Genomic DNA, 141544 nt, shown 5'->3' with positions numbered 1-141544 from the left:
CGATGACTTGGGCTACATTCCGGAGACTCTTCAGCGCATATTTTCTGAGCCCTAGTTATCAGTTAAGGATGAGACAACAATTTCTAGAGTTTCGCCAATGCGATTTGAGTGTCACTAAGATGGATAATACTTTTAGGCATCTGTCAAGACATCATGCATGACTTATGGAAATCTGAACGAAATGATGGTTCCGTTATAGATCTGCTTGAATCTAGACTATCGTGAAGCAGTGGCAGCCTAGAGACACAGAAGCTACGAGGAGATGATCGAGACCTGCTTGAGAATTGAGCAGTCTAGGTGGGAGACTATTAATCAGGAGCAGTCACAGTTTCAGGAATTACCCAAAAATCAAGACCAACTTCGGTACCAGAACCAAAGAGGTCGTGGTTTTCGATCTCGGAGTATGAGGGAACCTGGTGGCTCCTCTAACTTTGTTGGCCCTAGACACATATTCCTTCAAACGTCAGGGCTAGGGTTCAAGCTCTTCTAGCAAGGGCTCAGGCAACGAATCTGGAAGGCGATCATTCAGTCACTTCAGATCACCAATCATGTGTCACAGGTGTGGAGGCACGGGGCATATTACCAAATTTTGCTCTTCAGGACATCCTGTCGAGAGTTATGCATCTGTTCCGAGTTCTAGTGGATGGGGTAACTCGAGTTCTAGTTATGGCGACAATTATACTCAAAACTATGGCGGGAGTGGAAGCCAAAATACTCAATTTTCTACTTAAAGATAACCGCAACAGTTTAGTGCAGTTTCGGGTAGCCGCACTCAGAGGAACCGAGCAGGCCGTAACAACCAGGGTTTTAGGGCTCGAAGTGGCTGTAACAGTGGTGCAAGACGTCAGTTCAATGGACGTATCAACGTCATGACTCAGCAGGAGGGTGATCAGGATCCCCAAGTTATTACTGGTATGTTACTTATTTGTGGTAATTGGGTAAGAGTTCTCATTGATCCAGGTGCTACTTTTTCATTTGTGTCTTCATCATTTGCACCGAATTTAAATTCGCAACCTACACCGCTGAGCTATGATATGCTTGTGCAAATACCGCAAGGAGATCTTTTCTGTGTAAAGTGGGAGTATAAAAGTTGCCTGGTAATAGTGGAAGGGGAAATGATGAAGGCTAATCTGGTTCATTTTAATTTGGCAGAGTTCGATGTTATTTTGGGGATGGATTGGTTATCCAGGCATCGTGCTTATGTCGCATGTTGGGAGAAATTTATGACGTTCAAATGGCCTGGACGACCGTCGATCACATTTTAGGGTGAGCGACGAATCCTTCCTAATAGTATTATTTCTGCTATCCAGGCGACTAAATTGTTGAATAGGGGATGTGTGGGATTCCTAGCCCACGTAGTGACGATGGATAAATCTTTGCTAAGTCCTAAAGATGTACCCGTGGTGAAGAAATTCACTGATGTATTTTCGGAGGATTTACCAGGGTTACCACCTGCGAGGGAAATTGAATTTACCATCGATTGACTTCCAGGTACGGACCTTATTTCTTTACCACCTTATCGAATGGCACCAGCAAAGTTGAGGGAATTGAAGATTCAACTTCGGGAGTTTGTGGATAAATGTTGTATCCAGCCCAGCATGTCTCCCTAGGGCACTCCTATTTTATTTGTCAAAAAGAATGATGGATCGATGAGACGTTGCATCGACTACCGGCAGCTGAACCGGGTGACGGTGAAGAACCGTTATCCCATGCCTCGAATCGATGGCCTATTTAACCAGCTGAAGGGTGCTAAGGTGTTCTCTAAGATCGATCTTCACTCTGGTTATCATCAGCTGCTAATTCGGGAGAAAGATGTACCGAAGACTGCCTTCCGCACTAGGTATGGACACTTTGAATTCCGTGTCATGCCTTTTGGATTGACAAATGCACCTGCAGCATTCATAGATTTAATGAACAGAGTCTTTAGACCGTATCTGTATCGGTTTATGATTGTGTTCATCGATGATATTCTGATATATTCTAAGAGTGGTAACACATACAGGAAACATTTAAGGTTGGTGTTGGAAAGGTTAAGAAGTCAGCAGCTGCATGCTAAGTTCAGCAAGTGTCAGTTTTGGTTAAACCATATCAGTTTCCTCAAACATGTATCTGCTGAGGGAATTGGTATGGATCATCAGAAGGTGTTGGCAATAACTACATGAGAATAACCAAGGAATGTTATAGAAGTGAGGAGTTTTCTAAGTCTGGCTGGCTATTACCGACAATTTATTCATGGTTTCTCAACAATTGCCCTGCCTTTGAATAAGTTAACTCGGAAAGAGGTTAAGTTTAATTGGGATGAAGACTGTGAGTGGAGTTTTCAGGAGCTGAAGCAGCATCTCACTCAAGTACCTGTTCTTGCTCTCCCGGAAGATAGCAGTGAGTTTGAGATATACACGAATGCATCTCTATCAGGTCTGGGTTGTGTATTGATACAACATGAAAGAGTCATTGCCTATACTTCCAGGCAGCTCAAGATCCACGAGAGAAACTATCCTACACATGATTTGGAACTTAGTGCAGTGGTGTTCACTCTGAAGATTTGGAGACATTACTTATACGGCGAGAAGTGCCGCATCTTCACTGATCATAAGAGCCTCAAATATATCTTTACGCAGAGAGACTTGAACTTGAGGCAGAGAAGGTGGATGTAACTTATCACTGGCTATAATTCCACGATTGAATATCATCTCGGACATGCCAATGTAGTGGCGGATGCACTTAGTCAGAAATATCACGAACAGCTTGCATCCCTTAGAGCTATCCATGTCCCGCTACTATTTTTTCTTTGAGAAATCGGTGTTACGGTGAAACCGGGTGATCAGGGAGCTTGGTTGGCACATTTCCAAGTTAGACATGTTTTAGTGGATATGGTCTGAGAAGCCCAGGAACTTGATCATGAATATGCTGACATAAAGATTTCGGTGGATAAAGGAGAAAATGAAGATTTTAATATCCGAAAGGATGAAGCATTAATGTAGGGAAACAGATTGTACGTGCCTCAGGATAACAAAGTAGTGAAAAAGGAAATCTTGGATGAAGCGCACATTTCAGCATATGTCATGCATCCGGGAAGCACCAAATTATATCGCATTATCCATCTGTTCTATTACTGGATATAAATGAAGATCTGGGGGATTATGTGAGTAGATGGAAATGATGTGACGGATTATGTGAGTAGATGTATCATTTGTCAACAGGTGTAGGCCGAGAGACAAAGACCTGAGGGACGAATGCAAAATCTTCCGCTACCAGCGTGGAAATGGGAAGACATCGCCATGGATTTTGTGTATGGATTTTGGAAAGCTTTTAATACTGTCATGGGTACTCGATTGTTGTTCAACACTGCCTACCATCCACAGACCGATGGTCAGTCTAAGCGGACAATTTAAACATTGGAAGACATGTTGAGAGTGTATGTTATCCAATGGGATGGTAATTGGGATAGCTATCTGCCGTTGGTTAAGTTTGCATATAATAACAGCTATCATTCGAGTATCGATATGACACCTTATGAGGCTCTGTATGGAAAAATGTGTCAGATGCCGTTATGTTGGATAGAGGTCAGCAAACGAGTGTTACTAGGACCAGAGATTGTGGACACTACTAATGCTAACATCCAGCTGATTAAAAGAAACCTAAAAGCAGCTCAAGATCGACAGAAAAGTATCGTGGATAAATATTCCAGGGATAGTGAGTATAAGGTTGGTGACTTTGTGTTATTGAAGTTGTCTCCCTGGAAGGATGTTGTTCGTTTTGGTAAGCGAGGAAAGTTGAGTCATCGATACGTTGGTCCCTATCAGATTACTGAGAGAATTGGTGCAGTTGCCTACAGATTGGAGCTACCATCGGAGTTGTCACTGATTCACAACATTTTCCATATTTCTATGCTTAGGAAATATGTATCAGATCCCTCTCATATCATTTAGTTAAAGCCGCTGGAAATGAATCAGGATGCTAACTATGTCGAAGAACCAGTGGCTATACTTGATTGACATGATAAAGTGTTGATGAACAAAGTTATTTCGTTGGTGACGGTGCTTTGGAGGAACCACGCTGCTGAGGAAGCGATGTGGGAAACGAAGGATTTGATGAGGAGTCAGTATCCGTTTTTATTTGCTTAAGGTTGTAAATTTCGGGGACGAAATTTATATACGGGGGGTAGATTGTTACACTCACCCCCACTTATAAATGTAATTCTATAATTCTCCCCAAATATTAATAGAATTATCAATTTGGACCCTATTCCTTTACTTAATCAAGATCTAAAAAGGAGATTTGTTCTCATCCTCAAACTGCCAAGTGGCAGCACCCCATCACCCCTCACGTTTCTCTCTCTATCCCCTACTTGTGACCCCTTTTTCCTTTCTCTCTCTCTGTCTCTGCACTCACTCTCCCTTCCCTCTCTCGAAACCTTCTCATCCCTCTCAATTCCTTTCACCTGTGAACACCCAAGTACACCCACACCCTCACCATCGTTCACGCATCATCATCGTCATTAGCATTCCGCCATCTCTCTCTCCCGTCAATGTGAGGAGCGATGGAACCCAGGAACTCTCCGATAAGATTCATTCGTTTTTTCGGTTAAGCAAGTTTTGGATTTTCCTCTCTTTTCGTTCTATTACGAAGCTTGAATGAAATTGTTAAGTTTTAGCTCATTTTTATCAAGATTATAGAACGAGATCGGCTCAGGGGAAGGCACACCCATCTCCGACGAGCCCGTGGTTGTCGAGGGATTTTCCAATCACCTCCGACCGTTCTACGCAAACCAAAGGTATAAAAACACTCATCTCGTCTAGTTCTTCATTTGATACCTAGATCAGGGTCTAGAATGTGCGTTTGCAGTCGGCTGGAGTTGTAGAAGCTCCGGCGTTCTTCTTCGTTCAACCAAGGCCTTCAGGCTGTTTTTTAAACCCACAGACCTTAAGCCCGTTTTGTTTCAGCTCATTACCCTAGCCCGTTCCCTTTTTATTTTTATTTTAATTCCTTAAAAACCCAAAAGGCCTTCAGGCCGTTTCATTTAGGGTATTTGGCCCGTTGACTAAACCCTAAACCCTTTCTAATTAGGCACTCAGGTCGTGTGTGGGTCTGGGCCGAGCCTAGAGACCTTCTAAACCCCTAAGAACCAGCCCACCTAATTATCTAAACCCAAACCCTTAGGCCCAATTGGCCCAACCCTAAAGCCTTAAACCCGGTCCAACCCTAAGCCCAGACCCGTTTGACTCGGTATGACTGTTAAGCCGGTCAACGTTGACCATTGACCGTTGACTTTGACTTTCGGGTTGACTTTTTTGTTTTCGTCTGAGACCTCTCCTAGGCTAATTTCGACGTTCTGTACCCATTTCTGAAGTCCGTTTTCCCAAATTCAATCGTTTGAGTAGAGTTTGACTAAATGTACTCCTTTATATGAATATGTGTGATTATTAGCGGTGATTCCGTTATTCCTTTTCGGTATGGTTTTGCACCAACGATGTACGGTGAGTGGACCCCTTCTAAAAATGCACGTTTTAATAGTAGAAATGCATACATGAAAATAATGATTTAACAATTATGTTCTATGAAACGATTTGAGATAACATGCTTACTGAGGCTAGTTTGAATTACTTCTATTTTTCCTATAACCCGTGTTCTTATAAAATATATGATGGATGACGATATGATATTTAGAACATGTTTAAAATACCTCTTTATAGTATAGATGATGGATGACTTTATACTATAAAGTTGTTTTTCAATATATATATGTTCAATGGTTTTGTACTTACCTAGTGGTCATTTCCGTTACGGGACGTATGGATATATTCCGATCCGTCCCAGGCGATGGTTTGGTGTTGGCATAGGGCCTGGAGTGTGTTTCCTCTGGCTATTTAGCATAGGACAAAGAGCCGGCATGGGGCCTATAATGTGTTTTCCTCTGACTATCTGCTCAGAGATGGGGAGCCGGCGAGCCGGCATGAGGCATGAGGGTTATTAGACATTCACTAGTGAATATTATATATACAAGTTATGATTTGAGACATTGCACGACATGCTAGGTTTCGGAAAACCTATGTCGATCATGATATATGTGTTTTCATAAAACCTAAGGGGTTAATATGTTGATAACAGTTTTATTATTATTATTATTATTATTATTATTATTATTATTATATATATATATAAACTTGGTCCACTCACGTTTGTTTTGCGCTCCATTCAAGACCTTATAACGAGGAATACGATCTGAGCTACGAGGAATTTCCCTACCAGTGATTTCGTGTTATATCTTCTCTGCTTCGACACCTATTGTCACACCCTGGATCAGGCTCCACCACATCCCGGGCTCGACTTCACCGTAGCACAATATTGTCCGCTTTGGGCCCAAACCATGCCTTCACAGTTTTGTTTCTGAAAACTCACACGAGAACTTCCCAGTGAATCACCCATCATGGGATTGCTCTCGCGCGAACTCGCTTAACTTCGAAGTTCCGATGGAACCAAAAGCCAATGAGCTCCCAAAAGGCCTCGTGCTATGTAGAGATTTGAATATACATATAAGGTTTACAGGATCCACTCCCCTGGGCGATATGGGATGTTATAATTCACCCCCCTTAGGGGCCCGACGTTCTCATCGGCACACTTCCGGCCAAGGATTGACTCTGATACGAAATTGTTACATACCGGCCCGAGCCCCTACCACATCCCGTGCTCGACTCCACCGTAGCACGATATTGTCCACTTTGGACCCCGACCACACCCTTACGGTTTTGTTTCTGGAAACTCACACGAGAACTTCTCAGTAGGTCACCCATCATAAGATTGCTCTCGTGCGAACTCGCTTAACTTCGAAATTCCGATGGAACCCGAAGCCAGTGAGCTCCCAAAAAGCCTCGTGCTAGATAGAGATGGGAATATATATATAAGGCTTACAGGATCCACTCCCCTGGACGATGTGGAATGTTACAAGATTTTTCTCGTTTTAAGTAAATCTAATATATTTTGTGTAAATAAGTGTCTGTTTATACTTCAAATATATATAATTTCATTATAAACTACAAAATAGAATGACGTATATAATGAGATATACATATAAGGCTTACAGGATTCACTCCCCTAAGCGATGTGGGATGTTACAAGATTTGTCCCGCTTTAAGTAAATCTAATATATTTCGTGTAAATAAGTGTCTGTTTATACTTCAAATATATATAATTTCATTATAAACTACAAAATAGAATGACGTATATATTATAAAGTATTGGAACATAATGAAAACATGTCTTCGAAACTACTAGCAATCTTCAGAAACTGCAAAATTTCCTCGTCATGCCCTTTTCCGATGAGAGCTTTATCGATGGCATCCTTGGTTCGACCAGAACTAGAGAGACGATTCACCCAATCCACTACATTACCCTTGAAACCTTCATCAGCAGTGCTGACTTCAAGAGGCTTTTGCCCGGTTGCCAGCTCCAGAAGCACAATTCCAAGTCCATAAACGTCCCCTTTCAGTGAAGCAACCAGAGTACTCGGATACTCTGGAGCTACATAACCAAGTTCTCCCAAGTCTCCGTTAACAAAACTGCTCTCCTTAGAATCAGAAGCCGTGAGCGTTGCCAATCCAAAATCCATTATCCTAGCATCAAAATCCTCGTCGAGGAGGATCACATTGGAGCATATGTTCTGATGCATAATCGGAGGTTGGCAACCGTGGTGAAGCCAAGAAAGTCCCCTGGCAGCACCCAAACCGATCCTAAACCTAGTCGACCAGTCCAATCCCTCACCACTTCCGTGCAACAACGAATGCAAAGTCCCACTCGACAAGTACTTGTACACCAAAAGCTTCTCCTCCTCCACAATGCAGAACCCCAAAAGGGGGGCCAAATTCGGATGTCTAAGTTGTCCTAACCGGTTCATCTCCAACCGAAACTGCTTCTCACCGAGCTTACAAGCACTAAGCCGCTTAATGGCCAGCGCCGACCCATCAGGCAGCAGAGCCTTGTAAGTTGTCCCTGTCCTAGTCGAAATGATCACATTTTTGGGGCTAAAATTATTGGTAGCCGCCATCAAATCCGCCAACTTAACCTTCACAAGTGGCTTCTGAAACAAGGAAACCTGAGTAAGCTTATGAGCCCTCAACCTCTCAGCCCAATCCTCCCTCCCAACACCATAACCTCCCGTCCTCCGCCGCTTACTCTGCCTCACATGGTACCACCACCACAGCCCCAAAAAAGCCAGCAAAGACGCCGCAGCGCCAAAAACTCCGGCAGCAATTATAATAGTAACACTCTTCTTGCTCAGACCACCACACTTCGACCCGAGAGGCCCGCCGCAAAGGCCGCTGTTCCCGGCAAAGTCCGCCTTATCAAACCCGTCGAAAAACGAAGGGATAGACCCCTTCAACTTATTATTCGCCACTGAAAACGTCTTAAGCCTACCCAAGCTAGAAAATTCATAGGGAATCGGACCCGAAAGCTTGTTGTCCGAAAGGATCAGAATGTTCAGATACTCACAGTGCTGCAGGTCCGGCGGGATAGCGCCGGAGAAGTCGTTCCCGGACAAATCGAGGGTCACCAAAAAGGGCAACCAATCGCAAATATCCGGGGGAATCGGCCCGGAAATCTCGTTCCCGCCGAGATCCAGCTTCGTGAGGCTGGCGCAGTACTCGATATCCTTCGGGACCTCGCCGGTGATCTCCATGTCTCGGAGCTCCAGACTAAAGATCCGATTCTCCCGATCGTTCCAGCAGGTGACGCCAACGAAATCGCAGATGAATCCGACGGTGTGGTTCCTGAAATCCCAAGACGCCAGCTTTCCGAGCGGGTCATTCAGCGACTGCTTCAGCCCCTGAAGGCACCTCACGTCGTCTTCGACCACGGCGGCGTAAGAGCAGAAATGGGTGCTCATACAGCCCCATAACAGTACCGGAATCCAAATCCTGGCGATGCGGGAATCCATATCCGGGCAATTCAGCAGGAAAAACAAATTGTGGGTTCTTCTTGGTGATGTCTGAAATGCTCAAAGGTCCGAACTTTTCAGTCAACTTTGCACGTATGATCCTGTAAAGGAAGAAGAACGTGCGATAGACAAGACGAGGGCCATTGACTTCTCTGCTTCTCTGTCTGAAAGTCTGAAATTATCAATTTATCAGTACAATCCAGTCAAATGAGTTGCTTGTAAAATCTTGGGTTGAATTTCTTCTTGGTTTAGTGGACAGGTGTTCAATTTAATTACTTTTTAATTGAGGGATTATTTGACCAAAAGGGGTGCCTAGTACACTACAAAATGAATTGAATATGATACTTCCTTAATTGTTTAACTAACTTCCAATTAGTTTATAATTAATGTGAGTTTTATCTAAGGAAAACTAATGAAAATAGCTTGAAAACTTTGAGTTTTAATGATAAGGACAAAATAAATGATAAAATGAATAGTACCAGGATTGACTTTTTAGTGTAAAAATGTGATTTTTCATTAAAGTGAACAGTACCGGATACTTTTCGTTAAAGTTCCCTTTTATTTATGATGATTTGTCCTTTATTGCGCAGCCAATCAGGGTTGGGCATTGGGCAATATGCATCTTTGACTGCCACTAGCTATTAGCTAGTGGCTAGTATATTGGGTTGGAATTTATCTTTAGTATTGCTCCTCTACTTATCATGGAATTTTTTTTTATTGTGACAGAAAAACGAGTGATATATCAAGTGTTTTTATGTAAGTGGTGAGAAATTTTATTTTTTAGGTTATTAACTTTTTAACACACATATTACATCATTTACATAATGATTAATGACATATGATGTACCACCTCTTATGCTGAGCACACTGAAAAATCTCTCATTATCTAATTTGTTTAGCTTCTAGTTTGGTCATATCATTATGATTTCTAACGTCATATTAATTTCAAAGCCTTGCTAACTACTAAGGCATGCTTAGACTCTTGTGACATTCTATTGTCTACAGAGAGAAACTGGTAAGGATGATGTTATACACACACTTCTTTTTACATTTAACATACTTCTCTTAGTTTTTTCCCATAGATCGAATGAATTTAAAAAAAAATTATCAATGAACAAAATTTAATAAGGGTGTGTGAAAGGTAGAAATAAATGTGTGAATAGCATTACCCAACCATAATGCTACAATAAATTTGTAAATGACTCATTTTATATAAAATTTATAAATTTCTTCACATGCATTTCAATGCCTATGAATGTCATTTCCAATCCCTTAATATTTTATAATATATTATTTAATAATTTAGTCTAAATGTCATCGTAGCAATCCAAAACCCATAGTGAAACTTGGAATTGAATCATTTCCTGAGCCCAAGGAGAGAATCCTCCTGATCAAGGAACATGGGTCATTAGATTTTTATCCAACAACTACAAATAAGGGGTCCTTTTAAAGTTATAATAATTATAATCATTGGATGAAAATCCAACTGCCCACGTTCCTTGGTCAGGAGGATCCCCTCTTTGGGCTTAGGAGAGGATCCAATTCCGTGAAACTTTATACGAAGAAGTTTTGACACATGAGGTCGTTATTCTAATGTGACATGTCAAAACTTAGAAGCGTTCATAATAGAACAAGGTTGACGTACAAATGTTTGGTCAAACCAACTAATTGTGTAAACTAAATCGTACTAAAATATAATCACGTGATATAACAGTTTATTTGATGTGTTATGAGCGGATGTTTAATTACGACATCATAAAAGAAGAAAATATCACCTCAATCGTCTCTGCGTATTGTAACAAGTTTGACGAGTAATTTCACGTGGCTGTATTCTAATACAACGAAATAATATTTCCGGTCAAAGCATTGTAATTCAAATTGAATTAAGGGGCAATTAGGTAAAATTAGATAGAGAACGGACTTTCAGTTTCCTAACGGACATGGGCGCACGCAATACAGCCAACTACCGAAAACTCCCCCCAAGAGAAAATGGACGACGAGGCGCAGGTGAAATTCCCAACCACCTTCCACTACTACTGGTGGCGCCACTACCATCTCCGCCACTCCCGCCGCCTCGATTTCAAATCTTTTTATTTCATTTTGTGAAATCCGGCGCTGATTTACTTTGTTTTGCTGTTGATGGTGCAGAAAATGGTGGCTCTGAAGAAGGCGTACGCGGAGATAATTCTGAACACGGCGAAAGAGGCGGCGGCGAGAGTAATGGCGTCGGAGCGCAAGGCTCTTCGGTACCAGCACGATCTGCAATTTACGAAAGGCGAAGCGCTTCGCGTGCTTTGCCGCTTAAAGCAAATGCTCGATTCCAAGGTTTGTTTCTTTCTTATTTTTCTTTTCTTTTATTTTTTTCCTTCTGAATTTTGCATCCTTGAAGTTGAAAGTTCTGTTTTTTGAACCAGTTTTGATGATCGGATTCTTGTTCTTGGAAAGAGGGGTTTTTTATTTGTCTATACTAAATGGAATCATCAATCTTGAATCTTTGTGATTTTTTTTTTTTTGATGGAATGTGTATGTGTTTGAATTCTGGAGGTTGTAATTGCGATTCGTTTTCGCGAAAGAGGCCATTTTCTGTTCTATTGAACTTAGATGAAGCTTCACTTTCAAAATTGGGTGTCTTTTTGTCTGCTGTAAAAGCAGTTTTCTATTTCTAAAAGCAAGAAAGCTCTTTGTTAATGTTTAAGCTCTGAATCTTTATAATCTAGTTTGGATGGAATGTGACTGTGTTAGATTTGAGAGTAATCGTGATTCGTAGTAGTGAAAGAAGCCATTTTCGGATATTTTGAACTTTGAAGAAGCTTGACACTTGAAGTTGGGATTCTTTGTGTCTTCTGTTACAACAACAACAAAGCCTTTTCCCACTAAGTGGGATTCTTTGCGTCTTCTGTTAAGGCAATTAAATTTCCCGAAAAGCAAGAAAGCATTTCCTGAACGCTAACTACTTGTTAGGAATGTCAATGTCGTTGTTTAGCAGTAAGCTCTTTGTTGATGTTAGCTCCTTGTTGATGTTCAATCAATCTACACATTTTTAAACTCCTGTGATGTATCTGTTATGCCTTGTCTAAATTTTCAGGTTCCCCCCTTTGTGATGTTTGGTGGTTTATACTGGCATCGTCTGGTGTTGCTTGAAGGTTCTTTAGATTCTCTTTGCAATAACACATGTGCAAATTGAGTGATACAAAGAGTTTTAGTTTTTACCTTACGGAATTTCTACTGATCACTACTCCTTGTATTTACTATAAGTGTTTTTATATTGGATTAATCGATATTTTAATTGATGCAGACTAGTGACGCGGAGATAACATCTTTGAGCCAACAACGAAAGATTGAAGAGGTTGAAGCGCAGCTCCAAGAGGCGGAGGATATCATAACTGATCTGAGATCAGAATTGAAACAAGTATGGAGTGAATTGGAGAGGCTAAATAACAACCAAGTGAAGCCTTTGGACGAACAAATCATGAGGGAAGATACATCATTTTCTGACAATCCGACACCTGAGCCCATCATACTATCTCCTTCAGGTTCAGGACATGAAACTGTTCCAACTTCAGGCCCAATGAACATCGAAGTAAATAGAGGTATTGAGCATAAGTTCTTTAATGAAATGAAACAAAGTGAGCAGTTAAGTGTTCCTGAATTGGATAAATTTTATGCCCCTGACTCTGACCTTGCCTCAATAATCATGAGCCGTAAGGAGCCAGAGCTGCTCAGAAATGGGTGTACACAGAGAATCCGTGCATTTGAAAGAAGCTTAATTGATGAGAAAGTGCTGCCTTCTGGATACGTAGACAATCACAATTCCCCTGGGAAGAATGAGTTGGTCATCAAAGAAATTGACGAGGAAGAAAGGTGTAATTCGCCCTCTTTTAGCGACAACAGCATGGAAGTAGTTAATGGGTTATCTGTGGGAAAAACCAAAAGTCATGCTAAAGTACACACATTACGCAGAAGAAAGACTCGATTTGGGAAATCCAAAACTTCACGCCGATGTCGTCCTAGTGAGCTCGTGAAATCTCACCAACCAAATTTTGTTCAATCTCATTGCAGAATATATTCTCTGAATGGAAATGATGGATCCCCTAAAGAAGCTTGCATCCTGCCCTCTATCAAGACCGAGAATGTAGCCATGACAAGAAGTTCCAGTGAGTTGGAAGAAAGTTTGCAGCATAGTAGCTGCTATTTCATGGACATAGTTAAGAATATTCCGAAGGGAAAAAGAAAAAGGAAAATGAAAAGTAAGGATGGCATTACAACCTCACTCACGAGTACTGATCAGCCGTCTTCTGTTCTTTCCCGCTGCAGGACTTTTGCATATTTACATCATGGTGGTTTGAAATCTTGGGAAGATCAACCAAACACAACTGAAAATGAGGCTAAGATGAAGCCATTGCCTCGTCTGGATCCTGGGTTGACATTAATTGGAAGTCATGTGGATCCTATATCAGGGTCAGCTAGTGTCAATGTGAGCATGAAGGGGATCAATAGATCTGGAGCTGTCCAAGATGCAGCAGACAAGGACATGGAGTTGATAGATGTGCCTGTGTTGATGACGGAAAGTGATGCTATGGAGAATTCAGAGGCTCCGAGTTCTGCACTCAACCTTGGTTCTGCTGATGTATCACTAATGAACTCTGAGTTAAAAACTGTCAAAGTATCATTGATGAATTCTGAATTAATACATGTGAATGCATCATTGATGAAATCTGAATTAAAAGATACAAGTGCATCATTGATGAGTACTGAATTAAAAGACGCGAGAGCATCAGAACAATCAAATGGTTCTCCTAGTCTTGTGGACAACAGCAGACTTCTCAAGTACACTTTCCAGAGGAAGCGCAAGAATTCCTCAAGAAACCCTGGTGAAACTGCTGCCTTTGAAGAGAACACTGCTAAGAGGAGGACGGAAGAGAAAGAATGTGTTGCACAACAGCCACAAACGACAAATGAATTATCTTGGGACAGCCGGCGACTAGCTCAGGTTGCTCGACAGGTTGGTTGCCAACAATCCTTTTCTTCACTCCTTCAATTTGAATTGAAACTGAGATAGCTTGACCTTGTTTTTCATAACTGTGAATTGTATTAGCACGCCAACGGCTAACTGCTAAGGTCACTTTGCACTGTGTTTGGGAAATACTTAGGCTGGGGAGGAAAGTAGCTCGATTAGGCAATCATGAACCACGACGTGTTACAACTCGCACATATTTGTTAAAATTTCATAGAGCACAACAAATAGAGTCAAATATTTTAATGTTTCATTGAAACTCAGGATCTTTAATTGAAATGATCTGAAGTATGTTGTAGAGCTTTAATTCCCAGGGATAGAACTCTAACATGATCGCTGAAGATGGGAACTTAGCCGCTGTTTTCTCCGCATATTTATGCTTTGATATATGGTTTGTCTGTAAAATCTTTATTTTTGGGGACTAGAAGTATCTTATGTAGCCTCTATAACTCTATAATCTATATGCTTGTTAAGTTACTGCTACGGGGTGATTGATCTCTCTTAATCTTTCATTTGTTGGCAGCTCATATCGTTGTCTGGGAAGAGATGGGATTAACAACCCCCGATCAGAGGTAGTTTTCGAAAGAGAGAGGGCAAGAGAGAGATTTATAAATCTGCAGTAATATCCGTTCATTTCTGTTAGTTTTCTAATTTGCATTTGAATGCTATTTTACAAATCCAATACCGGTGCCAAAGCTAACAGGTGACAAATTCAATTCCTGTCAAAACTTCCCCTAAGATGTCTTATTTAGGTCAGTTTGGCAAAAGGCAGGTGTGTCCGCCTGCTTGCACCCAAATCAATCCCTCGTAGATTAGACTAGTTTAGATTTAGAATATCACATTTCAAGCCAAAAGAATAATAACCAGTTCATAGCTGTCTAGTTTCTGAAAATTTGGGCCATTTCTTATTTGATTCTTTTTTATTTTGTTTTGGTCCGCAAAAGGGTGCAATCTAAAGCGATGCAATTCGATTCCAAAGGTCTACCCACAGCATAACAGCTGGTTATTGCATTTCAGTCCGGTTCGGTTCGATTTTAAACCATGCAATTTTTTTGTCCAAACCAAACCAGGTTCAGCTCGACCGGTTTGGTTGGCTGGACCATATTAATGTAACTGCTAAGCAAATGAGATTTGTTGAGCCACAAAGGCAAAACACTCCTCCAAAGAACTAGGGAATTGTCTAGGTAAAAATACTTGGTGGGAGTTCATGAATTCAAATCCTTTCTTAATTTTTGTGTCGAAAGCTTAATGGAGCAAAGAGTTCTGGCCCTTCAAGAGAGAGAAAGAGATTTAGGCCGCTTAAAGACTGTATAATTTAATTGATTAGTTTAAATTTCTTGATCCCTCGGCTTTGGACAGAGATCCGAAAACATTTGAAATCTGAGTTAGTGAGGCCATTTTGCCTGGTTGAGAGAGAGAAGGCAATTTGTGTTCCCTCTAATATTTTATTAGTAAAGCATATCTCATCTTCCTATGAAAATTTGAAAAAAATCCAGAAACCGAAAAGAACCAAAAGAACGATTGTCTGGTGTTGACAATGACAGCAGCTGCCGATGGTTGTGATGTAATTACGGTGGCATGTGGGGTCGTTTTCTGATGATGAAGCAAACAGGCGTGCTTTTTCGACCTTCACGTTCCATAATTCCGTTGCCCCTCCGTTACGCGGCAAGTCCCTCTTTTCCAACTTCCAACTTCCAACTTCGGATTCGAGTAAAAAGGCACGCGCCTTTCCTTACCTTGGTAAGTGATTCCTACTTCCCTTAATTTTTGCTTTTCTCAAAATAGAATTCTTTTTTATCTTATATTTTTTGTATAATATTTTATAATATTATTACGACAATTAATGTTGATTATCAAGTGACAAAGCCTCATTAGCATTTATCTTAAATCTAAATCAAATAATTTATTTTTCTCAATTTCATAGAATCAAGTAGAAGATCGATCTTGATAATCCAAAAAGTAATGATACTTGTTTGGGCACACTTGGATTAAAGCCAAGCACCAAAAACAAGGGAAAATTTTCGAGTTAACACGATATTTTGTTGCATAATTTCATTTATCATATTACTATAAATTACGTAATAGATGAGATGGCGTGATGAATATATATATATATATATTCAATTAAATCTACGGATGTCTTCAAAATCAAACATTAGAAACTTGCATGGTTAAATCTAAAGTAGGAGAAATTGTCAAGACTATGTTTGATAAGAACTGCAAGGCTGCCTGACTATGACAACATTCATTGAGAATATATTTTTGAGAATTTAAGCCCAGCTAAATTGCCAAAATCAAGAGAAACATTTGAGGGTAATTGAGGATGTCCTCTATCGTACTTACTCTCATGATCAAATATCACGTAACAGGTGAGATAGAATGATAAACATATACTCTGATTACATGCAAGAATATTTCATGAACTAGCTAGAAGGCTAAATCTAAATAGGAGAAATCATATCATAACGGGAGTAAGATTCTCTCACATCCAAATCCTCTCTCTTCCCCACCTCATTCCTTCTTGTCGTTTTCTCTGTAAATAAATCATCACAAGATGTTAACGCAACTTAATCGAGAACGTTTAAATAGGAAGAAACTGAAAGAGAAGAAAAATAAGAGAAGAGAGAATCCGGATCCTTCAAATGGTTCCAGTGCAGGTTGCTGATGGGAAGTACATGGAGTGCAGGGACTGCAGGCTTTAGTGGATTTATGTCTAAATGTCTCCCCTCCCCAAGCAAGCTTAAGACATGTCTCTCTGATCATCACAGCTGGCCCCTGAAAAGTGAAGCGCACTCACAAATCCCACAAAATCCGCTCCTTTGCCCAAGTACAAATTCGTGACCGTGTTCTCGACACACTGAATTTTTTTTTCTTTTTAGATAAATCTCATTCCCTTGGTGTATATAAACCAAAGAGATGATATCACAATTTATACATGTAGAATTTGAACATCTTAAAAAACCAAACGCATCGATCACATGGAGAAGTGGAGAGAGAGTGGGAGAGTAAACACAGTTTTGTTCACAGCAGGAGCAGCTGTGGCAATGGCATGTTTAAAACGTGTTATATTAATGGTGTTTCTCATGGAGCAATGGCGGGCGTCGGTTTTCCTTCTGCTCAACCTCGTCCTCCTAGCCATTGTCTTCACCTCCATTTCTTCCGGGACCTCAAATATTAATCGGAATCGAGATTGCGAAAACGACAATGGCGAAGGGATCAAAAGCAATGGAGGGGGAAAGAAGAGAAGAGAATATCGGTGCCAATCTGCTCCTCAAGCGGTTGAAGAAGTTAAGGAATGTGAGGATGAAATGTGCAAGAGCTCAGCGCGCGGCGGCGGCGAGAGCGAGCAAGAGCGGGATGAAGACGATACGGAGGAGGAGGAGGAGGAGGTTCGGAAGCTGTCGGAGGAGGATTTGAATGAGAAAGTGGAAGCTTTCATCGTTATGTTCCGGCAGCATTTGGTTTCCGATGCAAGAAATTGATTGAGGTTTGAAGGGTTTAGGGTTTCAAAAAATCAGCATTCTGATGTTCAAACCTGTAATCTGTTTAAGCTATTGATCTTGGTTCACTCTTTATTTTTTCCATTTTCTTGATCAAAAGTTTCACTCTTTTATCTTGATTAAATTCTTGGATTTTACAACATTTTGATAGAGATAAATAAATAAAATGTACAATTTGATCTTTTTTAATTCATTAGATTTGACAGCTGAAAATTAAAAATAAAGTGAAAAGTAAAACGAGGTGTATGAATATTATTCCCAAAACTTTGAGTGTACCTTTTATATTATAACCTTGTAAAGAGATTTGTGTGTATTATGATATATATTCTTATTTTTATCTATGTTTTCACATGATGAAAATGTTTTCTTATGTACGAGATCACGTGAGAAGAATATAGATACGAACCCGAGCCCGCCATATGTGGGTAGCAACAATAACAATTAACTAAGGTTCTTTTTCCCACCCAAACAATTTTCCAAACACTTGACAAGGTATTCAATACTGTGAAAATGGGTGCTAAAATGGGAGGGCAAGATCGTAATTTGATGATTAATAATTGGAAAACGAAGCAAATGGGTCCCCAGTGAAGGAAGGTTGAGGAGTAAGTAAGCATCTCATTATAGTTCCAACATGATCCTCTCCGATCCTTTTAGGGTTTGTTTGTTTGCCTTCACTAAATATTTTTGGTCTGGACTGGACTAGCTATTAATCGAATATCGTGTTTGTTACATGCAGGAATAGATTTAATGAGATTAGAGCCGACTAAGTCCTTAGTTAGAAGGTCTTAGCGAGACGCCCTAATAAGCACAGGATTGCTAAGACCGTTCGTGTCCTCATCCAGTTGTTCTCCTCGCTTCTTTGTTTTGGTCTGGTCAACTGACCTCGCCGACCAACCCATCGATGGCGATGGCGACGATCGTCGACTAGATGTACTTGTTTTCGGCTCCGCACTTCTTCGACTTCATAAAGGACGAGAGCGAAGCCGAGTCTGCCATAGAAAGCTCTTCACTGCCGACGGCATGGTCATTCACGTCGATTGGAAGAGGGGATGAGGATGGTTCATCGGAGAAGAGAGGTTAGATGAGGAGATTATGGTGGGCTTGCGGCTGGAGGTTTGATTCAGATATGAAGGATCTCAATTAGGCAGAGGTCTGATAGACTGATTCGCTTTTTTCCATTTTTTCCCACAATTTTTATTTTTATTTTTTTAATCTTTTTCATTTAGGGGAAATTTATTGGCAGTGTGGATTTATTGTTTGGTTTGATTTGAATTGGGCATGGAAATCTTTGGTTTTTTTATATAGAAAACGAACTTATGGATTGGATTATGAGCTAATTTGCAATTTCTCCTCCTTCGTATTTTTCAATTTAGGATTTGATTGCAGGTTAGTTAGTATATGATGTTGTTGCATGAAATTGTGTTGCTATGATTGTATACGGTCCATTTTTCACTGTTTTCATTATCCTTTTTTTAGTCCGACATAGCATCAAACGCTTCATTACGTTAATCCAGCTTAATCTATTCTAAGCCAGTTCAGCTTAATCCTAAAAGTTAATCCGGTCCGAGATAGTTTGGTGCAACAAATGCACCCTTAGTGAGGATCCTGGAGATTCGTAAATCGTGTTCGTTCATCGTACATCATGCAGTTAGTTTTTATCAAGTATTCTTTGTATTTAACATTAAATAAAAATATTTAAAATAATTTTTGACCGTACGATGTACAATGAACGGATATGATTCACAAATCCTTGGAATCTTCACAAAGAGGATCCGGATTCATTATAATTTGAGGTAGAAAGGTACTGGAATCGCATCTATTTCGTTCCATGTATCCAACAAAAATATATACCTTGTTTTATTATTATTTTTCTTATGAAAAAAGGGAAATACATTAGATAGAATGACTTCAGTTCCGATGGAATCAAAGAGATGGGCACTTTTCGCCATAAGGAGGCAGTGACCCGTCGCCATAAGGAGGCAGTGACCCGTCCCAAATATGAAATCATTAAAATGAAATCCTATGCTGGTAATTATATCCGCCAACAAGATTGCTTCTCTATAAACTAGACCCAAACAATTATCTAATCGAAGGAGAATGTCTTAAATAATACTTTTTGGGATGTGCTATCCACACACCCTAAATTACTTCTCACACACCTTTGTTAATTTCTGTTCGTTGATATTTTTCAATTCATCCAATCCAACGACCAAAAATTAAAAAAATATGTGAAAAGTAAAATGAAGGATGTGAATATCACACTCCTACTTCTTAGTCGTCAAAAAAAAGGCGCGAGACCCTTTGTATTTGATATATTTTCAGTATGATAATACTTTGTACTTTGGGTCTACATTATTGAACCTCCACAAAAAGAAACCCATAAAAAAATTAAAAATTAATACTTTGTACTTTGTGTCTACATTATTGAACCTCAACAAAAAGAAACCCATAAAAAATAAAAAATTGGATTTTTTATTTATTTTTCTTGCAATTGAGGATAAGTTTGGACCAGATGATATCCGACCGGCCTACTTAAAAGACCACCCTAGATGCTAAGTTGGGTGGAAAAAGAAAAGGACTTGTCTGCCCTCTTAGTTATGGTGCCCTTCCATGCCCTCCTATTTTGTGCGGTCACGGTTAAACCACGTCAATATTTTATATTAATTTTTTAATAAGATAATAAGACAAAAAATAATAAAAATATAAAATATTAACGTGACTTAACCGTGACCGTACAAAATAGGAGGGCATGGAAGGGCACCACAACTAGGAGGGCAGACAATCCAAGTCCAAAAAAAAATGAATTGAACAAAATTGTGCAGCCGACAAAAACTGTGATCTGTTATAATGATAAATTTTGTTAGATTAAATATCAAATTAAATACGAATCTACACTATCATACAAAAATTTAACATTTTTCCACTACTATAGTAAGGGACCATTTGATTTTAGGAAACTTTAATGAAAAGCTCTCGGTACTGTTCACTTTAACGAAAAACTACATTTTTACACTAAAAAATCAATCCTGCTACTATTCAATTTACCCTTTATTTTATCTTTACCGTTAAAACTCAAAGTTTTCAAACTTTTTTCATTAATTTTCCTTTGATTTTAACCGTTTCACTTTGATTTTTGTATTTTCTTATTAAAAATTTAAACGGTTAAAAGACCTCAAAATTGCTCTAGAACACCATAAAAAATCTTCGTGTATATATTGTTTTGTCATGTTATGTACTTCATGTGCTTGCACAATAAATTCAAACGTACAAGTCGCTAGTGTCATTACTACTACTATGGGCCACATATCCATGCTCCCACATGGACTGATGGTGAGATGATCTGTCATTAATAGTTTTGTTTTTGGCTATTAATCCTTGTTAGGGGTTTTTACAACAACTTATCATATATAAACCAGAGTCCTTAAGCTTAATCCTTCGCGAGACTCGTTTCTATCATTGGCTTAACACCTATTTACATACGAGCTTTACAACTGTCTTAGCTTATCATATTTTCAAAGGGTCACTCATAAATATGCAGTACAACGATCGATCAGTAATTTACGTACATTCATCAATGATCGATAGACAACCAGTATAAGTCAAACAAATGATTAATCAAAAACACTATGAATTGGTTCCTTAGGTTCATTTCGTTTAATTAAGGAGTCAAGATCCTCTCTTAATCTCTATGTCCGGAGCTCAAGGACCCAAAAATCCGAGCCATTGAAGAGAGAGAAAGAGGGATTCAAACTCATGGTTTGTGTGAAATGAGCCAGCATAATGAGCTAATGAGGATCACACAATTTAAAATGAGTGATCCAAATCTCAGAAATTCTTTAGCTTCAAACTTAAAATTCAAAGAGAATCTCAACTCGTAATTAAGGGGCAGCAACGTACGAAGAAAGAGATTCTAGCTTGTTGATTGGACTTGGACCACTAGCCTATAACTTGGCTTTAAATTGTTTGATTTGGACATGTAATAAACTTGTCACGCAGAAATCCCACAACACCAACGTGACAAGCACCAACCTAACCAACCCTAATAAACCAACCAAATGATAGAATCACTGCGAGGCCAATATCTTTCTTCATAGCCCTATTAATCCTCCATTTGTTATCCTAATTCCAACCCACCTTTTACTTCACCCGCACGGTATGTTTTCTCTCTTTTGTTTGCCGCCGGATCTGTATTTTCCCTCAGCTTCTTGTGCTTGTCTGTTTCTACGCTTTCAAATCCTTGCGAATACGGCGGGTTACACAATGATCTTACGGCTAAATCCGCGTTTTGTTTTCGTGTCCAGAGCAATGCGACTTGAAGCCGCCATGGTAGGAGGGGAACAGCTTTCATCTGATCAGCAAGGTGCAGGAACAGCTTGCATGGACAACGAAAGACGGGATGGTTAGGGATGGACGGAGAGGATCATAAATCGAGGAGAAGGTTTAGAAAGTGGTTCAAGAGAAAGCATAAGAGAGCTGACCCCTATCAACTGAGTCAAGTTTCAGGTTTTGTTTCTTCTATCTATGCATCTGATATCGACTTCTTGTTTCTTCCCACAGCGTAAGTTCAATCCGGACTGAAGTTTACTCAACTTTTCTTCAGATGGGTGCAAAGATGAAAGCGGAGATTACTTGGATGATATTCTCTTTCGGTCCATGGAGATGGATCCAGGCACTTCAACTAGTGAGCTGAGGTAATTTTTCGATTTATGGAAGAAACAAAGCAACGAGAAAGTGTATGATCTTCGTAGTACTCCGTCTGATAACCATTTTCGTTTGTTTTAGAATCTTCGTGGGAACTTGGAATGTTGCCGGACGGTCTCCGGTAGGGAGCTTGGCAGTAGATTTGGATGAGTGGCTGAATCTTAAGGATGATGCGGCAGACATGTATGTTCTCGGGTATGTTATACAAATTTCGACCTCAACATTACTTATAGTTTCAGGATATCACAAGCTAGAATCTCAAAACTAGTAATTTTGCTTGCAGATTTCAGGAGATCGTACCTTTGAGGGCCCGAAATGTGATAGGAGCGGAAGACCCAACCGAAGCAAGAAACTGGAACCTGCTGATAGGAAAAGCTCTCAACGAAAAATTCGGGTGCCCTTGGTTGACGCCCATTGTGAATCCAATTTCAAGTGAGAACTACCACTACGTGCAAGTTTCCGAACCCGAACCTGAAATCACGAGAGAGCAATCAAGAACCCTGCATGAAAAGCCAAGGAGTGTGAGCAAGTACAAGCTGATGGCAAGCAAGAAGATGGTAGGAGTCTTCATTACTGTATGGATGAAAAGTGAATTGGTAAAAAAATATGACATTTCAAATGTTAAGGTTTGTTCCGTGGCCTGCGGCATCATGGGTTATTTGGGAAACAAAGGCTCGGTTTCAGTTAGCATGACGATTGAAGGAACTAGTTTTTGCTTCGTTGTAGCCCATCTAGCTTCTGGTGAGAAGAAAGGAGATGAAGGCAGAAGGAATCATCAAGTCGCAGAGATTTTCAAGCGAACTTCTTTCCCTCGATCGCCTTCAAACGACGATATTCCTCATCCTCTCACCATCTTAGGACACGAGTAGGTGTTCCTCATCCTAAAACTGACAATGATAGAAGGACAAATTTGACAACTAGTAGTTCAAATTTTTTTTGCTTTAATATAACTATATTGCATACCGAGCAAGATTTAGTAAGTAATCAAAATTCGATACTCACAGGAGTCAGTCAAAAATTAACCAGATTTCAAAACCAATAAGGTATCTGGCTGACCCAATTAACTTGATGAGTTAAAACTATCGAAGAATGTATGAAGTCATCCTTAACGAGCTAATTTTTCTGTTGTGAAACAGTCGGATTTTTTGGTTTGGGGATCTAAACTATAGGCTATACTTGGAGGACAATTCAGCCAGGCAGCTGATAAGGAAACTAGACTGGAGAGCATTGCAAGAGTTTGATCAGCTTCGTATGGAACGGGAATATGGTGGGGCATTTCAGGGTTGGATGGAGGGAGCTTTAGAATTTGCACCTACCTATAAGTATTCTTCATCAAACTGCAATCGCTATTCAGGTGGGCTTCCAAGCAGATCAGGAGAGAAGCAAAGGACTCCAGCATGGTAAGAACCACCACCATGCTACTAGATGTTTAGCTCTCACAGATAAATGTGGCCACAACACAATAGACCAGCGATAGCTTTACCTTAGAGACTCATGAGGACCTACCCTAGACTAAGTTATCTACCCCCGATAGGCCTCCCACGAGCCTTTATCTACAAACAGCTTAACTTTCTTTCTTCTGCGACATAAAAACTAAAGAGATAATTTGATTATGGTGGCAGGTGCGATAGAATTATGTGGTATGGAAAAGGAGTGACACAGCTCTCTTATTTCCGTAGTGAAAGTAAGTTCTCTGACCATCGCCCTGTCTCTGCCCTATTCGCAACACAGGTAGACGTACTGCAATCTACTAATCCAAGAATGGTTTCAATTCATACCGTTCTTCCCATCATACCAACTCTTAAAGAAATTGTAAGTTCTCTCTAACAGTGTCAAGTATCAGTACACTATAGTCACGTTCAATTTGAGTTTTATAAGGAGATGAAGCTTTTGTTGTTGAGTAATGAGAATACATTTACCAATGCAGGTACAGAGAGACCGTGACGAAGAGGCCAGTTCTACATTATTATCAATGATCTTAAAGGATATAGAAGAATCACCAACAGGAAATGCAAGTTGTATAGATATAGATGACAGTGGTTGCAGCTAGTGTCTAGCAAGTTGTGTTCTTCGATGCATGCTCTCAAATGTATAAATAGAAATGAGCTGAAATAATATATAGAAAGGTTTAAAATGAAAATTCAGCGGTACGGAACCTTAACAAAGTCAGAGGCAAACTGCGGTCACTGATAAATTCTGTAAGAGTGCCATAGATTTATAGTTCTTCAAGTTCTCATTTGCAGTACATTACGTGTTAGGTTAAACGAACATATAAAGTGTAGTTATGTGAAGTAGATTATTACTTACAAAATGTTAATTTGCCTAACTTGACTGAATCAATCCACCCAGGATCTCCACGTTGTCAAAATGACAACTGGGACAGACATCTGCTCTGCAACGTCTCACCAACGGTAGCACAGATCTGTTCCAATTCTGAAGTCTGCTTGTTTCCCGTCAAAGGCAAAACATATGTAGGTCATGCTCACAAATATGGCATTCAGCGGAAAACTAGACCTTAAAATCCAACATAGCAATTGAATTCTAGACTAACTAAAACAGGCATTCACTTAGGAAGAAAGCTGTCCAAGAAGCTTGTACAAATAGCCGATGTGGATTTCTGTTGCATTCAATTATGGCAGTTTTCAAAACGATGAAGAATTCAAGCAGCCAACTGTTCTTATGATTGTGCTTAAGCATTGAACAATTTCTGTAACCAATGTATTCTTGAAAAGGATATCTTGTCAAATCACGCACTTCTTTCGTTGCTTTCAACGTCTCCTCCATTAAGAACACCTCCCTTCTGCAAGCACTCAGCGCCTGCTGGACCTGCAGAGGCAGAAGTGCCAGACAATCCAATTACTTAAGCTAAGCTTTTATCAAACTGTAAAGTTAGCCATTTGTAATGTTTCAAAGACCGATTTCTTCACCTGCTTTTGAGTATTCTGTTCAGCTTCATGTTCTTCTTCCGCTTTGGTTGTCTGAGACACCACACCAGCAAGCATATCCTCAAGTTCTCTTAAATCACCTTCAGTAACCTCCTCCTTTCCTAGCTTGGGATCTTCTTCTGAAACAAAATTGCAATTTCTTTCAGTTTCTACCCACATTACATTATGGGATCATTTTGTTCCAATTGTGAGAGAGATTTCTTTTGAAGAGTAACGAGAGATGGAGGATTTTAATCCATAACAAACAGAAAATTCAACAAATGAATTGGAATAAGATGGAACAGCACCTGTTACGAGATCAATTCTTCTGGTAAATGGCTAAACGTACACAGGCCATCACCTTCTGCACTTCCACTGTACTCTTCCTCATGAATATGGCCAGCAATTGACTCTTGGAACCTCCTGCATTCACAAATGCGAAAGTAGACTATAATGGGGCACCAGAAATACGTCACGCATTCCAAATTATTTGTGAACTTCTTAAGAACTGCAGCTTCGTCGATCAATTCATAAAATGTGAAAACTGATCAAAGCAAAATTCAGTTAACTGTCTGTCAAGATTACGAAAACGCCTCCTCTTCTTCGTTACATGCATAAAATGTAGCATACAAGTACAACATTTTCCTTCTAAAATGAAGCTAACCTTATCTTAGTGTTTATCTAAATCATTTCACTTATAAACTCGTCTCTGCATAAACAATTACTGAAAGTAATTAATAGGAAAGCAATTAGATTTCGAAAAGAAATGGAGATGTGGAATTTAATCGAAAAACAATTGAGATGAAAATTTCCTACCGCGAAGCAGCTTGTTTGTTCTTTTGCAAGATCCAAGCACAAAAATAACACAATGAGGATCAGTAACCAAACATTTTAGCTAACTAATTACAAGAAACTGAAATTCCAAATACCTTGAGAGCTTCGACTTCAGATCCAACGGCGGAAATCTCTTCTTGTGTATGAGAAATCCTCAACTGAATTTCAAAAATCAGATTAAAACCTAATCACATCAAGAACAAAATCACTCAATTCAAAAAATGCACAAAAATAACGAACAAACCTCCAGCGTTTGAATTGCTGCTTCGTTCATCGCCAATTCAACTTCGTAGCCTTTGATCTCTTGCTCGGTGTATTCCTTGGCGCGCTTCGCTTCTTCGAGCTCTGCATTTGCAACTTCCAGCTCGGATCCGAGCTCGTCGATTCTCTTCCTCAGACTTACCACTCTTCGCTCTGTATTTCTCAAATCGTGCACATTAAAGTTCTTCAGTTCAATGTCTAGCTAAATTTAGTGAAATAAAAAAATCGGAACTCTACTTGCTCGTTTCTCGAGAAAATTGATTTTTCAAATTTTCCTTTTCATCCACATTTTCTCGGGAACCAAACAGAGTAGCGAATGCAGAACGGGAAAAGGTGTGTAGGTAAGAACTGTACCTCCGTGCGACTTTTCAGATGCGAAATCGTTAATTAAGTTTAGGAGCTGCTTCCGAGCGTCGCTTCCCGCCATGACTTGTGTGCTTCTGTTTCGCGCTTCTTCCTACTCAAACAGTCTCAGATCATCACACTCGACCGCGGATCTATTTTCTCATATGCGAGATCATAAATTCATAATGGTCTTTCAAGCCCAAGACTAGGCCCATTACCCTTTTATTAAAGGGAGTTTTAACGAAACACTTTCTGTACCGTTCACTTTTAACGAAAATGACATTTTTACTTTAAAAAGTCACTCCTAGTACTATTTACTTACAACATTTTTTTGTTTTTTTATTAAAACTCAAAGTTTTCAAATCATTTTCATTAATTTTTTCTTTTATTTAAATTTTGATGGTCAAGCCCAAAAAGGGCCCACTACCAGCACTAGGAAAAATAGGTCATGTTCGACTTTTAATAAAGGTGCGTTTGCAAGTTGGATAATGCTAGGAGACCAAATTTTTAAATCAAATTTGCAAACCAAATGGTGTGTCACCAATAGGAAATAAGCACGTTAATCGACACTTATGTAATAATTCAGCCATCGTCAACATCCACATCATTTGATTTGCAAAATTTAGTTTATAAATTTGGTCTCCCTAGCATTACTCCTTGCGAGTTTAAGTGCTTATGCGCGTTTACACATATATTCGAGGTTTTACGCTTTGAATGTCCCCGAAATGACCATGTGTAGTAGTGTTTTAGTTATGGATATAATGGATATATGTGCTTCTAATAAACACTTGGCATACGTTGAGTCTTTAGATGTGCGGTCCTTTTTTTTTTTTTAGGAAGATGGTTTGTGTCTTGCACACTGACAAATAGTTAATCTCGCCTAACACACTTCTATAAAAAAAAAATACAAAAAAATAAAAATCATCGCTTCATCTCTGTATCTATGTGACTAGATTACCACCTATGAGTCCAATATGGAGTGATTAAAAGTTGAGGTGATCTCTGCATAGTAATGTCATGACAATCCGCAATGGTACCGTCCGGTTGCATTCCATTCGAAGCTGAAATGGAAGGTGACTTAGCCAAAACCCTAAGTGGCGGTAGGAGAGATTCAGCCTTACAATAGAAGTGGTGACACAATACATATATCGCGGTTGCGTAACAGTGTTTTTTGTTTTTGTTTTGTTTTTTTTTTCATGTGCTGGGTGGATGAGGTGAGAGATTGCTGGAATGATTCTTTTCGGATTCTTTTGGTGAGGATTTTAGATATCCGTGAATCGTATTCGTTCATCGTATATCGTGCGATCAATTTTTATCAGATACTATTTATGTTTAATTTTAAATGAAAAGATTTAAAATAATTACTGATTGCACGATTTATGATGAACAGACACGATTCCTGAATTCTCGAAATTCTCGTAAAAAGAATCCGGCAAAGATTCGGATTCGAAATAGAGAGATGTGCCTGCAGAAAAAGCTGTTGCATGGTCATGTTGGACGGCTGGTGGGATGTCGGCACATAACTGTCATAGTACTATTTTTATCCACTTTTGCTGGTTTCCATTATCAAGAAGCATATAATTTCAACAACGGAAATGCAAAGGGATTATTGATATACATTTGGACTTCTTGGAGAAGTCGAGGTTTCATAAATATTGGTAATATAAGAAGTATTTTAACTACTTATAAATATATAAAGTTTCGAATTTTGAAACTCAATATGTAAACAACACAAATTGAATGATGTGAAACATGTGTTGCAGTTGAGTTTCACTCATATAAGTAGTTTAACTATTTATAAGTACATGCAATATTTCTTTTTTTCTCAATGTGAGATTCAACCTCCACAATGTTTCCCTCCAAACAAAAAGTATTTTGCCTTTGTGCATGTTTTTTTTTTTATTCATCTCATATATATCTATATATATATGTGTGTGTGTGTGTGTGTGTGTATGTGTTGTTAAAATATCTATATATATATGTGTGTGTGTGTGTGTTGTTAAAATATCTTACCTCAGGTAGAGATAGAGAAGAGGAAGAATTAAAATATTTTAACCTCACTCCATCTAATAAGGAGATTTTTTGTGATAAAACTCCCATTTGTCAAACTGTGCAGGTGGTAATTACAAATTGAGGACAATATCAGTGTTACTAGGCATTTGGCCTGTCTCTCTAATAATTTGACAAGTTGAAAATAAAGGGTTTATGGAAAATTCAAAATTGTCTAATAATCTCTTTGACACTTTATTCTTTTTCATAAAGAGTTATTTATAAAATTAAAAGGAGCAATATTAGGAAATAAATTAAAACAATAGTTTGTCCACAAAATAAGGAAATCTTGACCAAACCAAATCAAATTATATCAAATCTCTAATTAAATCGAAGGAAAACTAATGGAAAAAAACTTGAAATTTTTGAGTTTTAACGATAAGGACAAAATAAAGAGTAAAGTGAATAGTACAATGATTGACTTTTTAGTGTAAAAATGTGATTTTTCGTTAAAGTTCCCTTAAATCAAACCATACCAAATCCCTAATTAAAACAAAGGGTAAATTACACAGTAGCCCCTCAGGTTTTGAGGTTTACTATAACCCCATACAACAACTTTAAAACATTTCACTTTTATATCTCAAGTACTATTTTATTTCAATATAATACATCCGTTAGATTTTCAATCCATTAATCCGTTAAATGCTGATGTGGCTGCCACATTTGTGCCACGTGGCAAAAAAAAAATTTAATTTTTTTAAAAACTGAATTTTCTTAAAAAATAAAATAAAATAAAAGCAAAAGTTGAAACAAATGCCCGCAACCCCCCCAAACCCAACAACAACAAACAACAACAACAACAAAGGCTTTTCCCACTAAGTGGGGTCGGCTATATGAATCATAGAACGTCATTGCGCTCGGTTTTGTGTCATGTCCTCCGTTAGATCCAAGTACTCTAAGTCTTTTCTTAGAGTCTCTTCCAAAGTTTTCTTAGGTCTTCCTCTACCCCTTCGGCCCTGGACCTCTGTCCCGTAGTCACATCTTCGACCCGGAGCGTCAGTCGGCCTTCTTTGCACATGTCCAAATCACCGGAGCCGATTTTCTCTCATCTTTCCTACAATTTCGGCTACTCCTACTTTACCTCGGATATCCTCATTCCCAATTTTATCCTTTCTCGTGTGCCCACACCTCCCACGAAGCATCCTCATCTCCGCTACACCAATTTTGTGTACGTGTTGATGCTTCACCACCCAACATTCTGTGCCATACAACATCGTTGGCCTTATTGTCGTCCTATAAAATTTTCCTTTGAGCTTCAGTGGCCTACGACGGTCACACAACACGCTGGATGCACTCTTTCCATCCAGCTCGTATTCTATGGTTGAGATCTCCATCTAATTCTCCGTTCTCTTGCAAGATAGATCCTAGGTAGCGAAAACGGTCGCTTTTTGTGATCTTCGCTAGATTGCTTCGGTCATTAGTGTGGATAAGTATATAAATGGATAGAGATAGGAAAGCAAACACAAGATGTATGTGGTTCACCCAGATTGGCTACGTCCACGGAATAGAAGAGTTCTCATTAATTGTGAAGGGTTTACACAAGTACATAGGTTCAAGCTCTCCTTTAGTGAGTACAAGTGAATGATTTAGTACAAATGACATTAGGAAATATTGTGGGAGAATGATCTCGTAATCACGAAACTTCTAAGTATCGGAGTGTGGTGTCGTCTTGACTTGCCTTATCTGTCTCATAGGTAGATGTGGCATCTTCTCTGGAAGTACTCTTCCTCCATCCAGGGGTGGTATCTTTAACTGGTGGATATGCACAAGGTAATGTATCAATTTCACTTGAAGCTTACTTGTAGTTTCAGGCTTGGTCAAGCGCGATACAAACCATGTAGTAGGAGTCCCCCAAGTCGCCGAGTTAGGGGGTCTGCTGAAAGAGGTGACAGACAAGGTAAGCAATCAGAGCTCCGACTGATTGTTCACCTTCTCCCCATCTTGCAGCAGCATGAAGGATAAAGAGAAGAAAAATGAGAAGAGATGATATGAGATACTTTTGCTTTTGAAGAAGTAACTTTCCACAGGCTTATTCTTGAACTGGGCTGGAGGGTTTTCTGGTTTCCTCCAGAGTATTAAGGTCGACTGAAGAATTTGAGGGTCAAAACAAGTCCATCAAATCTAGAGTACGTTCCACCCTGCTGATATGGGATACTTTTGCTTTTGACAGAGTAATGGATGTATCGGCACGTGTGCTGTTACGCTTGTCTCCACATGCTTCCTTGTATCCTTCGCACTTGCCCTATCTGTTCCTCAAGCAGATGCGGAATCTTCCCTGGAAACATAAGATGTTGAAGATGAGTACTCGAGAGCAATGCCAGGTAAGTAATCAGGTAAGGGGTTCCAGGCAGTCAGTTCCTGGCTGGAAGCTTGATTCCAAGTGCTGACTGATTGCTCTCTTTCTCCTTGTCTTGCAGGTAAAAACAAGGCCAAAAGAAAAGACAGGGAAAAAGCATGATATGGGATACTCTTGCTTTTAACCCTGATGATATGAGATATTCTTGCTCTAGTATAGCTTGTTTGCAGATGTATTATCGGGGGGAAAGAAAGCTGAATATTTCGAAAGGCTTCGTTGGGAGTGCCCTCTTAGATATGATGAAGGGTTGAGCATTTTTGCAGGTCTGCCTGTCCGTTGGGGATGGAGGTCGACATATATAGGAGTCTCCTTAACAACAAATAGTAATGCTATTCCTTTACCCTGCTTGGTCATAGCACGGTAGTGGGAGCTGCCAGTTTCACATGTTTTAACTCTGTCAAAGCACTTTGAAAAGGTGGTCTGTGGTATCTGGCTCTCGAGATTCGGAGAACAATGCCTCTTCGATTTTTGAGAAAGCAATCATGCTGGGGGTCTGACTCTCGAGATTCGGAGAGCAGTGTCTTTTCGATTTTTGAGGAAGTAATCATGTTGGGAGTCTGGCTCTCGAGATTCGGAGGGCGGTGCCTCTTCGATTTTGGAGCAAGCAATCTTGTTGGGAGTGTTGTCTCGAATGTGAGTAAAGGTTGGGCATGTTTGCTAGTCTACCTTGCCACGAAGCACAAAGGTTGACACACAGGGACTTTCCAATTATCCAGCAATGGTACTGTTCCTTTACCCTCTCTTCGATTTTGAGAAAGTAGTCATGTTGGGAGTCTGGCTCTCGAGATTCGGAGGACGGTGCCTCTTCGATTTTAGAGCAAGCAATCTTGTTGGGAGTGTTTTCTCGAATGTGAGTAAAGGTTGGGCATGTTTGCTAGTCTACCTTGCCACAAAGCACAGAGGTTGACACACAGGGACTTTCCAATTATCCAGCAGTGGTACTGTTCCTTTACCCTTGTGGGTAATAATATGGTAGCTAGACCTTCAAAATTTATGTGTCTAAACTTTTGTTAGTGCTGTTTCTTTGCTATTCTTTTACCTTTCTTGGTCAGAGCGATGTAGTGTGAGCTGCAAGCTTCACGTGCTCAACTTTGGCAAAGTTATCTGTGGTACCCATGAGCTATTGTTGCGTGTGGGAAGTGGGTGATTGAACAGTAAGATTCATGTGCTTTCTACTTCACCAGAAGTCTTCGACAGAATGCCCATAATTTCTGCAAAGCTGAGTGTGCGTGTGACAGGTGCTGACAAGGCTAGAAAAGTAGGTGCCTCTTCGATTTCTGAGATCGGCCCTCGTGGTCTCTGAGTAGCCCAGCTTTTGAGAAAGCAAGCGCCTCTTCGATTGATTCGGAGAACGATGCCTCATCGATTTTGAGAAAGCAATCATGTTGGGGGTCTGGCGTGCCTCTTCGATTTTGGAGCAAGCAATCTTGTTGGGAGTGTTTTCTCGAATGTGAGTAAAGGTTGGGCATGTTTGCTAGTCTACCTTGCCACGAAGCACAGAGGTTGACACACAGGGACTTTCAAATTATCCAGCAATGGTACTGTTCCTTTACCCTCTCTTCGATTTTTAAGAAAGTAGTCATGTTGGGAGTCTGGCTCTCGAGATTCGGAGGACGGTGCCTCTTCGATTTTTGGAGCAAGCAATCTTATTGGGAGTGTTTTCTCGAATGTGAGTAAAGGTTGGGCATGTTTGCTAGTCTACCTTGCCACGAAGCACAGAGGTTGACACACAGGGACTTTCCTTATCTAGCAGTGGTACTGTTCCTTTACCCTTGTGGGTAATAATATGGTAGCTAGACCTTCAAAATTTATGGGTCTAAACTTTGTTAGTGCTGTTTCTTTGCTATTCTTTTACCCTTCTTGGTCAGAGCGATGTAGTGGGAGCTGCAAGCTTCACGTGCTCAACTTTGGCAGAGAACTTTGGCAAAGTTATCTGTGGTACCCATGAGCTATTGTTGCGTGTGGTAAGTGGGTGATTGAACAGTAAGATTCATGTGTTTTCTACTTCCCCAGAAGTCTTTGACAGAATGCCCATAATTTCCGCAAAGCTGAGTGTGCGTGTGACAGGTGCTGACAAGGCTGGAAAAGTAGGTGCCTCTTCGATTTCTGAGAGCGACCCTCGTGGTCTCTGGGGAGCCCAGCTTTTGAGAAAGCGAGCGCATCTTCGATTTCTGAGATCGGCCTTCGTGGTCTTTGAGCAGCCCAACTTTTGAGAAAGCAAACGCCTCTTCGATTTCTGAGATCAACCCTCGTGATCTCTAAGCAGCCCAGCTTTTGAGAAAGCAAACGCCTCTTCGATTTCTGAGCAGGCGCCTCTTCGATTTCTGAAGCTCCGTCGAGTGCAGATTTTTATAGGGGCTGGCATTAAGTTCCAAAGCACACTTGAATCTCCACCAGTAGAAGCTTCATTCTTGCACTTCTAAGATCTTGATTTGTCCGACCTCTTCTCTCTTCAACACCTTTGAAAATGTATGGCCCCTCCGACCGTCGTTTTGACTTGAACCTTGTTGAAGAGGCAGCCCCGCCTTCTCCAGACAACATATGGCGCCCATCCTTCGTCTCCCCTACTGGTCCTCTTACCGTTGGGGATTCCGTGATGAAGAATGATATGACCGCTGCGGTGGTGGCCAGGAACCTTCTCACTCCCAAAGATAACAGACTACTTTCCAAACGGTCTGATGAGTTAGCTGTTAAGGATTCGCTGGCTCTCAGTGTTCAGTGTGCAGGTTCTGTGTCTAATATGGCCCAACGCCTATTTGCTCGAACCCGCCAAGTTGAATCATTGGCGGCTGAAGTTATAAGTCTCAAACAGGAGATTAGAGGGCTCAAGCATGAGAATAAACAGTTGCACCGGCTCGCACATGACTATGCTACAAACATGAAGAGGAAGCTTGACCAGATGAAGGAAACTGATGGTCAGGTTTTACTTGATCATCAGAGATTTGTGGGTTTGTTCCAAAGGCATTTATTGCCTTCGTCTTCTGGGGCTGTACCGCGTAATGAAGCTCCAAATGATCAACCTCTGATGCCTCCTCCTTCTAGGGTTCTGTCCAGTACTGAGGCTCCAAATGATCCCCCTCCGGTGCCTTCTCTTTCTGGGGCTCTACCGACTGCTGAGACTTCTCCTAAGCAACCTTTGTGAAGGCGCCCTCTTGTGTGTTTATTTTGACTCATGTATATGTACATATTTGTAGCTTATCGGGGATATCAATAAATAAGCTTTCCTTCATTTCAACGTATTGTGTTAAATACACCAAAGCCTTCTTCGCTAAGTTCTTTGAATTTTCTTTTGTTGAAGCTTGTATGTTGAAGCTTTCAGAGTGGAGCATGTAGGTTGGGGTAGTGTTCCCTTAATTTCCCGAGTGAGGAAAACTTCTCGGTTGGAGACTTGGAAAATCCGAGTCACTGAGTGGGATCGGCTATATGAATCTTAGAACGCCATTGTGCTCGATCCTGTGTCATGTCCTTCGTTAGATCCAAGTACTCTAAGTCTTTTCTTAGAGTCTCTTTCAAAGTTTTCCTAGGTCTTCCTCTACCCCTTCGGCCCTGAACCTCTGTCCCATAGTCGCATCTTCTAATCGGAGCGTCAGTAGGCCTTCTTTGCACATGTCCAAACCACCGTAACCGATTTTCTCTCATCTTTCCTTCAATTTCGGCTACTCCTACTTTACCCCGGATATCCTCATTCCTAATCTTATCCTTTCTCGTGTGCCCACACATCCAACGAAGCAACCTCATCTCCGCTACACCCATTTTGTGTACGTGTTGATGTTTCACCGCCCAACATTCTGTGCCATACAGCATCGCCGGCCTTATTGCCGTCCTATAAAATTTTCCCTTGAGCTTCAGTGGCATACGGCGGTCACACAACACGCCGGATGCACTCTTCCACTTCATCCATCCAGCTTGTATTCTATGGTTGAGATCTCCATCTAATTCTCCGTTCTTTTGCAAGATAGATCCTAGGTAACGAAAACGGTCGCTCTTTGGTATTTCTTGATCTCCGATCCTCACCCCTAACTCGTTTTGGCCTCCATTTGCACTGAACTTGTACTCCATATATTCTGTCTTTGATCGGCTTAGGCGAAGACCTTTAGATTCCAACACTTCTCTCCAAAGGTTAAGCTTTGCATTTACCCCTTCCTGAGTTTCATCTATCAACACTATATCGTCTGCGAAAAGCATACACCAAGGAATATCATCTTGAATATGTCCTGTTAACTCATCCATTACCAACGCAAAAAGGTAAGGACTTAAGGATGAGCCTTGATGTAATCCTACAGATATGGGAAAGCTTTCGGTTTGTCCTTCATGAGTTCTTACGGCAGTCTTTGCTCCTTCATACATATCCTTTATAGCTTGGATATATGCTACTCGTACTCCTTTCTTCTCTAAAATCCTCCAAAGAATGTCTCTTGGGACCCTATCATACGCTTTTTCCAAATCTATAAAGACCATGTGTAAATCCTTTTTCCCATCTCTATATCTTTCCATCAATCTTCGTAAGAGATAGATTGCCTCCATGGTTGAGCGCCCTGGCATGAACCCGAATTAGTTGTCCGAAACCCGTGTCTCTTGCCTCAATCTATGCTCAATGACTCTCTCCCAGAGCTTCATTGTATGACTCATTAGCTTAATACCCCTATAGTTCATGCAATTTTGTACGTCGCCCTTATTCTTGTAGATAGGCACCAAAGTGCTCGTTCGCCACTCATTTGGCATCTTCTTCGTTTTCAAAATCCTATTGAAAAGGTCAGTGAGCCATGTTATACCTGTCTCTCCCAAAAGTTTCCACACTTCGATTGGTATATCGTCTGGGCCTATTGCTTTTTTATGCTTCATCTTCTTCAAAGCTACAACCACTTCTTCCTTCCGGATTCGACGATAAAAAGAGTAGTTTCTACACTCTTCTGAGTTACTCAACTCCCCTAAAGAATCACTCATTTCATGTCCTTCATTGAAAAGATTATGAAAATAACCTCTCCATCTGTCTTTAACCGCGTTCTCTGTAGCAAGAACCTTTCCATCCTCATCCTTGATGCACCTCACTTGGTTTAGGTCCCTTGTCTTCTTTTCCCTTGCTCTAGATAGTTTATAGATATCCAACTCTCCTTCTTTGGTATCTAGTCGTTTATACATATCGTCGTAAGCCGCTAACTTAGCTTCTCTGACAGCTTTCTTTGCCTCTTGCTTCGCTTTTCTATACCTTTCACCATTTTCATCGGTCCTCTCCTTGTATAAGGCTTTACAACATTCCTTCTTAGCCTTCACCTTTGTTTGTACCTCCTCATTCCACCACCAAGATTCCTTTTGGTGTGGGGCAAAACCCTTGGACTCTCCTAATACCTCTTTTGCTACTTTTCGGATACAACTAGCCATGGAATCCCACATTTGGCTAGCTTCCCCCTCTCTATCCCACACACATTGGGTGATTACCTTCTCTTTGAAAATGGCTTGTTTTTCTTCTTTTAGATTCCACCATCTAGTCCTTGGGCACTTCCAAGTCTTGTTCTTTTGTCTTACTCTTTTGATATGTACATCCATCACCAACAAGCGATGTTGATTAGCCACGCTCTCTCCTGGTATAACTTTGCAATCCTTACAAGTTATACGATCCCCTTTCCTCATTAGGAGAAAATCTATTTGTGTTTTTGACGACCCACTCTTGTAGGTGATCACATGTTCTTCTCTCTTCTTAAAGAAGGTGTTGGCTAAGAAGAGATCATATGCCATTGCAAAATCCAAGATAGCTTCCCCATCCTCGTTTCTCTCCCCAAAACCATGGCCACCATGAAAACCTCCATAGTTGCCTGTCTCCCTGCCCACGTGTCCATTTAAATCTCCTCCTATAAATAACTTCTCCGTCTGAGCAATTCCTTGCACCAAGTCTCCAAGATCTTCCCAAAATTTCTCCTTCGAACTCGTATCCAACCCTACTTGAGGTGCGTACGCACTAATCACATTGATAAGTTCTTGTCCTATTACAATCTTGATTGCCATGATTCTATCTCCTACCCTCTTGACATCTACAACATCTTGTACCAAGGTCTTGTCCACGATGATGCCAACACCGTTTCTCGTTCTATTTGTGCCCGAATACCAAAGTTTAAACCCTGAGTTTTCTAGATCCTTTGCCTTACTACCGACCCACTTAGTTTCTTGTAGGCACATAATATTTATCCTTCTCCTCACCATAACTTCCACTACTTCCATAGATTTTCCCGTTAAGGTTCCTATATTCCACGTTCCTAAACGCATTTTGCTCTCTTGAACTCTACCCTTCTGTCCTAGCTTCTTCACCCTCCCCGGTCTAATAGGATCAAAGTACTTCTTTTGTGTGTCCCGGGTAATGAGGATCAGTAACCAAACATTTTAGCTAACTAATTACAAGAAACTGAAATTCCAAATACCTTGAGAGCTTCGACTTCAGATCCAACGGCGGAAATCTCTTCTTGTGTATGAGAAATCCTCAACTGAATTTCAAAAATCAGATTAAAACCTAATCACATCAAGAACAAAATCACTCAATTCAAAAAATGCACAAAAATAACGAACAAACCTCCAGCGTTTGAATTGCTGCTTCGTTCATCGCCAATTCAACTTCGTAGCCTTTGATCTCTTGCTCGGTGTATTCCTTGGCGCGCTTCGCTTCTTCGAGCTCTGCATTTGCAACTTCCAGCTCGGATCCGAGCTCGTCGATTCTCTTCCTCAGACTTACCACTCTTCGCTCTGTATTTCTCAAATCGTGCACATTAAAGTTCTTCAGTTCAATGTCTAGCTAAATTTAGTGAAATAAAAAAATCAGAACGTCGATAAAAACCCGCATGTCCCAAGAAACTTCTCACCCCCTTCACGGTTGTGGGAGCTGCCATATTGGTGATGATGTCAATTTTGGCTTTGTCTACCTCCATTCCTTTGCTAGAGATTACATGTCCCAACACAATTCCTTGTTTTACCATGAATTGGCACTTTTCCCAATTGAGAACCAAATTTGTTTCCTGACATCTTTGAAGTACTAAAGAGAGATGGTTAAGACATTCATCAAAAGAAGAACCAAACACTGAAAAGTCATCCATAAATACCTCAATGAATCTTTCTACCATGTCAGAAAAGATGGCCAACATGCATCTCTGGAAAGTTGCTGGAGCATTGCAAAGTCCAAAGGGCATTCTCCTATATGCAAACGTGCCAAAGGGGCAAGTAAAGGTAGTTTTCTCTTGATCCTCTGGAGCAATTGCAATTTGATTGTAACCTGAGTAACCATCCAGAAAACAATAGTGTGAGTAACCTGCCAATCTCTCAAGCATTTGATCTATAAAAGGCATAGGAAAGTAATCTTTTCTAGTGCTAGAATTCAACTTCCTGTAGTCGGTGCAAACACGCCAACTAGCTGTGGGCTTTGTGGGCACAAGCTCTTTGTTTTCATTTGTCATCACTGTGATTCCCACCTTCTTGGGTACCACCTGAATAGCACTCACCCATTTGCTATCCGAAATGGGATATATGATTCCCACATCTAACAACTTCAACACTTCACTCCTCACCACTTCCTTCATGTGTGGATTGAGTCTTCTTTGTGGTTCACGGGTTGTCTTTGATCCATCCTCCAAAAGAATCCTATGCATGCACATAGTAGGGCTTATCCCCTTGATATCTGCAATAGACCACCCAATAGCTGATTTGGACTCTTTTAACACTCTCATTAGTTTATCTTCTTCATTTGGATTTAGGTCAGAAGCTATGATAACAGGAAGAGTTTCAAATTCAGCTAGATATGCATATTTAAGATGTGGTGGAAGTGGTTTAAGTTCAAGTTTTGGTGCCTTAACTATGGAAGGTATTAGATGTGACCTAGATGGTTCTAAATGCTCTACAAAAGGTGAAACATTCAAAGGATACGGTGCCAATGCTTCCAAGGTAGCTACCACTTCCATGAGTGCATCTTCTTCATCAAACTCATCCTGAGATTGAGTCAAAACAGTTTGTAATGGTTCACTAGATTGTGCCTGCAAGAACTTAGAGAAAACAATTGAATCAAGCACATCAATGGCATAGCACTCAAGAGATGAAGAAGGATGAGAAAGAGACTCAAACACTTTAAATTGCACGGTCTCTCCTAGCACTGTCATAGTGAGGCGTCCATTTTGCAATCTGTTAGCTAAAGATGTTGCATTTCATTTTGATACAGCTTGTATGGATGCATTCAATACTTTGAAGCAATAATTAACCTCGGCCCCTATCATTATGGCACCAGATTGGTCTTTACCTTTTGAATTAATGTGTGATGCCTCTGACTATGCTATTGGTGCAGTTTTAGGGCAAAGGGTGAACAAGCTTCCACACGTGATCTACTATGCAAGCCGGACTCTAAATGATGCTCAACTTAACTATTCCACAACTGAAAAGGAGTTGCTTGCTATTGTCTTTGCCTTAGAGAAGTTTCGGTCATACCTTGTGGGATCTAAAGTTATTGTGTTTTCTGATCATGCAGCCCTTAGGTACTTGATGACAAAGAAGGATGCTAAACTACGCTTAATTAGATGGATACTCTTACTACAAGAGTTTGACTTGGAGGTTCGAGATAAAAAGGGAAGTGATAATGTTGTGGCTGACCACTTGTCACGGCTTAATGAGAACCATGGAGTTGGACCAACTTTGCCTCTAAATGAATCATTTCCAGATGAACAACTCCTGGTTGTTCAAGAAAAAGAACCGTGGTATGCTGATTTCGTTAATTATCTTGCTTGTGGTGTAATGAGAAATGACATTTCTTTTCAGGAAAGAAAAAAGTTCCTTGCCATGGTAAAGCACTACGTTTGGGACGAACCATATTTGTTTAAATATTGCCCTGACCAAATCATTAGGAGGTGTGTCCCAGAGAGTGAGCAACAAAGCATTCTAACGTTCAGTCATACTTTGGCATGTGGAGGACATTTTGGTGCCAAAAAGACATCTCTTAAGGTTTTACAATCTGGTTTCTTTTGGCCTACTTTATTCAAAGATGCTTTTGATTTTTGTTCTAAGTGTGATAGGTGCCAGAAAATGGGGAACATTAGCCGAAGAAATGAGATGCCATTGAACAACATTTTGGTGGTAGAGCTCTTCGATGTTTGGGGAATCGATTTCATGGGACCATTTCCATCATCTTTTGGCTACTTATACATATTAGTGGCAGTAGATTATGTGTCCAAATGGGTTGAAGCCATTGCTACAAGAACGAATGATCATAAGGTTGTTTTGCACTTTCTTAAAGATGTGATTTTTTGTAGGTTTGGAACGCCAAGAGCTATTATTAGTGATGGTGGTAGCCATTTCTGCAACAAACCCTTTGAATCATTGATGAAGAAGTACAACATCAAACACAAAGTGGCAACCCCGTACCATCCTCAAACTTCGGGACAAGTGGAGATTAGCAATAGGGAGATCAAGAACATTTTGATGAAGACTGTGAGCCCTACAAGGAAGGATTGGTCATTGAGGTTGAATGATGCACTATGGGCATATAGAACAGCATACAAGACCCCCATTGGCATGAGTCCTTATCGCCTTGTGTTTGGGAAAGCTTGTCATTTGCCAATGGAGCTTGAACACCGAGCATATTGGGCCATTAAGAAGCTCAACTTTGATTACAAGGATGCTGGAATAGCAAGGAAGCTCCAACTTAATGAGTTAGAAGAGCTCAGAACTGAGGCATACGAGAATGCCAAAATTTACAAGGAAAGGACTAAGCTTTATCATGACAAAGCCATCCTAAGGAAGGAGTTTCACCAAGGTATGAAAGTACTTTTGTATGACTCACGTTTGAGACTTTTTCCAGGTAAATTGAAGTCTAGGTGGGTAGGACCATTCAAAGTGCTACAAACATTTCCCCACGGAGCTGTGGAGATAGAGAACATGAAGAATGGCACGTCTTTCAAAGTCAATGGACAGAGATTGAAACCATATTTGCACCAAGTGGAGGAAGGGCAAGTGTATCAGATTGTCGATTTGCTTGAGTTTACAACACCATGAACAAGCTTCAATGTCTTGCCTAGACATTAAATAAAGCGCTCGCTAGGAGGCAACCTAGCGTGGTTTGTGTTCTATCTTCATGTTGTGTTTATGTTGTTACCATTCCATATTATTACCTACTTGAATTGCATACAATTTTAAGCATCGAGGACAATGCTTACAATAGGTTTGGGGGTATTATATTTATTATGGGATGGAAGGTTTGTTTTTGTGTTTGTTTTGGTTAAGTGTGCTTTTGCTTACTAATACGAATGCTTATGAGGACTATGTTTGAAAACAAACTTTTGGGTTGCTATAAAAAAGTTTTGTATCTTGTGTCTTGTATAAGATGTAACTCTTGAAGATATGATGATAGAGGTACCATACTCAAATTCGTGAAGAAGAATAGTGGAGACTACCCTAGTGAGTTATTTTGAGCCTAATTGCGTCGTTGTGAGGGTTTAAAGTGTTTCTACTCATATCTTTTCTTTCAATTTCACTTTAAATGATCTCATTACTTCTATTTTGTTTGGATGCTAAGAATTACTCTACTTTGCAGATACCATGTGTTTAGTATCATTCATGAATGAGCTCAATGAGATGATGTTAGGCTATGCATGTTTTAACTACCAAAAGGCTTAAATCCTATCCCTTTGTGTGCTCCATTCACCCTTGTTGCAGCCAAACACTTTAGCCTAATTCTTTCATCACCCACACCATACTATACCCATTCTAGCTCAGTACAAGCCATACCTTATAGTTTGGGGAATACCAATGTGATGAAAGCTAAAAGTGAATTGAGTGATAGATCAAGATTGTGGCGTGTACCAAGGGCACCTTTGTGGAAGTTGTTTCTAAAAATAAAAGTTATAAAAAAAAAAAAAAAAGAATCAAAGTGGATACAAGTTCCAAATCTCCTCATTATAAGGTTTAGGGCCTGGACGCCAAAAACAAAAGAAGAAAGAAGGCAAATGCAAGTGAAGAGCATGATCCTCAAGGACACTTTGGTATGCCCCAAGCTCTAGTATTTCATATCCCTTCTTTCTTAACCTATAACCTAAGCCTTACATTACAATCTTGAGAAAGACCTAGCTGATCATTGAGTATATATTCATGAGTGATGATAAGTGTGTGGGTTATCTATATTCTTAGCATTTGATTCATTTCATGAGATCTACTCAGAAATTGTGCTTCCATTTCAGATTTCATATGTGAGAATTTTGATTTCTTTTACATAATTTCACTCATATATGTTGTGGAGAGACTAAACCTTAGGATCTGAGTGAGAAATTGAGTGGAAACTGTGAGGAGTAAAGTTGAGGCGAATTCTTTCTTAAGCATTTGGGTATGGTGGCCTTGAAATTGTAAGATATGGAGAAATATCTTTATACATCACAATTGATATCATTCTTTGGAGTAGGAAGCTTTTGAGTTTGATTGTATAACAAAGTTTTCTTTGGTTCTTATTATTTGGTGTAAAGCATGTTTTAACCAACATACATGAATGTTTTGTGTGTTGTGTGTGTGTTAGTTTTAAGTTTGCTCGAGGACTAGCAAATACCAGGTTTGGGGGTATTTGATGTATACATTTTGTGTGCATTTATATCATCCTTATTTGGCAGTTTTGTGATGTTTTTGGATCAAGCTAGTTGTGTTTTTTACATTATTTGGTGTTAGTGTGCAGCCAAGTGTGTTTTAGGATCAATTGGATTGCAAGTGAAGTAAAATCAACCCTTTTGGTAGCTGATCATCATCCCTAGCGTGAAGAAGGTTTTTGAGGAGTAATTTGAAATCCCAAATGAGGAATATAGAACTACTTTGGCTGCTGGAATTTCAGGAACACATGTGGAAGTGTAAGGTGGAGCATTCGGCCATAATGGGTGATTCTAAGCAAGACAAAAACATTGAATTCAGATTATGTGGTTTTAAACACCAAAACATGGATCACATGCATGTTTTCAATCTTGCCGTGCATTCCATTCCCTTTTTGCACCAAGAACATGCACTTCCATTACTTAATGCCACATCCACACCTCCAAAACATGCAGCCACATGCAGGTTCACAATCTTGCCGTGCATCTCCTTACATTTCCAGCCCTCTTTTGCAGCAACACATGTGCTTCTATTAAACTAATCCATTCAGCCACTTGTACACCTCAAAGCAAAGCCATGCCGTGCACATTCATTCCCTTTTCCAGATTTGTTCAACCAATTCCAGGTTGTCTATTTCAGCTTTGCAGCAAACACACATGCATGTTCAATTAAAATAGCTATATGTATGCATCTACACCTTGTGCCGTGCATCCACCACCTCAGAAATCACTTCATTCCATCATCATTCAGATTGGCAGCTTCATTCTTTGGCTAGACAGCCGCATGTTCTCCCAAGAGACTTCAATTTAAAGTCCATGCAATCTCACTTCTAAAAAACGCTCGACCATACCACCATTCACACACCTAGCAACTCCATTTTTCTGTCCATTCTCTCTCCCATCCGCAACAACCATTCATCCACAGCAGCTCACCCTTCATGTTACAACACATCTGGAGAACCAAGACCGAAGGCCATTCTTGAAGGATTTCAACATCAGTTTTGCTTCAAGGGTTTCTTCTTCTCAATTCTATGTTCATTCATGTTATGTATTTCTATGTTAAAACGTTTGTAAACATGAAATGTAACTAATCTCTTCTTAGGGATTCGATGTAGCCTAGCAAGAAACCCATGTAGTTAATTCATAATGCTCATTTGATCCTTTTATTTCTTGTTTCATTCTCTGATTTCATTGTGACTTTGTGTGTTAATTCTAATGCTTGATCACCACTTGAATTAATCACAGGTTGTATAGCCAAAATTAGAAGCACACATCATGCATAATTTTGGTAGATATGGGAATGATTGAGGGAGATGTTTGGCAAACATCCTGCCGTGTGTCCCCTTTGGTTTTGTGAAAGTTTCTTATGTATAAAACATCCTTGGTTGAGAACCAAAGTTGCACATCACAATTTGGTTCTTGACTAGGAATATTTGATCAAATCCACATATCATATGGTTGATCATATCTAAGTGAAACAAACTCAAGAAATAGATAGATGGCTGAGCATAAACTGACTTAACAAACATGGAATCAATTTAGCAATGGTGAAACCGAATCCCTAGCCTCATCTCCATTGATACTATCTCATTTCATTATTTGTAGATTCATTTACTGGTGTTCATTTCATTTCCGTGTGTTTCAAGTTACAACATCAAATCTGTCTAAAGTGATTAGTTTTATTTTCTAATAGGGTTCTTGCAAAACAAGTGGTTATATAGGTCTAATTAGTCCCTGTGGATTCGACACCCTTACTTGTGCTATTATACTCAACATGTTTTAGCATTAGGAAGGAATAAAACATGATTAACAAAAAACACTTTAGACAGATTTGATGTTGTAACTTGAAACACACGGAAATGAAATGAACACCAGTAAATGAATCTACAAATAATGAAATGAGATAGTATCAATGGAGATGAGGCTAGGGATTCGGTTTCACCATTGCTAAATTGATTCCATGTTTGTTAAGTCAGTTTATGCTCAGCCATCTATCTATTTCTTGAGTTTGTTTCACTTAGATATGATCAACCATATGATATGTGGATTTGATCAAATATTCCTAGTCATGAACCTAATTGTGATGTTCAACTTCGGCTCCTAATCAAGAATGTGTTATGCATAAGAAACTTTCATAAAACCAAAGAAACACTTGGCAGGATGTTTGCAAAACGTTTCCTTCAATCATTCCCATATCTGCCAAAGTTATGCATGATGTGTGCTTTAAGATTGGCTAGACAACTTATGGTTAATTCAAATGGTGATCAAGCATTAAAACCAACACACAAAGTCACAATTAAATCAGAAAATGAAACAAGAAATAGAAGGATAAACTGAGCATTCCGAATTAACTACATGGCAATCTTGCTAGGCTACATCGAATCCCTAGAATGAGATTAGTTACACTTCATGTTTACAAATGATTTAACATAAAAATATATAACATGAGTGAACATAGAATTGAGAAGAAGAAACCCTTGAAGCAAAACTGATGTTGAAATCCTTTAAGAGTGACCTTCGGTCTTGGTTCTCCAAATGTGATGTAGATGAATAAAGGTTGAGCAGCTTGTGGATGAATGGTTTGTGCAAAAATGGGAGAGAGGATGGACAGAAAATGGAAGCTAGGTGTGTGAGTAATGGTTTGGTCGAGAGCTCTCCCAGAAGTGAGTCTTGTATGGATTTTAAATTGGAACTTCTAAGGAGAACACGCGGCTGGTAGTAGAATAATGGAGCTGCCAATCTGAAATGATGATGGAATGAGGTGATTTCTGGACTAGCAAGGTACGGCACAAGGGAACACAAGCATGCTTGTGCTTATTTAATTGAAGATGCATGTGGAATGGCTGCAAGGATGCAGTGGACAAGCTGGAATTGTTCCCACATGCTGGAAAGGGGGGTATGAAAGGCACGGCATGGCTTTGCTTTGAGATGAACATGTGGTTGGATGGTTTAGTTTAATGAAGACACATGTGTTGCTGCAAAAGGGAGCTGGAAATGTAAATGGAATGAATTAAGTAATGGAAGTGCATGTTCTTGGTGCAAAAGGGAATGGAATGCATGGCAAGATTGATACATGCATGTGAATGCATGCTTTGGTGTTTAAAGTGAATGGAAGCCACGGCCAGGTTGTGAACATGCACGTGATTGCATGTTTTGGTGTTAGAACCACATAATCTGAATTCAATGATTTTGCCTTGCCTAGAATCACCCAATATGGCCGAATGCACCACCTTACACTTCCACATGTGTTCCTGAAATTCCATGCAGCCAAAGTAGCTCATAAATTCTTCATTTGGACTTCAAATTAACTCCCTAGAATCCTCTCCACGTTTGGAATAATGTTCAGCTACCAAAAGGGTTGTTTTTACTTCATTTGTCTTCCCATTGATCCAAATACACACTTGGCTGCACACTAGCACCAAATAATGTAAAAACACAACTAGCTTGATCCAAAAACATCACAAAACTACCAAATAAGGATGATATAAATGTACACAAAATGTATACATCAAATACCCCCAAACCTGGTATTTGCTAGTCCTCGAGCAAACTTAAAACTAAAACACACACAACACACAAAACATTCATGTATGTTGGTTAAAACATGCTTTACACACACTAATAAGAACCAATGAAAACTTTGTCATACATTCAAACTCAAAAGTTTTGGCAGCCCCCCCAAACCCAGGAAGAAAAAAACCTCCCTGTCGATTATTCCCCCCACACTCCCCTATCCCCCTCCTGCTGCAGCGACTAACCCCCACCCTCCCCCCTCCTCCTCCTCCTCCTCCTGCGACTGACCCCTACCCTCCCCCTCCTCCCGTGACTGACCTCGCCAATTATTTCCCCCCTCACCCCACCTCCATTCCCGATTATCCCCCCCCCCACACTTAGAAACCCACATCTCTCCCTCCGCACCCACCCTCTTCCCTCCTCTACACACCCCACTCCTTAAATCCAACACCCATTCCTTCCATCTTCACCTCACGAACTGGGAGTAAATGAGATCTGAGTTTTTTTTTTTTTTTTCTGGGTTGCAGGTGGGGGGTTGGGGGAAGAAGACGAAGATGGGGAAGAAGAGAAGGAAGGAGGAAGGGAGGAGGAAGGGGGGAAAGATGAACTGATGGGGTTTTTTTTTTCTTTTTTTTCTTTCTAGGTTGCAGGGGGAAGAAGATAAAGATGGGGGAGAAGACATGATGAGGAGGAGGGGTGGGGAAGACGAACTGAAGGACTTTTTTTTTTTTTTTTTTCTGGGTTGCAGGGGAAAAAGATGAAGATGGGGGAGAAGGATTGAGAGGATGAGGAGGGGAGATAAGGTTTTTGGGTTTGGGGGTTGCGGGGAGAAGAGAAGAGGAAGAGGGGGATAAGGTTTTAGCTTTTTTTTTTTTTTTTTATTTTTAATTTAGAAGATTCAAGTTTTTAAAAAAATTAAATTTTTTGTTTTGCCACATGGCACACACTTGGCAACCATGTGGCACAAACGTGGCAGCCACGTCAGCGCTTAACGGATCAATAGATGAAAAATGTAACAGAGGTATTATTTTGAAATAAAACAGTACGTGAGGTATGAAAGTGAAATGTTTTAAAGATGTTGTATGAGGTTGTAATAGACCTCAAACCTGAGGGGTTAATATGTAATTTACTCTAAAACAAATCTCTAAAATACTTTCTTTTATATTTTTTAGCACTCCCCTTTAAACTCTTGATTTATGAGTTCACCAAGAAGGAATCAAATCAAATTTGAAACTTTATAAAATTTAACACCCCCTCACACAAGGCCACGTATTAAGTGAGCCACACAGCCAATAAATCTTCATTGATATTTTGAAACAAAACGCCAATCGTTTCGAACGTTCAACAAATTGCAATCCACCTTAACTAACGTCTCTTTTTGAATGTCCAACTGGAACTAGCGCCAATCTTTTGAAAAGCCCAACTATAACAAATGCCTTTTTCGAAAGGGCGACTAACAAATCATAATCTTCGGAACTAACGTCTCTTTTCGAAAGCTCAACTAAAACTAACACTAAATCTTTTCAAAATACCAACTAAACCAAGCCAAACCAAATCAAATCGTATCAAATCTGTGACATCCCACATCGCCCAGGGGGTGATCCTTAAATGTATATTCCCATCCCTACCTAGCACGAGGCCTTTTGGGAGCTCACTGGCTTCGGGTTCCGTCGGAACTCCGAAGTTAAGCGAGAAGGAGGTCAGAGCACTCCCAGGATGGGTGACCCACTGGGAAGTTGCTCATGAGTTCTCAAAAACAAAACCGTGAGGGAATGGTAAGCCCAAAACGGACAATATCGTGCTACGGTGGTGGAGCGGGCCCGGGATGTGGTGGACCTTGGGCCGGGATGTGACAAATTGGTATCAGAGCTTAACCCTGGTCGTGGTGTGCCGACGAGGACATCGGGCCCCCTAAGGAGGGTGGATTGTGACATCCCACATTGCCCAGGGGGTGATCCTTAAATGTATATTCTCATCCTTACCTAGCACGAGACCTTTTGGAAGCTCACTGGCTTCGGGTTCCGTCGGAACTCCGAAGTTAAGCGAGAATGAGGCCAGAGCACTCCCAGGATGGGTGACCCACTGGGAAGTTGCTCGTGAGTTCCCAAAAATAAAACCGTGAAGGAATGGTAAGCCCAAAGCAGACAATATCGTGCTACGGCGGTGGAATGGGCCCGGGATGTGGTCCGCCCCGGGCCGGGATGTGACAAAATCCCTTAATTAAATCAAATCATATCAAATTCCTAATTAAAATAAAATTTTAAAATACTTTTCTTTGTATTTTCCAATATTCCTCCTCAAACTCATGATTTATGAGTTTGCCAAGAAGAAATCAAAATCTAATTTGAAACTTCATAAATTCAACATACGCATGGTTAATGATGCAACAATACCATATATTATTCGGTGAAGGGGAAGAAGATGATCGGTTTCTTTTTTTTTTCTCTTTTTTTTTAAGTTTTTATTTATATAAAACAAAATAAAAAATATTTTTTATTACTAAATATTTTAAGATGGTAATTGTTTGGACCCGTTTTTACACTATCGGCCCGAGTGATAGAGGCCGTTGAATGATAAAGTGGTTGAAATAATTTTGTATTATTATTGAAAAATAATATTGTGATTTTAATCATGGTATTATCTTTTAGTAATATATTAAATTATTTGAACCTTATATTACTCTAAATCCGGGATATGCACGGCATCAGATAATGAAGCGGGCATGATGAGATATTATCTATATGAATTTGAAGTTCATGATGCATGCGGCAGTTTTGGTAAAAGATGATAAGAGCCTAGGAAAGCTAGGTTTTTGGTGATGATGTGGTAATGCGATAAGCCTAGGATTTGATGGTGATGGAGTTATGATAAGAAGCCTAGATAGGCTAGGTCTTTGGTCATGATGGGATAAACCTATATGGGTTTTTATTTGAAAAGTCAGCCACACAGATCATATTTCATTCTGCAAGTTAGAGTTGTAGTTGGACTCCACAATTATCTAGCCGTGTCAAGCAAATATCAACCCTATAAATATGAGGCGCTGTGCAACGTAAAAAGCCCCTCCAATTCAACACACAAATTGCCATGCACATTCTCTCGCTCTATGCGAAACCTCTCAACAACCTTGAGATTTTTGTTTTTCCTCTTTTCGCCAACGCAACTTCAGTTTGGATAAACAACACTGTTGCCGTAGAATCAGCCAACTGTGGAGCATCTTCAGTTTGGATAAACAGCACTGCGACAGGGCCGACTAGTTACCTATCAAAGTCTAGGTCAAGAAGGATTTTTGAATCCTTATCGGCAGAGGTTATCTCGTTAGCCTTCTCGGCGAAGTGATGTGTTACAAGTTATTATACTCGGCACGTTAAACACTGAGTCGTTTATGATTAGTTATTCGCAAGTAGGTTTTAGAGTTCGGCATTCTGACCGCCGAACCACTTTCACAATCAAGACGTATATTCGTTTTGAATACTTGTGTCCTTATACTCTGATGTCAATTCGGCGTGCTTATACTCTTACAAATATAATCACAGTGACCGAATCCGGCGCCGACAATTTGTGAACTTCACAGAACTAGTAGCTTTGTCTTTAAGCTCTAGAACCTGAAGGCCGAGGCGTGTTCCTTCCTCGACCGCAGTCGCACGATCGAGAAATCAATCGCGCACCCAACGCAATATCAACAAATTTTGCTCCTCGGCCGACGAGTTGGCACGCCCCGCATACAATCGAATGACGTAGTTAACTTACTAATTACTCGGCCTGCACACCACGTAGGTTTAGTAGTTTTTAGGGTCAACAATAATATTTAATTATTATGGGACCTAGTTATGTGCCACATTAGCACATAACATAAATTTTAACAAAATTATGATGGAATGACCACATTGATTTGCGACATTAATTTTCAAGGACTACATTGATCGATTTTCAATTTCAGGGACCATCTTGATAGAATGTGACGACCCGTCCCGATTAATTATATATTTTTATCCTTGAATGTGTGAAATGACGATTATGCCCTCGAGGCTTAATGACGTGGATGTACGTGTATAGTTTTAAATTATTATTTTCCTGCTAATGTGATCAAATCAAGTTCGTAACGAAAATGTTACAAACAAATAGGTGTAGATGAATAAGTTTTGGTTTTACACTTAATCTACCAATCATTTTCTTTTCTTTTCCTACAACCTTAGACCAATTGTTAGGCCCTATTTCATAGCCCAAACAAGGCTTTGTTTCTTTTATTTCTGCCCAATCCCCGTAACACACACATACACTCACACGTGCAAACCTTCTCTTACTCTTTTCTTTTTTCTCGACTATTCTTCCTTGTATGTACGATCCTAGCCTTCAACTCTCAAACATCATCCAAACTTCATCGATCGAGCTTGAGCTTTGCACCAACGTGTTTCTGGTGACTTTACGAACCCATCCATACCATTGGATCAAAGAACAGATCACAGGAACCTGAGAACCTAGGAGCTCTGGCGTGGTGCTCTGTTGCTCCGTCGTGATCGTGGTTATTTCACGGAGTTTTAAAGCTTAATGGAGTCTTAAAACTACTCCATAGAGACCTGGGAACAATTTTTGGAAAGTTTTGGATGTCGGGATAGGCTAGTTCCTCAAGTTGCAGGTTGATTAGAATATTCAAGATATATTCCGACTATACTTCATCAGTTTTAGGACCTCTAAGAGCTAAAATCATGTTCTACTCGTTCAGGGCTTCAAATTGATATAAAGTTTATGAAATTTGGTTGAAAAACGAGGAAGATATTAAGGTTTAAAGATTTTTCCAGAATCCGGTGACGCAGCGGCAATTGGCGACGGATCCTGGTGAAACATCGGAGAAGAAATGAGCATATTCCGTCAACTTTGACGGAATATACTAACGGCGTCAGGTATATTTAACGAAATATTCTATTATTTAGCGGAATATTCTCTAACGACGTTAAAGGTTCCGTCCAACGTGTCAGGCACTTGCCTACGTGGGCCGGCGCGTAGGTCATCGGAAATTTTTTCTAAAAATATGGGGATGCTCGTGGTGTTAAGTAAGCCACGATGGTATATTCAAACACCCCAATTGAGTAACGTATGAGAAGTTATTTTATGGTTTTGATTATGTGCTTAAAAGTAACGTTAAAATAGTTGTTTTACATATAGGTGAGACGTTTCTTGAGGACGAGCGCAGTCCGGCGAGACTCAGGGGTTACGACCCAGCTACATACCGGTGAGTGGACTTTTGGTTTTCTATATATACGTATATATGTTTTCCATTTTCTCAGAAATTATTTTAAGTGGATTTGCGTTTTTAAATGCCATGTCAATTGCATTACATTTTAGCATATGCATTAGTATAGATATGCATATTATTGCATGATGCTGCGGACGCCAAGGTAAGCTTCAGGTGAGTACATATTGATGATAGTGATTGCAGTGTGTATAGTTATGTTTACATGCATTTAGTGCTCATTATCCTGCACCTCGGTGTTAGTGCTCCGTCCTAGGCCAGGGCCTAGCCTTCACGTGATCGTTCACCTCCCGCACCACACGCTCACCTTGGATCCAAGACAAGTTCCAACCTGTCGTACATACCACACTAGGTGGTTCCGACTCATAGGTGACTTGCGATATTTCGCACAGCCTTCACATGAACGTAGCACTTGAGCGTATTTATTTACACCTAGCCTGTCGTACAGACCACATTAGGTGGTTCCGACTCGTGTGCAAGATTTGATTGATGAGCTATAAACTCAGCCGTACAGGTCAAGTTAGGTGACTCCGGCTGGCATCTTATTTTATGTTGATTCATTTCACCTAGCTTACTTATTTCATTCATGAGATGGTTGACATGGCATATACTTAGTTTTCACTACTCTCAAGCACGATTTCTATATACGTATGTATTATTATTTTATGGGAAATTATATGGGTTTTACGGTGAGGGGTTATATGTTTTGAAAGTGAAATGGTTTTGAAAAATTTTATTTTTGCCCACTCACATTTTCTGTTTTGCGCCCCTCCAGGTTCTAGATAGAAGTTCGTGTTGGTGAGTCACAAGGACTCTGCGGCAGTTATGATAAACATCTATCAATGTAAGGTTTTTTTTTCATATCCTGTATAATTAGTATTTAGCATGTTGGACTGACCTTGGTACCTACGCTCTGATTATGTGTATCTACACTAACACTTCCACTCGTACTTATATACTAGTCTAGTGTAAGCAAGGTTCTAAAAAACGCTAGGCGCTAGTCAGGCGGCGGGCTGGCGCCTAGCGCCTAGGCGGCTAGGCAGGGTCTAGGCGGGCGCCTAGGCATCCTAGGCGGATTTAGGTACTTTTCTTGTATATCTTGTAAATAAGTGCATATTGACACTTACAAAAAATTATAGTTGTATGAAATCCATGGATAAGATAATAAAAAAAATGATAAAATGAAAAAAGAGTATCCAACAAGTCCAAAATTTAAAAACACATTAAGCATATATGTCATATAACCATAGTGAGGAGCATTGTAGGATGACAAATGTACAACAAGTTCACAATTTTAAACAACTTAGACTTAGATAGGATTTTTTATTTTATTTTTTAATTTCATTAAAAAAAAAAACCGCCTAGCCCCACCTACCCCGCCTAGGCGCCGCCTAGAGCCGATCCAATTTTTCCAACCGACTTGCAAGAAAATGCCTCGACTCACCACCACCTAGTGCCTAGGCCGTTTTTTAGAACAGTGTAAGTTAGTTAGTTTGGTTTTTATTTACCCAAATTATCTCATCACCTTCACTTCCGCACGGCGCACATGGCTACATCACCCTCACATGACTGCCAGCATACCTCGATTTAGGTCGGGGTGTGTCATAGAATGGGTTAATTTCAAAAACTTTTTGTGATAAAAACTCCTTAATAATTTACTAATTAATTAATTGGATTATTGGTGGAGTTGATAATCATTAACAAAATTATGATCATCAAATGTTTGACAATAATTAATGTAACTTTCAGCCTCTCATCTGTAGGACATCAACAATCAAAATTATTAGAGGATTGATAAACCATCTCCCTTTCTCTATCACTCGCGCAAAAACAAGGATCTAGATTCTCTCCCCTTCCATTTTTTCCTCTCCTCCTTCTTCTCTTATTTAAACACTCAAAATTAAGAAACATCATCATTTTATTTTACCTTCTTTGATAAAAGAGAAAAAAGAAGAGGAAATTGAGAGGAGGGAAGAAAATTCAACTCCCAACAACAAGAACAATTTGAGTGAGCTAGGCAATCATGGAAGTAAATGATGAATGGAATTCCTAGTTATCAAAACTTGCATTAGTTGGTTATAACAGGAACCCCAGTAGGGCAAATGGGATTAAAAAAATAGAACTCCAGTTAGGAATTTCAGTTTTCATATTCCTTGATGTGAAGTGTTTGTAGTTTGGCTGGCAGATTAAGGTAGATATTTTTTCACATATTGATTCTCTGGTGAGGTTGAATTTCTAGGGGACTAATTATGACAAAGGCACTTGTTTTCGATTTTATTTTGGTCATGTTAATTTTGTTTACAATATTTACATTTATTTGGTATAATCATCATTTTTAAGAGTCAGATGGTGATTGTATTAATCGTATATTCACATAAATTATATCTGATAGTTAGATGATAATTATATTAAGGAGAAATTAGGTTATCATCTTTCTTTTTGTTACTCCATTAATTAAAATCTTATTCCTTTTCAAAATTTTATCAATGTCCTTAAATTTTAATAAACGACATTAATTATTTCAATAATAAAATATTTTTTATTTCTAAATATATTCATTTCTAATGTTATATTTGGTATATTTATATTTATGGCTAAATTTGTTGTCATATATTTTTATTTTTAGTTTGTACCCATTTTTAATTTGCAACCTTTTTTCATTTGTACCAATTTTCTTTTCAGTTTTAAATTGTACTCTTATATTAATTTCTTTTTGTGCCCATATTTTTTAAAGTTTTATTTGTATTTGTACCCATATTTTTTAATTTATTTGTACCCATTTTTTATTTTGCTAAATGTACGCATACTAATTATATGTATTTATTTTATGTTTTAAAATATATCAGTAATTATTTTTTAAAATATGTTCTTAATTTTGTGGGCACATTATTTTCTTTCTATAATTTGTGAAGAACAATATTATTCTAATATTTATTTTTAAGTATTTATTATATTTTAAAATATTATTTCAATTTGTTTAAATTTCATAATTTGTGGGACATTAAATGCATAAATGCATGAGTTAAATCTCTTAAATGATGTTAAGGACATCGATCAAAATATTTAAACAAATAAGGTTTCAGTCTAACAATTAAGTTGATAAAGGATCAAAACCAAAATAACCCTTATATTAAATAAGTATAAGTATTGTACTCATTCCCATAATTAACATTCAACAAAATTGAGAGGAGTGTAGGGAAGCAAAAAAAGAGATGTGTCGATAGCACCACCCTTAATTTACTCATGTTTTGAAGTCTTAAACAGTAAGAGATACAAAGTATATTCCATTACCTCCATGCATGTACCTTTATCGACCTACTTTTGAGTATATCGATATTTTTACACTAGGGGAATGAGGAGTTCGGATAAGTCACACAATGGGCAACCTAATTTGGTATCGAATTCGCCATCCACGAGATTCAAACCTAAGACCTCTCACTTCCAAGTGAAGATGAATATCACCATATCGTAGTACTGAATGACCTTTATTGACCTACTTAATGGAACCAAATAAATGAAAGTTGGAGGAATGGAAGGACTGTTTAAATAGTGAAAGTTCACTTCCAAGTGAAGAGAAATACCATCAGATCGTAGTATTGAATGACCTTTATTGACCTACTTAATGGAACCAAATAAATGAAAGTTGGAGAAATGGAAGGGAAAGAGATCATCTCCGGATCTCTTCCACCAAAGTCCACGGATCAAATGATTCGAACTTTTGAAATTTGATGCAACAGCTAAAAACAGAGACCCCTTTTAAAAGTTATAATAATTTTAACAATTGCATTAAATTTCAAATGTTCATATCACTTGATCCGTGGACGTTGATAGAATAGATCCGGAAAGAATCTCTTTCCAAATGGAATGACTGTTTAAATAGCGATAGCTACCATATATGGCTCTCAGGGCAACTGTTGGTGATTGTTAATGGTGGGGATGGTAATTAAAGAGGTTGTTGGATGACCTAAGAAGGGTAGCTGCTTTTTCTTTAATCATGAGGAAAATAATTTGCTTTTTTTCTAAATCCGCTGAAAGATTCTGTAGAAAAAAATGGATGATGGGGGAGCTGTTCTTCCAAATTGGGGTATCAAAAAGCAAATGGTGGAGCCTCAAATACATGGAGTTATGGACCCTTTTGGGTCCTCTGCTTCAATAATAGTATTGTCCCCTTCTATAGTACAACGGTAGCATCAGCCATCAGCAAACCCTTAACGAATTGAGATCCTCTTTGCATCTATCATCTATGTGTTCTTAGTTAGCGGACTCAGAGATTCAGATCACTAATTTAAAATCTTATAGTTCCTATTTGTCCATCTCACTAGCTAACCTTACACAAACCAAGTTCGAATCTCTCTCCTCTTTCTTTGAACAGCCTAGATTTTTGAATCTGCTAACACGGGACTTGAAGATCTAGAGAGGATCTTGATTCCCCATTATTAAATGAACCCTATTGAAATGAAGCATCTCCATTACTCTTCTCTATTGTGTAGTTTACTTGGGAAGCCGAAGAGGTCCACAAGTTTATTGAGGCCTGGCATGCACTACTAGCTAGCTACTTTAATTATCTCATTCACGCTACCTCACGTGTATTACATCTTGAGCCTAATAAGTGTTAAGCAATATGCAGAAGGAGAAACAAAGAGATCACAGAGGAAAAAGAAGAAGGAATCAGAGAGAATTTAGAGAGGAAGAAAGAAAGAATTGCACTGATATTTCCTTGATTAATTCGATGGTTACAATGGTATGCTTACTATATAGATGAGTGCTAGGCTAACCACCTTAACCGACTCACTCCCTTACCAACAATCCTAACTAATTATTCTAACAATCACATTCCTAACTGCCTTATATACTCTAACATCCCCCCGCAAGCTCATGGTGGTTCAAGCATGAGATTGTTACAATTGGAGAGTATAGGATCTGGTCACTGCTGCACGCATACCCTGCAAAAAGAAACCTCCTAGCATCTGGAGCTTGTATGTTACCATTATACCGTGTATACCATAGTACCCAAATCAGCGTAAACTCGGTGCCCCCACCCTTATCAGAAATTCGCATATGGTAGCCTAACTGAATATCAAATATACATCCACCATTGCATAACTGAAGTACATAAAATCCCCGGAACTTATGTACAACAATTTGAGTAGGAACACCAATTTTCGTCTTGTTGTCAGCATCAAAATGATATTTCTGCGAACAAATGGTATGTGATCTGCTAATGTGTGAACTTTCTGCACCAACAGAACTAGGTAGCTGCTCCTTGGTTGCAAAGGATCTTAAATGACTCAAACCTAACAGTGCATAGTGATCTTGTTCTTTACCTTCGCCACCAGATTTCTTCTTACCTTGGCTGCTGGACAAATCAAATGATGATACAGAAGGTTGTTCCTTGTTATTAACCACCTTCTCATCTTCAACTGCTGTCTTTTCCTCCACATACCTTGTTTGGGACAAACTGTGATAGTTCATCAAATCCAACTGTTGTTCTTGTTCTTGGTCCAGTTCTTGTTCTTGTTCTTGTTCCTTGAAGCTTCTTTCTGAGAAGTTTCTGTAATAATTAGGTAACACATGATTGCCAATAGATGGACGCTGAGAATCACTGTCACCAAATGCAACCATGCCTTGGGCTTGGAAGGCAGATTGTGAAGAAGTTTTTACACTTAGACCTTCTCTTGCATCCATCAAGAAATTAGTTGCATTGGAATTTCCAAGTGGCGATAACTTGTGAGCTGATGGAGAATTCAGTTCACCATCCTTGTTATAACCATAAATTGACTGATGTCCTGCCATAGCAGTTATCTGTTGTGCATCCAGATCCCTCCTACTTGGATCAGCCTCTTCATTCTTCGTACCCTGCACTTGGTGCAGCCGGGAGTGGTCATGACGAAATCCATGTGAATGTTTTAAAGCATGGCCGAGAAATCCAAGATTTCGTGCAGAGGGAACCAGGCCATTGCTGTCACTATGATGTATTCCACCAAGATCCCCTGTCTGTGAAGCATCAAACGTCCTCTCTTCCTCCTTCTTCTCTTGTGCAAAAATGAAGGCAAAATCTGGATTCCAATCAGCAGAACAATCCACAATGGTTTCCTCAGCAAGCAATTGTGCACGAAAGTCCTTGAGTGAAATGATATTCTCACGCCCTCTGAGTACACATTTAAATGTGTTGTATTTAGGAGGGAGTCCATTCAGCGCAAAGACCACAAAGTCTTCATCAGGAAATGTAACACCAAGAATAGAAAGTCCATCCCTTGCTTCTTTAAGCCGTCGAAGATATTGGGAAACAGAATCGGATCCTTTCTTCATGTTGTACATATCAGTCTTTAACTTGATGATACTAGTTCTTGTGACTGGTAAGAAAAATTCTTCTTGAAGATGAACCCACATCTCTTGAGAACTCTTGCTACCAATCACACAAGAAATTGCAGATGAAGAAAGGGTTGCAGTAAGTAACAACATCAAAGCATGATCATGCATTTTCCACACTTTAAATTCATCTAATTCTGGTCTGGCAGATGATTCAGATGTGATTACAGAATGTGTAGATGTTGCCGCATCCTGAGGAGGACAAGGATTCGATCCATCAATGAATCCCATAATGCCATGACCTTGTAGCATCATCTTCATCAGAAAATGCCACTGCAAGTAGTTAGTCGCATCTAATTTTACACAAGTAGAGGAAGAAACTGACGGAATCAACGATACAATTGGGGAGTGCAAAAGTTGCAATTGTGTAGCGGTAACCATAACTTTTGTTGTAGAAATGAACAACCCAGATAGAGATTTAGAATAGAAACCCCAAATTTGTTGCTGACAAATCAAACTGGTTGATCAGTTTTCTTTGAGAACAAAGAGCAAACACCTTGTGTGCACAACTTTGTTGAATGTAGAATGCAGAAATGGGCAATCGGAGATGCCCAGAAAAACAGAGAAGACATACCCAATATTTTCTGGTCAATATGTTCCAGTGATCGGAGATTGAACGATCTTTAACTGATCAGTAGTCACCATTGTTGATGTTGTATAGAATTCTTTCACTGAGATAATCTATCGAACAGTTGGTATGCAGAAACGAAGAACAATTTCTTGAAGATTCATGGAGATCGGAAGAAGCCAATTGTTTTGTTTATCACACAACAGATTGCAAACTAGAGGGTAAAGAAGAGAAAGAAATGCTTTGATTGAGGTGCGGAAGCGCCAGGTCTATTCGAGGCTCTGATACCATGTTAAGCAATATGCAGAAGGAGAAACAAAGAGATCACAGAGGAAAAAGAAGAAGGAATCAGAGAGAATTTAGAGAGGAAGAAAGAAAGAATTGCACTGATATTTCCTTGATTAATTCAATGGTTACAATGGTATGCTTACTATATAGATGAGTGCTAGGCTAACCACCTTAACCGACTCACTCCCTTACCAACAATCCTAACTAATTATTCTAACAATCACATTCCTAACTGCCTTATATACTCTAACAATAAGTGAATAATGTGACGTTGGAGGCTGGAGCATGTGTTATCTTTGAGCAATCTAGTGAAAAATCTCGTCTAATATCAAATCACTTGATCGTAAAAAGGTATATATTTTAAGCTCTTGTGCAATACTTATGAGATACATGCTGTCAAACCCTTCTTGTAGAGTGTAGACAGCAATGCATTAACAAAGCCAATTAGAAGGAGGAATATAGAGCTCCAAGCAAGCAAATTAAAATTGATCATGTCCACCAGGGTCGACATAATCAAGTAGCACTGGACTGGAGTGTGCCCCCTTGCTTTTATCGAGCTGACATTGGTTAATAATATCATTGAGGACCAAAACCACAAGCATTAAGAACCAAATTCCAATGGATATATATATATATAGATATATATATATATATAGATATATATATATATATATATATATATTAGCAAAAATTCACCGTGTTCAGTCTTGACGAATTTAGAAGCTCTTTGCTCTGGAGTTGGAAAAATGGCAGCATCGATGCGCACAGTGCAACAGACGGTTATAAATATTCCTTGATGTCTACATAGAATCTATGCTACTGCAGAAGCGTAAAAACGTGCATAACTTTTGTTTTCTTTTTATAAAAAGTGATATAAAGAAGGAAGAATAGAAGATAATACTGTTTGAGTGTATGAGTAAATAACTAAGTATACTCTTATTTACTTGAGTTACAAGTTCTTTACATCAGTTAAATGCACCAATGAATTGCCAATAAAATGAATAGAATGTTGGAAAATACAGGTTTATTTTAATATTTGGTTTTTTGACCCTAGTCCGTTAAAATTAGGGTTTCATTTTCTTGCCTATTAGGTTTATATTATTTTTCTATATATAATACTTTGTAACTCGGTCTTACAACATGTAATTTTACGGGTTATGTAGCCATCTTGGCAAATTTGTAGTGCTCTATTTTGTTTCAATTAATAAGGTCTTCTTCATAGTTTGTTTGTATATGCTCGTTAGCGTACTCAATTTTCGACTTATAAAACTCATCAAGCAACAATTAGAATACATTTGGTAATTAAAAATAATATTCATGTAATCAATTTTTGCACGCAATGTGTTTTAAGTTAGATTGTGTGCAAAAAGTTAATATCAAGTTAATTAGCTATTAATTTCCAGGAAAGATGGATTTGATCCAATTCTTTCTGGATTTGATCCCATCCTTTCTAAAGCAAGTATACAAATCATCTTCATGCTTAAAAACAACCACTTTTATTAGGAAATAATTGGGTGGTTGAGCTTGAAGACAGTTAATATATGACTGATGTGGTCTTGAAATTAAAAAAAAAAAAAAAAAAAAAAGATTCCTGATATCCACACACTCATTTTTACTTTTGACACAATTTTGGTTAATTTCTATCATTTGATATTTTTTAATTCATTCGATCCGACAACTAAAAATTGATAGGAGTGTAAAAAGTGAAAATGTGTGTGTAAATAGCACCACTAAAAAATTAAAGATGTTTCAAGTGGGAAACCCAATATTATGGGTGTATTAAATCTTCTTCTCTTCAAATTTGCCTTTATTCCCACCTTTACATGCAAAATAAATTCCCCCATATTGAAGTATAATACAAAGCGTACAAGAAAGAATTGTTCAAGTTGGTGATTACTGATTAGTCCTGTCCAAATATATGTTATTTTCCATTTGAAAAAATTAAAGTCACTGCCATATTTACTTTTAATGATTTAGGAACTTTTTTCTTGTACGTTCACAACTGAAAGCTATACTGATAGCAAGTGTTATGTGAACTGAAGAAAGTTAGAGTTCAACCATAAAATTAATTGGTAATATATATAGAGAGTAACTCAATTTTTATAAGCATATGCAAGGTCCATTATTTCTTCATTGTAAGATTAATACTCTCAACAAGGCTCCTCACGTGCGGCGAATTCTCAAGTCTATGTGGACAACACAAATTGGATGACTTAGAGCATGTGTTGTTGTTGGGCTTCACACATGGAACAACATGCTCTGATACTAATGTGGAACAACATGCTCTAATACCAATGGGAGTAGCTTAATTCCTTATAAGTATATGCAAAGTTCTCTTGGTTCTCCAATGTGAAATTAATACTCTTAAGTCTCAACAAGTATCATCTAAATAAAGCAGTAGTTGTTTTCCTCAAATGTGTAGGGAGATTCTTATAGTTAGGTATATATTTTTCTCTTATGTCACTCATTATGTGATTTAGTTACACAATGAATAAGATTGAGATTAAGATTGAGCATGATAGAACCCAATATTATGTTCAAGTTAATTTTTCTCCTAAGTTATAATCATAAATTAAGTCACGCAAGGAGGAGATTCTTCCATATAATTAGGCATATTTTTTTTCTATCTTACCCAATACGTGATTTGGTTATGTAATGAGTGAGAGAGCGATCAAAAGATCGAGGAGGGTATAATTTGGTTACGTACACCCAAGTTTTTCTCTTCAAGTGTAAGTGGTCACGCCAGCCATTAGTGAAATATAGAGGGTAAGAAATAGGGAATTGTTATTAGCATTTCAAAAATTTCATTTGACACTCTAAACTTTCTATAATTAGAAGAAAAAAAAATACACTTATGAGGAGTGTAAAATAAGATTTTTAGACTGCTAACAATTCTCAAGTTATATCCCATTTATAATCAATACTACAAGAAAAAAGAGCAACAAATTAAAATTGGTAACCGACCAATTAGTTGGATATCTATTAATGAGTTTGTTGATGAAGAATATGTCCATGCTCAACTGTCTGCCGGCCAATTGGAAATGTGATTAGGATGCTACTTTCTTATCTTTTCAAGCGTGGGATTTAACGAAGAAATCGAACACAACACCTGAAATGCGTATATATGTTAATATTACAAAACATAAATTACATATAATTGTTTTCATCTTCCGTATCCGGTCTCATAACAATACCATTTGGATCATCTAAATTAAATATCTACTTAAAATATTCCATCAATATACCCAATTTAGCTGTAAATTAGATTAACTGGCCACTTTGTTTTAGATTTGTATAAATTAATTTTTAATTTGTTTAAGTTATTAGTTTAAGAGAAGACCATGGGTAATTGGAAATATCACATCAAACAAGAACGTCACTACGTGCGTTTGTTTACTTCAACAAGAAAAATACAAATTAAAATAAAGAAGAAAACGGTATTATGGTATACTACTTAATCAATGTCAACCCCTTTCCTTCTTTGGCTTCATATAAAGAATCGTGTGAAAGTGTTTTTAAAATAACTGGTGCTTCTTTAAGTATTTTTTATAATTAACTTGCATTTTTACTAAAGGTTGGTTTCAAAAATATTTTCACAAAAAACGGTTTTAAGCATTTTAAAAATATTTCTAAACGAGCAGGAAGAAGAGATGAAACTCTTCATATGGACAAAAAATAAGAACTCTTACTATATATATGTTAATATTGCAAAACATTATTTACATATAATCGATTTAATCTTCCGTATTCAGTCTTGTGACAATACTATTTGGATCATCTAAATTAAGTATATCCTTAAACTATTCCATCAATATACCCAATTTAGCTGTAAATAGTCCAAATTTAATCAGATTAACCGTCAACTTTGTTTTGGATTTGTATAAGTTAATTTTTAATTTGTTTAAGTTATTAGTTTAAGAGAAGACCATGGATTATTGGTTAGATCACATCAAACGAGAACGTCACTACGTGCGTTTCTAATACTTCAGCAAGAAAAATACAAATTAAAATAGAGAAGACAATGGTATTATGGTGTACATAATACATAGTCAATGTCAATCCCTTTTCTTCGTTGGCTTCAACATATAAGGGCTTGTTTGGAGATCCTTTTAAAATAACTGAAAACAATTTTAGAAAATATTTTTTGGATTTCAAAAATACTTGAAGTACTTCCTGCCAGTGACATCCCACATCGTCCAGGGAGTGATCCTTAAATGTATATTCCCATCCCTACCTAGCATGAGGCCTTTTGGGAGCTCACTGGCTTCGGGTTCCGTCGGAACTCCAAAGTTAAGCAAGAAGGAGGTCAGAGCACTCCCAGGATGGGTGACCCACTGGGAAGTTGCTCATGAGTTCCCAAAAACAAAACCGTGAGGGAATGGTAAGCCCAAAGCGGACAATATCGTGCTACAGTGGTGGAACGGGCCCGGGAAGTGATCCGCCCCGGGCCGGGATGTGACGATTTGGTATCAGAGCCTAACCCTCGCCGCGTGTGTGCCAACGAGGACGTCAGGCCCCTAAGGGGGGTGGATTGTGACATTCCACATCGCTCAGGGAGTGATCCTTAAATGTATATTCTCATCCCTACCTAGCACGAGGCTTTTTGGGAGCTCACTGGCTTCGGGTTCCGTCGGAACTCCGAAGTTAAGCGAGAAGGAGGCCAGAGCACTCCTATGATGGGTGACCCACTGGGAAGTTACTCGTGAGTTCCCAAAAACAAAACCGTGAGAGAATGTTAAGCCCAAAGCGGACAATATCGTGCTACTGTGGTGGAACGGGGAGGGGAAGTGATCCGCCCCGGGCCGGGATGTGACATTGCCACTTCAAATGTTTTTTCAAGATTCACTTGCATTTTTACTAAAAATTAACTGCAAAAACGCTTTCAACCATTTAAACAAACTTCCAAAAGATTCCTAAGAAGGGTGAAACTCTTAATCTGGACAAAAAAAATATCTTTCTTATATATTATGTGTGTATCTTTCTTTATATATGCTTCTTCATCACTTGGGCAGTTGGACAGTTGGACTAAATACACGAATTAGAACGTGTAATCTTTAAATGGAAGCCATATAGCAACATGCAAATACGTCATATGTACTACTTGAAATACTGGACCTCGACTCTTACTACGATGGTTAAGAGACAGAAAAACTTAGCATATATGTTCCATAAGGGTGCGTTTGGTACGCAGACGGAACGGGACGGAACGGGACGGAACGGGACGGGACGGGACGGGACGGGACGGAACGAAGGTGTAATTTTTTAAAAAGACATAGGGTATATTTGTCTTAAAATGGTAAAACATTGCGTTCCACAAACGTGGAACAAACCCGTTCCAGGGGGGAGGTGGGACGCAAAAACACTCAAAATCTGTCCCGTGGAACAGCCCGTTCCACCCATTTTTGGCGCACCAAACGCGGGACGGAACGCCTCGTCCCGTTCCGTCCCGTCCCGTCCCACGTACCAAACGCACCCTAAAGTTATGAGAAATGTTAATGGGATTCTCTTAAAAAAATGAGCTCTCGATAGGCTTTTTGTTATGGCATACTTTTGACATAATATTTTATAATATTAATACAAGAATTGACGTTAAACTATGAACAAAAAGTCTATAAAGAATTTTCTTAGCATTTCTCGAAAATACAGAGGGTTCCTTAATTTCTTCGCTCTTAACAAGGAGCTGTTTGGTTAAAGTGCATTAATGCTTCCTCTTGCAGAGAGAAGACCACTGCATGTCTTTCCCTTTTCCTCCCTCCACAATTTTCACGTGGCACCATCTGCATATGCTTCTGCAACTGAAAACTACCAAATTAGGTCACGTGTTGGAGGCATTAGCCGTGCATATTAATGCACAATTCCACAGCATTTTAGCAACTGTTTTGAACGTTATTTTCTAATTCATGCAACTCTTTTATAAATTCGTTTTTGAAAATTGGGAAACATATCAAGAAACCTGCAGGGACAATAAAAGCCAAATTTAATGCCAAGTCTTTATAAATATGTGTTCAAACCGATTGAAATTAATAGACACAACGGCAAGCAAAGCAAATGCATGCACGCCTTAATTTGCCATAAAATATCACTCAATATCGAACTAAAAAAAATAAGATTATTGGATGCAAGCCATGTGTATGTTATGAGCCACGTGTTCACTTTCTTGCATGTTTTTGTCGAGAAAATTTTTAGTGTAGCAGAAATACGTATGGTAAGGTATATAAAGTGTTATAATATAATTGGTTTTTTTTTTTTTCAAATTTCTAACTACTTGTATTATTACATTTAGTGTACCAGACCTTATTTTCGACACACTGAAAAATTTATTAATTTTTGTCGAGAGATACCCTCTTTTTCACACCATTGAGAGTTGAGACTGTGTTTTTGTCGCAAAAGGCAATCTCATTTTTGTCCCTTGCAATCCGAACCCTATATGATTTTGATCCTTTTGGACTAAGATATTTGTTTTTGTTTATTTATTTATTCTTTTTTATTTCTTTTATTTGTGGAATGAGAAGTGGGATGTCAATTTATGACTGCGATGAGCTAGCATCAGATCGACAGTAATCTTATATAATGATTTTTTAATGCTTATGAGAAGCTCTTAATCAACTACAACTTTTCAATTAGTAGATATATAAGCAAGCTAGTTTGAAAGTTAAGTGCCCGTCTTATTTTAATTTTCTCAGCTTAACTGTCTCACAGTGCTCTGTACAACGTGATTATGTACACTGTTGACCGTCGTTTGCACTTAATTACATATATAATCGTAATGACAGGGATGTGACGACAGAGATGCAATTCTAAATTCTAATAAGAGTTTTATGCACCTGATGTGCAAGCCTTGTACGAATCTTTGTTTGACCAAAAAAAAAATATATATATCACTGATAATTATTTACGAATCTTTTGGACAGTCATATGAAATATTTGTTGAAATTTCAGTGAATGTTTTACTGCTGATTATTTGTTTGAATACAGGTTTTAATAGTCGTTTACAACTCCATTTGTGGGAAATAATAATAGAAATATTTTATTCCAAATTATTGTTCGAGTCCAAATCTTTTACATTCAAAACATTATGTGACCTCTCCTGTCGCCAAATTTTACCCATCTAACTTTGTCAACAATTAAGTAAAATTAAAAATACAAAGAAAAAATAAGCTCAACAGCCACCGACACACTGACCCAACCCCAACAACAACCCATCGACCGTCAAATAGGGTTAGATGGGGTTAAACCCTTTTTTTTTTCTTTCTATTTAACTAATCAGCATTTGGTTTGGTGATAGTTGTCTCGACATATATGTGGATTAACCATTTATTTTTCAAGCGACTTATGGATATAGATGCGAGTTTGTGTATATATAATGAGTTCCATATGTAATTATGACTCAACTAGGTGGCATAATTTTGTATAAAAGCAATATTTTCTTCAAAATGTTCTTCACAATTTATTTGGTGATGCAAGTTGCTGGCAATTATTCTTTCTTGTTTTGGCCTGTTGAGAGTGCTTTCAAAATCTTGGCAATGCGATCTTCGGCATGACTACAAAGAAAAGAATTTTGTGACAGATAATTTAGTGAACTATAATCGTGATTTAGATATACGCATTTTTTACTTTGATAATCCTCCTTCTTGTTCGTTAGTTTTGTTCATGAAGATCGACTTGAGATGTCCCATTTTAAACTTTTTATTGATTAGTTTTGTTTGGGCTTGTGCTTTTAGCCCAATTTTCAATATAAAAATATCAAGCTAAGGTTCGTTTTAATGAAGAAAAAAAGATTGATATGTGGAATTAAATAAACAGATAGAAAGGAGTATTGAAAAAGAAAGTAGAAATGAGGTAGGAAAAAAAAAAACGCTTCTCAAAACAAAAAGCTTCAAATATAATTAGTTAATTCTTTGTCCCAACTTGAAGGTAACATGGCAGTTTCTAATTTCCACGATCGAGCTTCCAAGTCAAAAAATTAAGCACCAGCAGAGACCATATATTCCTGCAATGTTCTGCAGATTTGCAAAAGGAGGGTTGGGGTGGGGGCGGGGATTGCTGCGAGCAAGAAACTGTTTGGTTTGAAGAATCATCAGATATGTTAGCGGATGTTGTGATTGAGAATTTTCTAATGTTTAATTTATAAATTTTTATAATTTTTGTCATGATGGTCTTTTTTTCTTCTTGACTTCGGATTAAAAGCGCCGACAAAGATTTGTTTTCTTCTATCATTTGTGATTTAACCCTCTTGTACAATTTCTTTTGTTGTAATAAATATCGTAAACGTATATGGTTGGATAGGATTATGAGTTTTCACTCCTGCGTTTGAGTTCGAAATTATCATCATTAATTATAATAGTTTCAAATTCTCATTTTCCTTTAAGTAACAAAAAAAAAAGAAAAAAAAAATCATACGTTTCAGTTAAAAAAATTATTAAAAACACTAACAAATGGTTACTGGGTGGGTCCACCGACCCATCGATCGTCACTAATGACGCTATCCGCAGAGAAAGGCCCGTAAGCACAGCCGTAATCTTCACTCATCAGCACGTGTTCATTTTACTCATCCAAACTTTAGTTTATTTACTATAATCCTGTCCATATGCAATCCCTCTGGACTCTGAAGTCCCCTCTTTTTTCGCACTGAAATTTTTTAATGTGATCGAAAAAAGAAATGTACATTAAGTATTTTTACATAAGTAGTAACAAATTTTATTTTTTAAGTTATTAATTTTTTAATACATATATTTCATCATTTGTATAATAACATATAATGTGCTATCCTGTATACATGTTGCACTGAAATTTCTTCTATATATACACCTGTATATATCTTTCTTCTCAGTACTACGGTCAAGGCAAAAGGGTTTGTACTTTCTTGAAGCATATATAAGTTAAACCGCACGTCGGGAGGTGTTCTGCCAATCTTAACTATTATTTGGTTGCTGAGAAAGGGAGGGAAAATGGGACAGAAAAGCCCCAGTAATGACAACAGCAACAACAACAGTATCATGAAAGTTGGGTCCATGCGGTCCATTTTCATGCATGCTGATGGGGTTGATAGATTGCTGATGATCTTAGGGCTATTTGGATCCCTTGGTGATGGCTTTTCCACACCGTTGGTTTTGTTGATCACTAGCAAATTGATGAACAATATTGGCGGTTCACCAACTTCAGCTCAGGATGCTTTTCTGCATAACATAAATAAGGTAATTAACTAAACTCTCTCTCTCTCTCTCTCTCTCTCCCTCTCTCTCTGTGCGCTTTGTTGCGGAATCATTTGTTTTCACCTTCTCTCTGTGCGCTTTGTTTGCGGAATCATTTGTTTTCACCTTTCGTATTTTACTTTAATATTGCATGTTGATTCTCTTTTGATTTATTCAATTTAATGACTAAAAGAAAAAGAAAAATGGAGTGCAAAAATAGTCGCAGAAAGGCAAACACAAAATTTTCTAATTGAGTTTTGTTTTTTATGGTTGGCAGAATGCAGTGGCGCTGTTGTACTTGGCTTGTGGGTCATTTGTATGCTGTTTCCTAGGTGAGTTTCACCAAATGTTGTTTACTTTTGCTTGTTATCAAAGATCAAATGGAATTATAATTTAGTAATATATATTTTTTTATTTCTTTGAATTTGTAATTTTGTAGAGGGATATTGCTGGACAAGAACTGGCGAGAGGCAGGCAGCTAGGATGAGAGTACGATATTTGAAAGCAGTTCTAAGGCAAGATGTGGGCTACTTTGATTTACATGTCACAAGCACCTCAGAAGTGATCACAAGTGTCTCTAATGATAGCTTAGTGATTCAAGATGTCCTAAGTGAAAAGGTAATCCCACAAGTTTTCAATCTGTGTAATTTATTGAGAGTTGTTATCAGCACCTTTCAAAATCGTCATTCTAATAGACGCTTGAGAGGATAACGATTATTTTGTAGTGCTAATAATCGTTACCAGTTTATTTTCATCAATTAATGAAGTTGCATGTTTCAAATTCCACCAGCTACCGAACTTCTTGATGAATTTCTCCATGTTCTCCGGAAGCTACGTGGCGGCTTTTATAATGATGTGGAGGCTAGCAATCGTAGGGTTTCCATTTGTGGTGCTGCTAGTAATTCCCGGTTTAATTTACGGAAGGACTTTGATGGGATTAGCTAGGCAGATTAGGGAAGAGTACAACAAGGCTGGCAACATAGCAGAGCAGGCAATTTCTTCAATCCGCACAGTTTATGCTTTCGTCGGAGAAAACAAAACCATATCGGAATTCTCTGCGGCTCTTCAGGGCTCCGTCAGGTTGGGATTGAGCCAGGGCTTGGCTAAAGGACTGGCCATCGGAAGCAACGGCGTTGTCTTCGCCATTTGGTCTTTCATGTCTTTTTATGGAAGCAGAATGGTCATGTACCATGGCGCTCAGGGAGGCACTGTTTTTGCTGTTGGTGCTGCCATCGCCGTTGGCGGATTGTAAGAATGCTAAACCCCTTTTTGCATGTTTTTAATGTGGATAAAATACCCGGTATATTGTTGATTTTTTTTCTTTATGATGGAAAATATGCATTGATTGAACCGGTTTAGATTTTTAGTCGAAAATAGAACATGAATGACACTGAATGTGTATTATTTAAAAAGGCACAAACTGTGAGTAGCATAAGACATATTATATGTTTAGTGTCTCTCATTCTATTTTTAATAAATAATTTGCAAAATGTCTACTCGTACATATTGCTCTTTTTTTAATTTGTTACGACAAAAGTTCGACAATGTACCATATACTGTAGTCTGTAAATTAGTAATCTGATACTTGTTAGGACAAATTTAGAACCTTCCCAAAAAATTGATCTTAAAAATACTGATGCATGCTTTGATTTTCTTCCGTTTTGTTCTTAAACACAAATTCATAATCTTCCCAATAATATCGATCTTAATCTTAATGCATGGTTTTATTGTTTTGGTGAATAGGGCATTAGGTTCTGGACTATCAAACTTGAAGTACTTTTCAGAGGCATGTTCGGCAGCCGAGCGCATAATGGAAGTGATAAGAAGAGTTCCCAAGATCGATTCCGACAACATGGAAGGCGAAATCTTGGAGGATGTTTCCGGTGAAGTTGAATTCAAGCACGTGGAATTCGCATACCCGTCGAGGCCGGAAAGCATTATCTTCAAAGACTTCAACCTGACAGTTCCGGCGGGCAAAACGGTGGCGTTGGTGGGCGGAAGCGGCTCGGGGAAGTCCACGGTGATAGCCCTGTTGCAGCGGTTTTATGATCCGCTCGGAGGCGAGATTCTTCTTGATGGGGTGGCGATAAATAAGCTTCAGCTCAAGTGGCTGCGATCGCAGATGGGTTTGGTGAGCCAAGAGCCTGCTCTATTTGCAACCAGCATTAAGGAGAACATACTTTTTGGGAAAGAAGATGCTGGGATTGAAGAGATTACTGAGGCTGGGAAAGCTGCTAATGCTCATAATTTCATCTCCCAGTTGCCTCAAGGATACGATACTCAGGTAATTACTTCACTAGTATAATAACACGTTAATTAGTTTTATTAGTGACAAGCCACTTGTTGACTTTTTCAAATAAGAGATTATTACTTTTAACTGTTAATCATAGTTTGACTAATATACCAAAATATCTAATTTTAATTACCAAAAAGAAAAGTTTTAGCACGTATCTCAAAATTTAATTTGTTAATTAACAAAAATGAATGACTCTTGTATGGAAGAACTCAAATAATTTTTTTGGAATAAAAATGTTTTTTTAGTGTCCAGAACATAGATTGGTACATTAAATATTGTAATACTAGTGTTTGATTTTTTTTTAAAGTATCCAACTACTAATATTATGAAGCTTTGTGTACTAAACTGTGTTATCAGCACACTGAAATTTTCTTAAATCATGTGTGACATTTAAACATTCCATCTTTTAAGCAAATGACAAATTATTGCTTTCCATTTGTTAATCACATAATTCACGATGTCAAAGGTTCTGTCTTTTTCAACAAAATCCTCTCTAGATTCTCTTTGTGAAGATCTCGGGAATCCGTAAATCGTGTCAATTTATCATACATTATGCGGTGAGTTTTTTGTCAGGTACTATTTGTATTCAATTTTAAATAAAATAAAATTAAAATAATTTCTGACCACATGATAAATAATGAACGAACATGATTCACAGATTCTCGAGATCTTCACAAAGAGTATCTGGATTCCTGTCCTTTGGTATGTTTGTCGTCAAGTGTGTGGTGGATCAACATAGGAATGCATCTTATTGCTCCTAAACATTGATGATTTTGTCCCCCACTAGGCTATGAAGGTCTTCCTTCAATCGTCCAAAGTTGCTAACCCAATATAGAAGTAGTATTGCATGCGCATCACTATTTGCAGACATCAGTTTGCATCATATACTCGAACAACATGTATTGCTTCTTTGACAATGATGTTTGTGATCGGTCGACACTGCCTTATAAGATACCTTCCTTTTAAGATACCTTCCTTTTGTTCATGTATGGAAAAGTTTCAAGTTAGAAGTTCCTTCAAATAATCACTAGACTAAGACTAGCCCCGTAAATAAAAAGACTTATCGTATGCCATGGTGATGACATTTAAACTCGATACAAATATGTTATTCTTATCATATTTTTCATATCATATTTACACCAATTTTTTAATAGAGATGAGAACCACATATGTTGGTTGACCTTACCCTTATTAAAGAGATAGTACAAATGTAGTAAGTTTAGCATTACTCAACTCGATAACTTCATTGCATGTCAATACGTTATTCATATTTATATTGCTGCAGTGGCGAACCTGATTTTTGTTTCTCTTATAATTATATTAAGGCTTTTTATCCAAAATTTCTGTTAAACAATGACCAAAATGACAAAAATACCCTTGATTTAATAAACAATTAGCCAAAATGATATGACAAAATTGAACGTATGTTTGTCATTTTATTTTATTTAACTGAAATTTTTCACAAAATTACCAAAATGAGTGACGATGGACAAACTCAGGGACCAACTCTATTGATTTGAAATTTCAGAGATCAAAATGAAGAGTTACGTCAATTTAAGAAACCATTTTAGCTAAAAAGTCATATATTAATTGCTATTTTAGGACAATCTTTTATGAGTAAGTCTATTTAGTATTTAGTACTTGGTGCGATGGCAAGTGCCTTCGCCCATGAGCGGTAGGTCTCGGGTTCGAGACTTGGGAGCAGCCTCTCCATAAATGGGGGTAAGGCTAGCCGACATTCACCTCTCCCAGACCCTGCGTAAAGCGGGAGCCTTGTGCACTGGGTACGACCTTTTTTATGAAACATGCAGACACTTTTTTTTTACTAGGTTTTGCATAGGGGTGGTTCGGTATGGGATCCCATACCGAAACCCTTGTCCCGATTCCCAAACCAAAAATTTCGGGAATCCCAATTTCAATACCGATCCCAAACCAAATTTTCGGGAATCCCAATTTTCGGGAATCCCGAAATAGTTTCGGGATTTCGGGACAAATCGGGAATCCCGAAATGATTTTGGGCTTTTGGACTAAAATATTATGTTTTTGGGCTAAAATTGAACCTTTTAACACTTTTGGGTTGCAATCTGCTAAGAAGCCCGTTGCAATATGTGCCAATTGCAAGTTATGTCAATTTAAATGTAGATGCTACAATTGCAAGACTTTGCCAATCTGGATTCAAATGTAGATGCTACAATGGCAAGACTCTGTCGATTTAAATCATTCATACAGAAATATGTGCAACTATTGAAGCCTTCATTTTCTATGGACTCTATCGATCTAAATATATATTTAAAAATTAAATAATATATATATTTTTTTCGGTTTGGTTTGGGAATACCGAAATCCCAAAAACTTGAGACCGATTCCCGTACCGAAATTTCAGGATCGGTTCGGTATTGGATACCGAAATTTTCGGGAATTTCGGTTTGGGATTTTTTCGGTTTGGTTTCGGGAATTTTTCGGTTTGGTTTGGGATTTTTGGGATTTTTTTCCAGCCCTAGTTTTGCAAGTCCTAAAACAAATTAACGTTGTGATTAAACAGGTTGGCGAGCGGGGTGTTCAAATGTCGGGAGGACAGAAACAAAGGATCGCCATTGCACGAGCCATCATCAAGAAGCCTCGTATCCTCCTCCTAGACGAAGCCACCAGCGCACTGGACTCCGAATCCGAACGAGTAGTCCAAGAAGCCCTAGACAAAGCAGCCGTCGGCCGCACCACAATCATCATCGCGCACCGCCTCTCCACCATCCGAAACGCAGACGTGATTGCCGTAGTTCAAAACGGTCAGGTCATGGAAACCGGCTCCCACGACGAGCTCTCCCAACGCGAAAATGGCCACTACACGTCCCTTGTCCGCCTCCAACAAACAGAAAAAGAAAAAGAACCGGAAGAGTTAGGGCATTACGGTGCTTCGTCTTCCATTTCAAAAGACATTCACAGCACAAGCAGCCGTAGGCACAGCACAAGCAGCCGTAGGCTCTCCATGTTGAGTCGTTCGAGTTCGGCGAACTCATTTGCTCAGGGTAGAGCTCCTGATCAAGAGAGTGTTGTAGGGTATGAACATAAGAAACTGCCCGTGCCTTCTTTTAGGAGACTTTTGGCCTTGAACCTTCCGGAGTGGAAACAAGCAGTTATGGGGTGCACGAGTGCGACTCTTTTTGGGGCAGTACAACCGCTGTACGCATTTGCCATGGGTTCCATGGTGTCGGTTTATTTCTTGACGGATCACGACAAGATTAAGGCGAAAACAAGGACTTACTCGCTTTGCTTTCTAGGGTTGGCAATCTTCTCGTTGGTGATCAATGTCAGCCAGCATTACAACTTTGCTTACATGGGAGAGTACTTGACTAAGAGGGTTAGAGAGAGGATGCTTTCAAAGGTACTCACTTTTGAAGTGGGGTGGTTTGATCAGGATGAGAATTCTAGCGGTGCCATTTGCTCTAGACTCGCCAAAGATGCCAATGTGGTACGTCTAATCAAAATATCAAATTTGTTCACTGATAATTTAGTACGATCGATAATATAGTTTAAGCACATAAACTAATCACATTCACTAGTTTAAGAGTGTGTCCATAGTAATACTCATTAGAATCATGTATGGAGTCGCATATTCTATGTTTGTTAAAACTCCCTAAAATAAATGTGTGTAGAAATACAACTAATTAATTAATCTAATACAATGTTTACAATATATATAAGAGTGGCAAAACGCATATGTAGAAGGAATCATAAAATAATTACAATAAAAAATTACATTTTTATAATTACGCAGAAGATTCCGAATTAACTAAATCTATTATAACAATGTGATTCGAACTTCGAATTTAATTTGAAGTTCGAAGAGAAAAATAACACTGGAGAGCTAGTTGGACTGTTCTTAGCTATAACAGTGAAAAGTATGAATTATTTTGAAGATTTAATATGAACAGTAGTTGATTATTTTGTTGCAGGTGAGATCTTTGGTGGGTGATCGAATGGCTCTTGTTGTACAAACCATCTCAGCAGTAACAGTAGCTTGCACAATGGGATTGATCATTACATGGAGGCTTGCAATTGTCATGATAGCCGTACAACCCCTCATCATTGTATGCTTCTACACAAGGCGAGTCCTGCTCAAAAGCATGTCCAGGAAGGCCATAAAATCCCAGGAAGAAAGCAGCAAGCTCGCCGCGGAAGCAGTGTCCAACCTCCGGACAGTCACGGCCTTCTCATCCCAAGACCGACTATTGAAAATGCTCGAAAAGGCCCAAGAAGGCCCTCGTCGGGAGAGTATCCGACAGTCGTGGTACGCCGGCATTGGACTCGCTTGTTCCCAAAGCCTCACAACCGTCACTTGGGCCTTCGACTTTTGGTACGGAGGCAAGCTTGTTGCCAAGGGCTACGTCAAAGCCAAACAACTATTCCAGACCTTCATGATCTTGGTGAGCACAGGCCGGGTCATTGCCGATGCCGGTAGCATGACCACGGACCTCGCCAAGGGCGCAGATGCCGTCGGGTCTGTTTTCGCGGTGTTAGACCGATACACAAAAATTGAGCCTGAAGACCCGGAAGGTCTCGAGCCCGAAGCAATAACGGGTCACATTGAGCTACACGACATACATTTTGCGTACCCCGCTAGGCCCGATGTTATGATCTTCAAAGGCTTCTCAATCAAAATCGATGCGGGAAAATCAACGGCACTCGTGGGCCAAAGTGGTTCGGGTAAATCAACGATCATTGGACTGATCGAACGGTTTTATGATCCCATTAAAGGGGAAGTAAAAATCGACGGTCGAGATGTGAAGTCGTACCACCTCAAGTCGTTGAGAAAACACATAGCGTTGGTCAGCCAAGAGCCAACGTTGTTTGCCGGGACGATACGAGAAAACATTGTGTACGGCGTGTCAGATAAGGTCGACGAGTTGGAGGTGGTGGAAGCTGCAAGGGCAGCCAACGCGCACGATTTCATCGCCGGATTAAAAGATGGATACGACACGTCGTGCGGGGATAGAGGAGTGCAGTTATCCGGAGGACAAAAACAGCGGATTGCCATAGCCAGGGCGATACTTCGAAACCCTGTCGTTTTGTTGTTGGACGAGGCGACCAGCGCGCTCGACAGTCGATCGGAGAAGGTTGTGCAGGACGCGCTAGAGCGCGTGATGGTGGGGAGGACTAGTGTGGTGGTGGCCCACAGGTTGAGTACGATACAGAATTGCGATATGATTGCCGTGCTCGATAAAGGGTGGGTGGTGGAGAAGGGGACCCACTCGTCGCTTTTGGCCAAGGGTCCTACAGGTGCTTACTTCTCATTGGTCAGCCTCCAAAGAACCCCACGTCAAGAGGGCACTTAATTGTAATGAAATTACAATTATCCCCTCCGTTCTTTTTGTTGTTTCGTTTTGGCCCCGTCTAAATGGTGGCTGATGATGAAGGTCTAAAATAGTCCCAAGCATGAAGTCTAAAGTTGTAAAAGCTTCAAGTCTCTTTGTAATAATGGGAACTAATACTTTTCACTTTAACGAAAAATTATATTTACACTAAAAAGTCAATCCTATTACTATTCACTTTACATTTTATTTTGTCCTTATCGTTAAAATTCAAAGTTTTCAAGCTATTTTCATTAATTTTCTTTTGTAATAATGGTGTAGTATGTGTAGGCTTTGGGCAAGAAGTATGGACTGGAAAACTAGATAGGATGTTAAGGCATTGCACAAGTATTGGATAATGCTAAAGAGACTAATTTTTTGACCAAATTTGTAAATTATGTGATGCATCATTAACACAAAATAAATATGTTAATCAACACTTAAATAATAATTCAATCATCAATCACCATATCATATGATTTACAAAATTTAATTTAAATATATGGTTTCTCTAACATTACCCATTTTCCCTTGTTCCAAACTCTGATGTACATTGTTGTCTAGTAATTAAATTTTCCGTAAAAACATACCCAAGTTTTATGAACTTGATATGGAATTGCTTGATTACTACCTCCACATTACTATTGACCAGAAAAAAAAAAGAAAAAAAAAAAGAACCTCCACATTACCAATACAATTGAAAAAGAAAAAAACGACCCGATTGTTTAACTTTTTCCACTAAAAGCAAAACATGAAGAGTCTCACAAGACACAAGTGGTTAAACATGATAACTATAATATGTGCATGTGTGTGAGATGGTTAGGATGTATGTGAGGTAGTTAAGTTGGTTAAGAGTCTATGGTGTAAGGTTGTGACAAGTGTCAACATCTTAAGAGTCCTATGTTAGCTTAGTATCTAAGCAATGTTGCTAGATATATACACAATGTAATCAGTGTTAATGTTGTTGAATTGAAAGGAAAATAATACATACATTTTCTTTCTCTCTATCTCTTTCTTCCTCTCTGTTTACATGGTATCATTCGCCTGAAAAGCTTCGGCTTGAAGGTTTCTCGATCTTGTTCTTCTGCTTCCGCTCTATATTCTGCATCAACGGTATGTCTTCTTTTTCTCCGGGCCTTGATTTTTCTCTGTGTCTTCGACTGGGTGCAACCTTTTCTTTGCACACCAAGTGTTTGTTATAATTCCTCTAAGAAATTCTTCATTTAGATTTCTTCCTTCTTTGGTTGCAATGGTGACTTCTGCTCAACTGCAGATTCTTCAATCTCCCATCACGTCTCTCATATCCACAATTTCTTCTTCTGTGACTGTCAAACTCGATGATTCCAATTATCTAACTTGGAATTTCCAAATCGAGTTGCTACTTGAAGGCCATGGTCTTATGGGTTTTGTCGATGGGTCTCATCCATGTCCTGCTCAATTCAATGTCCCTATTTTTGAAGGTTCCTATGTCCCTTCGAGTGATGTTTCATCTTCGACTGAAAGTGATGACTTCAAGGTTTGGAAAATGCACGATCGGGCATTAATGCAATTACTCACAGCTACTTTATCTCCTTCAGCAGTTTCTTGTGCAATTGGTAGTTCCAGCGCTCATGATCTGTGGCAGCGTCTCAAAGAACAATTTTCGATTGTCACTAGAACAATGATCTTTCAGATGAAATATGAATTACAGAACATCAAGAAAGGTACGGATTCGATTTCGATATATTTGCAACGCATTAAAGAAGCTCGTGATTATCTGTTTGCTGCTGGAGTTCAGTTCGATGATGACGATATTGTGATTTTGACCTTGAATGGTCTCTCATCTGAATATAATACTCTGAGATCTATTATTCGAGGCCGTGAAAATGTCATCTCCATGAAAGATCTCCGATCTCAGTTACTTGCTGAGGAAGCAATGGTTGAAAACATTCCCATTACACCTTTCTTGTCTGTTATGGTTGCTCGAAATAATGGCAGTGTCTCTAAACTTGAGGGTCATTCCACTGATACTTCTTATGGTGGTTCTTCTCCGTCTACATTTTATTCATCCGGTCCTTCTGGGATCAGGCCAAACCAAAGCAAGAACAAATACAAAGGGAAATTTCAGTACAATTCTCAGTCTCGATTTGGAAATTCCAAGTCCATTTATGGCAATTATAATTCGGCTCCTGGCATTCTTGGTTCTTCTCCACCAAAGCAACAGGGTGTTTCTAGTAACTCTTGTCAAATTTGTGGCAAGTTTGGCCATTTTGCTCCAACTTGCCGATTCCGGAATTCTGATAGTACCATTTCTGAGGGTTGTCAAATCTGTGGGAAGAAGAATCATAGTGCTAAATATTGCCATTTCAGAAACTCTAACCCTTCTACTCAAGCTCCAACTGCTTTGCATGTTTCTTCATCACAACATCATCAGCCAAGTGCTCATCCTCAACAATTTTGGCTTACTGATTCTGGAGCATCTTCCCATATGACAGCTGACTTGAGTAATATGTCCCTGGCCTCTCCATACCCTGCTGATGAAACCATTCAGACTGCGAGTGGTGCAGGTTTATCAATATCTCATATTGGTTCCTCCACTCTTCATACTCCTTTAAAACCATTGCAATTAAATTCAGTTCTTTGTGTTCCTGGATTATCTCAGAACCTGTTATCTGTGCATCAATTGTGCTTAGATAATCATTGTTGGTTGATCTATGATGCCTTTTGTTTTTGGATCCAGGACAAAGCCACAGGGAAGATTCTCTTTCAAGGCAAATGCAGTAATGGATTGTATCCCATACCACTTCCAGTAAGAGTTCGAGCTATCTTTTCTCAGCCTCAAGCGCCTACCTTGGCCGTCAAGTATCTTCTAGTCTTTGGCATAGTAGGTTAGGTCACCCATCTAATTATGTGGTCTCTGTCATGTTAAAAAAGTGTAATCTGTCTGTCTCACCTGATTCCTTGCCTGTAATGTGTCATACATGTCTGGAAGGCAAGTTTTGTAAATTGCCCTTTGTTAAATCTGTGTCTAAGTCTCTCCACCCATTTGAAATCATTCATAGTGATGTATGGGGTCCTTCTCCTTGTACTTCGATAGATGGTTTTCGGTACTATGTGACATTCATTGATGAATGCAATAGACATTGTTGGTTGTTTCCCATTCTTAATAAAAGTGATGTTTTCTCTACCTTTGTTGGTTTTTCTAATTTTGTCTCTAATCATTTTTCCACTTCCATTAAAACATTACAAAGTGATAGTGGAAGAGAATATCTTAGTAAATCTTTTCAAAAGTTTTTGTTGGACAAAGGCATCAAACATCACCTATCCTGTCCTTATACACCTGAGCAAAACGGGTTAGCTGAACGGAAGCATAGGCATATCATTGAAACTGCTATAACCATGTTACAAACAGCTTCCTTACCCCTAATTTTCTGGTCTTTTGCTGTCCAAGCTGCTGTTTACCTTATCAATCGAATGCCCTCACCTACACTTTATAATAAATCTCTTTTTGAACTATTGTTTAATGATATTCCCGATGTTCATCATCTCAGAATATTTGGTTGCTCAGTATTTCCGTTACTAAAACCATATAACAGTACCAAGTTACAACCCAAGACAATCAAATGCATTTTTCTAGGCTATGCTTCCAGTTACAAAGGTTTCATTTGCTATGACATTGTTCATACCCGGTTTTATATTTCCAGACATGTAATGTTTGATGAGTCAGAATTTCCATATCTTACCTTGTCTGCTACATGTTCTGTCTCTAATCACTCCATCTCTACATCTGTACCCTCTTCCCCATCTCCATTCATTTTAGTCACTGGTACCAATCATATTGTGTCCCTCCCACATTCTAGGACACCTAGTATGCCAGAGCCTATGTCACATCCCTGTTCTGATCAACACAGTGGTACTTCTACTCCATTACAGTCCATTACTGCATCAACAGGCCACCAATCCTCTTCTTCATTCCATGTGGCTCCTACGATTCCAAATGTGTCCTGTTCTGAGATCTTTCATGAGTCTCCTACTCTGCCTTCGAGTGCTCCTGGTGTTGCCATACAACATGAGTTTCAACCTGACAGATTGCAGGTTCTTCTTCCTATTCCTCATATGAACACTCATTCTATGCAAACCTGAGCAAAAAATGGTATTTCGAAGAAGAAAGCTTTTCTTTCTGTGGTTCAAGATGCTGATTCAGTTGATCTTTCTCAAATGGAACCTGCCACCTATAAGTCGGCTCTAACGTCTCATTTATGGTTTTCTACTATGGAAGAAGAGTTGGCTACTCTTAAAACACAACATACTTGGTCTTTGGTCCCATTACCTCATAATAAGAATTTGGTAGGCTGCAAGTGGGTTTTCAAGCTTAAGAGACATGCTGATGGGACTATTTCCAGGTACAAAGCAAGGCTTGTTGCCAAAGGTTTCAATCAAGAAGAGGGTATTGACTATGGCGAGACTTTTAGTCCGGTTGTCAAACCTACAACTGTGAGGTTGGTCATAGCCTTGGCAGCACATTTTGGGTGGTCTTTGCGTCAACTCGATGTGAAGAATGCATTTCTTCATGGCATTCTTAATGAGGAAGTGTATATGTCCCAGCCACTAGGGTTTAGTGATCCACATAACCCTACACATGTTTGCAGATTGCATAAGTCTTTGTATGGCTTAAAACAAGCCCCGAGAGCATGGAATGAGAGGTTCACATCTTTTCTTCCTTCTCTGGGGTTCCTTTCAACATATTCTAATCCGTCTTTATTTGTCAAGCATGATGGACATTCTGTGGTCCTTCTCCTCCTTTATGTGGATGATATTATCATCACAGGGAGTCATTTTGTCCCTATTGCTGCAGTGATTACGGCTTTGACTGAGGAATTTGATATTAAAGATTTAGGTCCTCTTCATTATTTTCTTGGGATCCAAATCACACAGAATGCAAGTGGACTGTTCCTCTCTCAGTCTAAATATGTGTCTGATTTGTTGGTTAAAGCTGACATGGTTCATTCTAAGCCGTGCTCCACACCTTGCTTACCTTATAATAGGTTATTGAAAGATGATGGCCATCATTTCAATAATCCTTCTCTCTATAGAAGCATTGTGGGTGCTCTTCAATATCTCACTTTCACAAGGCCCGATATCTCCTTCTCGGTTCATCAGGTTTGTCAATTCATGCACTGTCCAATGGACTTTCATTATGCTGCTGTGAAGAGGATTCTTCGCTATTTAAAAGGTACTATGGACCTTGGCATTCAGTTTCGCAAAGGAGACTTGAATCTTCATGCATTCAGTGATGCTGATTGGGCTGGAGACCCTAATGACAGACGGTCTACTACTGGTTTAGTTGTGTTTCTCGGGCCAAATCCCATTTCTTGGTCATCCAAGAAACAAAATACAGTTTCTCGTTCATCTACAGAAGCTGAATACCGCGCCCTCTCAAGTACTTCTGCAGAAATTGATTGGATCAAACAGATTCTTCACTTTATGAAAATTGATGTGCCTTGTCCGACGACCCTGTACTGTGATAATCTTTCTGCTATTGCCCTTGCATATAATCCTGTCATGCATCAGCGGACCAAACATATTGAGGTTGATGTTCATTTTGTCCGAGAAAGGGTGGCAAAGAAGCTTCTGCAGGTGCACTTTGTTTCCTCCAATGAGCAGTTTGCTGATATCCTTACAAAGGGGTTGTCTGCTCCTCTATATCAAACACACTGCTACAATCTCAGCCTTGGCAAGCTCCACTCTGAGATTGAGGGAGGATGATAACTATAATATGTGCATGTGTGTGAGATGGTTAGGATGTATGTGAGGTAGTTAAGTTGGTTAAGAGTCTATGGTGTAAGGTTGTGACAAGTGTCAACATCTTAAGAGTCCTATGTTAGCTTAGTATCTAAGCAATGTTGCTAGATATATACACAATGTAATCAGTGTTAATGTTGTTGAATTGAAAGGAAAATAATACATACATTTTCTTTCTCTCTATCTCTTTCTTCCACTCTGTTTACAAAACAGTGCTTACCATGTATTTCAAGTCTCGTCTCTAATTCTTGTTTACCAGTACGGCTTGCACCATTTAAAGTGCAAACAAACTTTGGATTTGTGTTTGGGTTTGGAGTTGGGTAGGGCTAGATTAATTTATTAATGTTGTAAGCAGAAAGTTGAGGAAAGTAGTACGAGAGGAAAGATACCCTCTTCTGGTGAGACCGTGAGAGACACCTCCTATAGTTCTCTACATCTCAAGATGCCATCATGGCTTCTGAAGCCAATGAAGCTTGAGTGGGTCGAAGATTGGAGGCTTGGTAAAGACCCTTTACCTTAATTATTAGTTACAGGGGAGGCGCGTTTAGCCCTATATAAAGGGCTTTAGCCTTTTTTTTCGTTTCCCCCATCAGATAAAATAAAATCTCTAAGGTAACACGACAGGGTTGAGTAAAAATCGAGAGTCTATGTGCATTTAATACCCCTTTTGAATTTTCTTTCCCCTCATAGCATTATATATTGGTCTGGAACGCTACGGTAGAATCTCGGAGTGTAGGCAAGTCTGCCCCCTCTCATGTTTCTGAAAACATGTTCTTCATGTTTTTCTGTTGATATTATAAACTTTTTTGTTGTTATAGGAACTAGATTAAGCAAATATTCACAAGATTCAAGAGTGTAGTAAAGATGACTTGCGGGAATGTTTTAAGTTGCTTAACATTTATAGCAACGGAATAATTAAAAGGAATGATCTGCAAGTTTTGGCACATGTTACCCCATGGATGTTCAGCACTTAATCAACACTTTTAACGTGCAGGCCCTGTGTGCTTGCTCTTCAAGCTAGGGCAAACTGGACAAAGGATAATTTATGATAACCACACATATATCTTTCTGTTCGGTAAACTTTCTTACAAAATATTGTTGCCTCTAGTTTCACTTTTTCCGGTAAACTTTGCCCATCTCAGGTGACTGATGTATTGGGACAGTATCCAGATCTTCTGGAGGAGTTCAATGATTTATTGGAGCGTCGTGAAAATGCAGGTAACTGTAAAAAGAAAACGCCATCACTTTTATGCTGCTTTCTTGTGGTTCTTTACCTTTTAGATTGTATCTGATTTGATTTAATATGATGATATATGTTTTTGTTCTATATATAATTTTCAAACCCTAGCCTTGTTTTTCTTCCGTTCATTAATTTTTTCGCAAATTGCAAGTGTTCTTCTAACAATTTCAGTATGCTAATGTTACTAACCGAGTGTTGCTTACAGTCTCTCAGGTTTTCGTCGGGCATATACCGCCAGGGATTCATTTTCTGTGAAGAAGTGCAAATGAGGTTGTGCAGTTAAGTTTACTGCGAGGAGTTTTTGAAGTGCTTTCAGATTTATCACAATTCACAAGGGAATAATTACGAGGAATGATCTACAAACTTTGGTGAGTCTTATACATTGTCTGCTTACTTTTTGAGCATAGATTTCATCTTTCTATTTATTAAACTTTGTTCAAAAATATTATGTAAGATAAAAAAACTGATTACGAGGGCGAGCCCTGGCGTAATGAAAAAGTTGGTCCTTTGTGACCGAAAGGTGGTTCTAGTCGTAAAAACAGTCTATTTTCAAAGCAAGAGTAAGGCTGCATACAATAGACGTTCCCACTCGACCCTCACAAAGAGTGGAGCCGTACTGATTTAGGGTCGCCCTTTATAAAAGGATTGATTACATGGTGGTGTTGTCTCTAGTTTGACATCTTTTTTATGGTAAACTCTGCCCCCAAGTCAGGCGACTGATTTATTCGGAATGTATCCAGATCTTCTGGAGAAGTTCAATGATTTCTTGGACCGTTGTGAGAAATGAGAATGTAGGTACGTGTCAAAAATGTCATCACATTAAGTTGCTTGCTTGTGGTTCTTTCTCCTTTATAGATTGTATCCGATTGGATTTATTCTTGCAGATGGGTTCCTGCTCGCGTTTTGAGAAGATAAGAGACTCCACCAGAAAAGGCAGTTGAGTTTAAGGAAGCTACCAGTTTGTTAAACAAGATATAGGGTCATAATAGTGGGTAATATTTATCATGCATGCTGTTCATCTGTATATACCATGTGTTCAATGACAGATCAAGATTCGAACATTGGGGAGTTGCAGTGTTGAAGGTTTAATTTTTTTAGATATATACAGAATGTGATAAAAAAAATTCAGTTTATTTATCGAAGCATTTTGTCGAACATGTGGTGGGCTCGAGGCATTCAGTTTATTTAGTGAGGCATTTTGCGGAAGCAATTTGATTAGTGAAATCAAGAGAATCTATTGCGTGCTGTCGATGCAACTTGTCGAGATATGCTAGCAGACATTACATCAAATCCTTGGACGGTCATCAGAAGATCTTCACATGTATATGTCTAGCCTTCGAGTGGTTCTAGGACCACCTTAGTCCCAATGTACATCCGCCCATGCACGTGTCGATATTGCACCATCACATCATAGTTTTTCTTTGAACATATGTTTTAACTTTTGTTAGAATATGTTTCAAATTCACAGTTGGACAACATAACTAAGCATCTGAAGAAATTTCATTACTTGTGAAAATGTGCAGCTATCACAACGACTATAACAAAATATCAGCGTTTTCCTTAGACAAATCCAAAATAACAATTGATAGCCATGTTTACAAATTATTCCTAGACTAATTGCATATATAGCCATGTTATTTATTTGATAGAAATTTATTGGGATCGATACTCACGTGAAAATGTGTTCTATTTATTTGATAGTCATGTTTACAAATCATTCCTGGACATGATCTGGACATGTATCGAACACAAGAAAAAGACATAACGGAGTTTGACAGAGAGGTAATTAAACATAAGTAATTTTCACTACTTGTGTTTGATGATATTAATCAAATTTTGTTACAAAATATGTTACCGTTTTCTTTTTAAATAGGGTAGTGCTATCTACATATTTCTTTTTACTTCCCATACGTTATTCTTAATCTTTGGCTGTTGAATTGAATAAATTAAAGAAATTCAAATAACATAAATTAACAAGAATGTATGTGGAAGTAAAAAACGGTGTAAAGCATCATCCCTCAAATATATTCATATGGAAGTATATATTCCACGCATTAGCGGAAACCTCGTGAAGTTAAACCGACTTTATATCAAGGGCAATTTGTTCGAGGCACAGAAAAATTTCAATGTTAGGATTATGTCAACTAACATTTCGTGTTTTTATAAAAACAAAAAAACACGAGCGTGTTAAGGTGTGCGTAAAACACTTCTGTTATCTTGTAGGAAATTATTTTTCAAATAAAATTGAATGCTTGGGAGAAAGTTGGCAAGAAGAGAACAAATAAGCTTATCCACTTTCATTTTCCCGTTTCCAGTTATGGATGGGCCTTTATCTTAGTTTTTTTCTTTGTATTAAATAAAATAATTGTTTTTTCTTATTGATAAGCAACTTAGGGTGCGTTTGTTGCACCGGATAATTTCGGACTGGACTAGCTTCAGGGACTAACCTGGACTAGCTTAGACTATAATAAGCTGGACTGATTTAGTAAAACGTTTGATGCAGTGTCAGACTAAGAAGCAGGATAGTGAAAACAGTACTGTTCATAGTTTGGTGTTTGCAAATTATTGTTCAATTTTAAGTTCTTTCAACCACGAACTAATACTATACGATTAACAAGAATTAAACCAATATTATACCAAAAAAAAAAAGGAACTCCATTGAAGCAAAAACTTTCAACGACTCAAATTGATAGGCAAATAGAACCAAATTTGCAGTTTAGAAGATGAACGAGCCTTGTATAAGATTTATTGAACATTGGTTATAGACTCCAAATCCTCATCAGCAGTATACATTACAGCCAATATGAGCAATTGATACCGATTGCACAAAAAAGTCAGAGATCCTTGAATATGGACAGGTGCATGCATAATAGCTTCCAGTGCATTAGTCTTGGTGGCATAGGTCTCGTCTACAAGGATCACATGCCTCCTAGAAGACACAATGCTCAAGCTTACCACCTAAGAGTTTGTAGTGCATCAGTCTTGGCGGCATAGGTCTCGTTCAGCCATTTGACCTTCTTAATGACATCGCGGTGCCACTCCTCTCATGTTGTGATACATATTGAGCCCTACCACATTCATCAAATAAGGCTCTTCCAAAGTGTTTTGTGATCTCATAAGTGACCCAAATGCATTGACACCCTTTTCGCCCATGGCTTTGTCTGAAAGCTTAAGATACCTCAAGACACATCCGTCCAGGACCGAAGAAAATACGTTCATGACTTGAAGAGCTTATTCTTTTGACCTTCCTGCAGTATCAAAAACACTTTCACGGATAACAGTAGCTTTCTCATATTGCATCACTTGTAGTAGACAAGAAAAATGCACTGCTGATTGATGAACTGCAGCTGTGGGATAAAAAATTGAGGGTACATGTCACAACGGTTCTGCTAGTGCTTGGAACAGAGTAGCACCCCTAGAATTTTAGTTAATCTGCCTCCCGAATCCCATCCATTCCATAATTCACCCCTAATTATGCAAAACTGAGAGCATACAACCATGTTATGAAAAAAATGGGTCATTCGATCGAAGAGGTCTCTTGCAGCGTCCTCACTTTGTCTCTTAAGCTATTTCATTAAACAATGTAGATGCACACAAATCCTTCTTCACAAACTTTCCCACAAGATACCAATTAACCCATCCCAAAATATGATAACATCAAATTTCTGGCAAAACGGAAGCAGGGAATGAAGGAAAAAATCACTTCAACTTACAAAAACTTATCAATCAATTCATAAAAGGAAAAATAACAGATAAATTGAAACAAATGGGTAACATCAAATTTCTAGCGACTTACTTAGCAGGCAATTATCCCCAGGGAGTTTACAATCGGGACAACAACCATCAAATACCATCCTACAAATCCCACATATTTCGTCTTGTGCATCCCATGTCCATGAAGCAACAACATCCCACCTGCAGGTCCAAAGGGATAAGAGTTAGAGCTCCAAAGTAGATGAAATAAAACATATCCCAGAAAAAAAAAGGCACATCAAATTTACACTTAGACACATTCACACATGCAGCAATTGATTATTTCTAATTGATTAATTAACATAAGAGATAGAAAAAGGTAAAAAAGACATACTCTGTTTAAAATCCCCGGCAGATATTCGCAAAGAGAGAAGGGTCAAGAGAAAACAGTTACGATAAAATTCACAACACGTCCATTTCCCATCAAAGATGTTCCAAGTTAAAACAAGATCACCGAGCAAATGGGATTGTCAAATTATCACGATCGTTGTTAAAAAGATAATCGCACCAAATCATAAACAGGGGGAGCATATGCTAGAGATTCATGACTAACATAATAGATAATGATCTTGTGATCGCCATTCGTAACATTAGACTACAATTAAGGTAGTAAAACTCCACAGCTCATTAACTATTCATAGTTCCAGAGGATGACAAATCATTGAAATTCAATACCGTCAAGCTGAAATTCATTCCACCACAATTAGATGCAACAGTTTGAAGACGGGAAAGAAAAGAGCATTACAAAAGCTATTTCTAAATGGTATAAACTAGTAAATTTGAAAGAAAGAACAAAATCAAAACCATAGGAATTCGAAACTATCAAGCCAAAATTCAGTCTACCATATGATTAAATGCAACAAAGTTAATATATTGGAATAAAAAGTATAGAAAATTACAAGAGCTAGTTGCAAATGGCATATAAACTAGAGTAATTTGAAAGAAAGAACAAGATAACACAAACACAGTGAGAAGGATACGCAAGATGTTGACTTTCATCTTCTCCTCTTGCACCTGCAAAACCCCAAAACCCTACATTTCAGAGCAATGAATTAGAACAAATCCCCAATATTCCGAGAATTTCAATAATTTCAAATTCGATATTTCGATTAGCTGATTGTAAAACCCCAAAATCTACCTACCCAATACAAACTCCTTGATCAAAACTCAAGGGAGATCGCAAACTGAACCCTCTGGGGACTGAAAAGTGTGGCAAATCACTGCAAAAGTCCAATTCTGGTTCCCATCTCGAATCGAGGTCTTTGTTCATGATTCAGGGTTGGGGACAAAGAGAGAGGGAGAGAACGCGAGCAGAGAGCGATCGAAGGTATTAGCTGGTCCCATGGTTCACGACGTCTCGCTAAGACCATCTGGTCCGTAGTCCAGGCCGAGGCTATCTTACTCCCACTAAACCTAGTCCGTTGAAGTAACAAATATAAGATGAGACTGGACTAAATATTAGTCACTAAACCTAGTCCGTTGAAGTAACAAACATAAGATGAGAGAGATGAGATTGGACTAACTATTAGTCTAGTGAAGGCTAGTGAAGGAAACAAACACACCCTTAATTCCTTTCTTGATAACACAATATTGAGTGGGTGAACTGATAAATTGTCATGGTTAACTGATGTAACCTAATTTTGTTTTTAACACCTTTTTTTCTTTCTTCATATTTACTTGTTGATGTGCTTTGAGAAAAAATTGCTTCTGCTGTACTTTGAGAATAAGTTCATTTTTGCTGCTTTACGTTTTCAGTTTTTGTTCATCTAAAAGTGTGAAAATAAATTGTTTTTAACTGTTTACCAAACACCTTTTTGAGCTCAGTTTTTTTTTATACCCACTTTTTATAAAAGCACCTTAGTACCAAATCAGTTCTTAGTTGAGGCGAATCCGACTTACTCCCACTAAAGCTAATCCGTGAAGTAACAAACATGAGACTAGACTAACTAGTAGTTTAGTCTTGTCCAATAAGGGCTAGTGAAGGAAAACAAACACACATAAGACGATATTGAGGGGGTGAACGGACACATTATCATGGTTAACTGACCTAACCTAATTCTGCTTTTAACACTTTTCTTTTTTTTCTTCATATTTACTCGTTGTAGACCCTTCGCTTTAAAGTCGTTAGGAATGAATCAAAGTCATGAAACTAATGTTTATGTGTATTTAAAATTTTAAATCTCCCAACTCCTCCCCATTGTTTTCTTCTCCTTTGTCACTATCATATGGGCTTGCCTTTTTGCATAGTCTACTGTGATTACTTTTGTACATGAAGTTGACCGTACCACCACGATACCACTTGGGAGGAAGGAAGCCACCTTTTTGTGTACTTGCGTTCAGAAAACTTGTGCGGTTTCAGGTTTAAGATTCCTCCAGAAACACAATGCAAACACTACAAAAACCGAGACTGCCGGAACACAGTCAGTTACATCAAATATAATAATATAAATAGAGGCAAATTTAAAATAAAAATTTAAATTATTGTATTATGACACTTATTATACCAAATTATATTCTCAATACATTGAAAAGTTTATCCGACAAAACAAACAAAACAAGTAAAATACAAAACCAACGCACACGAAAAAAGGGGGGAGACTCTGCCAGATTTCGGCCCAGTTTACCTTTTTGCTAATTTCACCCAAAGTCCAGGGTTTTGGAATAAAACTATGGATTAAGTGCCAACCAATATCTTTTACGTTGATTTGTGACTAGTATTTGTCTACGTATTTTGTGTGTATGAACACATTATTTTAAAAAATGATAAGGAGAGAATGAGAGAGAGAGAGAATGTGGGGTGGGAGGTTTTTGTTTTTGTATTTTTTTAATATTGAAGATATTTTAACATCACCTGTGGGTGAGACTTCAATAAAAAAAAAATTTGGACATGTGAAATTACATTATTGCCCATCATTTTTTTTGTGATAGAAGACTAATTTATCTTTTCACTCTCTTTTGGTTGACAATTTTTTTTTTATTAATTAGTAAAGATTATAGAGTAATAGCGAATGACCAATACAACTTCAAAGATGTGGTACATCAACATCATCTAGAAAATGAGGTCGATTTCTAGTCACATAATATACTGAGCTTAATAATATAGTCACAAAAGTACTAACTACAACAGAGCCATAATTTCTTATATACTTACAAGAGTACTCGGTAAGACATCAAACATATCAAACTCAATGTTGTAAACTTTTTTTTTTCTAATAATTTGAGTATTAATGGAAGACTTGACATAAAACCGAGTACAATGACATTTCATGATTCTTGCAATCGACCTATTTAATTGGATAAAGCTTGATTGTTTTTGTTGTTGTTGTTGTAACAATTTGGGTACCAAAGTAGGGCAACTTTCTAGTGACAATTAACATGTACTTTTGAGACAACATAATCATGGGCTAAAATTGTTCAAACCCGGCCCATAAACCGGTCCGAAATGAACGAAATAGGTAAATATAAGAAGACTTATTATATTAACATCACACATATTGTTGAATAAATCTCACATATTTAATATACCTCACATTTATTTTTTCAATTAAAAATTATCTTACTACACACCTCACATACTTTCGCAAAATACTCTTACACCCTACATTCCCAACATACACCTCCACATACTCCACATCCCACACTCTTCAAATCTTATAATACCCATTTTTATTTTTTTATAAATTAAATTGAATTTGGAGTAAAACTCTAACGTCGTGTGTGATTGATGTGGAGTTAAGAAAATAGTCACTTGAGTGCCGCCAATTGAACATAATGAGTTATATTGCAGTAATTAACCATTGAATGGAATGAGTTATGTTGCAGTAATTCACCATTGAAAATAGTGAGAACTTCCTAAGAGAGAAGCCTTCAGATAATCGGGTGTTCTAGGAATTGTAAATAAATATTAAGCTTAAATCAATCAATAATAGGCTTGGGTAGTATAGTTTCTTGGGAAATCACAAGCAGATATGTGGGATTAATCTCATTTGAAATCAAAATTAGAGAATAAAATAACGCAGATAGTTTGGTTAGTGTTTTGTTTAACAATGGAGAGCGAGAGGTTTTGATAGTTGAAAAAGATAAATAATAGGTTAAAAGTGATTTGGGTGTGTGTTTAGAAATTTTTTATTTTTTATAAAACATAATAAGGTCGAAATTGTTATTGCATAATAGGATACATAAGTCATTTAATATCAAATTTTAATGTAGGTTGCATTCAACATTATGTGTGGAAGTTAATAAAAAAGGCCACATAAGAAGAGGAAATTTGATTTATTAGGTGTAAAGAAAATGTGGGGTGTATGTACAAAATATAAGATGTATATTGAGAATATGGGGTGTGGGGGTATTATGGGAAAATAAGTGGGGTGTATTAAGATAAAACTTTAAGTGAAAAAGCAAATGTGGGGTGTATTAAGTTTGTGGGGTTTATTCAACAATTTGTGGGATGTTAATATAATTAGGGCTTATTATATTAGCACCCCACAAATTGTTGAATAAACCTCACATACTTAATATACCCCACATTTACTTTTTCAATTAAAAATTATCTTAATACACCCCACTTTCTTCCCCATAATACCCTCACACCCCACATTCTTAATATACATCTTATATTTTCTATACACACCCCACATTTCTCAAATCTTATAGAACTCATTTTTTATTTTGCCGAATGATTTCAAACTATCTGAACGTTAGTTTGTCGAATGACTTCAAATTGAATGATTTCAAAAAATGTTTAGGTTCATTTGAACGTTTTTCAATAACAATAATAATGATTTCAAAACTTTCGAAACATCGATTTCGTGTTCCATTCGTCAAAAATTATTTTTCTCAATCAACATGTTTGTAGTTTCATTGCTTAGGGTTTTATTCAATAATAGAGAATGAGAGGAGTTTTGATAGTTGAAATAGATAAATAATACGTTAAAAGTGATTTGAGGTGTATTTATAAATTTTTTATTATTTTTTAAACCTAATAAGGTCAAAATTATCATTACATAGTAGAGTAAATTAGTCATTAATATTAAATTTTAATGTGGATGCATTCAACATTTTGTGGAATGCTAATATAAAAAGCCTTATTTTTTACATATTTAATTTGGCAAGTGGAGGCTCCGATGGGAAGAGAAAACCCCAAAACACAAGGCATTCCATTTCCCTTCACATATTTCGAATTTTGTCTCCGTTTATTTCCTTCCTCCGCACTTCCACGGTTTCTCTTCTCCCCAAAAATCGCTCCCTTCTCTTCTTTTCTCTCACAAAATCCACTTCCTAACGTAACACAAGAAGCAGAAGCAGAAGCAGAAGCAGAAAGCAGAAAGCAGAAGCAGAAAGCAGGAAGCAGAAGATAATCAGATACCTCAAAAACCATTCTCTCTCTCTTTTTTTGGTTTAATTTGTCTCTTTCTCTCTCTTCCTCCTGTGCGCGATCAAAGATCTGTTGCTGAAAAGTAAGTCTTCGGCGGTTGCTTAAGGCAAATGGCTGTTTTTTTGTTTTAATTTTGTTAATATCTGTATTTTTCTGATTTGCGATTTTTGTTTTGTTTTTGACAGGGATGAAGAGAGTAAGAGATGATGTGTTCGGCGGTGCTCAATTGAAGCGGCCCCCCGGTTCGTCGCGCGGGGACTCGTAAGTCTCATGATTTATTCATCACTCTTCAATTGCATGATTTGCTTTATGTTTTGTTTTGTTTGGTTTGTGAGAATTTAATTTTGCCCGTGTCAGTGTATCGGTGCGCGATTTAGGTTCTCTTGCACTTGATTGTTAATATTATTGTAATTTGATCGTTGTTGTCGAATTGCGTCGTAGTTTTGTAGCTGCTGTGGATTGGATTGGTTGTGCTTGATCATGAAATTTCTTCAATTTGTTTAGGGTTTGTTGTTTATTAGAGTTGAATTGAGTAGTAATGTGGGTTTTAGAGGTAAAGTCGAGAGCTTTCTGAAAATTTTGTTAGGTATGTTGTTTTCAGCGGATATGATATGCTTTCAGGAAGACTAAATCTTCTGATGAATGTTAATATAGTTTTATGTTTGGGGCTTAAGATCAATGCGGTAGATGCAGTGTTGATGAAAATAGTACCGGAGAATGATGATTATCTTTGTTTTCTGGAAGTATGTTCTCTTTGGTTATTGCAGCTAATTGGATTTAGAAAAAAAGTTATCAGGAGCATATGCGTAGGAGGAAGGAGTAATTATGCTTGGGTTTATAATGTTTCATGAATTTGACAGTATTTATTTTATAGTTATATGTTGAGTTGATGATCATTTTCTGGATGTGGGGCAACAGGCAATCCCAGATACCGGGGGGAGGAGGTGGAGGAGGGGGCGTTGGAGTAGGTGGAGGTGGGCCCATTGGAGGAGTAGGAGGTGCTTCACAGAAATTGACCACCAATGACGCTCTAACCTACCTCAAAGAAGTGAAGGACATGTTTCTAGACCAAAGAGAAAAATACGATACATTTCTTGAGGTCATGAAAGATTTCAAGGCTCAAAGGTATCTGAATGTACCCATTATTATTCTTTTTTTCCACTCGTAATTCCTTCCTAGTTGATTTTTCAGCGGATGGATTCTGTTTTTGTCTATTTCAGAACCGACACAGCAGGTGTCATTGCAAGAGTAAAGGAATTATTTAAAGGGCATAACAACTTAATTTTGGGCTTTAATACCTTCTTGCCGAAGGGTTATGAGATAACCCTTGATGAAGATGAGACTCCACCAAAAAAGACAGTTGAGTTTGAGGAAGCTATCAGTTTTGTAAACAAGATAAAGGTGAATATGTTTAATTTTATCCTAATCACAAGTGTAAACATTTATTATTGTCTGTTTGATTGATGGATTTCTGTCCTACAGAAACGTTTCCAAAATGATGATCATGTCTATAAATCATTCCTGGACATACTAAACATGTATCGAAAGGAGCACAAGGATATAAATGAAGTTTACAGTGAGGTAAATATACACAAATTTTCACATTTGGTGTTTGATGATGATTTATTGGCTGTTACAAGGTATTTCTATTTATTTTAGAAAATATTCCTCCCTATGTTCTTAGTAATTTAAATTAATTTCCAGGTTGCTGCTCTTTTTGATGAGCATCCAGATTTACTTGATGAGTTCACCAGATTTTTACCAGATGCGTCAGCAGCAGCTTCAGCACATCAAGCTCAATATGGCCACAATTCATTTCCCCGTTTCAATGAGCGAAGCTCTGCTACACCCACATTTCGGCCAATGCATATGGAGAAGGTAAGTACAAAATTCTTTCTCTTATGTTTTTAACGGTTTCTTGTTTAGTTAGTGATTTGTAATGGGGTGCTGGTCTCTTTTCACAGCAACGTAGGAGGGATAGGATCATGACACCCCATGCTGATCGTGATCTTAGTGTTGATCGTCCTGAGCTCGACGATGACAAAGGAATGGTGAAAGTTCCGAAGGAGCACAGAAAGCGTAGTGAAAAGGAGAATAGGGATAGAAGAAATCGGGACGATGATGATAGAGAATTAGAGAATGATAACAATAGGGACTACAAATTACAGCGTTTTCCTGATAAAAGAAAACCCTCCAGGAAGGTTGAAGGTTTTGGTGTGACTGCTAACTTCGCTCCTTATGATGACAAAGACTCCTTAAAGAGTGAGTTTATGATGGAATTGTTTCAGTTATATACATTCATGGACCTTAAATGTGTTGCATTTAGGCAGTGTTGTTTTATTCTCTGGTTTGTTAAATGGAATAAGCAGTTGTAATTTGTTTTGAGATTGCAATATTCGTGTTTGTCAACATTGATACGATTTTAGGTTATGGAACTAACAAAAATGCATTTTGCTTGTTTAGTTTTAGCGTTAGTGTAAATTCTACCAGGAGAAAGAGACGCAATTTCTGGTACTTGGTCTAAAAGTCTGTCATTAGGGATGTGTTAATTGAATATTCATTTAATCCGCAATGTGCCTTGTTTAGCCGTTCAGTATTAGGAAAACCTGAACTTTTTGTATCACATTACTTGATTTTGAAATCCTTGGGAAATGGATGCAGCTTTTTTTGCTTACATTCATCATTTTTTGGAACTTCATTGTTGCTTTTTAAAGTTCTATAGTTTCAGTTCTCGTGTTATTACATCAGTGTTGCTTATGGTCTCTCATTTGTATGTCAGGCATGTACAGCCAGGGATTCATTTTCTGTGAGAAGGTGAAGGAGAGGTTGTGTAGCCAAGATGACTACGAGGCATTTTTGAAGTTGCTTAACATATATAGCAACGGAATTATTAAAAGGAATGATCTGCAAGGTTTGGTACGTGCTACTCCATGTTCAGCAGTTAGTCAACACTTCAAGTCGAGCATTGTGTGCTTTCTCTTTGAGCCAGGGGAAACTGGACGAAGGACACTTCATGATAACCACATATTTATCTATCTATTCTATGAACTTCCTTAAAAAAATGCTATTGCCTCTAGTTTGACTTTTTCCATTAAACTTTGCCCATCTCAGGTGACTGATTTATTGGGAAAGTATTCAGATCTTATGGAGGAGTTTAATGATTTTTTGGAGCGTTGCGAGAATATAGGTAACTTTAAAAAATGCCATCAATTTTGAGCTGCTTTCTTGTGCTTTGTCATCCTTTAAATTGTATCTGATGGTATTTGTCCTTGGCACTTGCAGATGGGTTCCTTGCTGGTGTTATGAGTAGAAGTATGTATATTAGTCCTCCATTGGTCTCTTTTTCATATGAGTTTCTGTACTATCTGCATTTGGAAGAACAATTAATCTTCCGCATTTTAGAATTTGAGCTATCATATGGTTTCTCATTTCTCTGGAATTTTTGCTTGCTTCTGTAATTAGAGAATCCTGATTGGTAGACTGTTGATTGCAGAATCTCTGAGTAGTGATGGTCCTGTTCCTTCATCTAGATCCCTGAAGGTAGAGGACAAAGATAAAGAGCCAAAGCGTGAAATGGAGGGAGCTAAAGAAAAGGAAAGATACAGGGAGAAGTATTGGGCAAAATCTATTCAAGAGCTTGACCTCTCTAACTGTGAACGTTGTACTCCAAGCTATCGGCTTCTGCCTGAAGACGTACGACTTAACATTCTGTACTTAATTTAGTAACATTGTCTGATGCTCAACTTATTGTTGCTTGTCACTTTGCAGTATCCAATACCTTCAGCAAGCCAGAGATCAGAACTTGGTGCTCAGGTTCTGAATGACCATTGGGTATCTGTGACTTCAGGAAGTGAAGATTACTCTTTTAAACATATGCGCAGAAATCAGTATGAAGAAAGTCTGTTCAGATGTGAGGATGATAGGTAATGTTAAGGCTGTTGAGTATCATTTTTACTTTTGGTGTACAAGTGTGCTTGCATGATCGTATGGATGGATAGAGGTCCCATTAGGTTCTGCGGATAACTATGAATCATTGATATAATAGCATTTCCTTTACAGCACATGCTAGTTCATTATTGATAACTTATGTTGGCTTTCATTTTGGAAAGTTTAGGTTTGAGTTGGATATGTTGTTAGAGTCGGTGAGCTCAACTGCTAAGCGAGCAGAGGAACTCTTGAACAGCATCAATGAAAATAAGATCAGCATGGAAACTGTAATCCGTATTGAAGACCACTTCACTGGTTTGTATCTGTAAACCAATTGAGAAGCAATTAAATGTCAAGTATCTATTCTGGTATTTGAGCTTTTTAAACTGCATTGACCTTTGTCATTTATTTGTTTTATTGCAGCTTTAAACTTAAGGTGCATTGAACGTTTATATGGTGACCATGGTCTTGATGTGATGGACATACTGCGGAAAAATCCAACTATGGCCTTGCCTGTTGTATTAACTCGCCTGAAGCAGAAACAAGATGAATGGACAAGGTGTAGATCCGATTTTAACAAGGTTTGGGCAGATATATATGCCAAAAACCATTACAAATCACTTGATCACCGGAGCTTCTATTTCAAGCAACAAGATTCAAAGAACTTGAGTAGCAAATGTAAGTTTTTAATATTGAAGATTAGTTTATTAGTTCCTTGAGCATTTATCTTTATATCGGTTTTTTATAATTGTTCCTCCTTGCCGATTCTGACTCCTATTGATTGACAGCTTTGGTGGCTGAGATCAAAGAATTGAAAGAGAAAAAGCAGATAGAGGATGATATCCTTCTGGCTGTTGCTGCTGGAAACAGGCAATCTATAGTTCCACATATGGAGTATGAATACTTAGATATCAGCTTACATGAAGACTTGTATAAACTTGTCCAATATTCATGTGAAGAGGTTTTCTCAACGAAAGAACAATTAAATAAGGCTATGAGACTTTACACTACCATTTTGGAGCCAATGCTGGGTGTTTCTTCTCGACCCAACGATTCAGAGGATGATGAAGATGTCGACAAAAGTAGGAATCAGGCTAAGAATTGTATTGCTTCAAGCATAGGAGAAAGCGATGGAAGTCCTGGTGGCGATTCTGCCCCAGTGAATCTTAAGCAGCCCAAATCTGTGTGTAATGAAGAAGGAAATGCTTTAGCAGAAGTTGAAAGTTTGGCTAACGGGGATAACTCAGCTAAAGAAGATGGAAGTCGTGATGCACATCCTGTCTCTAGGAAAGATTCCACATCTGAGAAACTTCAACTAGAGAGAGACCAGAAAAATACGGATGTCCCTAAGAAAAGGTTTCTGGCCACCAACACGGACAATGCATGGCCGTCCAGTCAACCATCACATCCAATTGGAGCAGATAATAATCATGGTAGAACGAGCTTGGAAGTGCTATCAGGTCTGTTATTTGGAATTTGATTTTTATTTTCCTGTGATGGCATCTTACTCGAATGTTATAATTTATTTTACTTTCTGGAGTTATAATAATGCTAGAATGCTGTGAATTTTTTTGAATTGAAGGGTGTGTTGCAACCACATCAAGGGCTGGTGCCTCTATTAGTGGCAATGACCCTCTACAGCAAGGAAATGCTGATGCTGTTCCGTCATCAGAGGTATGAGTCTTGATTCTGGAATATGGTCATCTGTTGTTTTTTTTTTATTTTTTATTTGATCATATGGTTTTGGCAACACTTACTGATATACTGTTTGGTGCTTCAGGGTGGTGATATTGCAAAACCTGCTTTAATTGCTAATGGAGTATTTCCAGAAAGCACTAAAGTTAAAAGTCATCATGAAGAGTCTCTTGGGCCCTCCAAAATTGAAAAGGAAGAGGGGGAATTATCACCAATTGCTGACTTTGGGGAGGATAACTTTGTTGTCCCTGGAGATGCTGGGGTGCAAGCTAAGGCAAACCGCAGTATTGAAAGTAGACTGTTTCAGTCTGGGAATAGGGAAGACATTAGTGGTCAGGAAGCTGGAGACAATGATGCAGATGCAGATGATGAAAACAGTGAAAATGTTTCCGAGGCTGGTGAAGATGTCTCTGGCAGTGAGACAGCTGGTGATGAATGTTCCCGAGAAGAGCAAGGTGATGATGAAGATGCTGAACAAGATGACATTGATGGTAAGGCTGAGAGCGAAGGTGAGGCTGAAGGGATGGCTGATGGACATCTTGTTGGAGGAGATGGAATGTGTTCGCCGTTGTCCGAATGTTTTCTTTTATCTGTGAAACCTCTTGCGAAGCATGTACCAGGTTCTTTACTTGAAGAAAGGAAAGACTCTCGTGTTTTCTATGGGAATGATAATTTCTATGTGCTTTATAGGCTTCATCAAGTAAGAGACCTTTTCATTAATTTTTGGAGTTTGTGTATGTCTTTATTTTCTACCGGATATAAGCTTGACTTATTTGAATTTGCAGATTCTATATGAAAGGATTTTATCTGCAAAAACAAGTTCCACAGGTGCAGAAATGAAATGGAGAACTTCAAAGGATGGCAGCTCTCCGGATCTGTATGACAGGTATTTTTCTGGCCATTTTCTCTTTTGTATAGATAATAGATTAGAACTGTGGCAACTGTTCAAAGCAATTTTAATCACATGCTCTACATTTATTCATCTGTTATGCAGATTTATGAGTGCTCTATACAATTTGCTAGATGGATCTATTGATAACGCAAAATTTGAGGATGAATGCCGAGCTATTATTGGAAACCAGTCATATATATTATTCACCTTGGACAAATTAATATATAAATTCGTCAAACAGGTTTGCTCACTAGAAATTCTGTACTTTTAACCAAAAAAAAAAAAAACGAATTTTTCTGTGTGTTTGCTTTTTCTGCCAAGGTTCTGATTAGTGGTTATTTATGCAGCTTCAAACTGTTGCAAGTGATGAGACTGACAATAAGCTGCTTCAATTATATGAATATGAAAAGTCCCGGAAAACTGGGAAGTTAATTGATTCTGTTTACCATGAAAATGCACGTGTCCTCATTCATGAGGAGAATATTTACAGATTGGAGTTTGTAAGTTCTTTGACACTTGCCCATTTATTTGACCATAACCTACCTTTTTTAATATACTTTCTTATTTTTAATTTTGTTTGTGCAGTCCTCTGTGCCCTCCCGACTGTCCATCCAGTTGATGGACAGTGTGAGTGAAAAGCCCGAGGTGTTTGCAGTTTCTATGGAACCTAATTTTGCATCCTATCTGCACAATGAATTTCTGCCGGTTTTTCCTGGAAAAAAGGAGCCGCATGGGATTACCCTTCAGAGGTGATAATGCACTCTTCGGATTTTACATTACATTAGAGGGTAACAGTAAGACTCTAGGCTCACACTGTAAGTGAGCACTGGCACCTTATATGGTTTAGGACATCTTTCTGTGCCCATACCGAGGCTATAAGAATTAAATAAATGTTAAAAGTGCTAGAATTGCTATACTTTTCTGAAGAAACATGATAGACACTGAAATACGGGATCATTCAATGGATTTAGTTCCTTCCTTTCTTTTGGCAAGAAAAGTTATGTGTAAATCCTCTCACAATGTTATGATATATTAATAATTAGATGAAGCCTGCACATTGTGTGTGTAAATATAAAATATTTAAAAGGAATAAAATTATACAGGAGAGAGAAGTTTGAGAGAAAAGAGGGAGAGAGAGAGAGAGCGTAGAAGAGGCTTAAATTGTTAAAATTTTAAATTAGAGATATGTTGTGATGACATATGGGAAAGGGAAGGGAAAAAAACAGCAAAATTTGTTTTGTTCGAAATTACATTAGTCATGATTTTATTTTGTGATAGAAGACCAAATGGTCTTTTCACCCTATTTTGGTTGACAAAGAGGGTTTTTGTTAAGAGGTAGTTTGGATTAGTCGTATACAGCAACTCAGGTTACCTTGTGGTATATTATGAGCCAAAAGTTTCCAGAATGTTTATGTTAGTTAATGGCTAACTTGCAGATTCAATCCGTTTTTGCAGAAACAAGCGCAAATATGCAGGGCAAGATGAATCCTCTGCCTTTTGCAGGGCCATGGATGGTGTTCAGTTAGTCAATGGATTGGAGTGCAAGATAGCTTGCAACTCATCCAAGGTATCTCGCCCTCGTATGTATTTCTTATCTTCGGCATGCCATCAGTTTTACCTTATTTACAATATAAGCACAGCTGGAAGCTGGAGAAATACTAGCCATACATATTATATAATGCAATTTTTGTCCACGGAGTTTTGTTCATCAAAGTATCATGTGGCAGATCTCTTACGTTCTTGACACAGAAGATTACTTCTTCCGTATGAGAAGGAAAAGGAGAACATCTGGGGCCAGATCACCGTATTGTGATCAGACGAGAGTACAGCGGTTCCACAAATTCTTATCAGTCTCATCATAGCTTAGAAGGAAATTCCTTTTGAGATTGGGAAGCTAAAGGTACACACTAGAAAAACTTTTTGAAAACTCTTGATACGCCCTTTTTCCGTATATATTCCACTGCCCCAAGTTTTGAGAACAAGAGTAACCAATGCTTTCTTGCAATAGGAGTCATCTACTCGATTTCTGAGACCGGAGAAGGATGGTGGCGGTCCTGGACATGTAGAGCGTGTCCGGGTCAGAAGATCGGCCTAGGAGCCATTGTTGTGTATATAAGGTTGGTGTATGATAATTTCGTAGAAAAGGTATTTTAAGTTATAGTTCCTTGTCATAGATAGGATATTTTCTTCCCCACTTCCATAAGCACACTTAGTGTAACAAATTGATCAAATATAGCAGAAAAGCGCGCGTGTTTTAACAAATCCCGGGCTTTCTTTGCGGTCTCATACCAGCATTTTGCAGGCATTACTGCATCATTATTCTTTTCCGCCGTAAGATTATGTCAGTTTTATAGAACAGATTCTTTAAATTTCAGTGTAAAGTAGTGTGATAAGATATCTATCTGTAATAGTTTACAACTGTTCGCGTTCTTCGTCAATAACTCTTTTTGCTCTGGAAAATTGATCTCGCATGTGGTATTTTGATGCTTCTGATCTGTATACGCTGTTCCGGGATAAGCATAATTTGCGCACCCGTATTTTCTCCATCGTACAACTCCGTTTATTTTCGGATTCAATTACGTAGGACGGAAATAAACGGTGTGAGGGATGAAGAAAAGTAATGTGCGGAAATCATTTTCTTAACGCGTGGAGAATGGATCGAAATAAGTTCAAGAGAGATTCAAGACCAAGGAGGAAGAAGTGAACGCTGAATCTAAGTTACAAAGCTAGAACGGGCCGGGGCCCACGGAACTGGATTAGCTTGCTCGGAAAGTGGGCCGGAGCGGGTTGAATCCGGCTAGCATAGATAACGGGCCGTTACGTGGTTCTCCGATGTGGATGTGTAACGGACTCCTCGATTGGGATCCACTTTCTGCATGTCGCGTTGTCGACTTTCTCACGCCATTTGTGGCCTGAGCTCCGTCAGCGGTAACAAGAAGTTGCAGCCGTTAATTACTGAATTGCCCTTGGCTCTTTTAAATATCAACAATTAATTAATTTGTTTCAAAGAGCATAAAAAATAAGGAAAACTAATGAAAAATGTTTGAAAACTTTGAGTCTTAACGATAAGGACAAAATAATTGGTAAAGTGAATAGTATTATGATTGATTTTTTAGTGTAAAAATGTAGTTTTTCGTTAAAGTGAACAGTACTAGAATCTTATCGTTAAAGTTCCCTAAAATATATATATATATATATATATATATATTTCAAATTGAATTTTAAAAAATTCTTATAACAAGGGGAGAATTTTAGAATGCTCTTCTTTTATGATCTTTTGACTTTCCATTTGGTAGCTTCAATAATTTTTACGGGATGTGCTATTCACACATTTATTTTTATCTTTTGGACACTCTTTAATTTCTGCCCGTCAGATCAAATGCATTGAAGAAGATTAACGAACAAAATTAAGAAGAATGTGTGAGAGGTAAAAAAAGAGTGAAAATCACTACCCATTTGGCTTTTGTGGAAGTGAACTTGAACCCACCATGCCTATAGCGAGCAACACTTTGTGACACAAATGATGCCCTTAAAGACGGGAATGACTTACATACACTTATCTGAATGTCACTAGCGTTCTAGACTAATAACACAATGACATGTTCCCAAAAGATCTCTCTCCTCCTAAACAACGTTTCATTACAGTCAATCTTTGTCATCTTGACTTGCTAACACATTTTAAGTTTTCTGGGAGTAGACATTACCTGCACCCAGGATGCCTCTATGGCAGTTTTCTCAACCCAATTACACAGTGTTGTGTACCACATATAGTTGTCTCGAAATATCATTATTGTGGCATCAAGATAAATTCGTGTGTTTGTTTAGTATGAACCGACTCATAGCATGCCTCAGAATCTATAGACGATGAATTCTTAGAGAAGGTTCCAATGGGTACATTCTAGAATTTCCAATTTTTGCGTGTCAAAATTCGATTGAATTATTCAATATGTAATGTGGACCTGCCAGATGGGATGTATGGTGCTAAGGCATTGTGGTGACGATAGCCAGGTGGCCGCCGTTTTCTCCTCATCTGTCCACGTGATTTGTTAACCATCTTGGAAAATTAAGAAGTCAAGTTGGTTTATTATTTTGTTTTTTTCCTTCATTTTTCACACATAATATATTTTTTAATTCAATAAAAAAAATGATATCTTGGCTGTGACAAATCTTGGTTTCAAAGCTAGTCAATTATTTGTTAATAACTTTAACATAAATAGTTATTTTTTAAATACGAATTTGTACACGTTATGGTACAAATGACAGAGATCGAAGAATAACTTCTCGTACTAATATAATCATTGTCATATTTAAAGGAGATACAAGCCCACGAACATAGAACGATTTTTGACTCTCTTTACTTTTTTTTAAAATTTTAAAAAGATGATGTATTTTGCTCACCGCACTCAAGATAATATTCACACCCTATTTATTATTGTTGGTTGAGTTTAAGTTTAGAGATTTGTATTTATTTACTACACAGAATTCAAAATTTAAATTTATCTAACAATTCTAAATAGGCCGATGAGCATGACTAATCACTTTAGGATGGTAATTATTTAACAGTCATAAATAGGCTGGTGAACATGACTAATCACTTTAGGATGGTAAACAAAAATATTTCCTTAAAGAGAAATACTAAGGAGACTCTCTGATAAGTGAGACTCTGTATGAACTTTCTGACAACTCTTGTTTTTTGTATAATTTTTTATAATGTTTGGCACATAAAGTGATATTAAACTCTGAGGTAGTGAAAAATCTATGAATAGTATCACTTAAAGAAACCAAATAATGTGTCATTAATAAGAAACAAACGCATTTATCAACACTTAAATAATAATTGAATTATCTACTTTCATGTCGTTATCAAATTTTATCAACGAATTTAATGTCTCTCGCGTTACTCTAATTATTTTGGTTAAAAAAAGGAACGTTCATGGCATGTGGTCAATATTAATGATATTCCAAGCTGTTCAGAGCACATGGCAACATGGCTTCATCCGCTGGACAGAACCGAACCTCCAATGGGAAACCATATTAAAATAATATTCAAACAACCCGAAAGCAGCAAGAAAGTTCCCTCTGCACCAAACCAAATATGTTAAATTGCATAATAGTCCTCTCAATTTACCTGAAATTTCACCTTTTTCTTTACACTTGTTTTTTTTGCACTTTCGTCCATCTAGATCTTTTTGATTTCTAATTTAGACACGTTTGTTATTGCTTTCACAAAGTCTAAAAGTGGTTTCTAGCACCCAAAAACGCTTACGAATTTGTTTAGCAGTATCAGTTGAAAGAGCTTATCGGTCTTAAACTTGCTTTTTAAAGTAGCACTTCCAAGTCCTACATAAGCAAAACGAGTAAAAACCTACAAGGTGAACAATATTTAAAAACTACTTCTAATACCCCGTAGGCTAATAAGCAAAAGGATGAATGCACCCGAGTTAGGGCTCGTGTTTGATTAGTAATTGAGGAAGGGATCCCAAGTGAACCCTTAGTTCGTCGCTAAAAGTTTAAATTTTTTCCCCTATCTATCATGTGCACATCTTCTCATTTATAAAACTTAGAGCATCTCTAATAGGACCCTATACCCGTTTAGTCCTTAAATATAGAAACAAAAGGCTTCTAATGGGTCGGAATAAAAATCCTCAAAATATCTCAATAAAAGGACTCGCCAGATACCTTAACAAAAGCCTTAAATATGAGGACTGTATATAGGAATTCAAAGAGTGAGTCCACTGTTACGTAGGGAAACAATTCCACCCACGTGAGAATGCTGCATAACAGCTTCTCTTTATGTTTTCTTTCTTTATTTTTGAACCCACCCATTCCTGCAACTTCCCTTAACATTGAAGATGCTCTTATACCGAAAGAAATTCGGCCTCATTGCAAAATTGGAACGATACTAACGAAACGAACTTACAAGGATTAAGACGAAAGAAAAACAAACTATCAGAACAAAACTGAAAATTCAACTAACCTACGGGACTGTTAGTGTAATTTTTGATTTTGGCCCCAACTACTCTTGCAATTTCCGCAAAGCACCCAAATATTACAGACGCGTTTTCTGCTACACCCCCACAAAATACTAGTACCAAAAAGACGTGTTTTCTCCGTCTTGCCTTTTTCTTTGACCATTTCACTTACAAATACTCCTCCCTCTCCTCCTCTCCATCTCCATTCCCCGACGATGCTTCTCCTTAAACCCATTTCTCTCCTCCTCCTCCTCTCCCTCGTTCTCATTCCGGCAGCCGCAATCCGATCATTCCCGGACCCGCAAACCGGAAAGGAAAAAGGATTCAACATGGATTTCTCAGAAGCGCCGGAATACACGAACGGAATCAGCTGCCCTGCTCTTCTGGGCTCCAACGACAGAGCAGGAAAGGAGGTTTGCGATCCCTCCCTCGTCCACGTCGCGATGACGATCGATTCCGAGTACTTGCGCGGCACCATTGCCGCCGTCCACTCTGTTTTCAAGCACGCTTCCTGCCCGGAAAACACATTCTTCCACTTCGTCGCCTCCGACTCCAGCGCCGTCGATTCCCACCACCTCTCCCGCATTCTGAAATCGACTTTTCCGTCGCTTAATTTCCGAGTCTATGTGTTCAGAGAGAGCTTGGTGAGTCATCTGATTTCGTCTTCGATTCGACGAGCTCTCGAGAATCCATTGAACTACGCGCGGAGCTACTTGGCTGATTTGCTCGACCCCTGCGTCGAGCGCGTGATTTATCTCGACTCCGACGTCGTTGTTGTCGACGATATCCAGAAGTTATGGGAGATTACCTTATCCGGGTCGAGAGTGATCGGAGCTCCGGAGTACTGCCACGCGAATTTCACCAAGTATTTCTCCGACGAATTCTGGAAAGATTCCGAGCTCTCCAAGGTGTTCGACCGAAAGCGCCCGTGCTATTTCAACACCGGCGTGATGGTGATCGACTTGGCGAGATGGAGAGCCGGAGGGTTCACGAGAAAGATCGAGACTTGGATGGAGATTCAGAAGGGGAGGAGGATTTACGAGCTGGGTTCTCTTCCGCCGTTTCTGCTGGTGTTCGGCGGCGACGTGGAGGCGATTCACCACCGGTGGAACCAGCACGGCCTCGGCGGCGATAATTTGATGAACAGTTGCAGGTCTCTGCATTCGGGTCCGGTGAGTTTGCTGCATTGGAGTGGGAGAGGGAAGCCATGGACGCGGCTGGATTTGGGAATGCCTTGCCCTGTCGATCTTCTGTGGGCCCCTTACGATCTCTACAAACACCATCAAAGTCAGCTTCAAGATCTGCATCTTCTTCAACATCACCACCATCAACAATTTTTGATGTTGTAGCATTAATTAGCACAGGATTATTTGTTTGATGATTTTTTTTTACAGAAATTCGTTGATACATAGGAGGAAATATTATTTTTACCGGATGTAAATAGGGAGGGAGATTTGAACAGAGTGAAGAGTTTGGAACATATTGTTCCAATTAAGCCAATTTAATTAATTTTTTTTTTTCCCAAGTTGGTCTTAAATTATTTTTGTCTATTTCTCTAGATCTCTCCGAATCCCTTTCGCCTAATCATTCTCATTAAACAATTCAGACCCTTGAAATTTGATTTAACGGTTAAAAATACGGGCTCACTTTAAAAATTATAATAACTTTAGCTGTTGATTCAAATTTTAAAGACCCAAATTGTTTGATAAGAAGGATTAGATGGAAATGAGCAAGAGATGATCGCTTTCCTATTTCTCTGATGTGTTTGTCCAGGAACATCCTGGTTGGGTAGAAATATAAAACTCAGAAGTAATCATTATATGTGACAAGTCAAGATCATCTCTGTCTCCAAAGCTTAAGGATCTAGAGGTTCGAGCAGTTGAGAAGAGAGAGAGATCCGAATCCTTGGTTTCTATAAGACGAATTTAAAATGAGTAGTGCGGATGTCTGAATTGTCACGAAATAATGGCAACAAGAAGAATTTGGCTATGCCAGCAGGAGTGTTGGTTGCTAATTTTTTTCATCTATATACACTTGTAAAATCGAATACAATTCCAAATGTGTACGATAGGTTAACTTATGGAGATCACGAATCCTCTTTCATCGTGAATCACGATGAAAGAGGTCGGAAGAACCGTAATTATTGCGGTATTCCGTAAAACGAAGAAGAATAATACAGATGAACTTGAAGAAGAATAAAGGTTGATATAGACGAACATGAAGGATGTACACGCCTCCCACTTTCCTCTCTTCACAATAATCCAACAACGCAACTCAAATGCAATCGGTTCTCCAACCCTCTTAAATGATGACCTAACAACATACACCTGCCACAAGAAATATACGAACCTTCAGATTTCAATCGCTAATGGAATCGGTTCAGCTAGTAAGATATCATAAAAAGTCTGGCGTATTTATTTGCCTCTACGACTCTACGTGTACACTACGTGAACACGGGACGGTTCCAGAAGTGACTTAATGCAAGGCAAATTTGGACAAGTAAGAAAAACAAAGCATTTACGGAGGACTACGACAGGAGTCTAACCAGAAAAGCAGCTTCGCTAGGTAATCTCGTGAAGTTCCTATGGTGTCAAGTTCGCCATCAGCATCTAGGCCATTCTCACTGTCCCCTGTCACCAAATCTTCCACAAAGTCTGAGGAAGTACCGTCCTTGAAGAATCGCTGCAATACATTTTGAACAAGCTGGTGTATAATTTCCTCCACCTCAAATGATGTCGGTCGAGATAGTTCAGTCACCTGTTAAAACAAATCATCACACCATCATCAGAAAAGATGGGACTCGTAAAAATTGCAACTCCATCGCAGAGTAAGATAATTACCATATCAGAATCTAGAGACCGTAGATACTCCAATAAATCGTTCCTAGGTCCTCTGTCATATTCTAATTGCATATTTTCCTGCTTTAGCGCCTTCAGTTCCTGAAAAAAGCAAAGTATGTCATTCCCACATTCCGCTTAAAACAATGCACAATCTTTCAAGCATTTAACTTCAACAACGAATTAAGCTCAAAAGCACAAAACTTGAGCATCATTACACTGTCATCACCTTAATAAGGTATTACACCATCATCAAAACTACCAATCTCACCACCATATTACAGTGAAATCACACTAAACGGGTCTTAATGGTTACCCATTAACAACCCGATGGGTTGATTTTCCACCTTCGTATTTAAGATTGATACAAGACATGCACGAAAATAAAAACGTTCATAAACCAAAACTTGGAAGATTGTAAACCAGACAAAACGAGCTTTGATCTTGCTTTCAAAACCAAAGAACAAGCTGTCCATACTAGAATTTTCGACTATTTTAGGCGCAATTCAAAGAAAAGCACTGGTAATTGTGGAAATGAACAAAACGGAAAATTCACAGAGCAAATGCTCACCTCCTTCACATTTGTCAACTCTGACTCCAACCTCTGGATACAATTCAAAGCCTCCGGAGGCAAATCGCCAAAAACATGGGGAGTTGCTGAATCCAAGAGTTCGCTACTCACCCCGATACCATTTCCATCATCCCTTTCCTCACTCTCCACCCTATCCGACACCCCATCGATCTCCGACCGATCCAACGGCACAGAATTCTCCGTGGATTTGTCGAAATTCCTCATCAACGATATCCGATACTCCGCGTTCCACAGTGTATATCTAATTGATAAGATAAATCCCAAAACAATTTTACTCTAATTAATACAATTACGCACTGAATTTACTGAAATTTGAAGAACGGGGTTAGAAATGTGAATTATTACCCGGTGATTATCGAGGATGTGAGGAGGCGATGGAGAGGGGCTTTGGAAACCCTAACGGTGACGGAGAACTGATAGGACGGGAGCAACCCCAGCATAGTAGAAATGGTCTGCTTCATGGAGTCCCTGGCGGAATCCGTAACGCCCTTGGAGATAACGGAGGTGTCGAGGGGCTCAATTTTCTTGAGCATGTTCGCAATCACGGAGAAACCGCGGTCGAAGCCGGACTTCCGAGTCGAGACGAACTCGTCCGACACGCCGCCGCCGTCGACGCCGGACATGAGGCATCGGACGGCGGAAGTCGAGCTGGCGGACAAACGACGCCGCCGGAAGGAGGAGGGGAGTAAGGGGCGGACGAGGAGGTGGCGGGTAATCGGGGGCGGCGGCTGGGAAGGCTTGAGAGACAGGTCGGTGAAGCGGGAGAGAATGACGGCGCGAGCTGTCGCCGCCATGGACGAACTGGTTATTTGTTGGAAGCTCTCTTGGCTTCTCTCACTGTCTTGTGGCTTGCGCGTCCTGGGAATCTTTTATCTTCGCCGTTTCAGTTTTGTTTGCTTTTGTAACTTGCGCGAGGAGATTGACCTGCGTTTTGAGTCAAATTACAGATTCACCACTCGACCAAACGCTCAGGGTGGACAGGGCCACAGGAGAATATTAGTTAGACAAGTACCGACTGAAAACGAGTACAATTTTGTTGTTGGATTTTTGTGTATTAATTTCCAATAAAATAAAATTGGGTTTTTAGCAATTTTGGTGCTTGAGATTTAAAAATCGATATAATTGGTTTTTAAGATTATTTACTGGCAATCATTTAGTTATTTTTGTAAAAAATCTCCGTTAAATTAGAGAAACCACTAGTTCAAGTCGAGGGGTTGAATTGACAAAAGTAGCCTCAATTTAACTGAGATTTTTTACAAAATAACTGATGGTAGACAAGTCAGTGGTCATTTTTATTGATTTTAAATTTCATGAACTAAGTGAGGAGTTATACCAATCTTAGAGGTGGGTTTGGATAAAAAGCCAATCAAACTTAATTACTATTTGCAACATGAAATTAAGAAATTGCAATTAATATAATCGAGTGAGTTGGCAATTTGCGAATGGACCAAGTATCTAGTTAGGAAAGTTGAGGAGAAAAAGAATTTGGTTACTACTTCCTTTTCTCCTTTTTTTTTTTTTTTTTTTTTTCCTTCTTCTTTGTATATTTTTACTTGAAACAAACGTAAGTTCTGGAACACTTTGCGTTTGTTTATGCAACTCTCAAACCAGTTTAAGCTTCGTTATTGTCTTATCTTATTAATATAATACTCACATCAAATAGAACGAATGTAGACTCAAGTGAGATCAATGTACATGACATCTTATGTTTTTGTGAGGAACGTGTGACGTTTGACGAGATCTAAGCATTTGTATACGTGTTTTTTCTCATATCAGACATGTTTATTAAGTCACGTCAACATCTTATATTAATTTTTTTATAGAGACAAAATGACAAAAAGTAAAATGTGAGACGAGAACACGAAAGAAAATGAGAATAGGAGGAGAGAGAATCATACTCCTACTAACAAATGCCAATGCCAGTGTCATCTGGAGTTTCTTGTGTTTTTATTAAGAATCATTTAGTCGCAAAATTAATATGGATCTAGATTCTCTCTCTTTCTATTTCTCTCCCACATTAAAAACATATCCAGGCTAATTCAAAGGTGAAGATTAGGCCGACAACCATTCTTACACGTTTTTTAAACCCCAAACGACATTCGTGAACCCGAAAATGAGAGATTTTTCAGTGTGCTCGGAGCACTGCACATACGCATGTCATTATACACATGTCACTATACAAGAGGAGAAACACTTGGAAAAAAAATCCTTCCCTCAACTTGTATAATCACAAATGGAACCCGTCTATTACACGCTACCTTCTGGGATCCTCAACCGCGACAACAGGTTTTGCAATTTTCCTCGCCGTCCGGGAGCTGGCCGGCAATAACAACAGCCTGATCCTCACGAGATTTCTGCTTCACTACCTGTAAATCTCGGTTCTGAGAAAACCCGGGAATTCGAACTTGAAATGTGAGCTCCGCGGGCAAGCAGACACGGCCGTTCATAGAGTGATCTTGGTGCGCAGAAAGGTCTTTTCATGCAGAGCTCTCTTTTGGGCTTTGAGTATTGTGCCTGGGTTTGGTACGAGCAAAGATCACCAACTTAACAGCAGCTTAAGTAATTTTGGAAGAGAACAAAGACTGAAGAATCGATGGTAGGTCCTTTAAGCTTCAACAAAACAGGAAATCAAAAGTCAACCAGTTCTGGTAACGCTCCCCGCTTCGTCAATTTCCAGCCAGTGGCAGTAAACGATGACCAACTGTTCCGTTTTGAACTCACAGACTAACAAAAATCTAGCTATGCAGGTGGGCAAAAGAATTGAGTTTTCGACAGCATAGGCAAAGATATCATAATTTGGTCACAACTTTGAGCATTTCTGCCAAAGTGAAAACCAACGACTAGTACGAAGGTCTAAAAGAAAAACCAATGAGAAGTGCAACTTATGACTATTACCATTTCACCAGCAAAAAATAAATCAGAAACAGATACACAAGGATGGAAAACACATATGATCTAACTCCAACTGATTACAATATAAAATCTGAATCTTCATCCCACAATAAGCGAAAACAATTCAATAAACCCCTAACAGGGAAAGTAATGGAAAACCAAGATAAACCTTTTCTAAGACGCTAGCAATCTAGTTCATGATAATATTAAAAGACAGTAATTGGAAGTAGGAAATACAAAACCTATGGCTCAACTGTGCTTACTTGTTGCCACTCACCGTCGACAGATTCTTTCCACAATGTTACATTGTTATTTCCATCAGCCACAGCCAGCAAGTTTCCGGTTAGAGACCATGACACCCTCCAGACCGGGGTCTTAAAATCCTTTAAAACCTTCCCCTCCCATTGCTCACCTTCCTTGGCCACAGTCCAAATCACCACTGTTCCGTCCTGTGAAGCACTTGCGATTGTGGACTTTGGAAGTCCCAAGTTGGGTGCCCATGCTACATCTCTCACCCAATCGCTGTGCATTTGAAGGGCAGGGAAGCAGTCCATCTTCCAGATCCCATTGTACAGCTTCCACACCTTCACAGTATTATCACACCCACCGGATGCCAGCTTATGAACTGGATCAAGCAGACCAGATCCAACTAGAGCACCAGGAGCCATCGATGGCGCCCATGAAACTGAGGTTACTCCAACAGGGTGGGCTTGCTCTATCTTAGTGGTGTCCCAACCACCATCGGCCCTGGCAGTGAAAACCGAAATATTCCCATCAGAAGAACCGCAAGCTAAGCTCAGACCAAGTTCATGAGGTGCCCAAGCAATGGAATTTACCGATGACTTGTGGTCGTTAAAAACATGAGCCTGTTGCCACTCATTGGGATTTCCCTCCTTCCAAATGATCACCTGCCCATCATATGAACAAGAAGCAAGAATCGACCCAAACTTGGGATGCGCCCAAGCTACCTCCCAAACAGGGCCTCTATGAGCTGACAATGTAGCAAGGTGCTGTGAAGCGTTTCCGACACCAATTATCTTAATGGTGGCATCAGACGAAGCTGTTGCTAGACGCTTTCCATAGTAATCCATGGCTACATCGTGGACAGTGTCCTGGTGACCCGTTTCGATCTTCTGGGCAGGCATCGTTACCGATTTATATTCTCGTGCCAAAAATGTCCCCAAATCACCTTCCCTTCAATTTCCTGAACTTGTCCCCTTTATGCTTCCTCTGGATTACAATGTTTTGCATATCAAAATTCAAGTCTAAAATTCTGTAACTAAATTCCCAAATCATTGCAATTCAGATAATTTCTATAGGCAATTTATCTCACAAACAACAAGATATTGAAATAAATACAGTCACATTAAAAAAAATAATTCACTATAAAAACCCATATAATTAAATTTTCATATCTTATAATCCAAAATCAATCGCTATTTAAGATTAATAGCAGCAAAAAATAAATTAATTCCAGAAATTATGATTTCAGAAGCTCCGTAAGGGAAGATCTAGAAATAAAGTGCGATAGATCTGAAAAATATCGAGCCAGAAAATTGAACTGATTTAACATCGGAATATAAATAAAGGACCACGGCGGAGGAGCGACTGACCTCTGGGAGGAAGAGAGTGAGAGAGAGGACGCGGCGGAGGTCTCTGATCGGAGAACCAAAATTTCTTCAGTTGAGAAAGAGCTTATCGTTTTAAGAGAGAGGAGAGAGAATCGCTAAATTTCAGGCTTCAGCAGCTCAGAGCGCGTGCGTGCGTGTTTTTAGCGATGTTTGGGCGCGTCGGCTTTGATATATAATCCGGGCGTAGGATAACTGATTCGGGATCAGGAATGGGGGAAATACCCATGAGTATGAATAACTACGGTTATCTGTCCATTTAAAATTAACGGTTATGGTTATGGATAACCGTTTAGACAAATTAACGGTTATACACATAACCGTTTATCCATGAAATTTAAATGGACGATTATGAGTATTATCCGCGGTTATAACGGGTATCTATCGGTTATGGGTAATATTCGCAGTTATAATGAGTATCCATTTATCCATTTAATTTAATATATGTAAAATTAAAAACCCTTAGAGAACTCACAACTTCGTCACTCTCTCTCTCCATCGCTCTCTCTCTCCGCCTCTTGACTTCGACTCGACCTCACCTCGGCGACCTCGCTCAGACAACCTCACCACCCTCCTCGACCTCACCTCAGACAACCTCCTCACCTCAGAATCCGGCCACACCCATATCACACAGACCCTCTTATCTCTGTCTCGACTTCTCATCCCTCAGACCTTGATTATGTCGAAGAGCCTTCCTTCACGGCACAAAGGCAGAGCTATGGCCACCAGCGCCCCTCACCTCTCTGATTTCTCTCCCTTGATTGCTTCATCCAAATTTCAGGGCACTATACCCCGATTATCCCCCAAATCAGGTAAATTTTGGAATTAATTAAGGGTTTGTGAAATTTAAATTAGGGTTTGTGAAATCTAGTATTGATTAGGCATTGTTCTTGATTTTATTAAAAATTTGCATTGTTCTTGATTTTATTAAAAATGTTGGTTGATTGAGGATAATTGCTCTAAAAATCAAACAACATTTTTAATAAAATCAAGAACAATGCAAATTTTTAATAAAATCAAGAACAATGCCTAATCAAGACTAGATTTCACAAACCCTAATTTAAATGTCACAAACCCTAAATTAATTCCAAAATTTATCTGATTTGGGGATAATCGGTGTACAGTGCCCTGAAATTTGGATGAAGAAGTCAAGGGAGAGAAATCAAAGAGGTGAGTGGCACCGGTGGCCATAGCTCTGCCTCTGTGCCGTGAAGGAAGGCTCTTTGACATAGTCAAGGTCTGAGGGATGAGAAGTCGAGAGAGAGAGATCAAAGGGTTTGTCTGATGTGGGTGTGGCCGGATTCTGAGGTGAGGAGGTTGTTTGAGGTGAGGTCGAGGAGGGTGGTGAGGTTGTCTGAGCGAGGTCGCCGAGGTGAGTCGAGTCGAAGTCGAGAGGCGAAGAGAGAGAGTGACGAAGTTGTGAGTTCTCTGAAGGTTTTTAATTTTACATATATTAAATTAAATGGGTAAATGGATACCCGTTATAACCGTGAATATTACCCATAACCGATGGATACCCGTTATAACCGCGGATAATACCTATAATTGCCCATTTAAATTTCATAAATAGACAGTTATACCCATAACCGTTTATTTGTCTAAACGGTTACCCATAACCATAACCGTCAACTTTAAATGGACGGATAACCGCGGTTACCCATACCCATGGATATTTTGCCCATCCCTAGCTCTACATGGCGCTTGAACCAAAGAAGTTCTCTTTGGACGGACAACTGACATGGCACTGAGTGATCAAACCCAAGAATCTCTTGGATGGAAGTACGTGGACAAAAAATTGGTCGCTTAAAAAATAGCCCTCTATTTGAACCATTACAAGCAAAATACAAAATCCAAACATCACCATTAACCTCACTATCATTTTGAACACACAAATACTAATCGCATACATAATTGTTAGCAGCAGTTCTACAACAAAAAAATCCCAAGGGCAAGTCTATCAATCGACTTGCTCGCAAGGGCAACCATGGATGGTTGCTTTGACTGTATCGCTACTCGTACGAATTGTCTTTGCCCTGACTTGGCAACATGTATTGAAGTAGCAGCGTATATATGGTTCCCACTTTGATCATGTTGATAGTGGGATATGGGAAACCATTGTCATATGCTACTAACCCCATTGAAGAAGCATCCATGAGAATGGAGAAATGAAATCAAGTCACCAGTACCTTCATCCGTGTGGTCGTAACTTGAACTTGTAAGCCTGCATTTCCACAGGAGAGATAAGGACGCATTATAGCGTTTAGCCATGAACCCTGCTGAAAAAGCAACCATGAGAATATAGTAAGAAAATCTGCTGCTAGTACATTAATTTGTGCGGCCGCAATTCCAACTTGTAAGCCTGTATTTCCATTGGAGACATAAGAACGTGTCCGTCTTGAGCAACATCTCCAAATTGATCAGTATACCCAAGCATATCCATGTCCTCATGTAAAAGATTTAAGGAAGTAGCTCTTGCATTAAATACCGCAAGGTCTTTGAACATGTAAAAGAGAGTCACAGTCTCATCAGCAAATCTAGTGCACCCTGATCTGCCCTTCCGACAATATGAAGAGTCCCAGTTCTGTCTCTGTAAAATTAGCGCAAACCTAGAATCTCCGAGAGGTTGCTGAGTGTATTTTAGAGGTTGGGGAACCTTAAAACTTACAATATGCAGATCACATGGTAAGGAAGCGGCTAAGGGGGAGAAAGATCTTGGGGGTGGCTGCACTGTTAACTCCTCTGGCTTCTTGTTAATGAATGCATGCAACGGATAGTTCAGGTGAGTACTGACACGGTGAGAAAGAAGAGAGGGGTTCAAGGGCAATGGGTTGGAAACTGGGTTTGATGTGGCTGAAATGTTAGACTCCACAACGATGTGGAAGATTACATTCATAGCACGGTTGTCCATCACTCCTTGTCCAAGACCTCGTCCATCATCTCTTACCAAACGACGGTCAAGCATAATCTCCAACCATCCATTTTTAAGACTTGCGACACCCAACGCCTGCCGGGAATGGACTGAAAACCGCTGACCATTGGAGCCCTGCATGAATGCAAGAGAGGGCATAGGGTAATAATTGCCCTGAACTGGGATTTTATCATAGGTTTCTCTCCGGCTCATCTGAAAGCCATTTAAATCAGAAAAGAATATTCTTTTGTTATCAACATCTGTTTTATACCTAACTATCAACTCCTTGTCATCAAACTCCTGGCCGAGAAGCTCAACATGATACTCCTTCTCAATGAGAAATTCCTGTACAGTATTCTCTCCATTGTAGATACGGGTGCTATGAGAAATGGGGCTCTTCTCCCATGCAGTCCTTGGATAAGAGTAAACTTCCTGCACCAAAGGGCCCTCAGAGATCACCAACTGCCCACCTTCTTCGATGATAGGCTGGGCATCACCCTTCGGTTTAAATAGGTAGGCTCCACTTCCCGAGCTAGAGTACATAGCTATTTCCTCACCCGCAACATTTTGTGAACCATTCTTATAACTTATTTTCTGCAGCAAGCCATGCTTCACATCAAAGGTGAGTATGTGGTTCCTGTTCTGGATTTCAGCCACATCAGCGTTTGGTTTTGAGCAAGCATATGGAGTGGGACAAGATAAAGAACCAGACTTTGAGAAAAATTTTAGTTTTGCTGGTTTGGCCTTTTCACATCCAACAAACCCATTAGCAATGTAATATGTTTGCAACCCCAATGCAGGAACAGAAGCCTGCCAGTAGACACGGTGCCTTCCAGTAAAAGTTTTGCTTTTATCATGCTGAAGCTCAGGGGATATTTGGCTTTGAACACATGTCCAGTTTGAGTCTAGAACAGTAACATCTGGACGGTTAACAATAACCATCACAACCTCTTCTCTTGTCTGCTCCAAAGGATTAAAAAACACCACCGACTGTCTAGTTCCTTCACGGGCCATGATTGCTCTATGAACAGGCTGAACATCATATTTAGATCTCACCTGTTCTGGCTCAAACTGAGACGGGTTATTGTCATTTTTCTCATGGCGCATTCCGAGCAGTACTTCAATAGCTTTAGACATGAAAATCTGCAAGTCCTGCAAAGATGTGTGCATCCGAGTCCCATAGTCCAGGACCACATGATCTTTAGCAGTACCAGTCACTCCATCGTGATGCTGGAAAAGAGCTAAGTTCCTCCTAGCTGCAGCCAATTTGTAGGAGAACCCCAAGGGCAACTTTTCACATTGTGGTTTCTGGCAGTACCCAAGCAGGAAAGCAATCATCATATCTGTGGTACGAATTGTCTGCTCGAGAACTCGATCAACAGCCTTGAAGAAAGGCCTGGAAACATAATAGCCACTCCAATAGTCCTGTTGCCTATCAGCATAAGTGAAGAAGTCACCTGACAAAGAAGGAAAACCCCCAACCTGAAAGGAACCAATCTCACCAGGAAGTGAATGATTTATTCTTTCAGCCTCCTCACGAAGGGTCCAAAAGTAATCTTCCAGAGTTCCAAACTTGGCCTCTGTGTTCAAACTGGGATTAGAATTGATATAATCAAACAGCATTTGGTAGTTCCTAAACTGAGCTTCAGCTTCATCGATGCTTTTGTAGCGGAAATCATCTCCAAGAGGAATAAGAAGTGTATTTGTCCTGTACAGTGTTGATTTCTTCTTATATTGATCTAGTAGAATAAGTGCCCGCTCCTGAACATTTCCCTGGTTGGTCTCTACTGGATCGTCTCTCCACGGACAGAGTTCATAATCAAAGCCATGCATTCGAGCAAAGTCAAACTGACAACAAATAGCAGGCTCTGGACCACAAGTATGTGGAATATCATAAGAATAAAAGGGCATCATGTGGACAAAAATATCGGTTGTTTCATCCACATCCCAGCTCTGACGCCATACATACTCCAAATTTTTATGCAGTGCAAGTTCCTTCTTCAGCTCATAATGGGTCCTCTGAATAAGCATATTTTCAAAACCCATGCGACGGAGAAGATATGCCATGGTAGGTGAGTATCCAAATGGATCTATTGCCCAAGCATTTTTAGGAATAACCCCAACAGTTTCGTTCAACCACCTATTTCCTTCTGTCATCTGACACATCCATTGCACAAAGATAAAATCAGCAACTCAGCAGCAAAAGAGAAGCATAGAACAATATTAAAAATGAAGATAAATGTACCTGCTCAATTATGGCATAATAATGTGAATTAGCCTGCATCAAGAAGAGGAACCAATGTATTAAGCTTCAACAACACAAACGCATTAATTACAAAATCACGTCATGTACTAGGAGTAATCTAAGCATATGGTAAACTCTGACCACTGGAAAAAAAAAGAAAAGAGAATTGTACCTAGATGCAATGGGGTGGTGACGAGAACGAAATATCATAAAATACTTGTCGATGATCAAGTAAAAACAAACATGCGGTTAAACAAAAAGCCTATGAATATGAATATTACCTCATCGTTCATTACCCAGCCACCTCCAACAATTTCGAGCTGACCATTTTTCACCAAATTGGTGAATGACTCCCTTTTGTGATCAGAGGCATCTCTCCACCATCTTTCCAGATAAGACATCTCTTCCCATATAAACTTGCGCCGAGAATCCTACACATCCAAGAAAAATCCACCCAACTGAATCTCACACAAACTTGGAAAGTCTCGAAAGCAGAAAAGCAAAACCAAAGATTATACGTAGCATTTCGCAGATATATTAAAACAATCAATCCAAGAAAAAGCATTAGCATTTAGCAGATATATTAACTGGATCATACGAACTCAATGCACTAATCATATAAAACAAGAAAATTCAACACCAAATGAGCAAAATTTAAGCTCAAAGCAAAACCCAATTGAAAGGTTGAATGTTTTGCTCACCTTCGAAAGCGTATCGACGATGGTGTCGAGAATATGTCTGGATTGCATATCGTAGTACTCTTCCACCGTGAGCTTCCAGCCGGGATCGTTATGCGAATGGGGCACCACGATCACCTTCAATTTCTCAGAGTCCCACTCGTCCCCTTTGTAGCTCACCCGCCACCCCTGCTTCCACGGCCCGCCGTCCACATCCGAGAAGTCAATCTTGTCGTACAGGTCCTTGGTGGTGATGTCGACGGTGGCCCCCGCATCGGCGTCGGCGGCCGAGACGTTCTTGCGGGAAACGGGCTTCCGGGGTTTGGAGAAGCGGGCGGGGGATTTGGATTTGAAGTGGGAGGAGAGGGGTGTGGGGACGCCGTAGCGGAGGAAGACGATGAGGAAGAAGAAGAGGGAGATCGAGAGGCCGATAACGAAGAAGTTTGCGAAGATGAAGTCGCGGAGGGGTAATCGCCTGCGGGGCTTTCTGGTGAGCTTGGATTTGGGGTTGGAAGCGGAGGAGGAAGGGAGGAGGGAGTTGGCCCAGCCGCCGCGGCGGGTGCTGCCAATGTACGACGAGAAAGCCATTCCCGTTTGTTTTGTTTTGGGGGAAATGAGATCGAACAGAGGGGGAGGGGGAGGAGGAGGAGACGGACCTTGCAGTCAGTCGTTTGCTTGCTGATGATGGGTGGGACCCGCGGCGGAGACCTTTCAGTGTGGCAGTTGTTGTACTTGCAGTCTTGGTTTAGTCGAGTAATGAATACCCTTCCATTTTCATACTCTTCCCATCCACTTGTACTGTGTACTGTATAGTCACGTTTAAACTACGTCAACATTTTATATTCTTATCACTTTTTATTTTATTATTTTTATAAAAAAATCAATATAAAATGTTGAAGTGGTTTAATCGTGACCACATAAACAGAAGCTGATGAAAAAAGTATAGAAATGAGAGGATACACAATCCACCTCCATACCAAATTACCGATTGGATTCGTTGGATTATGGGACTTTCCTTTTGGAATGAGGATTCTATTCGGATTATTTTTGTGAGGATTCTGTAAATCTTCTAATTACATCTGTTTATCATACATCATGAGTCAGTTTTCGTCAAGTATTATTTATATTTAATTTTAAATAAAAATATTTATAATAATTTATGATCTCACGACATACAATAAACAAATATAATTAAAGAATCCCAAAATTATCACAAAGATAATCCGAAAATAATCTTCAATCTTTCTTTTCCACGCTATTGACTTTTTAGTTTTTCATGCCCATATCATAATCGGAGAAAATTGGGTACTTGAAAAGTATAAAGGAGACAAAGTCATGGCACTACATTTTCTCGTTCTAAAATCTCCATTTTGCAATGTCTAGGCCTTTATCTAGACGTTAGACAGTTAGGTACCATCTCAATTAATTTTTAAGCGTTTGAAATTAAAAAATAATGTTTAAACTTGTGGAGCTCGTCTAAGTGCTTGCTTAAGTCGCAACTCTTCTTTAAACAGAAAATAAATAACTTTTCATTTTTCATTTTATTTCTTCAATAAATTGTAGGAGACTTGTTGAATACTTGGATAAACACTTATTATAATCTTGTTCCTATGTTTTCAATACTTTATAATTTATGTCATTCTATTCCAATACCAAAAAAAAAAAAAAAAAAAAAAAACCTGTCTAGGTACCTCTTTGTTGCCCAATTAGTGCCTTTTAGAACCTACCATTTTCTACACAATTTTAGTACCTTTTAGAACCTTGCATTTTCTACACAATTTTAGATACAAATTTTAGACTCTTGGATCGTATAAGATAGAAGCACTTGTTAGAAAGCACATGGATAGACCAAAAAAACAGAGAAAGCACATGTGCTCGCTCACAAATAATTAAATTTTAAAAAAAAAATTCCAATTTTTTTTGTCCAAATTTCCTCGGATTCGAACCAACATGCACATTACTTGTAAGGGTAACATGATCATATAAAGCCTGATTTAGAAACCCTAATGAAATAATTGAACTCGAATGCAATTGGCACGAACATATTTTGGAAACAATTCCTTCATAAATATGATTTCCTTAATGTTAAGAGTCTTCCCGACCTCCGAAAAGAATAGATAACCGTGACCTGCCGTCAATTGTCTTCGTTAAGAAAAAAAAAACGTAAGCGTCTTATTTGGGAGAAGGATGTTGTTGATCACCACAACTTCGTCTTCAACTGTCAGCGTCACCTCTTCTCCTGCCAAAAGAAAACAAGAGGGTTCTGCGAATTGGTAAACTGAATATAGTGATAATTTCGTTCCAAAGTTAATTTAGGGCACTGCGTAGCCAAATTGGTGAGAACATCGTGCGACTCTAGTCTCACACTCCAATTTCCCTCGTAATATAAATTATATTGCCTGCAAAAAGAAGTGTACATATCCAATCTACCCAACAAAAAACTATCGCCCTTCGCATGTTTCTTTACGTGTTCAAACACAATTACATGCATGCCCATATTGGCATCATAAACTTTATAATGTCGGACAAAATCTTTTCTCAGCTTCAAGATGCACACGAAGAAGTCCCCGAACGATGGCAAGAGAGGCGCCGGAGAATCCATCTGGAACTACCAACAGGCTCCTCAATCGCATCGCGTCCACAACAAATGGGCTACAATGTCAATGTCAATTCTGTCGAGGGATGAAAGTTGTCGAAAGTTACAATGCTATGATCCAACGCATTCCAACTGCAATGTTAAGTCCTTGACTCCAGCTTCGTGTAGTACGTGTGAGACCTTTGCCTTTGCAGCAGCCTTGTCGATTTCTGTTGAGACATGGAGATGGAGAGTCCCCACTACGTCGCTGTTTGTGAAACTCCATATGTGCCAGTTCCGAATGCCAGAAACCCCCCTTATCTTCCTAACCTCGATAAGAGCTTTTCTCAAATCCTGCTCGTGTGCTCTGGGAATTCTTTGGAGCAAGATTTCTGCCGAGTTTCTAAGTAATGGGATAACCGAAGATATAATCAAGACGGAAATGAATATCGAGCAGGCAGGATCAGCAACCAGCCATCCCTTGTACTTAATCAAGAGGGTTGATATCACAACTCCGACACTTCCCAAGGTGTCAGCCAAAACGTGCAAAAATATTCCTTCCATGTTGTGGTCAATGTGGCGATGTTGATGCTTAGCTGATTTTTCTCCATCAATTGGCTGTTTATGGCTATGGAAACCTGCTTCTTGAATGTGAGATTCCGCCACTTGATGGGGTAAGCTTCCATGAGTGTGGGCGTGGTCATGGTGTTCGTGCTGGTGGGCATGGTCATGGTGTTCGTGCTGGTGGGCATGGTCATGGTGTTCGTGCAGGTGGGCATGGTCATGGTGTTCGTGCTGGTGGGCATGGTCATGATGTTCATGCTGGTGGGCATGGTCATGGTGATGATGTTGGTGGGCATGATCATGTTGGTCATGGTGGTGGCTATGAACGTGGCTGTCATGCTTACTATGGCCATGGTGGTCATGCTGATCATGTTGGTGATCATGGCACTCTTTGCTTCCGCAATTGTGATCTTTAGAACTGACAGAACTGCCATGTTGTTGTTCATGATGATGGTCATGATGGCCAGAACATGATTTTTCATGGTCTTCACTGAAAACAGGTATGCATTCCTCATGCTTTCCATGACCTTCATGATTATGCCCAACAGAGTCATGCGGATGCGGGTGATGGTGGGAGTGGGAGCATGATCCTGATCCACCATGAGCATGATGATGCTCCTCGTGAAAGAAGATTAAACCAACCACATTAACAAGAAGCCCCCCGATTGAAACAACTAATAAACTGCTAGTCGATATCTCCTGAGGGTCCAAAATCCTCTCAAACGACTCCAAAACTATCAACAATCCAACCAACACCAGGAAAACAGCATTAGTATATCCCGAAAGAACCTCAAATCTCCCACGCCCATAATTATACTGATTGTTTGCAGGCAAGCGAGAAATATACGAAGCATATAGCCCAATTGCAAGAGCAGCACAATCAAACAACATGTGACAGGCATCAGATATCAGCCCCAGACTATTGCTCATGAACCCAGCAGCAAATTCCACAAACATGTATCCAGTATTGATCATAAGGAAAAGTGCAATCTTGCGTGACTTCCTCTCACTCAAAATGTGCTTAATCGGCTTCATAATGGCGGTAGTAAACGATTCTGAAGACTCCATCCCCAGTTCAAGATATTTCAAATAGTAAGGATCCAATTCCCTAACAGCAACATACAGTAACAACCCACATAGCAACAGTCCCCAAAGTGATAATTCAGGAAAATAGAACAACTCCAACACAAGAGTACACAGAAATGTTACCATATACTCTCTTCGGAAATCGTTTGAACTCAATGACTTGTCATCACTAAAACTTTCACTCAGAAGCACCCCAAAAACAACGGTGTTTGCCAGAGGCCAAACTAAAGTTCCCACTGAAACTCCATCTCCCACAGCTTCAAACATGAAAAAACTCACAACAGCAGGAATGAACAGCACAACAGTTGTAAAAAACAGCGAAATTACACGAACCCGTTTTCGACCCAATTGCCTAATTGTTCCCCAATTCATCGATACCCGTTCGTAGCAACCCAAAAATCCAGCGAGAAATGGAAGCATCATTGGCCAAATTCTCACGCAATTGACTCTTGGAAACAGTGAAAGTCCCAAACTTTCAACCAATTTAGCAGAAAATGGGAAGCAGTCAATCCGATCCCAACTCATAGATAACAAAAATAACCCAGAAAACAGAGCAAGAAACCCACGGACCTTGGAGGACCGATTCCTATCGCCGCCGACACTCGAATCATGGCCATCCGCCAAGAACCGGGCCGCCACGTTGCCGGACAATTCTGCCAGGATCATGGCGGCGGTGCCGCAATAACGAAGCGCCTGAAACCGGAGGAGGAAGACCACGGCAAGAAGAATCGATTTGGCAACCAAGATTCTGTGCTGGGACTGTGTGATCAAGGTGAGAGAGAAGATGGGTTGGTTTTGCTTTTGGTGAAAAGGGTCTTTGGAAGAGGAGGAGGAGGTGAGGAGGGAAGAGGAGAGGGTGAGGAGGAAGGAGAGGAGAGAGACGAGGAAAGAGAAGGGGAAGAGAGAGAAAGAAGGGGAGGAGCGGAGGAAAGGGAGGAGGGAATAGAGGGAGCGGAGGGAGAGGAGGAGGAGGAAGAGGAAGGAGAGGGAGGACTTGCTGCTGTTGGGGTTGAACGGTTTGGGGTTGAGGGATGAGAGGCGGTATTTGGACGGAGTTGCAATCGGGGTCGATGAGAAAGGGTAAACAGGGTACTGTCTAGATGTGGCGGTGGTGGGTGTGGCGGAGAAGGCGGTGGGTGTAGTGGTGGAGAAGGTGGTGGGGGTGGTGGGACGCTGGGGGAGTGAGAGACGGTGAGGCCTGTGCTGGTGGTGGTGGTGGTGGTGGTGATCGGCCATGTTCCCAAATCACCTTTCCTTCAATTTCCTGAATTTATCTCCTTTATTGCTTCCTCTGGATTACAATGTTTTGCTTATCAAAATTCAAGTCTTGTTCTACACCTGAATTCCCAAATCACTGCAACAAGATATTGAAATAGATAAATTCAAATTAATAAAATAAAAAATTATTCAATATAATTAAACATCCAAAATCAATGGCAGTTAATTGCAGGAAAATATAAATAAATAAATTCCAGAAATAGTGATTTCGGAAGCTCCGTGAGGGAGGATCTAGAAATGAAGTGTGATAGATCTGAAAATATCGTGTCCGAAAATTGAATTGATTTCTTATTGGAATATAAATAAGGATAACGGCGGAGGAGCGGCTGACCTCTGAGAGGAAGAGAGAGACGACGCGGTGGAGGTCTCTGATCGGAGAACCAAAATTTCTCCGCTTGGAGAAAGCGCCGGTCGTTTGTGAGAGACAGAGAGAGAGAGCTGCTAAATTTCAGGCTTCAGCAGCAGCTCAGAGCGCGTGCGCGTGTGTGTTTTTAGGGAATGGTTGGGCGCGTGGGCTTTGACCGGTTAGCCCAGTTGGTCATATACTAGAAAATTTTAATTACGAAGGGAACACAAGTACATCTTATGTTTTTATGTAAATGGTATGATATTTTATTTTTTAAGTTATTAACTTTTTAAAACATATATTATACCATTTGTATAATAATACGTGATGTATTACATTGTGTGCTGATCACACATATCACATCATTTGTATAATAACACTTACACCATATGTAACTGGTGTATGGATGTTTGCGGCATGATTTTCTTTTGATTACAAGAGGCTCAAGACAATAGAGAGATTTTTTTAGTATGACGGTCCACGAGGTGGTATACCATGGAAGAGATTTTTTTTTAATTGCCGCATAATTTTTAGCAGCCAGTTTTACAACAAAGTGAAACCGGGGATGGTTGCTTTGACTGTATCACTGCTCGTACGAATCGTCTTTGCCCTGACTAGGCAACATATAAATGCCACCGACCCCATTGAAGAAACTTCCATGAGAATGCAGTAATGGAATCAGTCGGTCTAAAATATCAATATTATCCTTATATTTTCATCGAAATTTTTGTGTTTTTGGATTATCGATATTTCCGATATCATCGATATTTTAGACCTTGATAGGAACTCTATGTGGTACTAAGTCATGTATCTTACCATGCAATGTATAAAGTGTAAAATATTGTACTAATTCATTATATATAAATGATTATGGTGTGTTTAAATTTCTTTAATTAATTACTATATATTTTCTACACTTACAATATTTGTCAGCTCGCTATATAATTAACTTAAATCAGTTAAATTCATCATGCAATACATTTTCTTTCAATTTTTGTGATAAACTAATAGATAATTGACTAAATAAACATCATGCAAAGTTTTAATAAAAATTTCCAAGTTTTTCTTACAATTTGTGGTTTTTATTCAATTTTTATTGATATCGATAATATCCTGATATTTTCATCGAAATTTCCGTATTTTTAGACTACCGATATTTCCAATATACTAGTACCTTCGTCCGTGTGGTCCTAACTTGAACTTGTAAGGGGGCGAAAGATCTTGGGGGTGGCTGTACTGATAACTCCTCTGGCTTCTTGGCAATCTAAATTTCCTTTGATTCGAACCAACATGCACATTACTTGTACGGGTAACATGCTGGTATCAAGCCTGATTTAAGAACCAAACAAGCCTCGGAAATTTTAACCTTTACACATGGGTAAAATTAGACAGAATTTGAATAGAAATTTTGATTTTGTTTATACCATATTTAGGGCCTCGTATTTAGATCTCGTACAAATATTTGAGGGACTTAAATGTAATTATGTGATAAAAAATGGATAAATATGTAATAAGTGAGGAGTCCTTATTATATAAAAGGATCCCTCACCCTCACAATTAGGGATGGGCAATGGTTATGCGGGTGGGTAACTGCGGTTAATTTACCCATAACCGTTTACCCGTTGGGTAATTGTCTAAACGGTTATACTCATACCCATAACCATTTATAAACGGTTAACCATACACATAACCACATACCCATTTAACCGTAACCGTTTAATACTCGTTTACCCATTTATCATTTTTAACCCGTTTATCTTTTTTTTTTACCATTACCCTTTTTTCACCCGTCCACATGTTTTTTAACAACTTGAAAATTAAAAAAAAAATTGTCATAATTTTTTTTTTTGACAATTAAACACCGTTATAGGTACATTCATCATACATTTCCATATTTTAATTTTTTAAGTTCTTATACCATTCCAATAATTGAAATAATAGTTTACGGACGATATTTTTAACTGTTTCCAATGAAGGTAAATATAATATTTGCTAAGTATTATTGGGTTACAAAAATTGTTTAGAAGACATTTCTGTCAAAACATTTCTGTTAATTTCACGGTTACCCGCAAGAAATTTAAATTAATTTGGCCAATTCCTTGATGATAAGAATCATCATTCCTGCAGTAGTGTTATTGAGAGAATGACCGATGAATTCCTTGCTAATTTATTGGGTGCTAAGTATTATTGGATCGAGAATATGGTTTGTGTTAGTTTTACATATATAAAATAAATGGGTAAACGTTACCCGTTTATAACCGTGGTTAATACCCATAACCATCCATTTAAATTTCGCGGGTAAATAGTTATACCCATAACCGTTTATTTATCTAAACGATTACCCATAACCGTAACCGTTTAATTTAAATAGGCGGGTAACCGCGGTTACCCATAACCAATGGGTATTTGCCCATCCCTACTCACAATTGGGGGAGGCCAATTCCTAGGCCCTCTCACCCCCTCTCAAAGCTCTCACTCTCAGAGCTCTCTCTCCCTCAAATAAATACATAATCAGTGTGAACGTAGCCCAAACTTTGGGGTGAACCACGATACATCTTGTGTTATTTACATTTCTTGCAGATTCACGGTCGGATTTACGTCGTTCCAAGACCTCCGGTTTTGTGCATCAAAAGATTTAGAAACCCTAAACACAGAATTGAACTCGAATCCAATTGGAAGGAACATATTCGGAAACAATTCCTTCATAAAAATTAACTTTTAGATATCTGATACAAATGCATTACAAAAATGTAGCCTATCTGTTCTTGTAGCTCAACTGTACAATACGCTGGTTAACCAAAATAATTAAACAAAACATACCGGCATGAACGCGAGCAGCAAGCAAAAACCAGGAAGCAAGCTCTCTCTTGAAGATTATAAAATGATTTCCTCCTGTACGCTAACGTTAAGAGTCTTATTTGGGAGAACGATGCTGTTGATCACCACAACTTCGTCTTCAACTGTCACCTCTTCTCCTGCCGAAAGAGGAAAAAATGAGGGCTCTTCAAATTGGTCAACTGAATTGAAAATTTTCCTTGCACATCAACAGCAATAAATTCATAGAAGAAAGAAAGGAGAAACCAGGCATGCATACCAAGGATGGTAATTCCAAGCTTTGCGTTGTAGTCTCCGTCAGCCTAAACCAGTCAGTTAAGTTTTTAGTTAGTAACAGGAACGAGGAGCAATCCGCACAAGTTCAGAGAAATCTATAACTTAACAGAAACGGTATGTTTACTAGTTTCATTCACTAATCATGCAACTACATCCAACAATAGCATTTACCTGGACACGCGACCATTTTCCAATACACGACTTCCATCCAACAATAGCATTTATAACAACTGCATTTTCCTGTCATGACACAGAACATTGAAAAGTTCGGATAAATTCACAAAAGCATCCCAAATACACAAAAGTTCTTGTTTATCCATCAATATACCAACTTCAATACCTTGATTTCCACGTCGTCCAAGACAATGCAATTTATAAGCCTTACTCCTGCACCTACACGAACATTTGCTGAAAGAGACACATCGGGACCAATCTGTGCGCAAAAGTGAATCACGAGTTAGAAGGAAATGTGGAAGAAGGAAGCTCTAAGTAATGATTGTGCTGCTGCCTCCACTATATTCACTACCCTACTTCATCCAATATTTATGTACAATAACATGCAACTGCAAATAAGGATAGAACAAAATAGTAGATGATGATATGGAACTGGAACTACCTTAGAAGTTGGATGTACTTTTGCCGATGGATGAACATAAACATCACCAACAATTCTAGCATTCTTGGTACCATCTCCACTAGCTAGATGATGTTTGGAGTTAATTCGGAATTGAGAAAGATATAAACCCGAACATTTCAAAGACATTCTGTAACAGCAAACAGAGATTAGTATAAGGCAAATGATAATAAAAGTTTAAGGAAAAAGAAAAAATAAATGAAGCTATTAGGAAAATTTACGCTACCCTGGAGTCTTGATCTGTTCCCAAAAATCCATGGTCTCATATGTATACAGTTTATTCTTTCCAGCAAGAGGTGACAAAATATCTTGATCCAATCTAACAAAATCTGTGGGAAGAGTCCTGTTGAAAGGAGTGTATATCGATATTAAAAGTGACACACTCTGAATTTAAACCAATAACACTCTTTGTAAACACACATTATATCGCCTTCATGCCACAAGAGATGACATTCCAGGGGATTTCAAACATATGTTCCTTCTTCTAGTACTAACAAAGAAAGACCTTAACTTATAAATGGGTATTCACAATGGATATAATCCGGTCAAGTGGTAAGCATTTCTCAGAGTGAAACGAGGGAATTTAAATGAAAATAGCTATAAATTCATTATTCAAAGTAAAAGCATGCAACCAGGAGAAAGAGGCCAACCTTGTTGCGGACTGGAGGGCTTCAAAGCTGGAAACACGACGCAAATTAGCTGCAATTGTCAAATACAAATTCAGACTCCCAGAAGAGGAAACCAGGGAATTCAAATGAAAAATAGCTATAAGTTCATTCTTCAGATATGGACAAACGCTGATGAATGCGGCATGGCTATTCATTTGCATCATGATCCAAGCTTCATGACATGATTCTGAATATTCTATGGAGTTCCCATAAATCCAAGGTTTGTTGATATACTAAAGTACTAACATCTATCAAAATGTATCGTGTGCATCAAGTTAGTATCTTGCCTAACAATAAAATAAATGATTCACTCATTGTGAAATTCATGCATATTTACTTCATAGGGATAAAAGAAAATAGGAAAAGCAATACGTGTTGAGGCCAAATTTGTTCTCAATAATTACAAATCAAGTAATATAATAACTGTAGAGCCAAAATTTGAACCCAAGTGCAAAACAATCCATAACTATAATGCCAGTAAAAAAAAAGACCAACCTCTGCCTTCTCGGTGACTGGAGACTTCTTGAATGGCAGTAAAAATATCTGGAGTAAATACATATACACCACAGTTGATCAAATCGCTCACCTGAATTTAGAACATAGATAACCCTTACCAAACGTGGCTGGGAACAAGCAAATAAAACGAAGAATTGCGATCATCAAGCACCAACTAAATAAACAATTTCCAAACATTAACTGCATCGTGTACGTACAAAAGTCTCTGGCTTCTCAGTATAATGCAATAGTTCTTTGGTGGCATGATCAGCAACCAACTCCCCAAACTGGTTTGCAGATTCCGCAGAAACCTACATATGAACCCAAAAAAACAAAGAATAGCATGACGAAAAATGAAGAAGAAGAGCATCGGCTATATGGAGCAGAGTTGCAACATTATTCAACAATTCCAGCCGTCCATCAACAAACTAACCTTAATTACTAACATTGTACCTATTCCCTTATATCTTTTATGAGCCTCTGCAACAACAAACAACAACAAGAAGCAACAAAAACAATTACTTTCTCAAAGTCTTATTTATAAATCCCAGCAATAAACTCTTCGTTAACATACACGAACATGGAAAATAAAACTCACCAAGCATGTCTACAAGTGGAAAACTGCAGCAAACATCACAATTCAGCAAAAAGATATGAGACTGTTCCACAGACACAAACACAACATTGTTAAGCAAATCTTAGTACACATAACAGTGGAAAATGGAGACAAACGAGCATTAAGTATAGAGTTCGAACCGGGCTGTCTTCCATGATGACATCTCTGCAGTAATAAAGTCCGCCGGCGGAACCGTGAGGCTTGTCCTCTCTCAAGTACCTCACTGGCACTTTGAGCTCATTGGAAATGGAAGACACATACAGTGCGAATTCTTTCTCTTCATAGAATCCAACCAAATAGATTTGAGCTAAATTGGGTATCTGTAACATAAAATTAAGCATTCAATTCTTGCTATTGAATTGGAAATCCAAATTCTTTGATGGGATTTTGGTTAAAGATTGAAAAGCCAAAATCCAAAAGCTAAAAGCCAACCTTTTTGCAAGCTGAAATGGGGTGGTGCACCATGGCCTGCCCGGCCAATGGGAACAGCGGTTTCGGAGTGTTGAATGAAAGAGGCCGGAATCTAGTCCCTGCCCAGAAAATCAAAAACAACAAAAATCAGAAAAATTCAAGAACAAAAATTGAAGGAAAAAATTAGGAATTGTACAGAGTAGTACCTTTGGTGGGCCCACCCACCATGATTACAGCGACTACCTTCTCCTCCATGACTGAAACGGAATCTTGAGCTGGACTGGAGATCTCAGCTCCTCGGAGACAAGCTGAAAGTTTGAAGCTTTGGAGGAGGAGGAGGAGAGAGTTCGTTCTTGACACACTGTCCAAGTTTTTACGGTTTAAAAGCACTTTTGCTGACTTCTGGCTTCTGCGGTGAGACTTGCGAACTAATCACAATTTCGATAAAATCGGATCCCAACCCAACACCGTCAAGCACGAGAAATTTTTAATTGTGATGGTAGTAGGTATACAAGTGGTACATCATGTGTTTTAATAGAAGTTATGAGAAATTTTATTTTTGAAGTTATTAATTTTTTAACACACATATCTCATCATTTGTATAATGACACATGATGTAACATTCCGTACCGATTATACTAAAAAACCTCTCTTCAACGACGTCGTTTAGCGGAAGCTGCGGTTATGTGCACGTGAGAGATTTTTGCATTGGTTAAGAAAAGGAACATGCAAAAAAATCTCTTTTTTTGCCCTTGTTTTGAGTAATCGTTTGTAGATTAAAATAGTTTAAAATATGGGAGACTTTGGATGCGATTTTTAGTTATGAATATTTTTTTATTGAAAACTTGTTGGTTTTTAATTTTTTATCGATGTCCTTGAAATTAATGTGATAATTTATTCTATGTACGTTACTATATTTTTTAAATTAAGAATTAGAAATTTTAGTTGTTTATATAAACGAGATTTTAAATAAAAAAACCATAATTTGTATTAAAATATAAATATACTATTGTGTGTGTATATATATAAACATGGGTACATTCATCAAAATTAACCAAAAAAATTATTGTATCAAAACATGGGTACATTCTTCAAAATCACAAAAAAAAAATATTAGGCTTAATAACATTAGTAAATTTCTTCGATTAAACTTGACATGGATACATTTTAAAATCAAAGAAAAAAGAATGTACCCATATAAGTTTAAAAATGGATTAGAAAAAAATTGAATAGATTTTATATATAAAAAAATGGTACATTTTACATATAACAAATTGGTATATTTAAGAACGAGTGCATTTTAAGATTAAAATGTTTTACATGAATGGGTACATATAATTAGCATGGGTACATTTAGCAAAATAAAAAGTACAAATACAAAAAAAATATATGCGTACAAATACAAATAAACTTTTAAAAAATATGGGCACAAAAAGAAATTAATATATGGGTACAAATTAAAACTAAAAAGAAAATTGGTACAAGTTAAAAAAAAATTACAAATTAAAAATGGGTGTAGACATCGAAATTTCGTAAATAAATGTTGACCGATAAAATCAAAGTGTCAACACTCATGTATTACATAAATTTTACACGTAGCGTATGACTCAACGAAAATTGAAATGAGTTGGAAAAGTCATCAAATAGGACACGTGTCAACACCTGGCAGAAACAACTTATTTCATCTGGGATATTATATTCAAAATTAGGCCTTGGAAAATTCTATAAATACAAGCTCATTTCATTCATTTGAGGGGGGACCAATTCATATTACACCTTGAAGCTCGGAAGCTCTGAAACTCTGAAGCTCTCAAGCATCCAGCAAATCCCGAAGAATCAAGAAAGTGTTCTTCGTTCTTCGTTCATCGTTCATCCAAGATCAAGCCCCAACGGCCCTTTGGATCAACAATCATCCACCAATTCAAGATCAAGCCCCGACGGCCCTTGAAGAAAGCACCATCATTCATCATCCGTTCATCCAAGATCAAGCCCCAATGGCCCTTTGGATCAACAAACGTCGACAAATCCACACATCCAACCGTTCTTCAAGATCAAGCCCAAAAGCCCTTGAAGATCCGTTCATCACTGTTCTTCAATATCAAGCCCAAACGCCCTTGAAGATCCGCTCATCACCGTTATTCAAGATCAAGCCTCAAACGGCCCTTGAAGAAACATTCATCCTCAAGATCAAGCCCCAACGGCTCCTTGAAGATCCGCTCAAATCCACCTTCAAAGATCAAGCCCACAGCCCTTTGAAGAAACTTCCAACTGTTCATCCAAGATCAAGCCTCGACGGCCCTTGGATCAACGAAACACCCATAAATTAACACCTTACGGAGATCGAATCAGAGGATCAAATTTGAGAGAGATTGTAACCCAAAATCATCAAATACAAATATTTGTTTGTGCACGTCGTTTCTTGTCTCTTTCGTTTCAGGAATTTTCCGTGTTCACAATGGGTACAAACTAAAACTAAAAATATATGATAAAATATCTAGTCAAAAATATAAATATACTAATTGTAACATTTTTAACATTAAATGAATATATTTAGAAATAAAAAAATATTTATTACTGAAATAATTAATAATGTTATTAATACCCAATGACACTGATCAAAAATTGAAAATGAATAAGATTTTAATCAATAGAGTAGCAAAAGGAATGATGAAAACCTAATTTCTCCTTAAAATATACATAATCATTATCAACTATTTAGTAATTTAGTTTAGTAATAATTCTCATTCTAAAATTAATATAGAGTAGACCATGTGTAACCAAATTAAAACTCCACTTTCACACTCGAATTTTTTTTGTAATATAAATTATATTAAGATATCGTTTGAATATGAACCACAAAGTACATTGTCTGCGAAAAGAAAGTGTTCATATCCAATCCACCCCAACAAAACTATCCCCCATTGCATGTTTCTTTACATGTGCAATTACATTCATTAGCCACACAATCATGAGCAACTATTTCTGTCACAGCCCATCCCGAGAGTTTATTATCAAAGACGTGAAAGGACGAAAGTACCATTGACGGTTATTAAGGTACGCGTGTGTGTCATATATTTTTGGTCTAAATGCATATCTCCTAAGTTTTTGGAAAAACTATTTAAGTGGGATTTAAATTGGGTTGTAAAAATTGTGTGGTTAGGGATTGAAGTGGAAATTGTTTTGGATGGACCACACCCACACACACGGGACACCTTCCAACCCTTTCCTTCCCCGTGTCTTCTCTCTCTCCTCTCCATCTCAGTCTCTCTCTCCCTCGAACGTACGGACCAACACCATAAAACCCTGAAACTTCATGGATCGAGGGTTTTGAAGGCACCATCGTGCTTGTGAGGACTCCACGAACTCAACCATACCATTTTCAGGTAAGGATAGCTTCGTTTTCACGTTGAAACAGTAAACCCGATTTGGGGGTACTATTCATGCGAACGTTAAAACTTGTGTTTTTGGAAATTTCAAGCTTGTAGGAAGCTTAAGGGAGTCCTCACGAGTCTAAGAGTACTTCGTTGGAAAGATTTGGACGTCGGAGGACTTAGAACGACGAGTTTGTAGGTAAGCCGAGCTATCGACCTTTCTCATGAAAAATCTAGTGGAATTTAAGCTTTAAAACTTGTATAACGTGATTCTACATGTTATTAGCTTCATTTTGGTATCAATTTCATGAAATTTGGTTGAGAAACGAAGGAGAATAAGGGATTTGAAACTCTGCCCAGTTTCCGGCGCCGGCGACGGTCGCCAGAGCTGGAGGAATGAGACGGGAGAATATTCCGTCAAGTCTGACGGAATATTCTCACGCCGTCAGTCAGATTTAACGGCGTCCGTTAGAATTTAACGGAATATTCCGAGGAATATACCTGACGCCGTTACTGCTCCGTCGCACGTGCCAGGCATATGGCCGCGCGTGGCGGCGCGTGAGAGGTCCAAAATTAATTCTAAAAATTTGTCGACATTCGTGACGTCGAGTAGGTCACTGTGGTATATTCATATACCCAAATTGAGCACCGTATGAGAAGTTATTGAGAATTGTTGGTTATATGCTTTAAATAACGTTTATTTAGTATTCACCGCGGCGGCCCGTGCGGCGGCACGTGGCCAATGGCTCGCCAATGTCATTCTTAGCAAGTGTTTAAGGTTCTAGGTTCAGTTTTGTTAATTGATGGACGTAAATTGAGTAATTGAACCTAAGTTGGTTACTATTCGTGGTTAAGCGAAAATGTGAATTGACGCCGTTGGATCGTCACCAAACTTTGATACGTTGTAATACGTAATATTTGAGGATTATAGGAACTTACAGATTGGGAATCCGAGTTACGGATCTTCCGGAATTGGAGTTGTAAGTTCATAAAATAGAATGTTAACCGTCACTTGGTTTTGGAAATTAACGGAGATCCGACCGTTGGATAGTAATGAAATTTTAGGATGTTGTCCTAGAGATATATTGTGGACCTCTGGAAGTTATGGATTTAAAATCTGAGTTGCAGAGCTTCCGGATCGAACTACATAGTGACGTATTTTATATAAGTTATATATTCTATCGATATGAATTCTGAGGTTGGATTTGATTATTGTTTTAGGCGCCGATCGTCATGACGCCTTGACGTATTGTGCTAGGGAGTTGTAGGGCAAACTCCAGGTGAGTGGGCAGTTTTGTTTTCGTATTACCTATATACAACTGATTTTTCCCAGAAAATGCGTTTATATGAAAACTATGAATTAATTTGCCATGCATGCAATTGTTGAGATATCTAGTTTGATAATTGATACATATATATGTGAATTGACGCGGTGGACGCACAAGTGAGTTTTATTATTATTCAGCTGAGTTATTTTGTATCAATTGCATTGAAGGCTCATAACCAGCACCTAGGTGTTAGTGCTTATATTATTATTCACCACACCGCACGCTCATCTTGGATCCAAGTAGGTGGATGTCGTACAGACCATGTGAGGGTTCCGACATGCTAGTCGTACAGATCACTAGATATGATTCCGACTAGTGGGTGACCTTAGTTATGCGCGCCGATAATTGATGAGAGAGCACTAGAGCGTATTTATACACCTGTCATCGTACAGACTACTATATGTAGTTCCGAGTGACGTGCAGAGTTGGACCGTACAGGTCACCGAGGTGACTCCGGTTGGATTGGATGTTGAGCTTTGGAATCAGCCGTACAGGACCATTGTAGGGTCTCCAGTTGATTTATCACTTCACCTGATTGATATTGATGCATTATGATTATATTTTGGGCATGGCATATCATTACTGAGATATTATGTTGATGGATGTGAGCTGAGTTTTGTTGATGTGTATGTATATATGTTTATATACTATTTTCTGGAAAAGTATACAGGTTTTACAGCGAAGGGTTAGAAATGTTTTAAATGAAAAGTTTTTGAGAAACTTTGTTTTACTGACCCACTCAATTTTGTTTTGCGCCCTTCCAGGTTCAAGTTAGCAGAGCTTTGGTGGCTACGAGAAATCCAGAGGTGTTCTGACATAATTCACAAAAGTAGGATTCACCCCCGGGTGTTATATCTTAGTAATTGTAACTTTAAAGCTTCCGAACTGTGTAAATGGTTACGTCACTCTCACGTGACAGCCAGCATGCCCTCCTTCGGGACGGGGTGTGTCAATTTCTCATGACTGGAGGGGAAGATGCATGCCCATATTCAAGCAGAGAAAGATTTGATTTCATTACGTTTATAATGTCTGACAAAATCTTTTCTCAGCTTCAAGATGTACACGAAGAAGTTCCCGAACGATGGCAAAACAAAAGAGGCGCCGGAGAGTCCATTTGGAACCACCAACAGGTTCCTCAATCGACGACGACGAGAGGGGGTATACAGGGTATTGTCTCGATGTGGCGCTGGTGGGTGTGGTGGAAAAGGTGGTAGGTGTAGCAGTGGAGAAGGTGGTGGGGGTGGTGGGACGTTAGGGGAGTGAGAGGTGGTGAGGCCTGTGGTGGTGGTGGTGGTGGTGGTGGTGATAGGCCATGTTTGCTGATTTTTTGCTGGGTTCGTAGAACATGACTTGAATTTTGATAAGTAAAACATTGTAATCCAGAGGATGCAATAAAGGAGATAAATTCAGGAATTTGAAGGAAAGGTGATTTGGGAACATGGCCAATCACCACCACCACCACCACCACCACCACCACCACCAGCATAGGCCTGAATTTCCCAAATCACCTTTCCTTCAATTTCCTGAATTTATCTCATTTATTGCTTCCTCTGGATTACAATGTTTTGCTTATCAAAATTCAAGTCTTGTTCTACGAACCCAGCAAAAAACCAACAAACATGGCCGATCACCACCACCACCACCACCAACACAAGCCTCACCACCTCTCACTCCCCTAACGTCCCACCACCCCCACCACCTTCTCCCTCGCTACACCTACCACATTCTCCACCACACCCACTTGCGCCACATCGAGACAATACCCTGTATACTCCATCTCATCGTTGTCGAATGAGGAGCCTGTTGGTGGTTCCAAATGGACTCTCCGACGCCTCCTTTTTTTTTGCCATCGTTCAGGGACTTCTTCGTGTACATCTTGAAGCTGAGAAAAGATTTTGTCCGACATTATAAACTTAATGAAATCAAATCTTTCTCTGCTTGAATATGGGCATGCATCTTCCCCTCCAGTCATGAGAAATGGTTGCTCATGATTGTGTGGCTAATGAATGTAATTGCACATGTAAAGAAACATGCAATGGGCGATAGTTTTCTTGGGTGGATTGGATATGTACACTTCTTTTAGCGGACAACGTAGTTTGTGGTTCATGTTCAAGCAATATTTTAGGGATATAATTTATATTACGAAAGAAATTCAACTGTGAAAGTAGAGTTTTAATTCGGTTACAAACGGTTACTCTATATTAACTTTAGAATGAAAATTATCACCAAACCAAATTATTAGATAGTTGATAATGACTATGTATATTTTTAACTATTTTAATCGAGAGACGAGACCCAAAACAAGTGCAAGAAAAGAGATTATTTTACAAAATGTTCCTTTTATTAACCAATTTAAAAATCCCTCACGTGCACATAAGCGCAGCTTCCGCCGTACGACGTCGTCGAGGGTGTTGAGTTCAAGTAATATTCTCCCTTGGGATCCGATTTTATCGAAATTATGATAAATTCGCAAGTCCCACCGCAGAAGCCAAAAGTCAGCAAAAGTGCTTTTAAACCGTAAAACTTGGACAGTAAGTCAATAACGAACTCTCTCCTCCTCCTCCAAATCTTCAAACTTTCAGGTCGTCTCCGTGGAGCTGAGATCTCCAGTCCAGCTCAAGCACTCCACGAACCTCTGCACTTGTTCTCACAGGTCCTCAAAATTAGGAGCTTAGAAGAGCAAGACTCATCAAATATATCCTCATCAGGTGAGAGATTGTATTCGATGCTCCTGGTGTTTTGTTGTTCGTGAAGGTGTCGTTGTTGCTGCTTTGCTGAGATGGCTTCGATGAGTGCTACTACTACTAATCAAATTTTCTACGTTATATCATGGTGTTTATTGTTGCAGTCTAAGCCTCTTACAATTTAACAAAATTATTACGAATTATCTGTTTATTTGTTACAGTTTATTGGCTAAATAACTTTAATGCTCATCAATTTTTCTCAGATATAATATAAACAATTTCAATTATAAGCACTAAATTTTGTAAATCGAGAGGGTGTGCCGTCAACAATGGGGCTCACAGCCTCCTCCCTCCCTAGTTTTGGTTTTGTCAAGGGACGGGCCACCATGTCCATCAAGGAATGAAAATTAAGGTTAGGCAGAGCTTAGTACGTGGGATGGAACGAAACGCAGTAGGACGGAACGGGCTCGTCCCATATTTGTTGCGCTAAAAAGAATGGGACGTGATGTCCCGTGGAACAGATTTTAGCTAAATTTTGATTCCACCTTCCTCCTGGAACGACTTGTTCCAGCCCATGGAACACAAAATTATAAATTTTTTGGACAATAAGACCCCTCTTCTTTTTCATTAATTCCACTATCTACCCTCCCTCTCTCTCCCGTAGCTTCCCTCTCTCCTGTAGCCTCCTCATCCTCCACCACAAACCCAGTAACCTAACTATGGCTAACCCAATCCCAGCACACCTATCTGAACCCAAACCCAGCTACTTCTTCTTCTCCGCTCAGATTTCTGAGTGCCATTAAAGAGATATCCAAATTGAATCGGCAGAGCTGAGAAATGAGATGGTGGCGCTTTCAGTGAAGCCCGTCTTCATTGCAGGAGTTCTCACTCTTTCTCTCGTCCTTGCCGTCCTCCTCTTATCAGCCCCCACTTCCTTTTTCTACAGAACCGCTCTCTTTCTCAATTCACCCATGTATGTGTTCGTTAGCTCTTCTGCAACTACTTATTCTTACCATTCTTTTACTTTTTTTATCTTTAATTTTTTGATTGGCTTTATTGGTAAAGAAGTAGCAAGAAAGTTTAGATCTTGAAGAGTTTTTTTTCTTTCTGGGGTTTGGTGTTTTTGATGGTGTCTAAGTTGGGTTGCTATTAAAATTTGAGAAATGAGAATTACGATGTGATTCGGGACTAGTGTGAAATATAATATATGGCATGTGAACCGAAGAGAGGCGTGATGTCGCTACCCTAAAGTTGTAGACGCCTCCCTGTTAGAGATTTCAATAATAAATATATAAATTATTATTATATATATGTATGTATGTATGTATGACTTGGTGCTCCATTGTGTAGCATGTGTTTGTGTGTGTGTGTGACTTGGTGCTGCATTGTGCAACATATGTGTGCATGATAGGTAAAGGATGTTGCGGTGTGCAGCAAGCGTACGGGCGGCAAGGTTGGATTTCATTCTATATTTGTATATTTTCTTAATGGTTGTAATTTTTTGTTAAAAGACATGATGCTTACTCAAATTATATGAGTAGAATTAAAAGATGTAATTAGTCAATATTTATTTTCTGAAAATTCTAATTAGAAGACATGTCTTTTGGGTCAACATTATTAAGAAGGGTTATATATCTTCAACTAAAATGAAAGGGCTCAATGAACAAGTGATTTAATGCCTATAAATACCTATTGTGGCATAATGTTTCACACACAATTTTTTTTTCCATAAATTTGTTTCTACATTCCTTGCTCTCTTTTCTCTCCATCACATTCATACAATTTCTTTCTAGTTATTTCTAAGGGAATACAATTCGGTTTTGCTAATCGAATATTCCATACTTTGTTGTATCCTATAAGTGATTTGCCAAGAACCCTTTAGCAAACTCATTCGAGTAGGGGCAAATAACACTTTAAGGAAACGATTCAAGTCGTACCTCAAAGTCATCCTTTGGATTATTCTCTATATTTCTACATTTACTCTAACACTCCCTCCGTGCAGGTTATGGCGGTGCCTACAACTCCAAGATACAACATAAAGCCTCACAGGATGTCTGATCCGTTATGCACGCCAACGACATAAGAGATTACCAAGTAGTGATCAATTGCCCAAGAATTGTAAAGTAGGAATGTAAATTGAGATGTAAAAACCGAGGGAGACAGAAAAGTTTTTGCGTATTATGTTTTCTGTCTAAGGCTTCTTATTTAAAGAACTTGTGACAACCCGTCCCGAATTATAATATATTTTGTCCTCGATAACGTGGAAATATCAATTTTACCCTTGAGCGTTGGGTTGTGAATGTACAAATGGACTAAGGCTAAAAGAATGGACCAATTATTTTATTTCCTAAGTTTTGGGATCCAATCGAAATTGTAGGGTTGTTAGGACCAAGTTTGGATAGCCCAATTAGAACTTAGGGATTTTAGGTGTGTGCCCAATCTGAATCACCACACACACACTTACACTCGTAACCTTTCCCGTTTTCTCTCTCTCGTTCTCGAACCCTCTATCTTTCCGTACACCTGAAACCGGCCCAAATCTCTTTAAACCGTTGCATATCGAGCTAGTGGAAGTTACCTTCGAGTTCCTTGCAAGCTTAGGAGTCTAACTATACCATTAGTTTGACGTGAGGACTTCAGGAACTCGAGAACCTATGAGCTTCGACAAGGTGTCCTATTGCTCGAGCTTGATCACGAGTGTTTTGCAGGGTTATAAGGTACGAGAGAGTCTTAAAACGACTTTACGAAGTTGTTAAGGAATTTTGGAAGGTTTTGGACGTCGAGACGCTCGAGTTCATCGAGTTGCAGACTTAGTCGGTTTTCACGAAATTTTTCCAACCAATTTTGGTTGAATTTAGGACTGCAAAGTGGTAAGATCACATTCTCCTTGTTGAGAGCTTCATTTTGGTGTTGAAATGGAAGAGATATTGAAGTTTTCCAGTTTTCCAGTTTCCGGCAAGTGTAGCGGTGACTGGCACCGGACTCCGGCGAACCAAGGAAGAAGAAGGAGAATATTCCGTCAACTTTGACGGCATATGCTAACGGCGTTAGGTAAATTAAATGGAATATGATGTTATTTAACGGAATATTCCCTAACGCCGTTAGGGAATACGTCAGTGTACCAGGCATGTATGGTCGTGCCTTGGCCAGCGCATAAGGGGGCGTGGGAACTTAGAAAATTTTTCTAAAAATACGGGGATGTTTATGGTGTCGAGTAGGCCACAATGGTATATTCAAATACCCCAATTGAGCAACGTATGAGATGTTATTACATAGTTTTGGTTATGTGCTTAAAATAACGTTAAAATAGTTATTTCACATATAGTTGAGACGTTTCCTGAGGACGAGCCCAGTCAAGCGAAGCTCGGGGATTACGACCCTGCCACATACCAATGAGTGGGCTTTTAGTTTTTAGTGTATATATATATATATATATATATATATATATATATATATATATATGCTTTACTTTTTCCCAAAAAAGTTAATTTAAATGCCATGTCGAATACTTTATATCTTAGCATATGCTTCTAGTAGTTGCGTATAATATTGTTGATGTTGCGGACGCACAGGTAAGTTCCAGGTCAGTATAGGTATTAATGATTATGAGTTTCATTATGATGGTTATACATAGATGCATTTAGAGCTCATAAACCTGCACCCCGGTGTTAGTGCTCCCGCCCGTGGCCAGGGCATAGTCCTTCACGTGATGTTCATCTCCCGCACCGCACGCTCACCTTGGATCGAAGTTTGGTGCACAGTCCTGTCGAACAGACCACATTAGGTGGTTCCGACTCGTAGGTGACATGCGATTATTCGCACAGTCTTCACGTGATCGTAGCACTTGAGTATATTTATTTACACCCAGTCCTGTCGTACAAATCACTTTAGTTGGTTCTGACTCGTGTGCAGTCATATTTGACGAGCTATAGGTTCAGCCGTACATGCCACAATAGATAGATCCGACTGACATAGTACTTTTCATTGATTTACTTCACCTGGTTTACTTAATTCATTATGTTGAGATATTTGGCATGACCTACCTATGGATGTGGCTATTTCAAGTATGGTTTCGATATAGATAAGTATTCTATTTTCTGGGAAATTATACAGGTTTTACGGCGAGGGGTTATTACTTTTGGAAAGAGAAGTGTTTTTTTTTTAAAAGCTTTATTTTTGCCCATTCATACTTTTTGTTTTGCGCCCCTCCAGGTTTTAGGTAGGCGTGCTTGTTGGTGGCTTGCGAGGAGATTGCGGCGATTCTGACAAACTGTAACTAATGTAAGACCATCATTCTGGTATTGTATAATTAGTATCTATCATGCTGGACTGCACTTAGGCTACCTATGCTCTGATTATGTGTGTTTACACTTAAATCTCGTCACTCACACCTATTTGTTCGTCTAGTGTAAATTAGTTAGCTTGGTTTTTATTTACTCACATTTTTATATCCTTATCACTTCCACACTGCGCACATGGCTACGTCACTCTCACGTGACGGCCAGCATGCCTTGATTTAGGTCGGGGTATGTCAGAACTTCTCATACCCTTTTAGAAAAGGATTATGACTCTTCAAATAAAACACAACTCTTAAATATTAAAAATAAATAAAATAAAATAATAATAAGTTTTGAATCTTTAAAATAAA

At 38.8% G+C, this 141544-nt stretch overlaps 13 protein-coding genes and 2 long non-coding RNA genes across 20 annotated transcripts; 8 read left to right on the top strand and 7 right to left on the bottom strand.

Moving 5' to 3' along the window:
• Window positions 1-7024: 7024 nt before the first annotated feature.
• Window positions 7025-9172, bottom strand: LOC126610424 (inactive LRR receptor-like serine/threonine-protein kinase BIR2). The gene is made up of 2 exons (XM_050278472.1): window positions 7254-9172; window positions 7025-7031 (listed from the first exon to the last, which is right to left on the bottom strand). Exons 1-2 carry the CDS (start codon window positions 8930-8932, stop codon window positions 7025-7027), a joined length of 1686 nt encoding a protein of 561 aa, XP_050134429.1. The 5' UTR covers window positions 8933-9172.
• Window positions 9173-10847: 1675 nt separating this feature from the next.
• LOC126612222 (uncharacterized) lies at window positions 10848-14628 on the top strand. 2 transcript variants are annotated; one of them, XM_050280582.1, is made up of 4 exons: window positions 10848-10939; window positions 11081-11257; window positions 12228-13934; window positions 14470-14628. In XM_050280582.1, the coding sequence occupies exons 1-4, from the start codon at window positions 10922-10924 to the stop codon at window positions 14500-14502; spliced, it is 1935 nt and encodes a 644-aa protein (XP_050136539.1). In that variant the 5' UTR covers window positions 10848-10921; the 3' UTR covers window positions 14503-14628. The 2 variants fall into 2 exon arrangements, with proteins under 2 accessions (XP_050136539.1, XP_050136540.1); XM_050280583.1 differs by lacking the exon at window positions 10848-10939 and adding an exon at window positions 12018-12075 and having other exon boundaries at window positions 10946-11257.
• Window positions 14629-16804: 2176 nt separating this feature from the next.
• LOC126612223 (uncharacterized) lies at window positions 16805-17635 on the top strand. Its single transcript, XM_050280584.1, has one exon. It carries the CDS (start codon window positions 16925-16927, stop codon window positions 17426-17428), a length of 504 nt encoding a protein of 167 aa, XP_050136541.1. The 5' UTR covers window positions 16805-16924; the 3' UTR covers window positions 17429-17635.
• A 3811-nt stretch (window positions 17636-21446) lies between these two features.
• LOC126610655 (type I inositol polyphosphate 5-phosphatase 4-like) lies at window positions 21447-24287 on the top strand. 2 transcript variants are annotated; one of them, XM_050278759.1, is made up of 9 exons: window positions 21447-21599; window positions 21748-21949; window positions 22047-22137; window positions 22229-22342; window positions 22431-23012; window positions 23152-23190; window positions 23284-23547; window positions 23770-23959; window positions 24075-24287. In XM_050278759.1, exons 2-9 carry the CDS (start codon window positions 21853-21855, stop codon window positions 24195-24197), a joined length of 1500 nt encoding a protein of 499 aa, XP_050134716.1. In that variant the 5' UTR covers window positions 21447-21599; window positions 21748-21852; the 3' UTR covers window positions 24198-24287. The 2 variants fall into 2 exon arrangements, with proteins under 2 accessions (XP_050134716.1, XP_050134717.1); XM_050278760.1 differs by lacking the exon at window positions 23152-23190.
• A 47-nt stretch (window positions 24288-24334) lies between these two features.
• Window positions 24335-26618, bottom strand: LOC126610656 (MAR-binding filament-like protein 1). The gene is made up of 7 exons (XM_050278761.1): window positions 26521-26618; window positions 26150-26319; window positions 26001-26063; window positions 25888-25907; window positions 25433-25494; window positions 25075-25211; window positions 24335-24973 (listed from the first exon to the last, which is right to left on the bottom strand). The coding sequence occupies exons 1-7, from the start codon at window positions 26591-26593 to the stop codon at window positions 24698-24700; spliced, it is 801 nt and encodes a 266-aa protein (XP_050134718.1). The 5' UTR covers window positions 26594-26618; the 3' UTR covers window positions 24335-24697.
• Window positions 26619-67302: 40684 nt separating this feature from the next.
• On the top strand, window positions 67303-75519 carry LOC126610644 (ABC transporter B family member 15-like). The gene is made up of 7 exons (XM_050278750.1): window positions 67303-67678; window positions 67953-68007; window positions 68115-68293; window positions 68466-68923; window positions 69419-69959; window positions 72514-73437; window positions 73922-75519. Exons 1-7 carry the CDS (start codon window positions 67433-67435, stop codon window positions 75299-75301), a joined length of 3783 nt encoding a protein of 1260 aa, XP_050134707.1. The 5' UTR covers window positions 67303-67432; the 3' UTR covers window positions 75302-75519.
• A 5466-nt stretch (window positions 75520-80985) lies between these two features.
• LOC126610653 (uncharacterized) lies at window positions 80986-83398 on the top strand. Of its 2 annotated transcripts, XR_007618599.1 has the most exons (5): window positions 80986-81597; window positions 82240-82315; window positions 82543-82705; window positions 83078-83132; window positions 83222-83398. It is a non-coding gene; the product is annotated as an uncharacterized LOC126610653 (long non-coding RNA). The 2 variants fall into 2 exon arrangements; XR_007618598.1 differs by lacking the exon at window positions 80986-81597 and having other exon boundaries at window positions 82014-82315.
• A 7811-nt stretch (window positions 83399-91209) lies between these two features.
• LOC126610643 (paired amphipathic helix protein Sin3-like 2) lies at window positions 91210-100240 on the top strand. 2 transcript variants are annotated; one of them, XR_007618596.1, is made up of 24 exons: window positions 91210-91546; window positions 91650-91725; window positions 92383-92589; window positions 92685-92865; window positions 92947-93045; window positions 93169-93342; window positions 93429-93726; window positions 94244-94380; window positions 94576-94651; window positions 94747-94776; window positions 94958-95157; window positions 95233-95387; window positions 95579-95706; window positions 95815-96069; window positions 96180-96851; window positions 96974-97065; window positions 97172-97786; window positions 97872-97972; window positions 98081-98219; window positions 98326-98478; window positions 98564-98727; window positions 99434-99558; window positions 99706-99878; window positions 99987-100240. XR_007618596.1 is itself a non-coding variant. In XM_050278749.1 (24 exons), exons 2-23 carry the CDS (start codon window positions 91652-91654, stop codon window positions 99838-99840), a joined length of 4197 nt encoding a protein of 1398 aa, XP_050134706.1. In that variant the 5' UTR covers window positions 91211-91546; window positions 91650-91651; the 3' UTR covers window positions 99841-99878; window positions 99987-100240. The 2 variants fall into 2 exon arrangements, 1 of the variants encoding a protein (XP_050134706.1); XM_050278749.1 differs by having other exon boundaries at window positions 91211-91546; window positions 99434-99545.
• Window positions 100241-104130: 3890 nt separating this feature from the next.
• On the top strand, window positions 104131-105487 carry LOC126610648 (probable galacturonosyltransferase-like 10). The gene has a single exon (XM_050278755.1). It carries the CDS (start codon window positions 104166-104168, stop codon window positions 105297-105299), a length of 1134 nt encoding a protein of 377 aa, XP_050134712.1. The 5' UTR covers window positions 104131-104165; the 3' UTR covers window positions 105300-105487.
• A 466-nt stretch (window positions 105488-105953) lies between these two features.
• Window positions 105954-108257, bottom strand: LOC126610650 (uncharacterized). Its single transcript, XM_050278756.1, has 5 exons — window positions 107725-108257; window positions 107359-107620; window positions 106791-106889; window positions 106496-106707; window positions 105954-106277 (listed from the first exon to the last, which is right to left on the bottom strand). Exons 1-5 carry the CDS (start codon window positions 108171-108173, stop codon window positions 106202-106204), a joined length of 1098 nt encoding a protein of 365 aa, XP_050134713.1. The 5' UTR covers window positions 108174-108257; the 3' UTR covers window positions 105954-106201.
• Window positions 108258-110255: 1998 nt separating this feature from the next.
• LOC126610651 (protein transport protein SEC13 homolog B) lies at window positions 110256-112052 on the bottom strand. Its single transcript, XM_050278757.1, has 2 exons — window positions 111885-112052; window positions 110256-111501 (listed from the first exon to the last, which is right to left on the bottom strand). The coding sequence occupies exon 2, from the start codon at window positions 111414-111416 to the stop codon at window positions 110514-110516; it is 903 nt and encodes a 300-aa protein (XP_050134714.1). The 5' UTR covers window positions 111417-111501; window positions 111885-112052; the 3' UTR covers window positions 110256-110513.
• A 1689-nt stretch (window positions 112053-113741) lies between these two features.
• On the bottom strand, window positions 113742-118488 carry LOC126610645 (alpha-mannosidase 2-like). The gene is made up of 5 exons (XM_050278751.1): window positions 117754-118488; window positions 117334-117483; window positions 117053-117085; window positions 114224-116964; window positions 113742-114120 (listed from the first exon to the last, which is right to left on the bottom strand). Exons 1-5 carry the CDS (start codon window positions 118315-118317, stop codon window positions 114018-114020), a joined length of 3591 nt encoding a protein of 1196 aa, XP_050134708.1. The 5' UTR covers window positions 118318-118488; the 3' UTR covers window positions 113742-114017.
• Window positions 118489-119774: 1286 nt separating this feature from the next.
• Window positions 119775-129934, bottom strand: LOC126610647 (uncharacterized). Of its 2 annotated transcripts, none has more exons than XM_050278754.1 (14): window positions 129720-129934; window positions 129535-129632; window positions 129243-129422; window positions 129085-129145; window positions 128920-128966; window positions 128705-128797; window positions 128487-128577; window positions 127974-128022; window positions 127550-127666; window positions 127306-127453; window positions 127030-127122; window positions 126861-126929; window positions 126673-126715; window positions 119775-119968 (listed from the first exon to the last, which is right to left on the bottom strand). In XM_050278754.1, exons 1-14 carry the CDS (start codon window positions 129766-129768, stop codon window positions 119877-119879), a joined length of 1230 nt encoding a protein of 409 aa, XP_050134711.1. In that variant the 5' UTR covers window positions 129769-129934; the 3' UTR covers window positions 119775-119876. The 2 variants fall into 2 exon arrangements, with proteins under 2 accessions (XP_050134711.1, XP_050134710.1); XM_050278753.1 differs by lacking the exon at window positions 119775-119968 and adding an exon at window positions 126265-126553 and having other exon boundaries at window positions 129720-129931.
• On the bottom strand, window positions 120102-123731 carry LOC126610646 (uncharacterized). The gene is made up of 2 exons (XM_050278752.1): window positions 123564-123731; window positions 120102-123308 (listed from the first exon to the last, which is right to left on the bottom strand). The coding sequence occupies exon 2, from the start codon at window positions 123188-123190 to the stop codon at window positions 120437-120439; it is 2754 nt and encodes a 917-aa protein (XP_050134709.1). The 5' UTR covers window positions 123191-123308; window positions 123564-123731; the 3' UTR covers window positions 120102-120436.
• Window positions 129935-132758: 2824 nt separating the features above from the next.
• LOC126610652 (uncharacterized) lies at window positions 132759-134208 on the top strand. The gene is made up of 3 exons (XR_007618597.1): window positions 132759-132896; window positions 132992-133083; window positions 134106-134208. It is a non-coding gene; the product is annotated as an uncharacterized LOC126610652 (long non-coding RNA).
• Window positions 134209-141544: the final 7336 nt, after the last annotated feature.

This window comes from Malus sylvestris, chromosome 17 (genome assembly GCF_916048215.2).
Source record: "Malus sylvestris chromosome 17, drMalSylv7.2, whole genome shotgun sequence".
In the NCBI taxonomy this organism is placed as follows: domain Eukaryota; kingdom Viridiplantae; phylum Streptophyta; class Magnoliopsida; order Rosales; family Rosaceae; genus Malus; species Malus sylvestris.
Note: the sequence above shows the minus strand (reverse complement) of the source record. Positions and strands in the feature narration are given on the sequence as shown.

Coding starts and splice junctions, on each gene's coding strand:
- LOC126610646 (XM_050278752.1), bottom strand. CDS start 123,190: ATGGCCGATCACCACCACCACCACCACCACCAGCACAGGCCTCACCGT.
- LOC126610655 (XM_050278759.1), top strand. CDS start 21,853: ATGGACGGAGAGGATCATAAATCGAGGAGAAGGTTTAGAAAGTGGTTC. Junction 21,950..22,046: donor TCAACTGAGTCAAGTTTCAG/GTTTTGTTTCTT, acceptor ACTTTTCTTCAG/ATGGGTGCAAAGATGAAAGC. Junction 23,013..23,151: donor CTCACCATCTTAGGACACGA/GTAGGTGTTCCT, acceptor CGATACTCACAG/GAGTCAGTCAAAAATTAACC.
- LOC126610647 (XM_050278753.1), bottom strand. CDS start 129,768: ATGGAGGAGAAGGTAGTCGCTGTAATCATGGTGGGTGGGCCCACCAAA. Junction 129,423..129,534: donor CCATTTCAGCTTGCAAAAAG/GTTGGCTTTTAG, acceptor TTTATGTTACAG/ATACCCAATTTAGCTCAAAT. Junction 127,123..127,305: donor AAGTACATCCAACTTCTAAG/GTAGTTCCAGTT, acceptor TTTTGCGCACAG/ATTGGTCCCGATGTGTCTCT.
- LOC126612222 (XM_050280582.1), top strand. Junction 11,258..12,227: donor AGCAAATGCTCGATTCCAAG/GTTTGTTTCTTT, acceptor TAATTGATGCAG/ACTAGTGACGCGGAGATAAC. Junction 13,935..14,469: donor TAGCTCAGGTTGCTCGACAG/GTTGGTTGCCAA, acceptor ATTTGTTGGCAG/CTCATATCGTTGTCTGGGAA.
- LOC126610648 (XM_050278755.1), top strand. CDS start 104,166: ATGCTTCTCCTTAAACCCATTTCTCTCCTCCTCCTCCTCTCCCTCGTT.
- LOC126610645 (XM_050278751.1), bottom strand. CDS start 118,317: ATGGCTTTCTCGTCGTACATTGGCAGCACCCGCCGCGGCGGCTGGGCC. Junction 117,086..117,333: donor GCTGGGTAATGAACGATGAG/GTAATATTCATA, acceptor TTCTTGATGCAG/GCTAATTCACATTATTATGC. Junction 116,965..117,052: donor ATTATGCCATAATTGAGCAG/GTACATTTATCT, acceptor TGGATGTGTCAG/ATGACAGAAGGAAATAGGTG.
- LOC126610650 (XM_050278756.1), bottom strand. CDS start 108,173: ATGGCGGCGACAGCTCGCGCCGTCATTCTCTCCCGCTTCACCGACCTG. Junction 106,890..107,358: donor AGTTGACAAATGTGAAGGAG/GTGAGCATTTGC, acceptor TGCTTTTTTCAG/GAACTGAAGGCGCTAAAGCA. Junction 106,278..106,495: donor CTAGCGAAGCTGCTTTTCTG/GTTAGACTCCTG, acceptor TTCTTGTGGCAG/GTGTATGTTGTTAGGTCATC.
- LOC126610656 (XM_050278761.1), bottom strand. CDS start 26,593: ATGGCGGGAAGCGACGCTCGGAAGCAGCTCCTAAACTTAATTAACGAT. Junction 26,064..26,149: donor CAGCAATTCAAACGCTGGAG/GTTTGTTCGTTA, acceptor TTTGAAATTCAG/TTGAGGATTTCTCATACACA. Junction 25,495..25,887: donor AACAAACAAGCTGCTTCGCG/GTAGGAAATTTT, acceptor TTGTGAATGCAG/GAGGTTCCAAGAGTCAATTG.
- LOC126612223 (XM_050280584.1), top strand. CDS start 16,925: ATGGAGAAGTGGAGAGAGAGTGGGAGAGTAAACACAGTTTTGTTCACA.
- LOC126610644 (XM_050278750.1), top strand. CDS start 67,433: ATGGGACAGAAAAGCCCCAGTAATGACAACAGCAACAACAACAGTATC. Junction 68,008..68,114: donor ATTTGTATGCTGTTTCCTAG/GTGAGTTTCACC, acceptor GTAATTTTGTAG/AGGGATATTGCTGGACAAGA. Junction 68,924..69,418: donor GCCATCGCCGTTGGCGGATT/GTAAGAATGCTA, acceptor TTTGGTGAATAG/GGCATTAGGTTCTGGACTAT.
- LOC126610643 (XM_050278749.1), top strand. CDS start 91,652: ATGAAGAGAGTAAGAGATGATGTGTTCGGCGGTGCTCAATTGAAGCGG. Junction 95,388..95,578: donor TTCAGATGTGAGGATGATAG/GTAATGTTAAGG, acceptor TGGAAAGTTTAG/GTTTGAGTTGGATATGTTGT. Junction 95,707..95,814: donor TATTGAAGACCACTTCACTG/GTTTGTATCTGT, acceptor GTTTTATTGCAG/CTTTAAACTTAAGGTGCATT.
- LOC126610651 (XM_050278757.1), bottom strand. CDS start 111,416: ATGCCTGCCCAGAAGATCGAAACGGGTCACCAGGACACTGTCCACGAT.
- LOC126610424 (XM_050278472.1), bottom strand. CDS start 8,932: ATGGATTCCCGCATCGCCAGGATTTGGATTCCGGTACTGTTATGGGGC.